The 144,179-nt window shown below is 46.3% G+C and overlaps 1 protein-coding gene across 1 annotated transcript; it reads right to left on the bottom strand.

Annotated features, from left to right (window-relative positions):
• Positions 1–41,616: 41,616 nt before the first annotated feature.
• LOC123083768 (uncharacterized) lies at positions 41,617–112,626 on the bottom strand. The gene is made up of 11 exons (XM_044505702.1): positions 112,464–112,626; positions 44,529–44,830; positions 43,955–44,101; positions 43,756–43,867; positions 43,259–43,356; positions 43,119–43,187; positions 42,896–43,011; positions 42,742–42,796; positions 42,533–42,653; positions 42,074–42,216; positions 41,617–41,981 (listed from the first exon to the last, which is right to left on the bottom strand). The coding sequence occupies exons 1-11, from the start codon at positions 112,624–112,626 to the stop codon at positions 41,880–41,882; spliced, it is 1,428 nt and encodes a 475-aa protein (XP_044361637.1). The 3' UTR covers positions 41,617–41,879.
• Positions 112,627–144,179: the final 31,553 nt, after the last annotated feature.

The raw sequence follows: 144,179 nt of genomic DNA, 5'->3' as shown, positions 1-144,179 counted from the left end.
GGGGCCCCTGTGGCTCCTCTAACCCTGATTCTTCTTCTATAAATACCCAAATATTCCCCGAATACCAGAGGGCATGCCAAAAATACTTTTCCGCCGCTGCAAATTTCTGTCTTTGTGAGATCCCATCTAGGGACCTTTTCCGGTACTCTGCTGGAGGGGGATTCGATCATGGAGGGCTTCTACATCAACCCCGCTGCCCTTCCAATGATTTGTGAGTAGTTTACCACAGACCTACGGCTCCATAGCTAGTAGCTAGATGTCTTCATCTCTCTCTTTGATCTTCAATACAATGTTCTGCTCGATGTTCTTAGAGATCTATTCGATGTAATCTTCTTTTGCGGTGTGTTTCTTGAGATCCGATCAATTGTGGGTTTATGATCAGATTATCTGTGAATATTATTTGAGTCTTCTCTGAACTCTTTTATGTAGGATTTATATAGCTTTGTATTTCTCTCCGATCTATTGATTTGATTTGGCCAACTAGATTGACTTTTCTTACAACGGGAGAGGTGCTTTGTAATGGGTTCAATCTTGAGGTGCTTAATTCCAGTGACGGAAAGGGACATGACACGTATTTGTATTGTTGCCATTAACAATAAAAAGATGGGATTTGTTCATATTGATTGGATCTATCCCTCTACATCATGTCATCTTGCTTAAGGCGTTACTCCGTTTTTGTTAACTTAATACACTAGATGCATGCTGGATAGCGATGGATGTGTGGAGTAATAGTAGTAGATGCATGCAGAAGTCGGTCTACTTATGTCGGATGTGATGCCTGTATACATGATCATTGCCTTGGATATCGTCATAACTATGCGCTTTTCTATCAATTTCTCAACAGTAAATTGTTTACCCACATATGCTTTCTTTCAAGAGAGAAGCCTCTAGTGAAAACTATGCCCCCCAGGTCTATCTTTTATCTTCCCATTTTCAGATCTACAAAATCGAAAACACAAAAATACCTTGTGATATGTCTCCAACGTATCTATAATATTTGATTGTTCCATGCTATTATATATTCTGTTTTGGATGTTTAATGGGCTTATTTATACACTTTTATATTATTTTTGGGACTAACCTATTAACCGGAGGCCCAACCCAAATTGCTGTTTTTTGCCTATTTCAGTGTTTCGCAGAAAAAGAATATCAAACGGAGTCCAAACGGAATGAAACCTTCGGGAGCGTGATTTTTGGAACAAACGTGATCCAGAGGACTTGAAGTGTACGTCAAGAAATAAACGAGGAGGCCATGAGGCAGGGGGCGTGCCCTCCACCCTCGTGGGCCCCTCGTGGGTCCACCGACCTACTACTTCCTCCTATATATACCTACGTACCCCCAAACCATTGAGGAGCACCACGAAATCCTATTTCCACCGCCGCAACCTTCTGTACCCAAGAGATCCCATCTTGGGGCCTTTTTCGGAGCTCCGCCGGAGGGGGCATTGATCACAGAGGGCCTCTACATCAACTCCATGGCCGCTCCGATGATGTGTGAGTAGTTTACTTCAGACCTTTGGGTCCATAGTCATTAGCTAGATGGCTTCTTCTCTCTCTTTGGATCTCAATACAAAGTTCTCCTCGATTCTCTTCGAGATCTATTCAATGTAATCTTATATTGCAGTGTGTTTGTCGAGATCCGATGAATTGTGGGTTTATGATCAAGATTATCTATGAACAATATTTGAATCTTCTCTGAATTCTTTTATGTATGATTGGTTATCTTTGCAAGTCTCTTCGAATTATCAGTTTGGTTTGGCCTACTAGATTGATCTTTCTTGCAATGGGAGAAGTTCTTAGCTTTGGGTTCAATCTTGTGGTGCTCGATCCCAGTGATAGTAGGGGAAACGACATATATTGTATTGTTGCCATCGAGGATAAAAAGATGGGGTTTATATCATATTGCATGAGTTTACCCCTCTACATCATGTCATCTTGCTTAAAGCGTTACTTCGTTCTTATGAACTTAATGCTCTAGATGCATGCTGGATAGCGGTCGATGTGTGGAGTAATAGTAGTAGATGCAGGCAGGAGTCAGTCTACTTGTCACAGACATGATGCCTATATACATGATCATACCTAGATATTCTCATAACTATGCTCAATTCTATCAATTGCTCGACAGTAATTTGTTCACCCACTGTAATACTTATGCTATCTTGAGAGAAGCCACTAGTGAAACCTATGGCCCCGGGTCTATTTTCCATCATACAAGTTTCCAATCTATTTTATTTTGCAATCTTTACTTTCAATTTATATCATAAAAATACCAAAAATATTTATCTTATTATTATTATCTCTATCAGATCTCACTCTTGCAAGTGGCCGTGAAGGGATTGACAACCCCTTTATCGCGTTGGTTGCGAGTTTCTTATTTGTTTGTGTAGGTACGAGGTGACTCGCGCGTGGTCTCCTACTAGATTGATAACTTGGTTCTCAAAAACTGAGGGAAATACTTACGCTGCTTTGCTGCATCACACTTTCCTCTTCAAGAAAAAACCAACGCATGCTCAAGAGGTAGCACCTTGCTGTAATTTATTTACTTTTATTTTATTTCGCACTTTTACTTATTTTTATATCTAGGACTATCATATCCCATCCTTGCAAGTAACCGTGAAGGGATTGACAACCCCTTTATCGCGTCCGGTGCAAGTATTTGTTTGTTTGTGCAGGTGCAATTATTGGAGACTTGTGTGTTCCTCCTACTGGATTGATACATTGGTTCTTAACTGAGGGAAATACCTATCTCTACTTTGCCGCATCACCCTTTCCTCTTCAAGGGAAAAACCAACGCACGCTTAAGAAGTAGCAACTCCCACATAATCAACGAAGATCTTTATCAGTTTGAACCACGATGTCAAGGATTCAGATAATCTTGTATACAATTCCCTTTGTCTCGTCATAGTTTACTTGCCTGATATTCGATGGTCGGTATTGCCATACCTAGTTCAGTCTTGTTACCGGCAAGTCTCTTTACTCATTCCATAATACAATATCCATGTGACTAAAAACATTAGTCAAATGCTTGCAAGCTACTTAGGATGTCGTATTACCGAGATGGCCCAGAGATATCTCTCCATCACACGGAGTGACAAATCCTAGTCTCGATCCATGCAACCCAACAAATACTTTTTGAGATACCTGAAAAGTACCTTTATTATCACCAAGTTACGAAGTGACGTTTGATACCCACAAAGCATTCTTTGAGTATTAGGGAGTGGCACGATCTCATGGTCCAAGGAACTGAAGGCTGTAGTAATTAAACTAAGTGACACGATCAGATGCTAAGCTTATGATTGGGTATGTCCATCACATCATTCTTCTAATGATGTGATGTCGTTATTAAATGACAACTCATGTCTATGGTTAGGAAGCCTTGACGATCTTTAATCAACGAGCTAGTCTTTTAGAGGCTCGTTAGGGACATTGTGTTTGTTTATGTATTCACACATGTACTTGAGTTTCCGGCTAATACAAATATAGCATGGAGTATAAAAACTTATCACGAACAAGGAAATATGATAATAACATCCTTATTATTGCCTCTAGGGCATATTTTCAACACCTCTACCCCCGCCCACTTTGTCGGTGGCCGCGACCGCACTGCGCGCGATGTAGGAGAGGAAGCGGAGAGGAACATCCATTTCTACGGATGGTGCATCCATTGTCCTACGTACCCAATCAGAAGTTTAGGCTGCAGATTATATGGAATCAGCCGTGGACCTGCTGTGGTGGCAGAGCTAGCTCCTGTGGTGGGGAATTTGTTGTAGTGAAGGTTAGAGCATGTCTAACACCAACTCTTAAACGGGATACTACATCTATCTGTGGACCGAAGAAAACCACTCCGCGAACACTAATATGGGAGCCGTCCATTCAACTATAGCCGCATAAATTTTAAGATCTCAATAAACCGAACAAAATTCATGCAAACCAGATGATTTTCATATAAACCAGACGAAAACAATTATGTTTCATATATATTTCAACTAAACTATAACAAACTGGGCTACACTATTCTAACCTAGTCTATCTTGGCCGCGGCAGATCCCGTTTCCCATGACATGTCTTCCCTATGTCCGGTAGCAAGCTTGTCGGACCGCCCGTAGTCTTGGAAGGATGTGCTTTAGCGAGAGGGAAAGTGTAGTCTCAGCTTTCGTGAAGCACGGATCAACATTGGTTTTGGGTCGAGGAAGACGGTACTGTGGCCTACGCCCCCTGTAAGCGAGCAAGCCACCGGTTGCGTAGGCCGACAAGGCGTAGGCGGTGGCCTTCGTGATATAGAATCAACGATGACCTCCCATGGTCTACTTTTCCTCGGTGTTGACAGCGGCCGCAGACGTAGTCGACACAAAGTTGGCGACATCGTCATCGGTGCCATAGTCAAATTCCTCCGCTGCCACATTGACCTCCACGAACATGGCTTCTATTCCGCCTGTCAGACTCATTGTCGCCATTACTCGTGGCAGATTTGCCAGGAAATGACGCTGGCCAGCCTGGAGGGACGAGGACGGCCTGGCAATGGCTATAGCGCTCTTGGTCAGCGTGTCAAATGCCGGCTCCAGTGAGTGGTCGCGCCCGCTCTGAGCCGGCATGAATGTGGTGCTGACCGTCTGGCGAAAAAGGGTGCGAGCGAGGGAGAGGGTTTTCGGTGGGCTAGAGTTATCGGGCACTTGCATGACAGCCGTTCGGACTGCCGCAAGCCCCTCCCTCCCGGTTCGCTTTCGATTTGCGGGAAAAATGATGTCCGGACCGTCCCGCGGTCGGATACATACCCGCATTTGATGGCAAAGCACGTCCAGACCGCGCGGTTCACACAGATGCGGGTGGTTTGAGGGTCCGCGTTCGAGATGCTCTTAGCCGTTTGGCAACATAGCTGTGCAAACGACTGTGATATGATGAAAAGGCTAAAATGCCCCTAGAGTACTAAGATCAATATAGGTTGTTGATTCTTTGTTAATAATCTGTTTAAATGGTATTTTGACTAACAGAGAAAGGTTTTTTCTATAGTAATGTATACAATATTTCAAAATAATATTTGTCTCGCCCTTTTGCTAATATATACATAAAATAATAGAGTGTAAAAGAATTGTGTTGTCACGTCACTTGTTCATACAATAATTATTTGTACAATAAAAAGATGGGAAAACTTTGTTTTTTCCACTCTAGCTTTTGTTCACTTTGCTTATGCCACTCTAGAATTTGAAATTTCATTTTTGCCACTCTTAGCTTTTGACAATATATCACTTTTACCATTCCGTGGCAAAAGCAAAATTTTCAGAGTGGCAATTGTGATACATTGTCAAAAGTTAAGAGTGGCAAAAGCGAAATGAAAAATTATCATTTTTTCCGCGGAATGACATTTGTGATGTATTGTCAAAAGGTAAGAGCGACGAAAATGAGATGCCAAATTCTAGAGTGGCATAATCAAAATGGGCAAAAACAAAGTTTTCCCTAAAAAGATAGTTCATATAATAATTATATAATTAGTAATCCACACATTGCTCACCCGCAAAAAAAGAGCAATCCATACATTGCTAGAGGCGGAGACGGGCTCTCAACGGCTGCGGGGTTGTGAGCTGTCAGATACCCTAAACGCCCTGAATCGTAAAATAACCACCATTTTATTGTTTTGGATGAAAAAAGTCCATATCAGATCCTACAAAACGGCACATTCCGTAAAAAAATGGCTTGCCCTAAAAAGAAGCCTTTCTATCTTAAATTTCAAGTTTTTCCCTATTTATATACGGTTTCCCCTGTCACACAAAAGCTGTTAGTGGGAGTGAAACTTCAGCAGTAACTACTCCGGCCGTGCACACCCACAACAGCTCGTTCACCGGGGCTCCCCGTTAGAGAGCTCGAATCGAAGCAGCAACCCATAGTAGGAGGCGACCACGCAGCGGAGATGGCCGACACCTGGGCGGACGGCGCCCACAAGCTCTGTGGCGAGTGGGCGGGCAGCGTCTGTGTGTAGGTAGTAGGCGGCCAGACAGCGAAGATAGCCAGCGCGTGGGCGACGGCGTCTGTGGGCCGGTGACGTGTGGCGAAGCTGCGAGCTCCTTATCCATGGCAGATCTGGCGGGAGGAGGAGCTCGACCAGGACAAAAGATCCCATTGCAATCTTTATTTTAAGGGTGTGTTTATGGCACATCTAGATGTGCTTTAATTATTGCACATTCAAGTGAGTGAATTAAGCATAAAGATGAAAAAAGAAAATATCCACACGAATCTCGATGTAAAATCAACAATATAGGACTTAGATGTGCAATATTTATGGCACATCTAGATGTACTTTAGCAAAACTGTTATTTTAATTGCAAGGGGCTTTATGCTATTTTGCCGACAATTTATACCGAATTTATTCTGCTGTCACACATGTCATATTGTAAAAACTTTTAAAAAAACATTTTGGGGTATACCCTAAAATGATTTTACAGAAAGAGGAACGATAGAGAACGTGTGGACTCTGCCTGGATGGGATCGACTTGCCGATTGCATTTGTCCTGTAAAGGCAAGGTTGGCCTTTGGAAACTGAGGAATCACAAAGTACCCATCTGGTCGCTGTGCGCTGTAACACGTAAAACAACCCAAATCAGCTTCGGCCTATATCTCCAGGAAGCTGTCCAGAATTAGTTGTTTGTTACAGCTTTCGCTTTTTTCTACTACCAGAATCTGACTTCCAAAGCTGAAACAAACACAGCCTGTATCTAATACTCCGTTATACTCCTTCCGTTCCGAATTACTCGCCATAAAAATGAATGTATCTAAAACTAAAATACATCTAGATACATCTATACACGCAATAAGTAATTTGGAATGGAGGGAATAGACCCCTAGTATATCATGCACTAGAAATTCTTTGTAATACAAATATTCATTCATCTGAGAGCAATCAGTGTCGGGACAGGAGGACGTAGTATCCTGATAAATATAATTAATAGGTTCCCGCATATCGGACGAACCGACCTCCCGTGATCTAAGGGCATCTCCAGCCACGCCCCCAACAGGCCTCCCCAGGCCACTTTTTCGGCGCCGGCGCCGAGAAAACGGCCCAGTCGCGCTCTCAGGACGCCGAAAATCGCCGGTTCGAACCTTTTTTTCGCCCGGCGGTCACAGGTCGAACCCGGCGCGCTGGGGAGCAGTTGGGGGCTCCGGCGCTAGGAAAAAGCACGCCTGGCCCACACCGACAGGGGAAAAGTTAAGGTTTTCTTCCCCGACTCGCCTCGCACCCCCCGTGCCCTCGGCCACCACTAGCTATATCCCGGCGACGGCCGCCACCCTACTCCGCTAGATAGCCATTCCCCGCCGGAAAATAGCAGCGCTTCGCCGCGGCAGCCCCTCCCACAACAGTTGGGCATTTCCGGCCACCGTTTCCGGCCGCGGAGACGCGGTTTAACGGCGGGTACACGCCCACCGAGCGCAAGGTATTCGGCGTTTTGCCTGTCTCGGCGATGGACTTGGATGAGGAGGAAGAGCTCGCCGCGCTGCTGGAGGAGGAAGTCGCGGCGGACGTCCAGGAAGAAGAGCATCTCATGGTGCTCGCCGACCTCGCCCAGCTGCTGGCGAGCAATGAAAAGCCGCGGCGAGGTGGCTCGGCGCCGGGGCGGGTGAAAGCAAAGAACCGGCATCGTCTCCAAGGCTACTGCATGCTCTACTCCGACTACTTCGCCGATGCTCCACTTCATGGCGAGAGAACATTTCGGCGCCGTTATCGGATGAGCCGAAAACTCTTCCTCAGGATTGTGAATTCCATCCGGGAGTTCGACAACTACTTCAAGTGCAAGATGGATTGCACTGGCGCTCTTGGATTCACCTCCATCCAGAAGTGCACGACAGCGATGAGGATGCTTGCATATGGAGCTCCTAGTGATTCACTCGACGACTATGGGCGCATGGCCGAGTCCACCAGCATAGAGTGTTTCTACAAGTTCTGTCGGGCAGTGGTGGCAGTGTTTGGGCCACAATACTTGAGAACACCCAATGCGGAAGACACAGCTCGGATCCTAGCCCAGAATGCAGCAAGAGGATTTCCTGGGATGCTTGGAAGCATCGACTGCATGCATTGGAAATGGAAAAATTGCCCATTTGGTTGGCAGGGGATGTACAAAGGCGGTTGCAGTGTGGTGCTTGAGGCGGTAGCCACACAAGACCTTTGGATTTGGCACTCCTTTGGTATGCCAGGAACTCACAATGACATCAACGTGCTGCAGTGCTCTCCTGTTTTTGCCAAGCTCGTTGAGGGCCATTCTCCTCCGGTGAACTTCGAGATCAATGGGCACCAATACAAAAAGGGGTACTATCTAGCTGACGGCATCTATCCGAGATGGTCGACATTTGTGAAGACGATCTCAAACCCTATGGCAGGAGGCAAGAACGCCTGGTTTGTGAAGCTTCAGGAGGCTTGCAGGAAGGATGTCGAGCGGGCATTTGGTGTGCTCTAATCTCGATTTGCTGTTGTTCGATACCCCGCTCAGACCTGGTCCAAAGATCAAATGTGGGAGATTATGACTTGCTGTGTCATCTTGCACAATATGATCATCGAGAGCGAGCAAGAAGACCCAGTGTTTGACACTGAACCATACTACAGGCAGGATCCTCTAGCCGAAGTTGATCACCAGCTACCGGCAACTTGGACTGCCTATCTCAGTATGTGTCAGGAGATCCGAGACCCACAGGTGCATCATCAACTGCAGAAAGATCTGTTTGAGCACCTATGGAGACTCAAGGAGGACGCCGTGTGATGAAATACGAGTTTTTATTTGTTGAACTATATAATTTGTATTGAACTATTTGTTGTTGTACTATTTTGTTAAAGTATTTGATTTTTCTATGATAAAATATGTGATAAGAAATAATTGTGTTGATAATTAAACACCGAGACACGACGAAACCACGCCGAATATGGGCCTATTCTCGCCCATATGGGCCGTTTATTCGCCGAAATTGGGCTGCAAAGTGGGCCAATTTCGACGCCTGGGGGCGAGTTGGAGGCGACGACTGAGCGCAAAACCACCCCAGCGCCGATTGTATTGCCGGCTCGTCCCTAAGAAACGATTTTTATATGTCCTGAAGAGCCAACGGCTAGAGATGCCCTAAGCTGCTGCACTGCATGCATGCAACGACGGACATGCACACGTCGCCCTCATGGAAAGGAATCGCCGTATCAACGTACCTTTAGTCGCCGCATGCAAGTAGCCTGGATGGCGCTACCCTCCTCGTCGGCATGTGAGTCAACTCGCTATGACCTACTCCGTACTACCTATTGTGCTTACTAAAATAATTATAGTACTCCCTTCATTTCATAATGTAGTGCATTCTCTATTCCTGTGTTTTAATTTTGACCGTAAATTTAACTATCAAGACCGATTGCGGCGGGAGCAAAAGTTATATCAGTGAATTCGTATTCGAAAGAAGTTTTTAATTATGTAACTTTTTCTCCCGCCGCGGTCGGTCTCGTTCGTTAAATTTATGGTCAAAGTTCAACCTCAAAAAGCGCGGACGCATTATATTTTGAAATGAAGGGAGTATAAGGTTTCTGTTACTCTATACGAGTACTTCTTTTTTTATGGATATACTCGTATCACTCTGTCCGAAAATACTTATCATCAAAATGAATAAAAAGGACTCTTTTTATTCATTTTGATAACAAGTATTTCCGGACGTAGGTACTATTTTTAGTAATCAATAGTAGCCAACGTTGCATCCATGAAGTACTTTTCTTTTTACATCGAGTTTTAATTAATTCAATCACGAGCAGGTAGCTGTGCGTTCAGTCTGATATTATGATTATAGCTGTGCTGCACTGATTCTAAAAAAATATGGTTGTGGCATGGTACTAATAATTTCAGGCATAATTATAAGTTGGGTTAGTTTAGGCTGTGATGAGGAATCGATGTGATCTTCAGATTGTACTACTTGTCACTCGGCGGGGACTGGATCGGCAACCATATCCGGCTGAACCAGGTCTTGCAGCTGCGGTCCCACCTCCGTCACCGGCGGAGCACGGGGCCACGGCAGGCTGTAGCTGCGCCGTGGTGATATTGATAATCAGTGGGAGGGGGCGCATGAACGAAGAACACAGACATGACACTGACAACTCATCTCTTTCATTAAATTTTAGCAGTACTTGAGATACTCTAATACAGACATGAATGAAGAACACAGACATTATTACACTGAAAAAGTCTTGGCAGGCGTGGCAGCAGGTAGTACCATTCCCTCTCTCTAAAAAATATAAAAGCGTTTAGATTATTTATATTTTTAGCGATCTAAACATTTTTATATTTCTTTACGGACGAAGTACATGAGTGATTATTGATCTACACGCCTTAGCATGCATGGAATTCCAACAGGTACAAAACCTTCAAGGGAAGCCGAAGAGACGAACGATGCAGCGAATAGACTGGAGAGCAATGTTCTCCACGTTGGGATCTTCTTCGACTTGAGACCATTCCACGCGCGTCGGGCTTCTGCAGCGCACTACAATGAGAATGAACAGCGCGCAAGCAAGCCAGCCTGCAAGGAGGGAGACGACCACGTGCACAATCTCGCTTTTCCTGACATGAATATGATCTGAATGAGGGGGTGGACTCTGAATTTGTCCGGGGTGGCTGACAGGTGCTTGAGGTAAACGGGGATGGCCATAGATTGCTTGTGGCGGTGACAGACGCGTCGCAGCAGGTAAGACAGGCGGCGGTGATGCTGTTGCAGGGGCTGGTAGTAGCGGCGGGAGATGCGTAGTATCAGGTTGGGCGGGTGGTGGTGGTGGTGGTGGCGGTGCTGTAGCAGCAGCGGCGGGTGATAGCGGCGGGAGAAGCATGGCAGCAGGTAGGGCGGATGGCGGCGGCGGAGGTGCCGCAGCAACAGCGGCGGGTGGTAGCGGCGGGAGAAGCGTGGCAGCAGTTAGGGCAGGCGGCGGCGGCGGAGGTGCCGCCGCAGCAGCGGTGGGTGGTAGCGGCGGGAGAAGCGTGGCAGCAGGTAGGGTAGGTGGCGGCGGCGGAGGTGCCGCCGCAGCAACGGTGGGTGGTAGCGGCGGGAGAAGCGTAGCAGCTGGTTGCGCGGGTGGTGGTGGCAGCGGGAGGTGCATGGCAGCTGGTTGGGCGGGTGTTGGCGGCGGCGGTGCTGCTGCAGCAGCGCCGGGCGGTAGCGGCGGAAGAAGCGCGGCAGCAGGTTTGGCAGGTGGCGTCGGCGGAGGGTGCAGCCGTGCCCCATGGACACCAGGCGGTGGCTGGAGAGATGTCACAGGTGGTGACGCAGAAAATAGCTCACGGCCGGCTGCCACGATGATGAGAAGAGAGAGGAGGAGAAAAATGGGGAAGTGATTTGCCATATTGGTTGAACGCGCCGGCGGTACGGTGGCATGAAAGAGATGAAAGAGATGAAAGGTTCGGAAAGGTTGAGTTTTTCATGGAAGCGGCCGGACCGTTTATATAACGACTGGAGTGGACAGAGAGGTCGGAGATCTCGAGAGGAGAAAACCGTGGACCCATGGTAGAGAGGCAAGGTTGTCTCTAAACTGGGACCCATGGTCCTGCCTATAATCCTGGATGAAAACCACGCAGTGGCAACCCATAGTTTCCAGTACAACTTAGTGACTGGCAAGTGGGGACACTGGAATATTTTATTCGGCAAGAAGAGTTGGAGATGGCCCGGGTCGTAGCCCAGCCTTTCATAGGTACAATTAGAACGACCCACGACACATTTCTTCGCGTACCGGACGCGAAATTGCGCCGCATTTCTGCTGCCGAAACACTGTCCGGATGACAGTCACCAACCGTACTCCAAAAGATGGAGGATTCACGGTATCTTCAATGCAAGACGCTTATATGGGGAAAAAATTATATGAGACCAGGTCTCACGATTAGCAGATGAGACCCGTCCTGATAAATGACATGTGGCATTCACAAATCACAAAGCATCTAATCTCTCTCCCCCCTGATTTTAAGTGGGGGGTGGAGAATGCTTTGTGATTTGTGAATGCCACGTGTCATCCATCAGGATGAATCTCACGTGAGACCTGGTCTCATAGAATTATTTTCCCCTATATGGGTGCTAAGGGAAATAAAATAAATCTTGGAAAATTAAAGCCCATCTAAACGCTGTTTGTTACAACACTGAGTGCTAATTATGGGGACGCTAAGGGAACCGGCCGCTACACGCAGCCTTCCATCTCATACGAAAAAATAGCTCAAGCGCTCGGCTCCTTTTATGGCATCGATGCCGTACCTAGCGCCAGGATTGGAAGGCCCAACTGCCCCATCGACCGGGAATTCGATCCTGGCGCCTACGCTAGCGCCCAGCGTTGTAGATGCCCTCATGCGCTGCATTGTGTGAAAGTCGTCTAGAATTGTTGTTGTGCGCCGCAGGGCGGTCTTCTGCTGATTGCATCCAACGGCGTCCACGCCCGCTCCAACCCTCATTAGGTCAGCTTGTGCAGCCGTTCCATCGTTTCCGGCGCTCCATGGACGTCTTTATGTGCGTGCACGGCGTCGGCGCTGGAGTGCTGCCGTGGCCATGAGCTCGCCGGATTTGTTTTGTGCGCGCTCGCTCATCTTGTAAAACCAAGTAACCAACAACTTCCCGAGATTAAAGGAGCAGCTTTCCACTGATGAATAGACACCTTGCATTGTAATATATCTTGTATTCTTCACCGCACACACAATTGAGGCTAGCATTGCACAGAGCTAGCTGGTCGGTTTTGCCGGCACGTGCAAACGCAACACGAGAACACCAATAGTTTTTATTGCTTTTTTCAAGGAGTTTTTATTGCTTCAATCAACTTCTTTTATTTCGGGTGAAAACTTGTATTACTCAATCACAAGATCCTTACAATCATCAAAAACTAAAGACAAAACAACTTCAGGGCCAAACCCTAAACAAGTCATGGTTCTGCCCTCATCTCTAGCAAACTTAGCTAAACTATCACTAACATTATTCTAAGTACAATTAACATGAGTAATACAAGAATCACGAAAAGACAAGAGATGCCTAATTTCCTTAATGAGAGAAGTGTAGATTGATCTATCCTCTTCCCAGCCTTGGATTAACTTGACAGCAACTATAGAATCCATCTCAATTATGATAGGTAAGTCACTTCTTTGTAGGGCGAAAGAGAGACCTTCCATGCACACACACAATTTAGCTTCTAGAGCCTCATGACATGAAAATAGCACCCTACAGGATGAGAATATGATCTTGCCCTTGACATCTCTTAGAACTATACCCGCACCAGCAGTACCATCTGACGATGTCCTGGACTAGGCGGTACTCACCAGGTCATCTCCCGACCAGGTGGATCGGGCTGAGCACCCCCATGGCGGTTTACTCATGGGCCACTTCGGCCAGACCATGCCGCATTCAGGGAATATTCCACAAGACTTGATGATCAAGACAAGGACTCCCCTCCACCAACGTATTCGACTAGGACTCTTGTTATCCTAGGCCTCCGGTACATTATATAAGACGAGGTTATGCTAGTCGATAGATCATTATGGCATTATTCATCATACCTCTATGGCTTAGACCGTAACATATGATCTTGAGGTAGATCAACTCTGTACCTGATACTTCATCAATATAAACAATAGCAGGACATAGGGTTTTTACCTACATCAAGAGGGTCCGAACCTAGGTAAAACATAGTCTCCTTCGTTCCTGTTATCATTGATCCGAGAATCTACAGCTCGGGACCCCCTACCCCGAGATCTGCCGGTTTTGACACCAACAATGGTGTTTTCATTAAGAGTTCCACTGTGTGATCGGCAAAAGATCAACGGCTCGTCTGCAGATCAACTGCGACGTCGGCGTCTTCGTTGCCGGCTCGACTGGTCACCTTGGCTTTACCAAGGACTGTGTCCTGCCTCCAATCGTCATGTTCGGACGAGGGCCTTCATCAACATCAACTCTGATCTCTATCATGGTATCATACATGGAGCTATTTCTACTATGAGAGTGAGATCTGATAGAGATAATAATAACAAGATAAATATTTTTGGTATTTTTATGATATAGATTGGAAAATAAAGATTGCAAAATAAATGGTAATAGAAATAGCTTGTTGACAGGAGAATTAATATAAAGGAGAATAGACCCGGGGGCCATAGGTTTCACTAGTGGCTTCTCTCAAGATAGCATAAGTATTACGGTGGGTGAACAAATTACTATCGAGAAATTGATAGAAAAGTGCATAATTATGAGAATGTCTAGGCACGATCATGTATATAGGCATCACGTCCGCGCCAAGTAGACTGAAACGATTCTGCATCTACCACTATTACTCCACACATCGACCGCTATCCAGCATGCACCTAGAGTATTAAGTTCATAAGAACAGAGTAACGCATTAGGTAAGATGACATGATGTAGAGGGATAAACTCAAGCAATATGATATAAACCCCATCTTTTATCCTTGATGGCAACAATACAATATCTGCCTTGCTACCCCTACTGTCACTGGGAAAGGGCACCGCAAGATTGAACCCAAAGCTAAGCACTTCTCCCATTGCAAGAAAGATCAATCTAGTAGGCCAAACCAAACTGATAATTCAAAGAGACTTGCAAAGACAACCAATCATACATAAAATATTTCAGAGAAGAATCAAATATTGTTCATAGATAAACTTGATCATAAAGCCATAATTCATCGGATCTCGACAAACATGCCGCAAAAAGAGTTACATCAAATAGATCTCCAAGAAGATCGAGGAGAACATTGTATTGAGATCCAAAGAGAGAATAAGCCATGTAGCTAATAATTATAGACCCGAAGGTCTGAAGTAAACTACTCACACATCATCGGAGAGGCAATGGAGTTGATGTAGGGCCCTCCGTGATCGATTCCCCCTCAGCCGGAGCTCCAAAAAAGGTCCCAAGATGGGATCTCTTGGGTAAAGAAGGTTGCGGCGGTGGAAATAGGGTTTTTGTGGTGCTCCTGGATGTTTTCGGGGTATATGAACATGTATAGGAGGAAGAAATAGGTCGGTGGAGCCACGAGGGGGGAGGGCGCGTCCAGGGGGTAGGCGCACCCCCCTGCCTCGTGGTCTCCTCGTTGGTTGCTTGACGTCCACTACAAGTCCCCTGGATCACGTTTGTTCCAAAAATAACTCTCCCAAAGGTTTTATCCCGTTTGATATTCCTTTTTTGCGAAACACTGAAATAGGCAAAAAAACAACAATTTGCACCGGGCCTTAGGTTAGTAGGTTAGTCCCAAAAATAATATAAAAGTGTATAAATAATCCCATTAACATCCAAAACAGATAATATAATAGCATGGAACAATAAAAAATTATAGATACGTTGGAGACGTATCAAGCATCCCCAAGCTTAATTCCTACTCATCCTCGAGTAGGTAAATGATAAAAACAGAATTTTTGATGTGGAATGCTACCTAGCATAATTCTCAATGTAGTTTTCTTTATTATGGCATGAATGTTCAGATCCGAGAGATTCAAGACAAAAATTTAATATTGACATAGAAATAATAATACTTCAAGCATACTAACTAAGCAATCATGTCTTCTCAAAATAACATGGCAAAAGAAAGTTCATCCCTACAAAATCATATAGTTTGGTCATACTCCATTTTCGTCACACAAGAATGCTCTCATCTTGCACAACCCCTATGACAAGCCAAGCAATTGTTTCATACTTTAGTAATCTCAAATTTTTTTCAACTTTCACGCAATACATGAGCGTGAGCCATGGATATAGGACTATGGGTGAAATAGAATAATGATAGGGGGTTATGTGGAGAAGAAAAAAAAGGAGAAAGTCTCACATCGACGAGGCTAGCCAATGGGCTAGGGAGATGCCCATCAATTGATGTCAATGCAAGGAGTAGGTATTGCCATGCAACGGATGCACTAGAGCTATAAATGTATGAAAGCTCAACAAAAGAAACTAAGTGGGTGTGCATCCAACTTGCTTGCTCAAGAAGACCTAGGGAATTTGAGGAAGCCCATTGTTGGAATATACAAGCCAAGTTCTATAACGAAAAATTCCCACTAGTATATGAAAGTGACAAAATAAGAGACTCTCTATCATAAAGATCATGGTGCTACTTTGAAGCACAAGTGTGGAAAAAAGGATGGTAGCATTGCCCCTTTTTATTTCTTTTTTGGGCCTTTCCTTTTTTTGGCCTTTTTAGGGACAATGCTCTATTAATGATGATCATCACACTTCTATTTATTTACAACTCAATGATTACAACTCTATACTAGAACAAAATATGACTCTATATGAATGCCTCCGGTGGTGTACCGGGAAGGGCAATGAATCAAGAGTGACATGTATGATAAATTATGCATGGTGGCTTTGCCACAAATACGATGTCAACTACATGATCATGCAAAGCAATATGACAATGATGAAGCGTGTCATAAATGAAAAGGTGGAAAGTTGCATGGCAATATATCTCAGAATGGCTATGGAATGTCATAATAGGTAGGTATGGTGGTTGTTTTGAGAAAGATATAAGGAGGTTCATGTATGATAGAGCGTATCATATCACAGGGTTTGGATGCACCGGCGAAGTTTGCACCAACTCTGAAAGTGAGAAAGAGCAATGCATGGTACCGAAGAGGCTATCAATGATGGAAGAGTGAGAGTGCGTATAATCTATGGACTTAACATTAGTCATAAAGAACTCACATACTTATTGCAAAAATCTACAAGTCATTAAGAACCAAGCACTACGCGCATGCTCCTAGGGGGGTAGATTGGTAGGAAAATACCATCGCTCGTCCCTGACCGCCACTCATAAGGAAGACAATCAAAGAACACCTCATGTTTCAAATTTGTTACACAACGGTTACCATACGTGCATGCTACGGGACTTGCAAACTTCAACACAAGTATTTCTCAAATTCACAACTACTCAATTAGCACACTCTAATATCACCACCTTTATATCTCAAAACAATTATCAAGTATCAAATTTCTCATAGTATTCAATGCACTTTCTATGATAGCTTTTATTATACCCATCTTGGATGCCTATCCTATTAGGACTAATTTCATAACCAAAGCAAATTACCATGCTGTTCTAAAGGACTCTCAAAATAATATAAATGAAGCATGAGATATCAATAATTTCTATAAAATAAAACCATCACCGTGCTCTAAAAGATATAAGTGAAGCACTAGAGCAAATTATCTAGCTCAAAAGATATAAGTGAAGCACATAGAGTATTCTAACATATTCCAATTCATGTGTGTCTCTCCCAAAAGGTGTGCACATCAAGGATGATTGTGGTAAACTAAAAATCAAAGACTCAAATCATACAAGACACTCCAAGCAAAATACATATCATGTGGTGAATAAAAATATAGCCTCAAGTAAAGTTACCGATAGAAGAAGACGAAAGAGGGGATTTCTTCCGGGGCATCCCCAAGCTTAGGCTTTTGGTTGTCCTTGAATTTTACCTTGGGATGCCTTGGGCATTCCCAGCTTAGTCTCTTGCCACTCTTTGTTTCATAATCCATCAAATCTTTACCCAAAACTTGAAAACTTCACAACACAAAATTTAAACAGAAAATTTCATGAGATCCGTTAGTAAAAGAAAACAAACCACCACTTAAGGTACTGTAATAAAATCATTCTTTATTTATTTTGGTGTTAAACCTACTGTATTCCAACTTCTCTATGGTTCATAACCTCCGATACTAGCCATAGATTCATCAAAATAAGCAAACAACACACGAAAAACAGAATCTGTCAAAAACAGAACAGTCTGTAGTAATCTGTAGGTTTTGAATACTTATGTAACCCCAAAATTCTAAAATAAATTTCTGGACGTGAGGAATCTATCTATTAATAATCTGCAAAACGAATCAACTTAATCACACTCTCTAGTAAAAAATGGCAGCAAATCTCGTGAGCGCTAAAGTTTCTGTTTTTTACAACAAGATCGCAAAGACTTTCCCCAAGTCTTCCCAAAGGTTCTACTTGGCACAAACACTAATTAAAAGCATAAAACCACATCTAAACAGAGTCTAGATGAATTATTTATTACTAAACAGAACCAAAAAGCAAGAAACAAAAATAAAATTGGGTTGCCTCCCAACAAGCGCTATCATTTAATGCCCGTAGCTAGGCATAAAAGCAAGAATAGATCTAGGTGTTATCATCTTTGGTATGCAATTCTTCAATGGAACACTTATAACCCTTGGGAATTTCCTTCTTTTTATTAATGATCAAACTCCTAGGCAAGAAATCAATAAATTCATTTGTAGCAAAAGGTTTCTTAATGATATTGAAGAAGTTGGGGTGAACACTTATTGATTTGAGATCCGCATTTTCCTTACTAGAAGATTCACCCTTATTTTTAGGAACATACATTAATTTAGCAATATTGGTAGTAGGAGGGTTTGGAGTATTTTTAATTGATGAAAAGGTAGACCCTAAATTAGTAATGATATCCTCAAATTTACCAATTCTTGTGGACTTTTGATCTATTCTTTCGTTAACTATAGGTTCTTTTTCTTTAAAAAAAATCAGAGTAACCCCTACTTTAGATCCAAATTGAGTGATTTGATTGTGGATCTTTTTATCCAAATTTTCAATCAACTCCACAGAAGCAACTTTATTTTCAATAATTTCAAGCCTTTGCATCACATGTTCCAAAGTTAAAACAGTTCCATTAACCAAAAGAGGTGGTGGACCAAACAAATCTATCATAACATTATAAGAATCAAAAGTATGGTTACCCAAGAAATTCCCTCCGGTAATGGTATCAAGAATATATCTATTCCAAGGAGTGATGCCTACATAAAAATTGCGAAGAAGAATGGAAGTGGATTGCTTCCTAGTAGATCTATTCTCAGCATTGCAAATTCTATGCCAAGCATCTTTTAGATTTTCTCCCTTCCTTTGTTCAAAATTAAGAACTTCATGATCGGGAGTACTAATAATGATAGAAGGACTAGCCATGACGACACACGGCGACACAAGAAGCAAGAGAAAAAAGGATGAACGGAAAGAGAGGGCGAATAAAACGGCAAGGGTGAAGTGGGGGAGAGGAAAACGAGAGGCAAATGGCAAATAATGTAATGTGAGGGATAAGAGTTTGTGATGGGTACTTGGTATGTCTTGACTTGTGCGTAGATCTTACTGGCAACATCGCCAGAAATCCTTCTTGCTACCTCTTGAGCACTGCGTTGGTTTTCCCCTGAAGAGGAAAGGGTGATGCAGCAAAGTAGCGTAAATATTTCCCTCAGTTATTGAGAACCAAGGTATCAATCCAGTAGGGGACTACACGCAAGTCCCTCATACCTACACAAACAAATAAGAACCTTGCAACCAACGCGATAAAGGGGTTGTCAATCCCTTCACGGTCACTTATGAGAGTGAGATCCGATAGAGATAATAATAATAAGATACATATTTTTGGTATTTTTATGATATAGATTGGAAAATAAAGATTGCAAAATAAATGGTAATAGAAATAGCTTGTTGACGGGAGATTAATATAAAGGAGAATAGACCCAGGGGCCATAGGTTTCACTAGTGGCTTCTCTCAAGATAGCATAAGTATTACGGTGGGTGAACAAATTACTGTCGAGCAATTGATAGAAAAGTGCATAATTATGAGAATATCTAGGCATGATCGTGTATATAGGCATCACGTCCGCGACAAGTAGACCAAAACGATTCTGCATCTACCACTATTACTCCACACATCGACCGCTATCCAGCATGCATCTAGAGTATTAAGTTCATAAGAACAGAGTAACGCATTAGGCAAGATGACATGATGTAGAGGGATAAACTCAAGCAATATGATATAAACCCCATATTTTTATCCTCGATGGCAATAATACAATACGTGCCTTGCTGCCCCTACTGTCACTGGAAAAGGACACCGCAAGATTGAACCCAAAGCTAAGCACTTCTCCCATTGTAAGAAAGATCAATCTAGTAGGCCAAACCAAACTGATAATTCGAAGAGACTTGCAAAGACAACCACTCATACATAAAAGATTTCAGAGAAGAATCAAATATTGTTCATAGATAAACTTGATCATAAACCCACAATTCATCGGATCTCGACAAACACGCCGCAAAAAGAGTTACATCAAATAAATCTCCAAGAAGATCGAGGAGAACATTGTATTAAGATCCAAAGAGAGAGAAGAAGCCATCTAGCTAATAATTATAGACCCGAAGGTCTGAATTAAACTACTCACACATCATCCGAGAGTCCATGGAGTTGATGTAGAGGCCCTCCGTGATCGATTCCCCCTCCGGCGGAGCTCCGAAAAAGGTCCCAAGATGGGATCTCTTGGGTACAAAAGGTTGCGGCGGTGGAAATAGGATTTTTGTGGTGCTCCTGGATGTTTTCGGCTTATATGAACATATATAGGAGGAAGAAATAGGTCGGTGGAGCCACGAGGGGGGAGGGCGCGCCCAGGGGGGTAGGCGCACCCCCCTGCCTCGTGGCCTCCTCGTTGGTTGCTTGAGTCCACTACAAGTCCCCTGGATCACGTTTGTTCCAAAAATAACTCTCCCGAAGGTTTTATTCCGTTTGATATTCCTTTTCTGCGAAACACTGAAATAGGCAAAAAACAACAATTTGCACTGGGCCTTGGGTTAGTAGGTTAGTCCCAAAAATAATATAAAAGTGTATAAATAAGCCCATTAACATCCAAAACAGATAATATAATAGTATGGAACAATCAAAAATTATAGATACATTGGAGACGTATCAGGCGTCACCAACCGACCAGCTTCGTCACGTTAGCTGGACTGGGGGCTTTGCCTCGACGAGCCAACCTTTGCTAGCATCGCCATGCCGTCGCTTCATCGCCCATTAGGCAATGAGTGTGCGGATCGAGTTCCAATTTTGCAAGTAGTCTTTCTTAGGGTCTGTCAAATGGTGGCCGCATTAACAATGATCGTGTGGTGGTTCGGTCAGTTTTGTATACAGTTCTACGAATGCCGAATCCGGAACTCGGACCGGCCTATGAATTCAGGCTTTGCCACGCCTTCACCGTGTCACGCCGACGCCCTGCATCAACATTGACTTCGACGCTACGCCACATCTCTTTAAATAAATTATTTTTGCAAAAAGCAATTATGCAATGATTATATATATATATATATTATTCTTTTTGGACCACACTATTTTATGTGTGTAGGTGATCGACTTCGACTGCGTCACGCAATCATTTCGGCAAGCCAACATCGTCGCCCCAATTGGCATAAATCGGCTCGCATGATCACCTTGTTGATTGAATTGCCATAACAACATGTTTGGTTGCCTCTGGGACTTCGACATCATCAAGAGGATCCTACCTCGTCGAGTCTTCAGCGACGAGCCATATTTCTTTTATTACTCACTTTGCATAAATTATTAATCATGCAATTTTTTTTATTATTATTACTATTATCTCCGGCTTGCACTATCTTCTGTGCACAGGTAAATGATCCGGACTGGGCAGCGCTGTCACCTCGGCGTATCGACATACCACGTTACCTCGGCTGGACCGGGGGCTTCGTCATCACTTCATTAACCCACGCCGGGTACTTCGGCATCACACTGTCGGCCTGCATCGGCCATGCTATGTCTCCACTTCGGAGCGTCGAGCTCTTCGTTCTGCCACCTCGGGACCGGCTTGGGGGCTGGGACCACGTCCCGCCGTAAGCTCGGACCGCGTCATCAATGCCGAACACATTAACCAGCTAAGTCACTTTTATGCTCAAAGTTTTAAAATTTTAATTTATTTTCGGTTCGAGCATGCTCACATACGGTATTTGTTAAAAACACTTCTCTTACCCAAGTTAACTAAGAGCTCTTAGATTTATATGAGCCGTTTTATAGTAAATGTCTTTTCTTTCTAGTCATTGCAAAATCTTTTTCCATCACTCCTTTTTTGATGCAAGTGTGTGGTCAATAGCCGGATAGCCTATTTTCTCTCTAATGACCGCTCGAGTTTAGTTCGCTAAACTGGCCTTACGAGAAGTACTCTGTCTTTGGGGTAGGAGGTTGAAGCCGAAGGCTGACTCACTCGACGTCTTTGAGATCAGATGTGTCATGTTAAAGCACGACAGAAGCACAAACTGATTTTAAGACCAATTTTCAGATTGGCACAAAAAAATTGATTTAGTTTGGACGTAAAGTTTCCACACAAGTTTTTTTGTTTTTTAAGCTTATGTTGTTTTTGATCTATTTGTGTGTCTTTCTTTTATGAAGCGGGACATCCTCTTGACCGAGGTACCCTGCGTAATAATCCAGCTTGCGAATCTTTTTCGACCCATAGTTCGACATTTTTCCTGCCGACCTGCACCTCGGTGTTGGGTTCAAGCATAAATCCCGCAGTACATTGTCGGACACTTTTTAAGCATCGACAATATCAACAGGATGCTGCGACTTGAGCCGAAACCACCAAAACCCAAGGTACTCCGAGGAGTTCTCGGCAAAATGTTCTCGATATTGCTTTATATGCATTAGTTTCGAATTGTGTCTTCGGTCAATAGTTGGGTTACCCGGCTTCTGTGCTTACCTCCTATGTTTTGCCTTGTTCGGCTAGGTGCGCAAAGGGAGAACCACTGAGATTGTGCTTCCAGCTAGCATGGTTAAGCGCCTCAGTGGAGAAAGCCGAAAACTAACTGTCACAATAAGCATAAACTGGTCAATGATCCGACGACCGTATTAAACTATAAGATCAATAGAGGTCACCCCGTGTTAAATGACGGCGTTCATAACATTGGCCGTAGTGTTTACGGCTTGACCTCGACTGTCGCTGAACAGTAAACGGGGACTAGTTACTGGCCTCCAATTTTAAGCTCCTATGACTAAGTGAAAGTTATAAAGCCCGCATATCTGATTGCCTCGTTTCCGCTAACACAACTGCCTTCGGGCACCGAGACGTCGGCTAAGGGTTGTTTTATTTTCGTGAAAACACCCTGCGTAGCATCTACAAGGGGGTGGAAGCCGACGATGGGCCACTTTCAACTGATAAACGGTCGCAATGGAGTCAAAATAAACATATCATCGGCGTTTGTATTTAATATATGAGGGCTGCCTTCCGCAATCATTGTTATAAAGCCATAAATATGCATCAATTTGACTTAAGATTTTGGCCAAGCTGGGTTGCCTGGCTCCTATGCTTACTGCTACGTTCCCGATTGTTCGGCTAGCCGGTAAAGGGAGCACCTCTGTGATTGTTACTACCGGGTCATCCGAGTTAGTACCTCAGACTGGGTGAAGCCGAAAGCTAGCGATCTTAGGCCTCCTTTGGTTTAGAGGAATTTCATAGGAATTCTAGAGGATAGGATTCTTATAGGATTTTTTCCTTTAGAGCCCTTTGGTTCATAGGAATGGGTTCCTATTCCTACATAGGATTAGTTCCTATCCTCCACATTTCATAGGAAAATAAAAAAGAGCCTAGACTCAATGGAAAAATTCCTTTGATGTCAACCAAATGACATATTGTTTCCTATTCCTACTCATAGGATTTGAGATACATGTTATCTCATTTCCTACAAAATTCCTATTCCTATGATAATCCTATCCTATGAACCAAAAGAGGCCTTAAAGGATATAATTGGTCAGTAATGACGAAAGTGAAAATTTGGTTCATTAATACCATAGAGTTCGGAAACTTTCCCCGAACTAAATCCTCAATATTTTCCTCCCACATTGATTGGAGGTGTGATCATGATCAGCATGACAATCCAAAGAAAGGAACCGATAGCGGGATTATTTTCTTTGGAAGATGTTTTCGTATCTCCATGCATACCTTTGTTTATAAAACCGTATGGCCGCCTTGTTTTCCATAAATCTTTGCCCTTATAACGGCTTTATAAAGTAGGACAAACACTCCCCGGCTTCTGGCCGAGGAGGTTGAAGCCGATGGTCGGTCAACAAAGTTTTGTACAGTGCGGATCCGAACATTAATGATGTAAAGTACTTGGATACATAGAATCATTACACATTATTTGTGATTTACTCTGGATATCGATCCTTAATTCAGCCACCCGTGCCCGCATTAAGGCTCGGGGGCTACTGGTCTTCGGGCTTATCATTCACTAATATTAAAGGGGCACATCGATCCCTTGATCTGGTGTTGCCACTCGACCAACGTCATGGGGGCTACTGCATTGCCTATTCAATGCAGAAAATTCAAAGTGCTCAATGTTCGGCTGGACCAGACTATGCGCAAACGCGTCTTCGAACAACAATAGGTACCATCTGGGACTTATCCATCATCAAGCTAATTTATTACAATGACTTCTCAAAACCCTCTCTCAAGGGCCCATTCGCCGATCACTATTTTCTCTAATATATTACACCGCGTTCCTAAGTATGCTGTCGAGCTGGGAATTGATCCTCGGGCTGATTTTACGAATCACCCTAAGTCTTAGGGGCTACTAAGGTCAGCAGTTTGATTTTATCCTTCGGGTGCATCCCGGATATTAGGCCAACACGCACCTTGAGGGCTACTGGCTATACATCTTGACAAACAATACATTGCACAATTAGGAATCGAATTCATAACAATCATCCCATGGCCGGGGTGGTGCACCACCTCGGATACAGTCTGACGTTGGTGCTCGACCGCAAAAGATACCTTGGAAACAGTCCGGCATAAAGCTCGGTTGCAAGTGGTTGGCTCCATAGAGGGCATCTCTGGCATTAAACTCGTTTGAACCCTTTTAACTTTTTCAAGACCAAGGTAATCTATGACACCTCGTATACATTCCGGCGTTGGAGCTTGGAAGCAGTCCGGCGTTGGTGCTCGGCTGCAAAAAATACCTCGAGTGCAGTCCGGCGTTGGAGCTCGGACGCGAGAGGACACTGCCGCACGGGAAACACCTCAAACCCGAGCTGGGCGTAAAAATAACAAGGCATTGATAAAGGCCGATAACTTAAAGGGGCTCCTCGGATACCCGACATGTAAACTCTTCGGACTCACTTCGGCGATTCTCAAGATCGAAGATGCGAAGATTTGTTGAACCAATTTTTCAAGACCGATGACCAAAGATGAAGAGCAGTTCGGAAGAATTGAGGAGCGTCCCCAACTTGAAGACCGGTTCAGGGGGCTACTAACGGTGTCCTGGACTAGGGGGTACTCACCACGTCGTCTCCCGACCAGGTGGATCGGGCCGAGCAGCCCCATGGTGGTTTACTCATGGGCCACTTCGGCCAGCCCATGCCGCATTCAGGGAATATTCCACAAGACTTGATGATCAAGACAAGGACTCCTCTCCACCAACGTATTCGACTAGGACTCTTGTTATTCTAGGCCTCTGGTACATTATATAAGCCGAGGCTAGGCTAGTCAATAGATCATTATGCCATTATTCATCATACCTCTAGGGCTTAGACCGTAACATATGATCTCGAGGTAGATCAACTCTGTACCCGATACTTCATTAATATAAACAAGAGAAGGACGTAGGGTTTTACCTCCATCAAGAGGGCCTGAACCTGGGTAAAACATAGTCTCCTGCGTTCCTGTTACCATTGATCCGAGAATCCACAGCTGGGACCCCCTACCCCGAGATCTGCCGGTTTTGACACCGACACCATCACAACAAATGAACCATCAGTATTTAATTTAACCCAACCACTAACAGGAGGACACCACTTAGGTTGTACCTCTTGCATCATTATCGCATGTGATTGATGTACCGGTTTGCCATATGAAATAACCACTTTCCCTTTGGACGGATCAGAAGATAGCTCAGTTTTGAGACCAACCAAAGAGTCCAAATAACTCACAAGGAATGTTCTAGATGCTTCCATAGGGGGAGGGGGTTTAAGGTGTACCACTTCATTGCGAATATGCCAAGCGCGCCAGAGAGTAACATAGAGCGCTCAATATCAGATAGCGGATATAGCACATGAAATAACCACTCTTTACCATTATTTTGGACGGGAGAGAGAGCCTGAAGCATCCACACCTTCGCCATGACCCTCCATAACTCGCATCCATGAGTGCAGCGACAAAACGGGTGAAAACTATCCTCAGTCTCAACCGAACACACAGGACATAAATCATCTATTTCCAGCCCTCTAGTGTGTTTGTTCTGCCACGTGGGCAATGAGTTCGTCGCAAATCTCCATGCAAAATTGCAAACTGTAGGAGGAACCTCACAAGCCCAAATCAACTTCCAGCAATCACGGCGTCCATCCGGTCTAGAACTAGACCCTGTAGCAGTATCTCTGTACACCTCTTCAAAGGCTAATTGATAAGCACTTTTTACTGTAAAAACTCCATACTTGCATGGTCCCCAAGCCATTGTATCGGCCTCCTGCCTAGATGAAGCTCGAATCTTAATAATCTCAACTACATCTGCCGGCATGAAATAATTTTGCAACAGACCATAATTCCAAGAGCCGTTTGCATTCAACAATTCAGAGACAAATCTAATGCGACATCTTCCTTGGACAGTAATAGGTTTGTATGAGTAGGGCCTGGGAATCCAATTGTCACGCCACACACGGATACTCCTCCCGTTGCCCACTCTTCATATCAATCCTTTTTTCAAGAGCTCAAGTCCATAACTCACTGCTTGCCAAGAGGAAGATGCATTCCCCGTGAAGATCGTGTCCTCAATTTTACCATTCAGATAGTATCGGGCCTTCAGTATCTGTGCGCATAGACTTTTTGGCTTAACAATTAACCTCCAGGCTTACCTAGCCAGAAGGGCTTGATTAAAGAGCCCAAAATCTCGGAAACCAGCACCACCTTTATCTTTTGGTTGTAGAAGATCATCCCAAGCTCGCCAGTGTACTTTTCTTTTTTTTCTTAGTGGGTCTGTTTAGGACACATCTATATGTGACATAGACCTGATGTTCACTATGTTTGTGGTTTATTTATTTTGTCCTAGTTTTTTTTGGTTTCCTATTGATGCGTTATTTGTGGGAGTTTAGATATGACATCTTAGAAAACATTTAGATACGAATTAGACAAACTGCTAAAAAAAGTCTACGCAATTTCCGTCAGTTGTTAATTCCATATTTTTCTCCTTCCGGTTGCTAATTACTAGTAGCTGATTCACAGTCTCTCTCTCTCTCTGTGTTGATTGTTAATTGCAAATTATTTTTCATTAATTAACACAGGATTTTTTTTATTCATCAGCCAACATATTACAATCGTTGATACATCCCGCAAGGAAAGGTGGCGTAGTCGAGACCACCAGCTACACAAGTTCTCACAAGTAGCCTGTTGTGCACATGGGCAGCGAAGCTAGCCTCACATGAAAAAAAAAAGTATTTACATCTTCAATACCATCCCGGCATACGAGCGCTTCTGCCAACAGGGCACCGGCCAGAAACTGTGCCAACGACTTGTAGCACGAGGAGACGACCCATGCTATGGGTGCCACACATCCAGTACCAGGCGACGGAGACAGCGGGCCCGCAGGGTAGACCACGCCCCCACCGCATGAGCTATCCTGTCAAGTTGCATGAGTTCTCCTGTCACGTAATAACAAACTACTTTCTCTGTTTCTAAATATTTATCTTTCTAAAAAATTCAACAAATAATTATATATGAAGCAAAACGAATGAATGTACACCCTAAAAGACGTCTATATATCCGTACGTAGTAATCTATTTGAAATTTTTAAAAATATAAATATTTAAAAACGGAGGGAGTATATGCCACACGTCTCAACTGGCCGTTTGGCAGAGCTGCATGTCCTTCCGGAGTCCTCAGCTAGGACGTGTGCATTATCCTACTGCTCCTCCCGATTCTCCTGCCTTCAACGAGTGCATCGCGCTTCGCTCAGCAAGACGTTCCATTAAAACGTTGCTTGTTGGACTGCTTCCTAAATAATCTTTATAAAGAGCAGAGAGCATCGAAAGATAAACAGAACACATCTCTATCTCCTTCCTCACATACTACAAGTGCTGAGCTGCCGTCTGAACAAAGCCAGCCGTGCTGTCCGTCGTGCAACGGCAGCCCGTCGAGTGGTGTCTCCGTGACTCCGGCCGCCTCCTTCGACCCTGCACGGGGGCGGTCTAGAGTTTTCTGGGCAGCGTCCGCGCAACCGCTCCTTCAACATCCTCGACAACATCGTCTTCGGCGATTGCTGTTTCCTCGACGTCCTTGTCGACATTGTCTCCGCGGCCGCTGCTTCCTCTACGAGATCGTCTCCAGCAAACTCCATGCACGAACACCAGTGCACCGACGTCTAGACTGTAAGTTGCATCACTAGTACTAGATAAATCTGTGCATGCTCTAGCCGATTCTATATCAGGTTGATCTACTGTTTATAGACTGTTCTCTGTTCCCGCTGCTAGTGGATTCAGCTATGCCCTGTGAGTACTGTAGATTATGTATCTTCATGTTAATCTGCTTGTACTACTACTTTATGGCAACTAGTATGGTAGACAGTCCTAGCACTTCACGTGATTTTTATTTGCATGCTTAGAACACATGGCTGGGTGCTATCACTCTGCTTATTTATGAATCTGGGTTGCATGCTTCTGAAGAAAACCATTTGCATGTTTAACCTGCTCCAGTGCGTACTAATTAAAGAAATTAAATTGATGACAAATTATACATTGTCTGTAACAATATCTAAACATATTTTAGTTCTATGTATATTTACTTTTATTCATTTCTACGACAAGCAATTCCGGAGCGTGGGAGTACTACATACTGCTACTCTTTTTTTTCAGAAATATACTATTGTTCTTGTGCTAATTACCGGGAGTAATTAACTTAATTAGCCCATGATTGCATGTGACGTCGCGGCTTTGCCCATCTGCGGTTCTTCTGCCATGCAATCGATCACATCGACCGGTGTTGCGTGCATCCCGTGGCCGCCTGCACCCGATTTGTCGCGCCGCCGTCCGCAGCAACATACAGGAGCACACGGCTGGACGCTGGAAGATTGGGAACCTGCTGTGAGAGCATCTAGATGCTGTATGTATCGATTGATACTAGGGGCGGATCTGGAGCTAATCTTATTCTGATGCACTACTTAACCATGGCATAAATTTTGCAAGCAACCGATGCATTAAATAAAGGCGTGTTTCATAGCTTGTAACACGGATTACCAAACATAAAAGGAGTCATATTGTAAAAAATTAAAAACAAAATGCTACACTCAAACTGTTTAATATAATGCCAAATCAAACAAAAAAATTACTTGAAAACATGTCTTGCATTCTGAAATTTGAAAACACATCATCAGACACAAAGGTTTATTAACCTACAATAACAAAACTAGAATTAAAATTTTGAGTAGAATATAATAAAATGCCTAAATCAAAGTACTTAAATTTGCTATGAAAGTACTTAAAATATTATAAATTACCTTTAGTACATTCTCTTCCTTCGAGCCATGAAATACTCAACCACTTGATCATTGGTGACCTTTTTCATTTGTTCCTTCTCCACATAACAAATAACATCATCACTCAAGTTGTCATCGTTGAGGAGATTGCGCAAGCAAGTTTTGACCAATTTCATTGCTGAGAAGCACCTCTCAACTGTAGCAGTAGCAATAGGCTATACAATTACTAGTTTCAATAACCGATAAAACAAAAGGTACATAATATGCCTCCTCGTCTGCACTGTTGGAATTTTGCTAGTAGGCCTTTGGCCCAAAACCTAACTAAAATTCTGAAATTCTCTTGGCCCATTCATGCACACATGTGAGTGGAGTGAGTGAGGCTAAAGTTTAATCCCACCCCGGAAGTTGAGAGAGAGTTGCACCTTTTTATAAGGTGAGCTCTTCTACCACTTGTATGAGCATGAGAAGAGGAGACCTACACGCGCGCTCCTCCTCCTCGCTCGCCTCGCCACGCCACGCCACGCCTCGCCGCGCCGCGCCGCGCCTCGTCACGACGCGCCGCGCCGCGCCGCGCCGCGCCGCGGGTTGCGGGATTGAGCCGAGCCAAGGACGCGTTAATTACTGAACCGCTTCCGATTCTTTTGGATCGTGATGACTCGGACGTGGGGTTTACTCTCACGACCTACCCGGCCCGCACTATATAGTCAGGAAGACGTCTACCCTAGCCGCCGCCACTTCGTATGGTTTCTCACCACCGTTCCAGATCATTGCGCCGCCAAGCAAGTCTTCTCCATCCCTCCTTCCGGCGTGCACCGCAAGAAGGGACAGCAGGCCTCCGGAACCCCGCCTCGTGATCCTGTACGGGAGAGGGGCGATCAGGTTTTTGGGGAGCGCACTCGCGCGACTACTGGCAGCGACGACTTCGCGAACGACGACTTCTTTCCCGACCTCGGCAACCTCGTCCTCGACGACATGGGCGACAACGTCAACGCCGGCGGTGCTACACCCGCTGCACCGTATGTGATTCTATCCTTCCTGTTCGAGATCGTGGTAGAATTCATGCTTCTAGTATGTGCCCTAGATGTGATATGTTCATCTGCTATGCTAGTTCGCATGATTAGTTTAATCTCTGCTGCTGTGGTCATGATTTATCTTCTGTTTATTCGGATTAAATCTCGTAGTAATTTGCTCATATTTCCAACAATCCAAAAACCTGATTATAGGCAATTTACTCCGAGTGGTTTTGCTGCGCATCTGAAGCCGCCTGCCTTTAAGGGGGCGCAATATAAGAGGTGGCGCACGAGAGCAGTCTACTGGTTTCAGACCATGGGCTGCTATGATGCCACCAAGGGCAAGCCTGAGGGCGATCTTAATCCAGCACAGCTGGAAGCTTTTGAGAAGATCGATACCCTCTTTAAAGGCGCTCTTCTGAGTGTTCTTGATGACTCCATTGTGGATTCGTATATGTCGTTTGACAACGGCAAGGACATGTGGGCTGCGCTCGAGGCCAAGTTTGGTGCCTCGGACGCCGGCAGCGAGTTGTACGTCATGGAGCAATTCTATGACTACAAGATGACTGATGAGCGCCCTGTTGTACAGCAGGCTCATGAGATACAGTCGCTCGCAAAAGAACTTGAGTACTTCAAGTGTGTGTTGCCGACAAATTTGTTGCCGGAGGCATCATTGCCAAGCTTCCACCTTCGTGGAACAATTTTGCTACTTCCATGAAACACAAGAGACAGGAGTTTTCCGTTGTGGATCTCACTGATACTCTTGATGTTGAAGAGAAGGCGAGAGCAAAGGACACACGTACTCGAGTTGCTGAGGGAGGTTCTAGTGCCCACATGGTACAGAAGAAGAACTCCCAGCCCAACAAGTTCAAAAACAATAAGAACAAAACTCAGGGCAAAGGCAAGTTTGATACAAAGAACAAGCCATCACATTCTACCAACTTCAAGAAGAATTATCGTAAGAAGGGAAAGGGACTTTGCCATGTCTGCGGTGATCCTAATCACTGGGCTCCGAAGTGTCCTAACCGCTTTGAGGAGCGCGAACATGAGAAGAGCGGCAAGTCCGATAATGTTGTCATCGGTGATACTGATATGAAAGAATCAGGGTACGGTATTTTTCCTACCATCCTTTCAGTATTTCAATCCCCTGATTGGTTAATTGACACCGGTGCCAATGTACATGTTTGTGCTGACGCCTCCATGTTTTCTTCTTACCAGGCAACAGGGACTTCACCCGTGCTGATGGGGAACGGGTCACATGCCATCGTTCGAGGTGTTGGTACGGTCGATCTGAAGTTTACTTCGGGGAAGACTGTGCGTCTGAAGAACGTTCATCATGTGCCGTCCATCAATAAAAATCTCGTTAGCGGTTCCCGTTTATGTCAAGATGGTTTTAAGTTGGTTTTCGAATCCAATAAAGTTGTAATTTCTAAGTGTGGACAATTTGTTGGAAAAGGCTATGAGTGCGGAGGCTTGTTCCGCCTATCTTTGTCAGATATTTGCACTAAAGTTATTAATAATGTTTGCCACAATAATGAGTCTGATATTTGGCATTCACGACTCTGTCATATTAACTTTGGTTGCATGACGCGGTTAGCCAATATGAATTTAATTCCGAAAATCTCTACTGTCAAAGGCTCCAAGTGCCAAGTATGTGTGCAAGCTAAGCAACCTCGCAAGTCCCATAAGACTGCAGAGGCAAGAGACTTGGCGCCACTAGAGCTTATACATTCTGATCTTTGTGAGATGAATGGCGTGTTGACAAAAGGTGGAAAGAGATACTTCATGACGTTGATTGATGACTCCACTAGATATTGTTATGTGTATCTTCTGAAATCAAAAGATGAGGCTTTGACTTTCTTTAAAAACTATAAAGCTGAGGCAGAGAACCAACTTGATCGAAAAATTAAACGGCTTAGGTCCGATCATGGTGGAGAGTATTTTTCCAATGAATTTGATCTGTTTTGTGCGGAACATGGTATAATCCATGAGAGGACGCCTCCCTACTCACCCCAGTCAAATGGGGTAGCCGAAAGAAAGAACCGAACTCTAACTGATATGGTTAACACCATGTTAGACACTTCGGGTCTATCCAAGGAATGGTGGGGGAGGCGCTAATGACTGCGTGTCATGTCCTAAACCGAGTTCCCACAAAGCATAAGACCATGACTCCATTTGAGGAATGGGAAAGGAAAAGGTTGAAACTCTCTTACCTACGTACTTGGGGTTGTTTGGCGAAAGTCAATATACCAATTCCCAAGAAGCGCAAGCTTGGACCAAAAACCGTGGATTGTGTTCTTCTGGGCTATGCTTTTCATAGCATCGGCTATAGATTTTTGATAATAAAATCTGAGGTATCCGACATGCATGTTGGTACGATTATGGAATCAAATGATGCAACTTTCTTTGAGGACATATTTCCTATGAAGGATATGTCGAGTTCATCAAATCAGGAGATACCTACTCCATCTAGTGAGGAATTCACTGTAATTCCTGAACCCACCATTGCGATGGAACACGTTGAGAATCCTGTTGAGGGTAACAATGGAACTCCTATGAGGAGTAAGAGACAGAGGACTGCAAAGTCTTTTGGTGATGATTTCATTGTGTACCTCGTGGATGACACACCCAGGACTATTTCAGAAGCCTATGCATCTCCTGATGCTGACTACTGGAAGGAAGCTGTACGTAGCGAGATGGATTCCATCTTAGCTAACGGTACCTGGGAGATCACTGACCGTCCTTATGGGTGCAAACCTGTAGGATGTAAGTGGGTGTTCAAGAAGAAGCTTAGACCTGATGGTACGATTGAAAAGTACAAGGCACGGCTTGTGGCCAAGGGTTATACCCAGAAAGAAGGTGAAGACTTCTTTGATACTTACTCACCCGTGGCTAGACTGACCACAATTCGGGTGCTACTATCACTGGCTGCCTCACATGGTCTTCTCGTTCATCAAATGGACGTTAAGACGGCTTTCCTCAATGGAGAGTTGAAGGAGGAAATTTACATGGATCAGCCAGATGGTTTTGTAGTACCTGGTCAAGAAGGAAAGGTGTGCAAGTTATTAAAGTCTTTATATGGCCTTAAACAAGCTCCTAAGGAGTGGCATGAGAAGTTCGAAAGAACATTAACTGCTGCCGGCTTTGTAGTAAACGATGGTGACAAGTGCGTGTACTATCGCTATGGTGGGGGCGAAGGAGTTATTCTTTGTCTGTATGTCGACGACATATTGATCTTTGGAACCAAACTTGATTTAATCAAGGAGGTTAAGGATTTCTTATCTCGCTGTTTTGAGATGAAGGATCTAGGAGTAGCTGATGTTATCTTAAACATCAAGCTGTTGAGAGATGAGAATGGTGGGATCACACTGCTTCAGTCTCATTATGTGGAAAAGGTCTTGAGTCGTTTTGGGTATAGCGACTGCACGCCTTCTCCAACTCCATATGATGCTAGTGTGTTGCTTCGAAAGAATCGACGGATTGCTAGAGATCAACTGAGGTATTCTCAGATTATTGGCTCGCTTATGTATTTGGCGAGTGCCACGAGGCCTGACATCTCTTTTGCTGTGAGCAAGCTGAGTCGGTTTGTGTCAAAACCGGGAGATGATCATTGGCATGCGCTTGAGAGAGTTATGCGCTATTTGAAAGGCACCGCGAGCTATGGGATTCACTACACCGGGTATCCAAGGGTACTGGAGGGTTATAGTGACTCAAACTGGATATCTGATGCTGATGAGATTAAGGCCACAAGTGGTTATGTTTTTACACTTGGTGGTGGCGCTGTTTCCTGGAAGTCTTGCAAGCAGACCATCTTAACGAGGTCAACTATGGAAGCAGAACTCACAGCATTAGACACTGCCACTGTTGAAGCAGAGTGGCTTCGTGAACTCTTGATGGACTTACCTATGGTTGAAAAACCAATACCCCCTATCCTGATGAACTGTGATAATCAAACTGTGATCGTCAAGATAAACAGTTCTAAGGACAATATGAAGTCCTCAAGGCATGTGAAGAGGAGACTAAAATCTGTCAGAAAATTGAGGAACTCCGGAGTTATTACGTTGGATTATATCCAAACGTCGAAAAACTTGGCAGATCCCTTCACAAAGGGTCTATCACGTAATGTGATAGATAATGCATCGATGGAGATGGGTTTGAGACCCACCGCATGAGTTGTCCATAGTGGTAACCCACTCTATGTGATCGGAGATCCCGTGAAGTAGAAGTGGGAGACAAGCTGTTGGTCAGCTGGGAGGAGAGTATCCCTATATTAATTATCCCACTCCGTGAAGATGCAATACTCTCCTGATCTGCATGGCAGGTTGATACTTATCTTAATGTGTTCCAAGTGGCTTATTCGGGTAAGCAGAGATGTTGTCCTGCAGAACATCTTCTGAGGAACACACCTATATGAATTTGATTGTTAACGTCGCAGTCTGTGAGAATTGGGTGTTCTCTAATAAATTCATGAAAGGCCCTGGAGTATGACGTATACGCTCCACCCGCGGGGAAGCCTTGCGGCAGCCCAGTATCGGTCAAGAATTTGTGTGAAACTAGTTTCACAGAAAACTTGTAGTTCAAGGCATAGTCCACTATTCAAGTTGTGATCTAGTGTAGCATAAATTTCTAAGTGGAAGTTCAACTTCACAGTCTCCACTAAGCACCGATATATAAAACAATGTTTTGGAACTAAATGATGAGATGTGCCAATGAGACTTTGTGGGGGATTGTTGGAATTTTGCTAGTAGGCCTTTGGCCCAAAGCCCAACTAAAATTCTAAAATTCTCTTGGCCCATTCATGCACACATGTGAGTGGAGTGAGTGAGGCTAAAGTTTAGTCCCACCCCGGAAGTTGAGAGAGAGTTGCACCTCTTTATAAGGTGAGCTCTTCTACCACTTGTATGAGCATGAGAAGAGGAGACCTACACGCGCGCTCCTCCTCCTCGCTCGCCTCGCCACGCCACGCCACGCCTGTCACGACGCGCCGCGGGTTGCGGGATTGAGCCGAGCCGAGGACAGAGCTATGCACGTTGTCTATATTTTTGCTGCATGGGAAAATTAATGAGTCATTAATTAATAATTAACGGAACGCGTTAATTACTGAACCGTTTCCGATTCTTTTGGATCGTGACGACTCGGACGTGGGGTTTACTCCCACGACCTACCCGGCCCGCACTATATAGTCAGGCAGACGTCTACCCTAGCCGCCGCCGCTTCGTATGGTTTCTCACCATCGTTCCAGATCATTGCACCGCCAAGTAAGTCTTCTCCATCCCTCCTTCCGGCGTGCACCGCGAGAAGGGACAGCAGGCCTCCGGAACCCCGCCTTTCGTGATCTGTACAGGAAATGGGCGATCAGGTTTTTGGGGAGCGCACTCGCGCGACTGCTGGCAGCGACGACTTCGCGAACGACGACTTCTTCCCCGACCTCGGCAACCTCGTCCTCGATGACATGGGTGACAATGTCAACGCCGGCGGTGCTGCACCCGCTGCACCGTATGTGATTCTATCCTTCCTGTTCGAGATCGTGGTAGAATTCATACTTCTAGTATGTGCCCTAGATGTGATATGTTCATCTGCTATGCTAGTTCGCATGATTAGTTTAGTCTCTGCTGCTGTGGTCATGATTTATCTTCTGTTTATTCGGATTAATTCTCGTAGTAATTTGCTCATATTTCCAACATGCACCATATTTTTTGAAAGCTCGGTGATTGTTGCTACGTTGGAAAAGCTATCATCTGTGCGCACATCAGTAATATAGAGCCGTAGATCCTTATCAAGATCCCTCAAATCCCTGGAATCAAAATCCTGAGGGTTAGCCATACTCATATTGTAACAGAAGAAGAGAAAATTACGCCGCCGCCGGTGCCGCCTGCCGCTGCCGTAGCTGTGCGGACATTCGGATGATCGGATCAACCCAGAAGACAGGAACGGATCCATGCTGCCGGCTGCCACAAATCGTCAATTCGTCAGGACTAGGGAACATATCAATTCCAATCTTTAAATCTGTAGAAAGATTAGCTACAGCCTACCGACTAGACTACTACAGTAGAAGATTAGAAGTACTAGCTAGCTAGATCTTGCCTCTTGGCTCGATGGTTGCCGCCGCTGCACAAGTTCTCAATCTGTGAATCGATCGATCGCCACCGGCCGCTGCACAAGTCGATGAATCGGGGGTCGGGATAGATTAGGAGATGAGGAGACGTGGTTGTTTTAGTCAGATCGATTGTTCTGTTCACTACAGAGCACCAGATGGATAGTTCATTGTGTTCAATGGGCTGCTGGAAGCGGACCAAAGGAAGCCTGGTGCGCCTGGAATAATGGGCCCTGTAGCACAATATTCGGCCCACCCTGATGCCCCGAGCTAAATACTTGATATTTAGTACGTAAAATGAAATCAGACCCTATAGCCTGTGCTACAGGGTTGGCCCATTGGGCTCCGCCCCTGATTGATACAGAGGTTGGGGGTTAAAGAAAGTCGACCCAGCCGACAGAGACGGAGCAATGATTTGAATATAGGAGGAGGGAAAAAGATAACTATCACGCACTTAATATATATATCGTCTCGTATAAAATTAGATTGTACTCCCTCCGTAAACTAATATAAAAGCGTTTAGATTACTATTTTAGTTATCTAAACACTCTTATATTAGTTTACAGAGGGAGTATGTTTTTATAATAGCACAAGTGATAACTAATGTATGAGAAAATAAGGATGAATTATAAGTAGTTTGATGGCTCTCAACTGCTCTTCGCTCTCCGCTCCACTCTCCTCTCCTCTCGCTCGCATCGCTCCCCGTTAAGCCCCCTCCGGCAGCGGGCTCGTGGCAACTGGTTGGTAGACGACGCGGCGCTCGCACATCCTTGGCCTCCTTGCCCTCCTTGCCTAGAGATGCATCTGACGGGGTCCTGTACCGGGAGTGGCTAACACCAAAGAGCCCGTCCTCGTCAACTGCAAGGGGGCTTACTAGGCCTGATGCAAGGAGCAAACCCTAGGAGGCGAAGACGACCTTCGTGGTCCCCAAGGCTAGAGGGCCGCGGTGCCCCAGATCGCATCTGCCATGTAAACCCTAGACCTCTCGTGCCTCTATAAAGGGAGGTCTAGGGTTCTCATTGATCATCTATCCACAGATAGAAAACTGTCGGTAGTAATCTCATGCACTGTTGTAATCCCTCGGTACGCTCCATTATGAATCTGTGTTTTGATTTTCAGCCGCAAAAAGTGGATTTCGACCATCTCGGCCTGAGGTGAAAAGTATATTTAGGCCGAAATTGCTCAAATTTGGCAAATATTGGTCAAATTTAAGTCAAATTGCAGTCAAAATTTGGTCAAATTTCAGTCGAATTTTTTGAAAATGGCCGAAATTCGGCCATCTCGGCCTAGGGCGAAAAAAAGCTCAAACCAAAAATCAAAACACAGTTATGAATCATTAAAACCAGCAGGACAGGTATTACTCTCCAGAGGCCCGAACCTGGATAAACCCTCCGTGTGACCTCCGATCCATTACTTCCAGCCGCGCTTGGACCCCTATCGAGGGATCTGACGGTATTTCGCTCCGTCACTTGGTGGGCCAGGCATGGGCAGCATGCTCTGCAGAGGAGCGTGGAGCGGCGAGGTGTCTTCAGATTCACAGTGACAACTAGCGGTGCTGTCGCGCCTGGGGGTGACAGAGGCGTGCGTGGGCTCGGCGCTAGAGCTGGCGAGCTGGGTGGTGCACGAATCTGGCGCTGATGTGCGCGTTCACCGCCGCCACGCAGGCCTGCTGCTCGGGCCTCGACGCAGACTAGGGGCGGCTCGATTGCTCATGGGCGTGATCGGTGACGTCCCTGTGGAAGCTGGTGGTGCGCTCTATGGCCTTGGTGTGCAGGTGCGCCGTGGGTCTGGAGGGGGAGTGTGCGATGTGGAGGTGGTCGGTGGCTAGGTGTGCAACGAGAGGGCAAGCATTGGTGCGAAGGTGAAGTCGCCAAGAGGGATGACGCGCGGACTGGCCTAGTTGTGTTGGCGCTCATCGGCGAACGTGCAATGTTCTGGCTTCGACGTCTACCGGCGGCAGCGGGAGGCAACGGTCGTGGGCAAGCTTCTGTGGCTTGTGGGCTCTGCTAAGGACTGGTGGAGGTGGCCAATGCAGTGACCTAGTGAGAAGGTGCTCAGATCCATCCGGATTTGGCCGTGGTGGCTCGACGGAGGACTTGCTGATGCATGCTACGCGGGGCTTGTGAGATTGACCCGGGCGAAAGCTTGTCTCGGCTTGTCTGGAGCTAGCAATGTCGACGCTTTCGAGCACCGTTTTCATCTTGGTGGCATCACCGAGGTACTCCTCGCCCCAACCTTTGCAGCTTCGCGTGAAACCCTAGATCCATGTGACCGGATGGTGACAATGCTTTGGCATCGTATCCCCTCTCGAGGGCTTCATCTTTGGACCTAGGCATCGGCAAGCGGGACCGATGGAAGATGGCGGTGTTGGTGTCATGGACTTTTGTGGCAACGATGATGGGAGTGCGCGATGTCGGAGACGCGGCAATGGTTGTGGTAGTCGGCTCTTCTCCGGCCTGTTCGTGGGATTACCTCGAGTTGTTTTGTTGCGGTGAAGTCGAGTCTGCGATGGCGGAGCCTCATTGGCAAAGATGACATGCAGCAGCTGGTCTGTTCGGTGGACTTTCACGATGCCAACCTTGCATAGTTCTCCTTCGGAGCTAGTGTCCAGAGTCGGAGCTGCGCTACCCTCAGCGTGGGTGGCTGGGTTTGGCATGAGCCTTCTTTTATTTCCGCATAAACTCTGTGGTGAGGGTTGATGTTCGTCTTCAATGAAGTCGGAGTCGCTTGCTCGGAGATTACGGAAGGTGATGATGCATGTTGGGGAGAAGCAATGACGATGATGTCGGTGTGCGATCTTAACGAGACCCTCTATGTGAGGTGTGTGTGAGGTATTATGTGTGTGTCGCTTAGCAGTTTGTGATGGTTTTCGTCTGGTTTTTCGTTAATTAACTGGGCAACTCTTTTCTGCTTAATTAATGGACGAGTCAAATCTTTTGCTTCCATTTAAAAAATAATAATGAGTCCTGCTTTCAAAATTTTCCTCCCCTAACAAAATGTCTCCCCACGTCGCCGGAGCACCCGCGGGGCAGCGAGCCTGTAAAATGTTCCCATCCGAAAAGTATTGTCCTCGAAGACCTCTAGCACATAAACTCTTTGGCTTGTCCAATCTCCAAGCCCGCTTTGCTAACATAGCGTCATTGAACAACTGTAAATATTCGAAACCCATCCGACCTCTAACCAGGGTTGCCAACCGTAAATCTTTGAATCCCATCCTAGCTCTAACCAAGCTGCTAGTGCATACCTCACTTATCAGGGCCCACACCTCATAGAGGTTTATTTCTCTATTGTGCTGACAAGCAGGGCTTACATGTCCTCCCAAATAGCCCATCTGACCTCTAACCAAGGCTGCCAACCATAAATCTTTGAAGCCCATCCCACCTCTAACTAAGGCTGCCAGTGCATACCTCACTTATCAGGACCCACACCTCATAGAGAGGTTTATTTCTCTAATATGCTGATAAGCAGGGCCTACATGTCCTCCCAAACAGCCCATCCGACCTCTAACCAAGACCAGCAACCATAAATCTTTGAAGCCCATCCCACCTCTAACCAAGGCTGTCAGTGCATAGCTCACTTATCAGAACCCACACCTCGTAGAGAGGCTTATTTCTCTATTATGCTGACAAGTAGGGCCTGCATGTCCCCCGAAACAGTGTAGGCAGCGCATACCGGAGAAGGCATCATATTTGCACGTTGAGGCAAGTTCAAGCAACAGAAACTAGCATTTTGTAACTTAAGCTACCAAAGTGACCATCGAGTACAAGTTTAGGCACTCCCAGTTTGTTTACCTCCTTTATTTTGTCATCGTGGTGAGTCCGAAAGCTGCAGAGACTCATGCATAACATGCTTATATATATATTAGCAAATATGTCCATGCGTTGTACCGGGAGAAAAAAAACATCCCTCATACACACATCCAACGACATGAGCAAATCCCTTAAAATCTTTCATGATTCTGCACGACAAGCGACAAGCAACATGATAAGTAGTGTTGCGCAAAACCATAAAGGTGTGATGATTTTTGAAGTGACTCAAGATGTTTCTAATTTATATTAAACAAAAATATCTACCTACTTATCGGTATCTGTTTACACTTTTGTTGCCGTTCCTCTTTAGTGATGCTCAACAAATATTGCATTACGATGAAAATAGCGGAGTACGTTTAAGTACACAACAATAACTTGTGCATAAGAGCATTATTTTTGTCAGTAACTATCATATGTATTCAATTTAAATGGTGTCGGAACATATATAATAGGCATTTTCAAAATTAAAGAAGCTATGAATTAAGGTTGCATTGTAAACCTAATTTTATAAATGATTAACATGCATGATAATAGTATATTTAAAATCTAAACATAATTTAAATGGTGTAGGACATATATAATAGGCATTTTTAAAATACCCCATATAAAGAAGGTATTAATTAAGGTTGCATTGTAAACCTAATTTTAGAAATGATTAACATGCACGATAATAGCATATTTGAAACCTACACATTTCTCTAAGGAATTTTCATATATAATATGTTAGATTTTAAGTTAGGACTTGAAAGATATGAATATTCTAAAAAGTATTTGAATATACCCGTTAAAAAATTAAATAAAAATAGGCTGAGCTGGGATCAAACCTGGGTCTCTCAAGTGAAGGCGTGCGGCTCAAGCCAATGGGCTATTTGCAGGATGAGGCTACACGTCAGTTAACTGACTTTTTCAAATCGGGTCAGTCGATTTTTCGAACGTACGATCGAAATCCAACGGCGCCCGGCCTTTCTTCTACCTCCATATCTTCTTCTTCTCTAGCCGTCGCCCGGGCCACCGGCCGAACCGCCTGCGACCACCACCTGCGGCCGGCAGCGCCGCCCCGCCCTCCCCGAAACCGCCCCTACTACCGGTCTAGCCGCCGCCCCCAGACATCCCTCTAGGCCCGCCCCCATTTAAGTTTTTTCTCCGGGGAAATGCACCACCACCCCCACCCTAAACCCTAAGATAGATACTGGGGTAGTCCTCCGGCGAGCCCCTTCCTTCTCCTTCTTTACCTCCGGCTCACTACGGGCATCTCTCGAAAACCGACTGACCCTATTTCAAAATCGGTCGATTGACATTTAGCTAAAGTGCTATTTGCATGCTTGTGCTAAATAAGCGGGTCGCCTGGTAATAAACTAAAGTACAGTGCATGAATTTACGAATCATTTTTTACTCACTTATAAGTGGCATAATGGTAATTTGTGGACCTTTAAAAGGTAATTTCCATGATGTACCGCCAGAAGCAATAGTCCCTTTATTATTAGGTACAAACATGTACAACGCCTCAAATTTTTGGATGTCTGTGTGATGTACTGTCTTCCTAACCATGATCAAGTTCAATAATGTACTACATGCAACAATATATAGCCACAAGGGGCCATACACAATTTATCACCAGACACTGACACATCATAAGTAACCCTTCAATCTGAGCCCCCATTCCCCCATAGCAGAGTCAGTTATATCTCACGGCAAATCAAATGCAGAAGCTCTATTATTTGTCCAGCATTGTGTAAGACGGTAGGTCCTTGACCGCCAATACATCCTCTAAAACCAGTTCACGCTCCAACTGAGTTCTCGTGGATTTCATCACCTCCTGGCACAACCAAACAGTAATGCAGCTGATTACAGATTTAATGGTACAATTAAAATCAGGATTAGCCTACACGGAATGCAAAAAAAGCTTACATTGAACTCCATATATGAAGCACGTTTCACGAGCCACTGGGCATCAAGCATCCGAAAGGCTACACAATAGAGGTGATCAAACGCATTTTCATCTCGTCCGAGTAGTTCCAGGAAACGGATTCCTGACTTTGAAGATGGAACAGCTGCGAAAAAGTGAGAAGCGCAAAAACCAGGGATTAGGAACAATACCATTACAGAGCATTGCCAATGTTGGCAATTTCACTGGTTCTAGGAAATCTTAGCATCGACTCTAGTACAGAATCAGGTTCTAAGTGAGTTGACTATGTGGGGCCCAAGTTGGCTCAATATTGAGAGGATGGTAGATGATAAAAGAATATAATATATCTGACATGTGGGCCCAAAAGTAGGTGCTACGAAAAAACCCGGAGAAATTTTAGTTTTCTTCGGACCGAGTTCTAGCAATTTTCTTAGAACCAATGAAATTGCACATGCTCTTACTTGATTGCAGATCCAACATCTGGATCAGCATGAATGAAATGTTGATACCAGCAACTGCAAAAGGGTACTCCCAATCTGCTCTTTGACCTTGCACTTTGTTCAGAAGCATTTGAAAGGATGCCTGATACAGAACAGATGTAATGATCAGACAAAACTAGGAGTATGTAATAACAGAGATATGACCAGCAGTTTTAATTCTAGGTCTTAACTGGGTAGTTCCTAGCGAAAAAGATGAGGTTCTCCAATGATATGTATCCACCACCCCTGCATGGAGACTATTTGTATTAGATGGCTTTATTAATTGAGTAAACAACACCAGAAGCGCAGCCTGGTACTTAAGAGTCAAGACTATTCAAAGGAGACCTGAAATCTGTTGATGGATCAGTGCCTTGCCAACCCATCTCCTTCCACGATTCTGATTTTAGAGGAGGAATCTCGCGACTTGGGTAAGCTAACTTCCACAGTTGTTTCAAGGCGTCCTAAAAAGAATAATGCCGATCAGTTGCTTTGCTTCCATGAGAGCATGCCCGGTGGAAAAACAATAATAATAATAGAGGGGCATGTCCGAGCTTTCCATTGTACGTACTTGGTGCTCAATACGGGAACCATCAAAAGGGATTTTCAATCTGCGTCTTAAATTGTCCAATCTTTCTTCCTGTAAAACAGAAGTTCAGAACTTAAATAATTCTAAGGGCCTGTTTTATCCAACTTTCGTCCACATGTTACCTGCAAAGGACTAAGATATACTGGATTGCTTGTTTCGTTATCCGAAGAAAAGGGAAACAACCTACCAAAAATTGACCCGGAGCTTACAATAATATTTGCTGCAACAAATAGCAAAAATGACAGAAGAATATCAATTATCACAGAATTAAGATCATGGCTAGGAAGACAGTACATCAATAGCCACAAGAAATTCATCTAGAACAAAAGCTCAACGACTTCCAAGATAGAGCATTGCTACATCAGTATATTGTTTACATGACTTGATACAATCAAAGATATATCATGGATTTGAAAATCAGAAATATTACTTCTAATTTTCATGATAGCTACCGGCCTGCCCATTTACACAAAGTAATCAGTGAATCTATATTTGGCAAAGATGAATAATAGTTTAATTCGCATACCAAGTGCTAGAAAATCATCAAACTAGAAGACGATATAACAGTCCGTTAATGTCAAGCATTACAAAGTGTATAGACAAATGCGTGGAGCAGTACCTAACCACTGTGCCCACTGCGCAATCAAATTTGAGAAAAGAAACGACCAGTGTAATTGTTCCTTTTTCCTATCATCATCATCCCACAAGTCTTGCCTTCTGGGGTCATATACCTTCAGGAGGTAAGGAAATTTGTCAATAGTCTGCATTCACCTCAAGGTTGGAAGAACTTATGAAATTATGTCTAGAAAATTACTAACTTCCGATCCGCCACCGTCATAACTAGACTTCCCTAGTAGAGGTTCATCCAGGGAATCTACATGGGATATGTCAACATGTTCATTCTTCCTTCCATCAACATCTGCGTGATGGAGCCGCCGCCTCAGATTGCTCGCTGACATGAAGTACTATGCCAGAAAAAGAGTCAGAACAACAAGAAAGACAGAAACAAAATCAACAACTTAGTTGTGTACTGAAGCACGAATATATTCATACAGCACACAAAGTATTATCTGGAACAATTCACTTGTAAAATGCAGGTTCTCTAAAGTAAAAAAGGAAAAAGAAAGAGACGAACTTAAAGTGCCCCTTAAATGCAGACTCAAAAGAAAATCGCAATCCTTCTACAACACCATCGAAATATTCAGAGTGCCTTCAGAAGCCTAATCCCACCAAATTATACTCCCCCATCGACCCCCACAGGTTCATCCGCCAAACTTCAAAACCTAACGCCTTTTTCACGATTTCGAAAAACTCCGGGAAGCATGCGCATACCTTCCGCTGGATTATAGCAGATTACGAGTTGACAAGGGGAGAACAACCGAGCTCACGTACCGAGGGGTCCTGGTCCTCGTTGATTCCGGGATCCGGCGATTGGGATGAGGACGAATGAGGGAAGAAGAAGTCTGCCTTGCGTTGGGGGAGGGGATTGATTCTGACTCGAAGCTTTAAGAAGAAGCGGGGAGGGGGAGAAGGGGGGTTGGACTTGGAACTTGGAAGAGACAGCTGCGGAAGGAACTCAGCTGCGGGAAGGATCCTTCGATCCAAAGCACTGACTCGACAAAATAGTAAATCTTGCCGTGCTGCACCTAACGGCGAAGCATCCACCGTTGCTTTACCTAACGGCGAAACATTCACTTATAAAATGCAAATTTCACTCATTATATAAAACATATTTCAGTCAATTCAAAAAAGTATTTCACTCATTCCAAAATAATATTCACTCATTAAAAAAACTTATTTCACTCTTTTTAGAAAATGGATTTCACTAATTTCAAGAAAATATGTGGTTTCAAGAAGTGGTATATGTGAAATATAACTACCCCGCAAAAAAATATAACTGAAAATGAAATGAGTAAACGAAGCAACTTCACAATAAACACACTAAAATAAGGGGTTTCACAAAAACCATATTTCAATTTAAATCTGATTTCACTCATTTAAAATATATCATTTAAATAAAAATTATTTCACTCATTTTCAAAAAGTTGATTCCACTTATTTCAAAAGACTAATTTCACTTGAAAGACATGCTTAAATTTTGAAATAACAAATTTCAGATATTTCACACCAAAATATGCGTCATGTGTACGAACAAAAGATTACAGTCAAAAATTGGTTTCACTCAATTAATAAATGGTTTTACTTATTTTAGAAAACTGATTTCACTTATTTCAAAAAATAATCATTTGAAAAAACAATTCACTTGTCTCAAAACTAGATTCCACTCATTTTTAAATAATTTGAAATAATCAGCATGAAAACCAAATTTCACTTATTTAAAAAAATTGGTTTCAATTAGTTCAAAAAACTTATTTAACTTATTTCAGAAAATGGGTTTCACTCATTACTAACACTAAAATTTAAACATGTTTGAATGTATTCAAGATTGATCTTGTTCTAAAGGCCTAGGTCCCAAGAGTTCAAATATATTAAATGTTTCAGTAACGAAATTATGGTTAAAAGATATGATGGATTAAATTAGCATTGATTGAATGAAAGGATGGATTTGCTGTATGTGAGAGGAGAGAGAATGGGTTTATTTTATTTGCGCAATACATGCATGTGAAGGAGAGAGATAGAGAGAGGGCATATGTGTGGGACCTACCCAGATTTGACATAATCTCATATGCAAAAAGTGGGCTGAAAAATACAAAGCTATACAATGAAATGGGCCTACGGCCAACACGAAACCACATAGCACGGCGGATGGCACATATGTTCACTATATATATATAGTGAGAGCAACTAGTTAATGAGCGCTCCTTCGGGAGTCTCGCAATGATCAGCGTCACTTGGCGCGTTCTCAGTCATTCGTCACGTGTCGCATTTTGAGCGCTCTCTCAGAATTTTTTTATTTTTTCGCACGTGTTTTCAACTTTTTTAATGGTTTTTTTCTGAGTTTTCCTGACGTTTTGGTTTTCCACCGGTCTTTCTTAACTTTTCAATAAAAAACATTGAAAAAAAAATTCTTGCATAAAAAAAACGCATTTTCTTTTTTCCCTTTCGTGAGAGTCATGGTTTTGTTTGTGCGAGAGGTGCGGTTTTGCTTCGCGAGAGTCACGGCCGTGCCTCTCGGAAACGGAAAAAAAACGCGTTTTCTGTTTTTTCCCTTCGCAGAGTCACGGTTTTGCTTCCGAGAGAGGCACAGATTTTCATTCACGAGAGTCACGGTCGTGCCTCTCGGAAACGAAAAAAAAATATGTTTTCTGTTTTTTTTTCTTTCGTGAGAGTCATAGTTTTGCTTCCGCGAGAGGCACGGTTATGCTTTAGCGACAGTCACGGCCGTGCCTCTCGGCAACGAAAAAAAGTGCTTTCTGTTTTTTTTTTTTTCGCGAGAGTCGCGGTTTTGCTTCCGCGAGCGGCACGGTTGTGCTTTCGCGAGAGTCACGACCGTGCCTCTCGGAAACGGAAAAAAAATCTCGTTTTCTGCTTTTTTTCCTTTCGCGAGAGTCACGGCTTTGCTTCCGCAAGAGGCACGGATGTGTTTTCGCGGGAGTCACGGCCGTGCCTCCTCGGAAATGGAAAAAAATGTGTTTTCTCTTCTTTTTTTTCCTTTCGCGAGAGTAACGGTTTTGCTTCCGCGAGAGGCACGGTTGTGATTTCGTGAGAGGCACGGACGTGCCTCTTTCGGAAAGGGAAAAAACCCATGCTTCTGATTCGGTTTTTTTGTTGGATTTTTTTGTGAAAAAAATTTCATCAAAACCTATCAACATGGGATCTAGTTTTGAAGATCTCGAAATGAGAATCCAACGATGAAAGCGGTTCAAGATTTGGATGCACAATTTAAGAGATAAAACGTTTTGAATAAACGAATCTACGAAAAAAGGGAAAACTTCCAGGTTGCGACAAATGGTGCGTTGCATGTGCGTTACTTGTCGTAACCAGAGGAGTTGGAGTGATCTTTGCAACGAGTACTCCTCAACTAGTGATTTCAAAATATAATAGAACTAGTAACAGGGTCTTTGCAAATGACTCGATCATCCAGTTTTTTTCCGAGGCACAAACGGATGCTTTGTGCTTTTTTAGGGACGACTGCTTTTTCTATTTTCTTTTTAGAGTTCATATAGAGTGGGATAGATACAAATTAGACTAGGGGTTGGAGCCTAAGGATCAACTACAAAAAAATCATGTGTTGTGCTTATCAGGGGAAATGGTGTGGATTGACAAAGGTGTTGCAATGCAATTTGGGGAATTTTCCTTGTAGATACTTGGGGATTCAGCTATCTATTAACCAACTATCCAGAGTTGATTGGCAGTCGATGTTGGGCTAGGTGCGCAACTTCATCCCTGCGTGGTTTCATCCAACGTCCAGGTCGGCTGGTCCTTGTCAACTCACTGATCGCGGCGAGACCAATCCACCAACTCATGGTGCTGGATGCCCAGGCTTGGGTATTTGAGGAGATCAACATATGGATGAGATCCCTTTTCTAGGTAGGTAAGGATAAGGCAAACAACGGTCAATGTCTAGTTGCTTGGGACATGAACTGTCTACTACTTGCTTCGGTGGCCTTGGTGTCAAATACCTACGGCTGCAGGTGATTGCGCTATGGGTTCAATGGGAGTGGTTGCGCAGGGCAGACCCCAAGAGACCTTGGCAAGGGCTTAAGATGATGGTGGATCCGTGGGCGAGGCTTGTTTTTAACAGCTTGGTTAAAATCGCAGTTGGAGACGGAAATAAGGTGCTCTTCTGGAAGGACTGTTGGATCCATGGCTTCTTGATCGCGGATATTGCACCTTTGATTTTGGACATGGTCAACACTCGCTATTTGTCGGAGCTAACTCCGGCAGATCTCATGCATGGGGTCCTGAGCTGGTAGTGTTGGCATGGTGGTAACAGAGACACATGTTTTACCAGGTTCACGCTCTCTCGAAGAGATAATACCCTACGTTTTGCTTTGATTGTATTGATATGATGGGTGTTGATCTAGCACGAGATCGTTGTGTAAGATTCTAATCGACTATTGACTAGTCTATCCTCGGTTTTTATAATGCACCGGATGTTGGGAAACGTTGCATGGAAAACAAAAAAAAATTCTACGCACACGCAAGATCTATCCATGGAGATGCATAGCTACGAGAGGGGAGAGTGTGTCTACGTACCCTCGTAGACCGTAAGCGGAAGCGTTTATCAACGTGGTTGATGTAGTTGAACTTCTTCGCGATCCAACTGATCAAGTACCAAACGTATGACACCTCCGCATTCAGCACACATCCATCTCGGTGATGTCCTCGCCTTCTTGATCCAGCAAGACGGTCGAAGTAGTAGATGAGTTCCAGCAACACGACGGCATGATGACGGTGGTGGTGATGCTATCTCCACAGAGCTTCTCCTAAGCACTCCGAAAATATGACTGAGGGACGAAACTGTGGAGAGGGGCGCCGCACGCGGCTAAGAGATTATCGTGGCCTTTGTGTGGCGCCCCTTGTTGGGAAATGTTGCATGGAAAACAAAAAGTTTCTATCCATAGAGGTGCATAGCAATGAGAGGGGAGAGTGTGTCTACGTAGCCTCATAGACCGTAAGTGGAAGCGTTCAACAACGCGGTTGATGTAGTCGAACTTCTTCACGCTCCAGCCGATCAAGTACCAAACGTACGGCACCTCCACGTTCTGCACACATTCAGCTCGGTGACGTCATCTGCCTCCTTGATCCAGCATGACGGCGAGGTAGTGGATGAGTTCCGGCAGCACGATGACGTGGTGACGGTGATGGTGAAGTGATCTCCGCAGGGCTTCGCCTAAGCACTACTAATATATGACGAGGTGTGTAAACGGTGGAAGGGTGCCGCACACGGCTAAACAATTTTTTTGACCAATCACACGGCTAAAAAATTGTTCTAGGTATGCTACGCGCTCCCCTCCCACATATATATAGGTGGGAGGGAGAGGGAAGAGGCCAAGGGGCGCCCCAAGTAGGTCTGAATCCTACTTGGGCTCCTGCCCTTGGCCGCGCCCCCTGCCATATTTGTCGGAGGGGGGAAGGAAAGGGGGAAGAGGAAGGAAGGGGGAGGCCGAATCCTTCGGCCTCCCCCCTTTCCTTTCCCCACTTGGGCGGCTACCATGGGGGGTGCGCCAGCTCCTTGTGGGCTGGTGTGCTCCCCTCTAATGGCCCAATAGGCCTACTAACCTCCCGGGGTGTCCGGTACCCCCCCGGTACTCCGATGATCACCATGTACACTCTGAAACACTTTCGGTGTCCGAATATCATCGTCCTATATATCAATATTTACCTCTCGACCATTTCGGGACTCCTCATCATGTCCGTGATCTCATATGGTACTCTGAAAAACATCCAGTCACCAAAAAATATAACTCATATAACACTATATCATGAACGAACGTTAAGTGCGCGGACCCTACGGGTTTGAGAACTATGTAGACATAACCGAGACACCTCTCCGGTCAATAACCAATAGCGGAACCTGGATGCCCATATTGGCTCCTACATATTCTCCGAAGATCTTTATCGGTCGAACCGTTATGACAACAAACGTAATTCCCTTTGTCCATCGGTATGTTACTTGCCCGAGATTCGATCATCGGTATCCTCATACCTAGTTCAATATCGTTACTGGCAAGTCTCTTTACTCATTCTGTAATACATCATCCTGCAACTAACTCATTAGTCACTTTGCTTGCAAGGCTTCTTATGATGTGTATTACTGAGTGGGCCCATAGATACCTCTCCGATACTCGGGGTGACAAATCCTAATCTCGATCTATGCCAACTCAACAAACACCTTCGGAGATACCTGTAGAGCATATTTATGATCACACAGTTACGTTGTAACGTTTGATAGCACACAAGGTATTCCCCCGGTATCCGGGAGTTGCATACTCATAGTCGGAGGAATATGTATTTGACATGAAGAAAGCAATATCAATAAACTAAACGATCAATATGCTAAGCTAAGGATGGGTCTTGTCCATCACATCATTTTCCTAATGATGTGATCCCATTATCAAATGACAACACATGTCTATGGTTAGGAAGCCTTAACCATCTTTGATCAATGAGGTAATCTAGTAGAGGCTTACTAGGGACATGGTATTTGTTTATGTATTCACACATGTATTTAAGTTTCCGATCAATACAATTCTAGCATGAATAATAAACCTTTATCATGAATAAGGAAATATAAAATGGCAACTTTATTATTGCCTCTAGGGCATATTTCCTTCAGTCTTGCACTTGCACTAGAGTCAATATTCTAGATTACATTGTAATGAATCTAACACCCATGGAGTCTTGGTGATGATCATGTTTTGCTCGCGGAAGAGGCTTAGTCAACGGGTCTGCTACATTTAGATTTGTATGTATTTTGCAAACTTCTATGTCTCCATCCTTGACCTTTTCACGAATGGAGTTGAAGCGTCTCTGATACGTCCATTTTGCACCATGCTTTTATATTGATATTTATTGCATTATGGGCTGTTATTACCTATTTTGGTACAATATTATGCCTTTTCTCTTTTATTTTACAAAGTTTACATGAAGAGGGAGAATGCCCGCAGCTGGAATTCTAGACTGGAAAAGGAGCAATTCTAAGAGACCTATTCTGCACAACTCCAAAAGTCCTGAAAATTAACTGAGAATTATTTTGGAATATATAAAAAATATTGGGCGAAGAAAATACCAGAGGGGACCCACCAGGATGCCACAAGCCTGGAGGCGTGCCCTACCCCCTGGGCGCGCCCCTGTGGCTTGTAGGGCCCCGGCAGGCCTATAGTGCCCATCTTGTGCTATATGATGTATTTTGACCTAGAAAAAATCATAAGGAAGCTTTTGGGACGAAGTGCCGCCGTCTCGAGGCGGAACCTGGGTAGAAGCAATCTAGGGCTCCGGCGGAGCTATTTTGTCGGGGAAACTTCCCTCCTAAAGGGGAAATCATCATCATTGTCATCACCAACGATACTCTCATCGAGAGGGGGTCAATCTCCATCAACATCTTCACCAGCACCATCTCCTATCAATCCCTAGTTCATCTATTGTATCCGATCTTTGTCTCAAAACCTCAAATTGGTACCCGTGGGTTGCTAGTAGTGTTGATTACTCCTCGTAGTTGATGCTAGTTGGTTTATTCGATGGAAGATCATATTTTCAGATCCTTAATGATATACAGTACTCCTCTAATTATGAACATGAATATGCTTTGTGAGTAGTTATGTTTGTTCCTGATGACATGGGAGAAGTCTTGTTATCAGTAATCATGTGAATTTGGTATATATGAGTTTGATATTTTGATGAGATGTATGTTGTCTTTCCTCTAGTGGTGTTATTGAACGTCGACTACATGACACTTCACCATGATTTGGGCCTAGGGGGAGGCATTGGGAAGTAATAAGTAGATGATGGGTTGCTAGAGTGACATAAGCTTAAACCCTAGTTTATGTGTTGCTTCGTAAGGGGCTCATTTGGATCCACATGTTTCAGGCTATGGTCAGATTTATCTTAATTCTTCTTTCATTGTTGTGGATGTTTGCGAGAGTGGTTAATCATAAGTGGGAGGCTTGTCCAAGTAAGGACAACACCCAAGCACTGGTCCACCCACATATCAAATTATCAAAGTAACGAACGCGAATCATACGAGCATGATGAAAACTAGCTTGACAATATTTCCCATGTGTCATCGGGAGCACTTTGCTTTATATAAGAGTTTGTCCAGGTGTCGGTGTAAAAATCGGCGGATCTCGGGTAGGGGGTCCCGAACTGTGCATCTAAGGCGGATGGGTAACAGGAGGCAGGGGACACGATGTTTACCCAGGCTCGGGCCCTCTCGATGGAGGCAATACCCTACGTCATGCTTGATTGATCTTGATGATATGAGTATTACAAGAGTTGATCTACTAGGAGATCGTAGAGGCTAAACCCTAGAAGCTAGCCTATGGTGTGATTGTTGTTGTCCTACGGACTAAACCCTCCAGTTTATATAGACACCGGAGGGGGCTAGAGTTACATAGAGTCGGTTACAAGGGAGGAGATCTACATATCCGTATTGCCAAGCTTGCCTTCCACGCCAAGGAAAGTCCCATCCAGACACGGGACGAAGTATTCAATCTTGTATCTTCATAGTCCAACGGTCTGGCCAAAGGATATAGTCCGGCTGTCCAGAGACCCCCTAATCCAGGACTCCCTCAGTAGCCCCTGAACCAGGCTTCAATGACGATGAGTCCGACGCGCAGTTTTGTCTTCGGCATTGCAAGGCGGGTTCTTCTTTCGAATACTCCATAGAAGATTTTGAACACAAGGATAGTGTCCGGCTCTGCAAAACAAGTTCCACATACCACCGTAGAGAGAATAATATTTCCAAAAATCTAATCTGCTGACACGTTTTGATAGCATGACATCATGTCATGGCCTGGTCATTATTCGAACCGTTTTTCTCAACCAGCACCGCACATATCGCGAGGCGGTTTTCTTGACACGTCTTGTCAAAGCAGAGATCGTGTCCCCCTTATTACGGAATTCTCATCAATACGGACGTGGGTAACCCAACCGCGCCATCAATTACGGCGCTTGGGGAATAAGCGATTTTACCAGGCAAGTGGGGAGGCGCATCGCCTATTCCGCCCTTATAAAGGGACAAGGATTCACCCTTTTTACCCACACCTTCTTCCTCCTTGCTTATCCATTATCGCACACTCGAGCTCCAGCGCCCAAGTTCGCGTCTTTCTTCTCAAACCACTCCAAGCATGTCCGGAGCGGGAGGCAAGTGGATGGTCTCCTTCGTCACAGAGGAGAACATCACAAAGTTACGGGAAGCCGAATATCTGGCTGCGGATATCGCGCACCGGCTGCCAGATGCGGGGTAGATCATCCCTACGCTCGAACCCCATGATAGGGTAGTTTTTCTTACCCACTTCGTCCGCGGACTGGGATTTCCCCTCCACCCATTTGTCCGCGGGCTCATGTTCTACTACGAGCTGGATTTTCATGATCTGGCCCCAAATTTCATCCTCAACATCTCGACGTTTATTGTCGTGTGCGAGGCCTTCCTCCGCATCAGGCCCCACTTCGGCCTTCCTCCGCATCAGGCCCCACTTCGGCCTGTGGCTGAAGACCTTCAATGTTAAACCAAAGGTGGTGGTCGGCCAGCAAGCAGAGTGCGGAGGCGCCATGGTGGGCAAAATGCCTAACGTCACCTAGCTCGAAGGCTCCTATGTGGAGACCATAAAGGGGTGGCAATCGGGGTGGTTCTACATCACCGAGCCGCGCAACACCAATTGGGTGGCGGCCCCCAAATTTCGATCCGGAATCCCCACGCGGCTCACTTCCTGGAAAGAGAAGGGCATGTCTTGGGGTTCCCCGGTAGAGCTGACCGGACTCCAGACCTGCATCAGGAACATGATGAGCAAGAAAATCAAGCTCGTCAACGTGGTCCAGGTCATGCTCTTCCGTTGGATTCTCCCGTGTCAACGACGGGCATTCAATTTGTGGGAGTTCGACCCGGCCAAGCACCAGACGCTGCGAGAGCTCTTCGACATGATGCACAAGGACGTCTGGAGGGTGCTGTTCAAGGGCGCCGAGGTACCTCCTCCCCTTACCGAGGACCGCGGACTCAGTGCAAAGCGCCATGCCAATCCGGTAAGTTTTTATATCTCATAGGGTATTTATTTGCCCTAGTTTAATGATGTGCAGAATCTAAGCTTCCATGCCATTAACAGGACTGGGTAGAGACAACGGAGCAGCTCGATTGCCCAGCCCCCCTGCCTAAAGATCCTGCAGATGCTCTCCTAACGGAGATGTTGGTTCTGGCTCCTTACGAGGTGTTGTTGAAGAAGGCCCAGAAGAAGGCCACGTGGACCTGAAAGGGTCTCCGGCGCAAGGTTATGTCGGACTCATTGTCCGATAACTCCGAAGCGCACTCCTCCCATGAATACGAGGAGGGGGAAGAGAAAAGTTCTCCCCTCCCCCAGCCAGGGGAGATAAGAAAAGGAAAGCCGCCCCAACCGGGGAGGCCGAAGGGTCCAAGAAGGGAAGGACCCTCCTTCCGGACTGCTCCACGACGGCCACCCACAGCGACGACGAGTGGTTACCCAGGTACAAGCCCCTGGCGAAGTCGTAAGTATCCAGATACCATAGTAATTCACGGTATGTTTTATTGCATTGCTTCTCCTTACGCCGAATATGATTATGCAGTCCGTCCCGAGCCCATCTCGACGTATCTTCGTCGGACGGTTCTTTGGACTCGTCGGATATGAACAGCGATTCACCTCCGACCGCCTTCACCCCTTGCCCTATAGACAACGTCGAGGTGTTGTCTCAAAAGGCACCGAGCTGAGGGGAGGTAGTCCTGGGGGCGCCTCGAGGCGACCTTCCAGACCCTGGGCGTAGAGGGAGCAAGATCCCCACAGGCTCCAAGTTCGGCCCCCAGCCGAACACTGCGCCAGAACCTTCGGTGGTTCCAGACTCCGGCAGGCGATCCTCCGTTAAGGGGGGAAAGCCTCTCATGCCGGTGGCCTCTGTCCATCCAGAGGCGCCAGACAACTTGCTGGAAGCGCTCTGTGACGCTTCCATCGACGAAGAGCACCGCACTATCATGAGTGCGGTGATCGAGAAAGTTCAGTCTGCCAAGAACATACTGACCGAAGCTTGTGCCAGCCTCCTAACCGACTTTCAGGTAAGCAATCAAAATATAGGAAAATATTACCACATAGACAGTAGCCCCTGATGCTCTGTTTGGCGTTCGCGAAGAAAGGCCGAATAGAGGATCAAATAATGACTCAGGAGTCTAATCAGAATATGTCTGTGTGCATGTGTAGGCTTCGCTGCTGGCCGCTGCCGCATGTACTGCGGAGGTTGCTGCACTGAAGCAGGACCTGGAGCGATCCGAGGACGAGCTCGGCCTTACCAAGAGGCAGCTCGAGGAGAGCAAAGGTAAGCAATACCTTGTGTATGAAGGAAATATGCCCTAGAGGCAATAATAAAGTTATTATTTATTTCCTTATAATCATGATAAATGTTTATTATTCATGCTAGAATTGTATTTTCCGGAAACATAATACATGTGTGAATACATAGACAAACAGAGAGTCACTAGTATGCCTCTACTTGACTAGCTCGTTAATCAAAGATGGTTATGTTTCCTAACCATGAACAATAAGTTGTTATTTGATTAACGAGGTCACATCATTAGTAGAATGATCTGATTGACATGACCCATTCCATTAGCTTAGCACCTGATCGTTTAGTATGTTGCTATTGCTTTCTTCATGACTTATACATGTTCCTATGACTATGAGATTATGCAACTCCCGTTTACCGGAGGAACACTTTGGGTACTACCAAACGTCACAACGTAAATGGGTGATTATAAAGGAGTACTACAGGTGTCTCCAATGGTCGATGTTGGGTTGGCGTATTTCGAGATTAGGATTTGTCACTCCGATTGTCGGAGAGGTATCTCTGGGCCCTCTCGGTAATACACATCACATAAGCCTTGCAAGCATTACAACTAATATGTTAGTTGTGAGATGATGTATTACGGAACGAGTAAAGAGACTTGCCGGTAACGAGATTGAACTAGGTATTGGATACCGACGATCGAATCTCGGGCAAGTAACATACCGATGACAAAGGGAACAACGTATGTTGTTATGCGGTCTGACCGATAAAGATCTTCGTAGAATATGTAGGAGCCAATATGGGCATCCAGGTCCCGCTATTGGTTATTGACCAGAGACATGTCTCGGTCATGTCTACATTGTTCTCGAACCCGTAGGGTCCGCACGCTTAAGGTTACGATGACAGTTATATTATGAGTTTATGCATTTTGATGTACCGAAGGTTGTTCGGAGTCCCGGATGTGATCACGGACATGACGAGGAGTCTCGAAATGGTCGAGACGTAAAGATTGATATATTGGAAGCCTATGTTTGGACATCGGAAGTGTTCCGGGTGAAATCGGGATTTTACCGGGTTACCGGGAGGTTACCGGAACCCCCCGGGAGCCATATGGGCCTTCATGGGCCTTAGTGGAAAGGAGAAAGGGGCAGCCCAAGGTGGCTGCGCCTCTTCCCCCTCCCCTAGTCCTATTAGGACTAGGAGAAGGTGGCCGGCCCCCCTCTCTCCCTTCCCCTCCGAGGAATCCTAGTTGGACTAGGATTGGAGGAGGAATCCTACTCCCAGAGGGAGTAGGACTCTCCTGCGCCTCCCTCCTTGGCCGGCCAGCCTCCCCTCCTCTCCTCCTTTATATACGGAGGCAGGGACACCTCTAAACACACAAGTTGACACAAGTTGATCCACGTGATCGATTCCTTAGCCGTGTGCGGTGCCCCCTGCCACCATATTCCTCGATAATACTGTAGCGGAGTTTAGGCGAAGCCCTGCTGCTGTAATTCATCAAGATCGTCACCACGCCGTCGTGCTGACGAAACTCTTCCCCGACACTTTGCTGGATCGGAGTCCGGGGATCGTCATCGAGCTGAACGTGTGCTCGAACTCGGAGGTGCCGTAGTTTCGGTGCTTGATCGGTTGGATCGTGAAGACGTACGACTACTTCCTCTACGTCGTGTCATCGCTTCCGCAGTCGGTCTGCGTTGGGTACGTAGACAACACTCTCCTCTCGTTGCTATGCATCACATGATCCTGTGTGCGCGTAGGAAAATTTTTGAAATTACTACGAAACCCAACAGTGGCATCCGAGCCTAGGTTAATGATGTTGATGTTATATGCACGAGTAGAACACAAGTGAGTTGTGGACGATACAAGTCATACTGCCTACCAGCATGTCATATTTTGGTTCAGCGGTATTGTTGGACGAGACGACCCGGACCAACCTTACGCGTACGCTTACGCGAGACCGGTTCCCTCGACGTGCTTTGCACAGAGATGGCTTGCGGGCGACTGCCTCTCCAACTTTAGTTGAACCAAGTATGGCTACGCCCGGTCCTTGCGAAGGTTAAAACGGAGTCTATTTGACAAACTATCGTTGTGGTTTTGATGCGTAGGTGAGATTGGTTCTTACTTAAGCCCGTAGCAGCCACGTAAAACATGCAACAACAAAGTAGAGGACGTCTAACTTGTTTTTGCAGGGCATGTTGTGATGTGATATGGTCAAGGCATGATGCTGAATTTTATTGTATGAGATGATCATGTTTTGTAACCAAGTTATCGGCAACTGGCAGGAGCCATATGGTTGTCGCTTTATTGTATGCAATGCAATCGCGATGTAATGCTTTACTTTATTACTAAACGGTAGTGATAGTCGTGGAAGCATAAGATTGGCGAGACGACAACGATGCTACGATGGAGATCAAGGTGTCGCGCCGGTGACGATGGTGATCATGACGGTGCTTCGGAGATGGAGATCACAAGCACAAGATGATGATGGCCATATCATATCACTTATATTGATTGCATGTGATGTTTATCTTTTTATGCATCTTATCTTGCTTTGATTGACGGTAGCATTATAAGATGATCTCTCACTAAATTATCAAGAAGTGTTCTCCCTGAGTATGCACCGTTGCAAAAGTTCTTCGTGCTGAGACACCACGTGATGATCGGGTGTGATAGGCTCTACGTTCAAATACAACGGGTGCAAAACAGTTGCGCACGCAGAATACTCAGGTTAAACTTGACGAGCCTAGCATATGCAGATATGGCCTCGGAACACGGAGACCGAAAGGTCGAGCGTGAATCATATAGTAGATATGATCAACATAATGATGTTCACCGATGAAACTACTCCATCTCACGTGATGATCGGATATGGTTTAGTTGATTTGGATCACGTGATCACTTAGAGGATTAGAGGGATGTCTATCTAAGTGGGAGTTCTTTAATAATATGATTAATTGAACTTAAAATTTATCATGAACTTAGTCCCTGATAGTATCTTGCTTGTTTATGTTGATTGTAGATAGATGGCTCGTGCTGTTGTTCCGTTAAATTTTAATGCGTTCCTTGAGAAAGCAAAGTTGAAAGATGATGGTAGCAATTACACGGACTGGGTCCGTAACTTGAGGATTATCCTCATTGCTGCACAGAAGAATTACGTCCTGGAAGCACCGCTGGGTGCCAGGCCTGCTGCTGGAGCAACGCCAGATGTTATGAACGTCTGGCAGAGCAAAGCTGATGACTACTCGATAGTTCAGTGTGCCATGCTTTACGGCTTAGAATCGGGACTTCAACGACGTTTTGAACGTCATGGAGCATATGAGATGTTCCAGGAGTTGAAGTTAATATTTCAAGCAAATGCCCGGATTGAGAGATATGAAGTCTCCAATAAGTTCTATAGCTGCAAGATGGAAGAGAACAGTTCTGTCAGTGAGCATATACTCAAAATGTCTGGGTATAATAATCACTTGATTCAATTGGGAGTTAATCTTCCGGATGATTGCGTCATTGACAGAATTCTCCAATCACTGCCACCAAGCTACAAGAGCTTCGTGATGAACTATAATATGCAAGGGATGAACAAGACTATTCCCGAGCTCTTCGCAATGCTGAAAGCTGCGGAGGTAGAAATCAAGAAGGAGCATCAAGTGTTGATGGTTAACAAGACCACTAGTTTCAAGAAAAAGGGCAAAGGGAAGAAAAAGGGGAACTTCAAAAAGAACGGCAAGCAAGTTGCTGCTCAAGAGAAGAAACCCAAGTCTAGACCTAAGCCTGAAACTGAGTGCTTCTACTGCAAGCAGACTGGTCACTGGAAGCGGAACTGCCCCAAGTATTTGGCGGATAAGAAGGATGGCAAGGTGAACAAAGGTATATGTGATATACATGTTATTGATGTGTACCTTACCAATGCTCGCAGTAGCACCTGGGTATTTGATACTGGTTCTGTTGCTAATATTTGCAACTCGAAACAGGGACTACAGAATAAGCGGGCACTGGCAAAGGACGAGGTGACGATGCGCGTGGGAAACGGTTCCAAAGTCGATGTGATCGCGGTCGGCACGCTACCTCTACATCTACCTTCGGGATTAATATTAGACCTAAATAATTGTTATTTGGTGCCAGCGTTGAGCATGAACATTATATCTGGATCTTGTTTAATGCGAGACGGTTATTCATTTAAATCAGAGAATAATGGTTGTTCTATTTATATGAGTAATATCTTTTATGGTCATGCACCCTTGAAGAGTGGTCTATTCTTACTAAATCTCGATAGTAGTAATACACATATTCATAATGTTGAAACCAAAAGATACAGAGTTGATAATGAAAGTGCAACTTATTTGTGGCACTGTCGTTTAGGTCATATCGGTGTAAAACGCATGAAGAAACTCCATACTAATGGACTTTTGGAACCACTTGATTATGAATCACTTGGTACTTGCGAACCGTGCCTCATGGGCAAGATGACTAAAACACCGTTCTCCGGTACTATGGAGAGAGCAACAGATTTGTTGGAAATCATACATACCGATGTATGTGGCCCGATGAATATTGAGGCTCGTGGCGGATATCGTTATTTTCTCACCTTCACAGATGATTTGAGCAGATATGGATATATCTACTTAATGAAGCATAAGTCTGAAACATTTGAAAAGTTCAAAGAATTTCAGAGTGAAGTTGAAAATCATCGTAACAAGAAAATAAAGTTTCTACGATCTGATCGTGGAGGAGAATATTTGAGTTACGAGTTTGGTGTACATTTGAAAAATTGTGGAATAGTTTCGCAACTCACGCCACCCGGAACACCACAACGTAATGGTGTGTCCGAACGTCGTAATCGTACTTTACTAGATATGGTGCGATCTATGATGTCTCTTACTGATTTACCGCTATCATTTTGGGGATATGCTTTAGAGACGGCCGCATTCACGTTAAATAGGGCACCATCAAAATCCGTTGAGACGACGCCTTATGAACTGTGGTTTGGCAAGAAACCAAAGTTGTCGTTTCTTAAAGTTTGGGGCTGCGATGCTTATGTGAAAAAGCTTCAACCTGATAAGCTCGAACCCAAATCGGAGAAATGTGTATTCATAGGATACCCAAAGGAAACTGTTGGGTACACCTTCTATCACAGATCCGAAGGCAAAACATTCGTTGCTAAGAATGGATCATTTCTAGAGAAGGAGTTTCTCTCGAAAGAAGTGAGTGGGAGGAAAGTAGAACTTGACGAGGTAACTGTACCTGCTCCCTTACTGGAAAGTAGTTCATCACAGAAAACTGTTTCAGTGACACCTACACCAGTTAGTGAGGAAGCCAATGATAATGATCATGAAACTTCAGATCAAGATACTACTGAACTTCGTAGATCAACCAGAGTAAGATCCGCACCAGAGTGGTACGGTAATCCTGTTCTGGAGGTCATGCTACTAGATCATGATGAACCTACGAACTATGAAGAAGCGATGGTGAGCCCAGATTCCGCAAAGTGGCTAGAAGCCATGAAATCTGAGATGGGATCCATGTATGAGAACAAAGTATGGACTTTGGTTGACTTGCCCGATGATCGGCAAGCGATTGAGAATAAATGGATCTTTAAGAAGAAGACTGACGCTGATGGTAATGTTACTGTCTACAAAGCTCGACTTGTCGCAAAAGGTTTTCGGCAAGTTCAAGGAATTGACTACGATGAGACCTTCTCACCCGTAGCGATGCTTAAGTCCGTCCGAATCATGTTAGCAATTGCCGCATTTTATGATTATGAAATTTGGCAAATGGATGTCAAAACTGCATTCCTGAATGGATTCCTGGAAGAAGAGTTGTATATGATGCAACCAGAAGGTTTTGTCGATCCAAAGGGAGCTAACAAAGTGTGCAAGCTCCAGCGATCCATTTATGGACTGGTGCAAGCCTCTCGGAGTTGGAATAAACGTTTTGATAGTGTGATCAAAGCATTTGGTTTTATACAGACTTTTGGAGAAGCCTGTATTTACAAGAAAGTGAGTGGGAGCTCTGTAGCATTTCTGATATTATATGTGGATGACATATTACTGATTGGAAATGATATAGAATTTCTGGATAGCATAAAGGGATACTTGAATAAAAGTTTTTCAATGAAAGACCTCGGTGAAGCTGCTTACATATTAGGCATTAAGATCTATAGAGACAGATCAAGACGCTTAATTGGACTTTCACAAAGCACATACCTTGACAAAATTTTGAAGAAATTCAAAATGGATCAAGCAAAGAAAGGGTTCTTGCCTGTGTTACAAGGTGTGAAATTGAGTAAGACTCAATGCCCGACCACTGCAGAAGATAGAGAGAATATGAAAGATGTTCCCTATGCATCAGCCATAGGCTCTATCATGTATGCAATGCTGTGTACCAGACCTGATGTGTGCCTTGCTATAAGTTTAGCAGGGAGGTACCAAAGTAATCCAGGAATGGATCACTGGACAGCGGTCAAGAACATCCTGAAATACCTGAAAAGGACTAAGGATATGTTTCTCGTATATGGAAGTGACAAAGAGCTCATCGTAAAAGGTTACGTTGATGCAAGCTTTGACACTGATCCGGACGATTCTAAATCGCAAACCGGATACGTGTTTACATTAAACGGTGGAGCTGTCAGTTGGTGCAGTTCTAAACAAAGCGTCGTAGCGGGATCTACATGTGAAGCGGAATACATAGCTGCTTCGGAAGCAGCAAATGAAGGAGTCTGGATGAAGGAGTTCATATCCGATCTAGGTGTCATACCTAGTGCATCGGGTCCAATGAAAATCTTTTGTGACAATACTGGTGCAATTGCCTTGGCAAAGGAATCCAGATTTCACAAAAGGACCAAACACATCAAGAGACGCTTCAACTCCATCCGGGATCTAGTCCAGGTGGGAGACATAGAGATTTGCAAGATACATACGGATCTGAATGTTGCAGACCCGTTGACTAAGCCTCTTCCACGAGCAAAACATGATCAGCACCAAAGCTCCATGGGTGTTAGATTCATTACAGTGTAATCTAGATTATTGACTCTAGTGCAAGTGGGAGACTGAAGGAAATATGCCCTAGAGGCAATAATAAAGTTATTATTTATTTCCTTATAATCATGATAAATGTTTATTATTCATGCTAGAATTGTATTTTCCGGAAACATAATACATGTGTGAATACATAGACAAACAGAGTGTCACTAGTATGCCTCTACTTGACTAGCTCGTTAATCAAAGATGGTTATGTTTCCTAACCATGAACAATGAGTTGTTATTTGATTAACGAGGTCACATCATTAGTAGAATGATCTGATTGACATGACCCATTCCATTAGCTTAGCACCTGATCGTTTAGTATGTTGCTATTGCTTTCTTCATGACTTATACATGTTCCTATGACTATGAGATTATGCAACTCCCGTTTACCGGAGGAACACTTTGGGTACTACCAAACGTCACAACGTAAATGGGTGATTATAAAGGAGTACTACAGGTGTCTCCAATGGTCGATGTTGGGTTGGCGTATTTCGAGATTAGGATTTGTCACTCCGATTGTCGGAGAGGTATCTCTGGGCCCTCTCGGTAATACACATCACATAAGCCTTGCAAGCATTACAACTAATATGTTAGTTGTGAGATGATGTATTACGGAACGAGTAAAGAGACTTGCCGGTAACGAGATTGAACTAGGTATTGGATACCGACGATCGAATCTCGGGCAAGTAACATACCGATGACAAAGGGAACAACGTATGTTGTTATGCGGTCTGACCGATAAAGATCTTCGTAGAATATGTAGGAGCCAATATGGGCATCCAGGTCCCGCTATTGGTTATTGACCAGAGACATGTCTCGGTCATGTCTACATTGTTCTCGAACCCGTAGGGTCCGCACGCTTAAGGTTACGATGACAGTTATATTATGAGTTTATGCATTTTGATGTACCGAAGGTTGTTCGGAGTCCCGGATGTGATCACGGACATGACGAGGAGTCTCGAAATGGTCGAGACGTAAAGATTGATATATTGGAAGCCTATGTTTGGACATCGGAAGTGTTCCGGGTGAAATCGGGATTTTACCGGGTTACCGGGAGGTTACCGGAACCCCCCGGGAGCCATATGGGCCTTCATGGGCCTTAGTGGAAAGGAGAAAGGGGCAGCCCAAGGTGGCTGCGCCTCTTCCCCCTCCCCTAGTCCTATTAGGACTAGGAGAAGGTGGCCGGCCCCCCTCTCTCCCTTCCCCTCCGAGGAATCCTAGTTGGACTAGGATTGGGGGAGGAATCCTACTCCCAGAGGGAGTAGGACTCTCCTGCGCCTCCCTCCTTGGCCGGCCAGCCTCCCCTCCTCTCCTCCTTTATATACGGAGGCAGGGGCACCTCTAAACACACAAGTTGACACAAGTTGATCCACGTGATCGATTCCTTAGCCGTGTGCGGTGCCCCCTGCCACCATATTCCTCGATAATACTGTAGCGGAGTTTAGGCGAAGCCCTGCTGCTGTAGTTCATCAAGATCGTCACCACGCCGTCGTGCTGACGAAACTCTTCCCCGACACTTTGCTGGATCGGAGTCCGGGGATCGTCATCGAGCTGAACGTGTGCTCGAACTCGGAGGTGCCGTAGTTTCGGTGCTTGATCGGTTGGATCGTGAAGACGTACGACTACTTCCTCTACGTCGTGTCATCGCTTCCGCAGTCGGTCTGCGTTGGGTACGTAGACAACACTCTCCTCTCGTTGCTATGCATCACATGATCCTGTGTGCGCGTAGGAAAATTTTTGAAATTACTACGAAACCCAACAGTGGCATCCGAGCCTAGGTTAATGATGTTGATGTTATATGCACGAGTAGAACACAAGTGAGTTGTGGACGATACAAGTCATACTGCCTACCAGCATGTCATATTTTGGTTCAGCGGTATTGTTGGACGAGACGACCCGGACCAACCTTACGCGTACGCTTACGCGAGACCGGTTCCCTCGACGTGCTTTGCACAGAGATGGCTTGCGGGCGACTGCCTCTCCAACTTTAGTTGAACCAAGTATGGCTACGCCCGGTCCTTGCGAAGGTTAAAACGGAGTCTATTTGACAAACTATCGTTGTGGTTTTGATGCGTAGGTGAGATTGGTTCTTACTTAAGCCCGTAGCAGCCACGTAAAACATGCAACAACAAAGTAGAGGACGTCTAACTTGTTTTTGCAGGGCATGTTGTGATGTGATATGGTCAAGGCATGATGCTGAATTTTATTGTATGAGATGATCATGTTTTGTAACCAAGTTATCGGCAACTGGCAGGAGCCATATGGTTGTCGCTTTATTGTATGCAATGCAATCGCGATGTAATGCTTTACTTTATTACTAAACGGTAGTGATAGTCGTGGAAGCATAAGATTGGCGAGACGACAACGATGCTACGATGGAGATCAAGGTGTCGCGCCGGTGACGATGGTGATCATGACGGTGCTTCGGAGATGGAGATCACAAGCACAAGATGATGATGGCCATATCATATCACTTATATTGATTGCATGTGATGTTTATCTTTTTATGCATCTTATCTTGCTTTGATTGACGGTAGCATTATAAGATGATCTCTCACTAAATTATCAAGAAGTGTTCTCCCTGAGTATGCACCGTTGCAAAAGTTCTTCGTGCTGAGACACCACGTGATGATCGGGTGTGATAGGCTCTACGTTCAAATACAACGGGTGCAAAACAGTTGCGCACGCAGAATACTCAGGTTAAACTTGACGAGCCTAGCATATGCAGATATGGCCTCGGAACACGGAGACCGAAAGGTCGAGCGTGAATCATATAGTAGATATGATCAACATAATGATGTTCACCGATGAAACTACTCCATCTCACGTGATGATCGGACATGGTTTAGTTGATTTGGATCACGTGATCACTTAGAGGATTAGAGGGATGTCTATCTAAGTGGGAGTTCTTTAATAATATGATTAATTGAACTTAAAATTTATCATGAACTTAGTCCCTGATAGTATCTTGCTTGTTTATGTTGATTGTAGATAGATGGCTCGTGCTGTTGTTCCGTTAAATTTTAATGCGTTCCTTGAGAAAGCAAAGTTGAAAGATGATGGTAGCAATTACACGGACTGGGTCCGTAACTTGAGGATTATCCTCATTGCTGCACAGAAGAATTACGTCCTGGAAGCACCGCTGGGTGCCAGGCCTGCTGCTGGAGCAACGCCAGATGTTATGAACGTCTGGCAGAGCAAAGCTGATGACTACTCGATAGTTCAGTGTGCCATGCTTTACGGCTTAGAATCGGGACTTCAACGACGTTTTGAACGTCATGGAGCATATGAGATGTTCCAGGAGTTGAAGTTAATATTTCAAGCAAATGCCCGGATTGAGAGATATGAAGTCTCCAATAAGTTCTATAGCTGCAAGATGGAAGAGAACAGTTCTGTCAGTGAGCATATACTCAAAATGTCTGGGTATAATAATCACTTGATTCAATTGGGAGTTAATCTTCCGGATGATTGCGTCATTGACAGAATTCTCCAATCACTGCCACCAAGCTACAAGAGCTTCGTGATGAACTATAATATGCAAGGGATGAACAAGACTATTCCCGAGCTCTTCGCAATGCTGAAAGCTGCGGAGGTAGAAATCAAGAAGGAGCATCAAGTGTTGATGGTTAACAAGACCACTAGTTTCAAGAAAAAGGGCAAAGGGAAGAAAAAGGGGAACTTCAAAAAGAACGGCAAGCAAGTTGCTGCTCAAGAGAAGAAACCCAAGTCTAGACCTAAGCCTGAAACTGAGTGCTTCTACTGCAAGCAGACTGGTCACTGGAAGCGGAACTGCCCCAAGTATTTGGCGGATAAGAAGGATGGCAAGGTGAACAAAGGTATATGTGATATACATGTTATTGATGTGTACCTTACCAATGCTCGCAGTAGCACCTGGGTATTTGATACTGGTTCTGTTGCTAATATTTGCAACTCGAAACAGGGACTACAGAATAAGCGGGCACTGGCAAAGGACGAGGTGACGATGCGCGTGGGAAACGGTTCCAAAGTCGATGTGATCGCGGTCGGCACGCTACCTCTACATCTACCTTCGGGATTAATATTAGACCTAAATAATTGTTATTTGGTGCCAGCGTTGAGCATGAACATTATATCTGGATCTTGTTTAATGCGAGACGGTTATTCATTTAAATCAGAGAATAATGGTTGTTCTATTTATATGAGTAATATCTTTTATGGTCATGCACCCTTGAAGAGTGGTCTATTCTTACTAAATCTCGATAGTAGTAATACACATATTCATAATGTTGAAACCAAAAGATACAGAGTTGATAATGAAAGTGCAACTTATTTGTGGCACTGTCGTTTAGGTCATATCGGTGTAAAACGCATGAAGAAACTCCATACTAATGGACTTTTGGAACCACTTGATTATGAATCACTTGGTACTTGCGAACCGTGCCTCATGGGCAAGATGACTAAAACACCGTTCTCCGGTACTATGGAGAGAGCAACAGATTTGTTGGAAATCATACATACCGATGTATGTGGCCCGATGAATATTGAGGCTCGTGGCGGATATCGTTATTTTCTCACCTTCACAGATGATTTGAGCAGATATGGATATATCTACTTAATGAAGCATAAGTCTGAAACATTTGAAAAGTTCAAAGAATTTCAGAGTGAAGTTGAAAATCATCGTAACAAGAAAATAAAGTTTCTACGATCTGATCGTGGAGGAGAATATTTGAGTTACGAGTTTGGTGTACATTTGAAAAATTGTGGAATAGTTTCGCAACTCACGCCACCCGGAACACCACAGCGTAATGGTGTGTCCGAACGTCGTAATCGTACTTTACTAGATATGGTGCGATCTATGATGTCTCTTACTGATTTACCGCTATCATTTTGGGGATATGCTTTAGAGACGGCCGCATTCACGTTAAATAGGGCACCATCAAAATCCGTTGAGACGACGCCTTATGAACTGTGGTTTGGCAAGAAACCAAAGTTGTCGTTTCTTAAAGTTTGGGGCTGCGATGCTTATGTGAAAAAGCTTCAACCTGATAAGCTCGAACCCAAATCGGAGAAATGTGTATTCATAGGATACCCAAAGGAAACTGTTGGGTACACCTTCTATCACAGATCCGAAGGCAAAACATTCGTTGCTAAGAATGGATCATTTCTAGAGAAGGAGTTTCTCTCGAAAGAAGTGAGTGGGAGGAAAGTAGAACTTGACGAGGTAACTGTACCTGCTCCCTTACTGGAAAGTAGTTCATCACAGAAAACTGTTTCAGTGACACCTACACCAGTTAGTGAGGAAGCCAATGATAATGATCATGAAACTTCAGATCAAGATACTACTGAACTTCGTAGATCAACCAGAGTAAGATCCGCACCAGAGTGGTACGGTAATCCTGTTCTGGAGGTCATGCTACTAGATCATGATGAACCTACGAACTATGAAGAAGCGATGGTGAGCCCAGATTCCGCAAAGTGGCTAGAAGCCATGAAATCTGAGATGGGATCCATGTATGAGAACAAAGTATGGACTTTGGTTGACTTGCCCGATGATCGGCAAGCGATTGAGAATAAATGGATCTTTAAGAAGAAGACTGACGCTGATGGTAATGTTACTGTCTACAAAGCTCGACTTGTCGCAAAAGGTTTTCGGCAAGTTCAAGGAATTGACTACGATGAGACCTTCTCACCCGTAGCGATGCTTAAGTCCGTCCGAATCATGTTAGCAATTGCCGCATTTTATGATTATGAAATTTGGCAAATGGATGTCAAAACTGCATTCCTGAATGGATTCCTGGAAGAAGAGTTGTATATGATGCAACCAGAAGGTTTTGTCGATCCAAAGGGAGCTAACAAAGTGTGCAAGCTCCAGCGATCCATTTATGGACTGGTGCAAGCCTCTCGGAGTTGGAATAAACGTTTTGATAGTGTGATCAAAGCATTTGGTTTTATACAGACTTTTGGAGAAGCCTGTATTTACAAGAAAGTGAGTGGGAGCTCTGTAGCATTTCTGATATTATATGTGGATGACATATTACTGATTGGAAATGATATAGAATTTCTGGATAGCATAAAGGGATACTTGAATAAAAGTTTTTCAATGAAAGACCTCGGTGAAGCTGCTTACATATTAGGCATTAAGATCTATAGAGACAGATCAAGACGCTTAATTGGACTTTCACAAAGCACATACCTTGACAAAATTTTGAAGAAATTCAAAATGGATCAAGCAAAGAAAGGGTTCTTGCCTGTGTTACAAGGTGTGAAATTGAGTAAGACTCAATGCCCGACCACTGCAGAAGATAGAGAGAATATGAAAGATGTTCCCTATGCATCAGCCATAGGCTCTATCATGTATGCAATGCTGTGTACCAGACCTGATGTGTGCCTTGCTATAAGTTTAGCAGGGAGGTACCAAAGTAATCCAGGAATGGATCACTGGACAGCGGTCAAGAACATCCTGAAATACCTGAAAAGGACTAAGGATATGTTTCTCGTATATGGAAGTGACAAAGAGCTCATCGTAAAAGGTTACGTTGATGCAAGCTTTGACACTGATCCGGACGATTCTAAATCGCAAACCGGATACGTGTTTACATTAAACGGTGGAGCTGTCAGTTGGTGCAGTTCTAAACAAAGCGTCGTAGCGGGATCTACATGTGAAGCGGAATACATAGCTGCTTCGGAAGCAGCAAATGAAGGAGTCTGGATGAAGGAGTTCATATCCGATCTAGGTGTCATACCTAGTGCATCGGGTCCAATGAAAATCTTTTGTGACAATACTGGTGCAATTGCCTTGGCAAAGGAATCCAGATTTCACAAAAGGACCAAACACATCAAGAGACGCTTCAACTCCATCCGGGATCTAGTCCAGGTGGGAGACATAGAGATTTGCAAGATACATACGGATCTGAATGTTGCAGACCCGTTGACTAAGCCTCTTCCACGAGCAAAACATGATCAGCACCAAAGCTCCATGGGTGTTAGATTCATTACAGTGTAATCTAGATTATTGACTCTAGTGCAAGTGGGAGACTGAAGGAAATATGCCCTAGAGGCAATAATAAAGTTATTATTTATTTCCTTATAATCATGATAAATGTTTATTATTCATGCTAGAATTGTATTTTCCGGAAACATAATACATGTGTGAATACATAGACAAACAGAGTGTCACTAGTATGCCTCTACTTGACTAGCTCGTTAATCAAAGATGGTTATGTTTCCTAACCATGAACAATGAGTTGTTATTTGATTAACGAGGTCACATCATTAGTAGAATGATCTGATTGACATGACCCATTCCATTAGCTTAGCACCTGATCGTTTAGTATGTTGCTATTGCTTTCTTCATGACTTATACATGTTCCTATGACTATGAGATTATGCAACTCCCGTTTACCGGAGGAACACTTTGGGTACTACCAAACGTCACAACGTAAATGGGTGATTATAAAGGAGTACTACAGGTGTCTCCAATGGTCGATGTTGGGTTGGCGTATTTCGAGATTAGGATTTGTCACTCCGATTGTCGGAGAGGTATCTCTGGGCCCTCTCGGTAATACACATCACATAAGCCTTGCAAGCATTACAACTAATATGTTAGTTGTGAGATGATGTATTACGGAACGAGTAAAGAGACTTGCCGGTAACGAGATTGAACTAGGTATTGGATACCGACGATCGAATCTCGGGCAAGTAACATACCGATGACAAAGGGAACAACGTATGTTGTTATGCGGTCTGACCGATAAAGATCTTCGTAGAATATGTAGGAGCCAATATGGGCATCCAGGTCCCGCTATTGGTTATTGACCAGAGACATGTCTCGGTCATGTCTACATTGTTCTCGAACCCGTAGGGTCCGCACGCTTAAGGTTACGATGACAGTTATATTATGAGTTTATGCATTTTGATGTACCGAAGGTTGTTCGGAGTCCCGGATGTGATCACGGACATGACGAGGAGTCTCGAAATGGTCGAGACGTAAAGATTGATATATTGGAAGCCTATGTTTGGACATCGGAAGTGTTCCGGGTGAAATCGGGATTTTACCGGGTTACCGGGAGGTTACCGGAACCCCCCGGGAGCCATATGGGCCTTCATGGGCCTTAGTGGAAAGGAGAAAGGGGCAGCCCAAGGTGGCTGCGCCTCTTCCCCCTCCCCTAGTCCTATTAGGACTAGGAGAAGGTGGCCGGCCCCCCTCTCTCCCTTCCCCTCCGAGGAATCCTAGTTGGACTAGGATTGGGGGAGGAATCCTACTCCCAGAGGGAGTAGGACTCTCCTGCGCCTCCCTCCTTGGCCGGCCAGCCTCCCCTCCTCTCCTCCTTTATATACGGAGGCAGGGGCACCTCTAAACACACAAGTTGACACAAGTTGATCCACGTGATCGATTCCTTAGCCGTGTGCGGTGCCCCCTGCCACCATATTCCTCGATAATACTGTAGCGGAGTTTAGGCGAAGCCCTGCTGCTGTAATTCATCAAGATCGTCACCACGCCGTCGTGCTGACGAAACTCTTCCCCGACACTTTGCTGGATCGGAGTCCGGGGATCGTCATCGAGCTGAACGTGTGCTCGAACTCGGAGGTGCCGTAGTTTCGGTGCTTGATCGGTTGGATCGTGAAGACGTACGACTACTTCCTCTACGTCGTGTCATTGCTTCCGCAGTCGGTCTGCGTTGGGTACGTAGACAACACTCTCCTCTCGTTGCTATGCATCACATGATCCTGTGTGCGCGTAGGAAAATTTTTGAAATTACTACGAAACCCAACAGTGTACACATTAAAAAGAAGTTCGGTTGTAAAGTAATAGGATCATCATGAATTTGCCAGGGGCCACGACCGAGGTGGCGACCCTGAAGAAGGCGCTGTCCGAGGCCGAACACAAAGCGGCCAAGGAGCGCCTTGAGGGGGAAAGCAAGAAGCCCGGGTAGGCGAGGTGCAGCAAGAGCTCGAGGCTCTCGCCAAAAAACACGAGTCCTTGGAGCTTGACTCTAAGACACGAGAGTCCGAGCTTGCGAAGGCGCTCGAAAGCGCACGGAGCGCCAAGGCTGAAGCCCACAAGGCCCTCCAGGAGATGGATGCAGTGAAGAAGATAGCAGCGAGTAAGGCATTCATTGTGCAAAGCAAGCATGTGAAGGAAACTTTCCTTTTACTTACCCGAGTTCGGAGCTCTCCAGGAGCATTCGCAGATCTTCCCCGCAGTGTACTGGATGCCAGGGAGTTTTACCGAGCTGAGGAGGGGAGCTCGACGGAAAAGTTGTTCTGGTCACAGTATACTGGAACCGAACACCCAATGCCCTTGAGCGACCAGCTGAAGCAATTGGTTGAGCTTCACAAGGCGGCCGAATAGGCCATGAAGGGTCTTATAGTCCGGATGTGGCCTGGCGAGCCCCTGCTCGGCAACTACTTCGGTCTGGTGAGGTAGCTTGTGGATGCCTGCCCACGGCTTGAAGTCATAAATCGGCCCGTCTGCATCGAGGGTGCGTGCAGGGATTTTGCCCGGGCGAAGGTGCACTGGGCGAAGCTGGACACCGTGAAGCTGGTGAAGGAGGGGCCGCCGGAGGGCAAGGAGCATCGCTGCCCAAAAATGTATTATGACAGTGTCCTGAAGGGTTCCCGCCTTATGGCGGAGGAATGTGCCAGAGATGTAATTTTTGAATGAACATGCTCATGTGATCCTGTAATATGAAACGAGGTCATTTGTGCTATGCAATGCTTTCTGAATTTAAAATATTACCTTCTGTGCGGCCGTTATAAAATCTGAGAGTTGGCCAGTCGCCGGCTTCTGCCCCCATGTAACTAGTACTGGGGTGTTCAGGATAAACCTGAGCACTCGTTATCCCAATTTTGGGTCCTTCGAGGGAGGTGTTCAGCACAATGAACTAGGCAATCGGACTATAAGGCTTTATCACTCTCACTTAGCCATAGAAGTCTACAATTTTAAATTTTGGCAAAGCCCCTAGTATTTGTAAGGCCGAATTTGGGGCGCTATATACGCCTAAGTCGGGCAAGGCCGACTTCTCGCCCGAAGCGGAAAAAGTCTTTAAGGACTTGAGACCTCTCGAACAGCGACCAGCTCTCGCCTTATCATGACAGTCAGTTTTCGGCTTTCTCTACTGAGGTGCTCGTCTGGAAGAACCGGGACACAATCGCAGTAGTTCTCCTAGCGCTACCTTAGCCGATATAGCGGAACGTAAGGTACCAAAGCATGGGAGCCGGGCAAACCCAACTATTGACCCAAGACATGATTCAGAGCTGATGCATATAATGCTATAAGTTCGAGGTGCCGCACTGTCGAAAGTATTCGGACTTCTCACGCCGTATTATGGGGTAAACGAAAGCCCCTGGCGTACTGACCGTACCAGAATGTACGGGTGCAAGTTGTTGTAAATGAACATATAAGAAAAAAGGGATGGGTAATGCAATAATAGACTAATCTATGTATTTAAATAATACGTCGAAGCGTACTGATACAAGTAGTGCAATAAGCAAAAAATAGGACTATTTAACATGTCCTATCCAAGGGCAAGCTGCGTAAGGATAGTGAAAAGCGGGTATATCGATTATTATTAGAGACCACCTGGGGGTTCCCTTGTACGTCTTAGTTTCTTGCCTCCTTGGTTGTTCCTTCCCATAATGTGTCCGGCAATCCTACTGCCGGAAAGGGCTTCCAGAGAGTAAGGTCCTGAAAGAGAAAAAATGATAGAGGTATGCAGCCCCTAGGGCAGTTAAGCCGCATTGCGGGACGTGCCCTAATCGTACCCTCGCCTATGCCCATGGTATTTTCAATGCGTAATTATGTACGCGCGGCACGGATTTTGTCGCTTGAATGGGACTAGGACGGGGGCCGAATTGCTAGGCGAGCTCTGAACGTGCTAGGCGATCCTGTTGCAGGTTAGTCCGGACTCGCTTGACGGTGTCCGGGGGCTGTATCGCCGAATTGGCGGTTTGCCTTAGAAGGCTGCTTTGTGCTTCTGCTGCGAGGGCCACAGTGTGCTCTTCCGTGCGGAGCGAGCGTTCTATATTTCCATTGACTGTTATTGTAGGGTTTCATAGTAATTTCAAAAAAATTCCTACGCACACGCAAGATCATGGTGATGCATAGCAACGAGAGGGGAGAGTGTTGTCTACGTACCCACGCAGACCGACTGCGGAAGTGTTGACGCAACGTAGAGGAAGTAGTCGTACGTCTTCACGATCCAACCGATCAAGCACCGAAACTACGGCACCTCCGAGTTCGAGCACACGTTCAGCTCGATGACGATCCCCGGACTTCGATCCAGCAAAGTGTCGGGGAAGAGTTCCGTCTGCACGACGGCGTGGTGACGAACTTGATGCACTATAGCAGCAGGGCTTCGCCTAAACTCCGCTACAGTATTATCGAGGAATATGGTGGCAGGGGGCACCGCACACGGCTAAGGAATAGATCACGTGGATCAACTTGTGTGTTTCTAGGGTGCCTCTGCCTCAGTATATAAAGGACTAGAGGGGGGAGGCTGGCCGGCCAAGGTGTGGAGCGCCAGGAGAGTCCTACTCCCTCTGGGAGTAGGATTCCCCCCCAAATCCTAGTTGGAATAGGATTCGCGGAGGGGGAAAAGAGAGAGAGGGGGCCGGCCACCTCTCCTAGTCCTAATAGGACTAGGGGGAGGGGGGAGACGCGCAGCCCATGTAGGGCTGCCTCTTCTCTTTTCCACTAAGGCCCATCATGGCCCATTTAACTCCCGGGGGGTTCCGGTAACCTTCCCGGTACTCCGGTAAAATCCCGATTTCACCCGGAACACTTCCGATATCCAAACATAGGCTTCCAATATATCAATCTTTACGTCTCGACCATTTCGAGACTCCTCGTCATGTCCGTGATCACATCCGGGACTCTGAACAACCTTTGGTACATCAAAATGTATAAACTCATAATATAACTGTCATCGTAACCTTAAGCGTGCGGACCCTACGGGTTCGAGAACAATGTAGACATGACCGAGACACGTCTCCGGTCAATAACCAATAGCGGGACCTGGATGCCCATATTGGCTCCTACATATTATACGAAGATCTTTATCGGTTAGATCGCATAACAACATACGTTGTTCCCTTTGTCATCGGTATGTTACTTGCCCGAGATTCGATCGTCGGTATTCCTATACCTAGTTCAATCTCGTTACCGGCAAGTCTCTTTACTCGTTCCGTAATACATCATCCCGCAACTAACTCATTTAGTTGCAATGCTTACAAGGCTTAAGTGATGTGCATTACCGAGAGGGCCCAGAGATACCTCTCCGACAATCAGAGTGACAAATCCTAATCTCGAAATACGCCAACCCAACATCTACCTTTGGAGACACCTGTAGAGCTCCTTTATAATCACCCATTTACGTTGTGACTTTTGGTAGCACACAAAGTGTTCCTCCGGTAAACGGGAGTTGCATAATCTCATAGTCATAGGAACATGTATAAGTCATGAAGAAAAGCAATAGCAACATACTAAACGATCGGGTGCTAAGCTAATGGAATGGGTCATGTCAATCAGATCATTCAACTAATGATGTGACCTCGTTAATCAAATAACAACACTTTGTTCATGGTTAGGAAACATAACCATCTTTGATTAACGAGCTAGTCAAGTAGAGGCATACTAGTGACACTCTGTTTGTCTATATATTCACACATGTATTATGTTTCCGGTTAATACAATTCTAGCATGAATAATAAACATTTATCATGATTATAAGGAAATAAATAATAACTTTATTATTGCCTCTAGGGCATATTTCCTTCAGTTATGACCCCCTAGGTCCTGGCATCTTGAGCTTGAGGTATGCGTAATGCGGTACCGCATTGAATTTTGCAAATGTGGTTCGCCCGAGCAGTGCGTGATAGCCACTGCGAAACGGGACGATATCGAAGATTAACTCCTCACTTCGGAAGTTGTTCGGAGATCCGAAGACCACTTCCAGTATGATTGAGCCCGTGCAACGGGCCTCTACACCTGAGATGATGCCCTTAAAGGTGGTTTTGGTGGGTTTGATCCTCGAGGGATATATACCCATTTTACATGTTGTATCTTGATAAAGCAGGTTCAGGCTGCTACCGCCGTCCATAAGGACTCGAGTGAGGTGAAATCCGTCGATGATGGGGTCTAGGACCAATGCGGCGGATCCGCCATGACGGATACTAGTGGGGTGATCCCTGCGATCGAAAGTGATCGGACAAGAGGACAATGGGTTGAACTTTGGGGCGACGGGCTCTATCGCATAGACGTCCCTTAGTGCACGCTTCCGTTCCCTCTTGGGAATGTGGGTTGCGTATATCATGTTCACCGTCTTCACTTGTGGGGGGAACCTCTTCTGTCCTCTGGCGTTCGGCGGCCGGGGCTCCTCCTCGTCATCACTATGCAGCCCCTTGTCCTTGTTTTCGGCATTCAACTTATCGGCTTGCTTGAACACCCAACATTCTCTGTTGGTGTGATTGGCTGGCTTATCGGGGGTACCGTGGATTTGACACAAGCGATCGAGTATGCGGTCCAAACTGGACGAGCTCGGAGTACTTCTTTTGAATGGATTTTTCCGCTGACCGGATCTAGAGCCTCTGAATCCGGCATTGACTGCCGTATCATCGGTGTTATCGCCGTTGTTGCGGCGCTTTTGTCTGTTACGATGTGGTCTGCTATTGGCATCTTTGGTATCCGAAGTGCCCGGATTCCTTGATGTGTTGTTGCTGCAAGCCAGCCAGCTATCCTCGCCCGCGCAAAAGCGGGTCATGAGTGTCATGAGGGCTGCCATAGACTTCATCTTCTCCTAGCCGAGGTGCCGGGTGAGCCACTCATCACGGATGTTATGCTTGAATGCCGCTAAGGCCTTTGCATCCGGACAGTCGACAATTTGGTTTTTCTTAGTTAGGAACCGTGTCCCGAATTGCCTGGCCGATTCCCCTGGCTGCTGAGTTATATGGCTCAAGTCATCAACATCCGGTGGTCGCACATAAGTGCCCTAGAAGTTGTCAAGGAATGCATCTTCCAAATCCTCCCAACTGCCGACGGAGTCTGCTGGCAAGCTATTCAGCCAATGCCGAGCTGGTCCTTTGAGTTTTAGTGGGAGGTACTTGATGGCATGCAGATCATCACCGCGAGCCATGTGGATGTGAAGGAAATCCTCAATCCATACAGCGGGATCTGTTGTACCATCATACGATTCGATATTTACGGGTTTGAAAGCCTCTGGGAATTCATGATCCATAACTTCATCAGTGAAGCATAGGGGGTGTGCGGCGCCTCTGTGCCGGGCTATATCACGACGCAGTTCATATGAGTCTTGTCTGTTGTATTCGGCCCGGCCGGATTTACTTTTAGTGTATCCGGCGCAACGACCATCGTCCCGCGTTGGCGCGCGCCCCCGTGACCCGTATATCGACCTTGCATGTTTTGCCCTGCTGTCTAATACGTCTTGTAGGTCCCGTGTGTTGCCCCGGGCCTTGGTATTTTTGTTTGAGTGGCGGCGGGGTGCAGGCTGAACTTCAGGCTGAAACTCCTATCTGGCTCGGCCACGAGGTGGCTGGTCAGCCGCATCGTACACTGGTGATGTAGGTGTCAATGCTTCCTCCTCGAGGTGAGGTAGCAACCTGCGCTTTGGGTAACTCTTGGAGGGGCGCTCGAGTTCGTATTCCTCGGCCGCAAGGACTTCGGTCCATCTGTCTGCTAGCAACTCTTGATCAGCTTGAAGCTGTTGTTGCTTTTTCTTCAAGCTATTTGTTGTGGCCATAAGCCGGCGCTTGAAGCGCTCCTGCTCGACGGGATCCTCAGGCATGATAAATTCTTCGTCGCCGAGGCTTACCTCGTCTTCGGAGAGAGGCATGCAATTGTCCTCCTCCGATTCTCCATCTGCTGCCTGCTCTGGAGGGCTGGCTTGTTCACCCTCCTGCTCTAAATCATGCTGGAGGGGATTGTTGTTGTCTTCGGCACTATCCGGAGTGTTATTGTCTCTTATGTCGGTATCACTACTTTTGCTATGGCGGGAATTAGAGTGGCGCCGCTGACGTTGGCGCTTGGGTTGCTTCTTGGAGGGGTCATCCTCCGTTGTCTCGTCGCCATTGCCTTCTTTAGGGGTGTCCACCATGTATATATCATATGATGAGGTGGCGGTCCAGCGCCCTGTGGGCGGTGGTTCCTGTTCGTCTCCTGCATCCTCGTCCATACCGTCGATGTCTTCGGAGTCGAAGTCGAGCATGTCGGTTAAATCGTCGACAGTGGCTACTAAGTGGGTGGTGGGTGGGGAGCGAATTTCTTCGTCGTCCTCATCCCATTCTAGTCGGACATAATTCGGCCAAGGTTCCCCTGACAAGGAGAGAGACCTTAATGAATTTAGCACATCGCCGAAAGGCGAGTGCTGAAGGATATCCGCGGAAGTAAACTCCATGATCGGTGCCCAATCGGATTCGATAGGCACGGACGCAGGTGGTTCAGAGCCTATGGCCGGGGACGAATCCAATTGTTTGGCGACACGGCTCTCGCAAGGGGTGAAGTCAGTATCCGGCTCCATCGCCACTGAGAGTGCGGCCTCCATGGCAGGGTCTATCCCTCCGTCCTCAGATGGCGCAATTTTCTCCGGATTGAAGGCCAGAGTAGTTGCAGATGCGATCTCCCGAACACTGTCCGACGGCAGAGTTACGTCATGCTCGTCATGATTGTGTGGCGCACCTGACATGGGCTCGAATCCGTCGAAGATCAAGTCTCCGCGGATGTCGGCAATGTAGTTTAAGTTTCCGAACCTGACCTGATGACCAGGGGCATAGCTCTCGATCTGCTCTAGATGGCCAAGCGAGTTGGCCCATAGTGCGAAGCCGCCGAATACGAGGATCTGTCCGGGGAGGAAAACCTCGCCCTGGACTGCATCATTACCGATGATCGAAGGAGCCATCAAGCCTTATGGTGACGGCACAGTGGAACTCTCAATGAAAGCACCAATGTTGGTGTCAAAACCGGCGGATCTAGGGTAGGGGGTCCCGAACTGTGCGTCTAAGGCGGATGGTAACAGGAGGCAGGGGACACGATGTTTACCCAGGTTCGGGCCCTCTTGATGGAGGTAATACCCTACGTCCTGCTTGATTGATCTTGATGATATCAGTATTACAAGAGTTGATCTACCATGAGATCGTAGAGGCTAAACCCTAGAAGCTAGCCTATGGTTCCTACAGACTAAACCCTCCGGTTTATATAGACACCGGAGGGGGCTAGGGTTACACAGAGTCGGTTACAAGGGAGGAGATCTACATATCCGTATTGCCAAGCTTTCCTTCCACGCCAAGGAAAGTCCCATCCGGACACGGGATGAAGTCTTCAATCTTGTATCTTCATAGTCCAACAGTCCAGCCAAAGGATATAGTCCGGCTGTCCGGAGACCCCCTAATCTAGGACTCCCTCACCAGGCTTGTCCTTTGCTACAAAAAGGATTGGGCCACCTTGTTGCACCTTAGTTACACTTGTTACTTGTTACTGCTACCTCTTGAGCACTGCGTTGGATTTCCCCGAAGAGGAGAGGATGATGCAGCAAAGTAGTGTAAGTATTTCCCTCAGTTTTTGAGAACCAAGGTATCAATCGAGTAGGAGGCTATGCGCGAGTCCCTCGTACCTACACAAAAACAATAGCTCAATGCAACCAACGCGCTTAGGGGTTGTCAATCCCTTCACGGTCACTTACGAAAGTGAGATCTGATAGAGATGATAAATAATATTTTTGGTATTTTTGGTATAGAGATGCAAAGTAAAAAAGTAAAAGCAAAGTAAAAGCAAAGCAATAATAAAGTGATGGAGATTGATATGATGAGAAAGAGACCCGGGGGCCATAGGTTTCACTAGTGGCTTCTCTCAAGAGCATAAGTATTCTACGGTGGGTGAACAAATTACTGTTGAGCAATTGACAGAATTGAGCATAGTTATGAGAATATCTAGGTATGATCATGTATATAGGCATCACGTCCGAGACAAGTAGACCGACTCCTACCTGCATCTACTACTATTACTCCACTCATCGACCGCTATCCAGCATGCATCTAGAGTATTAAGTTAAAACAGAGTAATGCCTTAAGCAAGATGACATGATGTAGAGGGACAGTTTCATGCAATATGATAAAAAAAACCATCTTGTTATCCTCGATGGCAACAATACAATATGTGCCTTGCTGCCCCTTCTGTCACTGGGAAAGGACACCACAAGATCGAACCCAAAGCTAAGCACTTCTCCCATGGCAAGAACAACCAATCTAGTAGGCCAAACCAAACTGATAATTCGAAGAGACTTGCAAAGATAACCAATCATACATAAAAGAATTCAGAGAAGATTCAAATATTATTCATAGATAGACTTGATCATAAACCCACAATTCATCGGTCTCAACAAACACACCGCAAAAAGAAGATTACATCGAATAGATCTCCACAAGAGAGGGGGAGAACATTGTATTGAGATCCAAAAAGAGAGAAGAAGCCATCTAGCTACTAACTATGGACCCGTAGGTTTGAAGTAAACTACTCACACTTCATCGGAGGGGCTTGGATGATGATGTAGAAGCCCTCCATGATCGATGCCCCTTCCGGCGGAGCTCCGGAACAGGCCCCAAGATGGGATCTCGTGGATACAGAAAGTTGCGGTGGTGGAATTAGGTTTTTGGCTCCGTCCCCGATCGTTTGGGGGTACGTAGGTATATATAGGAGGAAGGAGTGCGTCGGTGGAGCTTCGAGGGGCCCACGAGGCAGGGGGCGCGCCCTGCACCCTCGTGACCGCCTCGTAGCTTTCTTGACGGAGGGTCCAAGTCTCCTGGATCTTATCTGATGAGAAAACCACGTTTCTGAAGGTTTCATTCCGTTTGGACTCCGTTTGATATTCTGTTTCTCCGAAACACTGAAATAGGCAAAAAAAAACAGCAATTCTGGGCTGGGCCTCCGGTTAATAGGTTAGTCCTAAAAATAATATAGAAGTGGAAAATAAAGCCCAATATAGTCCAAAACAGTAGATAATATAGCATGGAGCAATCAAAAATTATAGATACGTTGGAGACGTATCCGTTACCCGTTACGAATTATCTTATCATCAAACTATCTGTTACTGATAATTTTAGTGCTTGTAGAGAATACCTTACTGAAAACCGCTTGTCATTTCCTTCTGCTCCTCATTGGGTTCGACACTCTTACTTATCGAAAGGACTACGATAGATCCCCTATACTTGTGGGTCATCAAGACTCTTTTCTGGCGTCATTGTCGGGGAATGAAGTGCCTTTGGTGAGTGGGATTTGGTAAGGAGACATTTATATAGCATGCTGAAATTTACTGTCACTTGTCACTATGGAAAATAATCATTTGAGGGGCTTGTTCGGGGTATCTTCACCTCGACCGGAAGAGTAGAGAGTTGCTCCTCAACCTACTGAACCTACTGAAAATATTTTTTATGGAATTCCTTTGGGTATGATAGAGAAATTGTTAGCTAATCCTTATGCAGGAGATGGAACATTACATCCTGATATGCCCGAGGATGAAGTCAAGAAGAAGGTCTTCCCTTTATCTTTGAAGGAGAAGGCATTGACATGGTATAGGCTATGCGATGATATTGGGACTTGGAACTACAACCGATTTAAATTGGAATTTCATCAGAAGTTTTATCCTATGCATCTGGTTCACCGTGATCGGAATTATATTTATAATTTTTGGCCTCGTGAAGGAGAAAGTATCGCTCAAGGTTGGGGGAGGCTTAAGTCAATGTTATATTCATGCCCCAATCATGAGCTCTCAAGAGAAATCATTATTCGAATTTTTATGCTCAGCTTTCTCGTAATGATCAATCCATGCTCGATACTTCTTGTATTGGTTCTTTTATGAAGAAGACTATTGAATTCAAATGAGATTTATTGGAAAGAATTAAACGCAACTATGAAGATTGGGGGCTCGATGAAGGTAAGGATTCAGGTATAAATCTTAAGTTTTATTGTCACTACTGCAGGATGCTACCAACGCGACACTACGACCAGAGACCCTTCGACTAAAGTGTGTGCGACGCAATAATCGCAAACCACAGTGTAAAAAAACCATCAAAAAAGGTGCAAAATGTTTGTGATGGAGGATGCATCAAACACGGTTCAGATTTTAGTTGCGTGTGCGATGCAGGGCATACGGTTCAGTTCAATTAATTGTTTGCGATGAGTAGGAACAAAAGAAACGGGAAGCCAAATGAAGGCGTGTGCGATATACAACATATGGTTCACTCGGATGAATTGTTTGTGATTAGGAAACACAAAAGAAACGGTCAGCCAGATCAAGGTGTGTGCGATATATGGCATACGGTTCACTCGGATGAACTGTTTTCGATTAGGCAACGCGACAGAAATGGTTCAACCAGATCAAGGTGCGTGCAATGGAGGGCATACATTTCATTCCGATAAACTGTTTGTGTTGAGCCAAGAGAACAGAAACGTTTCACATAAACAAGATGTGTGTAACACGCGGCAAACATCCAATTACATAGGTGGATAATACACACATGACATTTCCACACACCAAAGTAAACTATTACATGCATAATTAACTAGGATAAACGATCATATGATTATCATCTACTTCTTGTGCTAGCTCGATGTTCCTTCTAGGCTAAGTTTCCTTTAATTGATGGCATTTTATGAACACGCCACCATTTCCCGCCATTTCCTTACCAGTTTCCCGCCACCCAGCGATATTGCGCATAAACCTAGGCGGCGCACGATGCACGGAGGCAACAAGCGCAGTGTGTAGCACATCCACCTTTTCCAAGCATGCCAAACCACCAAAGCGCCGCCTCTGCCATCAACCTCGTTGATAAGGAAAACGAGCAGGCGCCATGGCCCGTCGAGGCCGAGGCGCTCCCCGGCAATGCGATGGACGACGCCATGATCGGCGCATCGCCAGGGTTGAGCAGAACCATGGCGCATGGCGCTTCAGCGCCGCAGATCAAGATAGGCATGTCAGCACTGACATGTTGTAGCTCGCCGAACAACATGATTGATGGCGCACCGCAGAGCAAGCTAGGCGCGTCCACGCCGATAGGCTATGGCTCGCCCCATGACGAGGCTGTTGGAGCGCCTCAAAGCGAGAGGCGGGAGCGCCGCACAACAAGAGCGGATCCATCGGCGCTTGCCTGCTGTCGACAGGGCGGCGCGGCTGGGTACACGTCCCATCAGTACCCCCATTCCTCGCCAGGAGTGGGCAGAGGCCCTCTGCGCCGTACTTGCACCAGAGTCCGGCCACGCCGTACTTGCACTGGATGCCCGCTGCACCGTTCACATGGGTCGCACCGTTCGCCTTGTTCGTGGCCGGCTTGATGCCAACGCGCTGGTCGGTAGGCTCGACCGCCTCCTTGGCACATGTGTCCACCTGGGCGCAGTAGAGGAACATGGCTGTCGCATCCTCGAGCTGGTGATCTCCGATGAAATAGCCAACTTGGAGCCCGAGATCACGCTCCAGATGTACCGCGAGCGTGTTGACCGCTTGGACGAACGCCTGCACGAGTTCAGGCAGAGCCAAGAGCTACCGTAGGCAAGGGCTACTGGTCATGGTCGCATGGACGCGTTTTATTTTGTTGAGTCGTTTCGACGTGGATAGCTATGTATTCACAACAATCATAGTATTGCTCTGTTTGAATGTGTGTACTTGATGACCCACAAGTATAGGGGATCTATCGTAGTCCTTTCGATAAGTAAGAGTGTCGAACCCAACAAGGAGCGGAAGGAAATGATAAATGGTTTTCAGCAAGGTATTCTCTGCAAGTACTGAAATAAGTGATAACAGATAGTTTTGTGATGAGATAATTTGTAACGAGCAACAAGTAACAAAAGTAAATAAAGTGCAGCAAGGTGGCCCAATCCTTTTTGTAGCAAAGGACAAGCCTGGACAAACTCTTATATAAGGAAAAGCGCTCCCGAGGACACATGGGAATATCGTCAAGCTAATTTTCATCACGTTCATATGATTCACGTTGGGTACTTTGATAAGTTGACATGTGGGTGGACCGGTGCTTGGGTGCTGTTCTTACTTGAACAAGCATCCCACTTATGATTAACCTCTATTGCAAGCATCCGCAGCTACAACAAAAGTATTAAGGTAAACCTAACCATAGCATGAAACATATGGATCCAAATCAGCCCCTTACGAAGCAACGCATAAACTAGGGTTTAAGCTTCTGTCACTCTAGCAACCCATCATCAACTTATTACTTCCCAATGCCTTCCTCTAGGTCCAAATAATGGTGAAGTGTTATGTAGTCGACATTCACATAACACCACTAGAGGCTAGACAACATACATCTCATCAAAATATCGAACGAATACCAAATTCACATGACTACTAATAGCAAGACTTCTCCCTTGTCCTCAGGAACAAACGTAACTACTCACAAAGCATATTCATGTTCATAATCATAGGGGTAATAATATGCATAAAGGATCTGAACATATGATCTTCCACCAATTAAACCAACTAGCATCAACTACAAGGAGTAATTAACACTACTAGCAACCTACTAGCACCAATCCCGGACTTGGAGACAAGAATTGGATACAAGAGATGAACTAGGGTTTTGAGATGAGATGGTGCTGATGAAGATGTTGATGGAGATTGCCCTCTCCCGATGAGAGAAGCGTTGGTGATGACGATGGCGATGATTTCCCCCTTCGGGAGGGAAGTTTCCTCAGCAGAACAGCTCTGCCGAAGCTCTAGATTGGATCCGCCAAGGTTCTGCCTCGTGGCGGCGGAGTTTCGTCCCGAAAGGTTGCCTCTTATTTTTTTCTCGACGAAAGACTTCATATAGGAGAAGATGGTCATCGGAGAGCCACCAGGGGGCCCACGTGATAGGGGGCGCGCCCTAGGGGGGGCGCGCCCCCCACCTTCATGGAAAGGGTGTGGGCCCCCTAGTCTTCATCTTTGGCGAGGATTTTTCATTATTTATGATAAGATATTCCGTGGAGTTTCAGGACTTTTGGAGTTGTGCAGAATAGGTCTCTAATATTTGCTCCTTTTCCAGCCCAGAATTCCAGCTGCCGCCATTCTCCTTCCTTATGTAAACCTTGTAAAATAAGAGAGAATAGCCATAAGTATTGTGACATAATGTGAAATAACATCCCATAATGAAATAAATATCGATATAAGAGCATGATGCAAAATGGACGTATCAACTCCCCCAAGCTTAGACCTTGCTTGTCCTCAAGCGAAAGCCGATAACAATAAATATGTCCTCATGTTTAGAGGTAGAGGCGTCGATAAAAATAAAATACAGACATGAGGGCATCATGTTTATTCTCATAACAGCAACATACATAGATATTGTCATATGATTACTTATGTTCAAGTGATGATCTATTCACAATGCAAAAGTATGGATCAGAAACCTTATTGAGGACCAACAAACTATAACCTCAGTCATTGAAGCAATTGCAATTTATCATAACATCAGAAAGAGTCTATGTCAGAGCTGAAAAAGCAAGTCCACATACTCAACTATCATCTAGTCCTTCATAATTGCTAACACTCACGCAATACTTGTGGTTACGGAGTTTTAATCGGACACAGAGAAAGATAGGGGCTTATAGTTTCGCCCCACAACCTTTTACCTCGAGGGTAATGTCAACAATAATAACTCATGCCCCCTACATCCAATTAGATATATATATATATATATATATATATATATATATATATATATATATATATCAGGTTCTTTCCAACATGCTGGACTTGCCAAAGGATAAAATGAAAAAGGGAGAGGTGAAGATCACCATGACACTTGCATAAGGTAGAAGATAATAATAAAAGATAGGCCCTTCGCAGAGGGAAGCAGAGGTTGCCATGCGCTTTTATGGTTGGATGCACAAAATCTTAATGTGAAAGAACGTCACTTTATATTGCCCCTTGCGATATGAACCTTTATTATGCAGTCCGTCGCTTTTATTACTTCCACATCACAAGATCGTATAAAGCTTATTTCTCCCACACTAATCATACATATTTAGAGCAATTTTTATTGCTTTGCACCGATGACAACTTAGTTGAAGGATCTTACTCAATCCATAGGTACATATGGTGGACTCTCATGGCAAAACTGGTTTAAGGGTATTTGGAAGCACAAGTAGTATCTCTACTTGGTGCTGAGAATTTGGCTAGCATGAGGGGGAAAGGCAAGCTCAACATGTTGGATGATCCATGACAACATACTTTATCTCAGATATAAGAAAACATAACCCATTATGTTGTCTTCCTTGTCCAACATCAACTCTTTAGCATGTCATATTCTGATGAGTGCTCCCAGTCATAAAAGATGTCAATAATAGTATATTTATATGTGAAACCTCTCTTTCCTTATTACTTCCTATTAATCGCAATGATGACCAAAGCTATGTCTGCCAACTCCCAACAACTTTTAATCATCACACTCTTTCTATGTGAAGTCATTACTATCAATAAGATCAATATGAACTTTTGTTTCTTCTTATTCTTTTTCTCTTTTCTTTTATTCACCCAAGATCATAGCAAGAAAATCAAGCCCTTGACTCAACACTAATATTTATTATATAGCTCATGGACTCGATTACATAGAGAGATCATAAAGCAAAACTTAAAACTAGATAATGACATAAACTTTATTCTACTAGATCAAAATACTACTAATAGGATCGAACTAAGGAAAACGGTAAAGATAGGAGTTGTGATTGTGATACGATACCGGGGCACCTCCCCCAAGCTTGGCAGTTGCCAAGGGGAGTGCCCATACCCATGTGATTATATCTCCTTGGTTGGTGAAGAAGGTGGAGGTGTTGTTGATGATGCGGGCTTGTCATCCATCTTCCAAGGCATAGGTTCACCATCATAGAAGGACGATCGAGTCTCCGGAATCCTCGAATCTGCAGCCAAACTCATTCTTTTGAATCTATATTCATACTCACAGTTTTGATTTTGCAGGTCATATATTTGGGCTTGGAGGTGCTCGATCTTCTCATGTAGCTTGAAGATGGCCTCCTCGGTGTTCTTGGCATCCGGCATGTAGTTGTTAGTGAACTCCGCGAGCATCGTGTGGCTAGCGTTGATTCCACGCTCCACCATCCCCTGGCACTTGAAAACTTGTTGCTCCATTGCTTCGAGCCTCGTCTCCACGCTTTCGGTTCCCTTTGGTCCCTCAGCATCGCGAATGTGCAGCAACCCATCACGCATCTCAATGGTTTGAGGGTGTCGCAGCACCTCCGCGAGGTAAGGGTTGATGACCTTCTCAAAGAACTTGTCCTTGGAAGCACTTGGGGACGTCATGATAATCTAGATCTGTCAGAAAAACAGCTCAAAACAAAAACAGGAGATTTTTGCGTGATACGGGAGTCAAAACCCCCGGGAGATTATATAATGAATTTTTACCGACCAAAATACGTATCGTGCAAGAAAACAGAGTCCGGAAGGCACACGAGGAGCTCACGAGGTAGGGGCGCCCGCCCAGGGGGTAGGGCACGCCCTCCACCCTCATGGGGCCCTCGTGTCCTTCCCGGACTGCTACTTAATTTTCTATTTTTCTAAATATTCCAAAACGGAGAAATATTGCCTTAAAAATTGTTTTGGAGTCGGTTTACTTACCGTACCACATACCTATTCCTTTTCGGAGTCTGAAACGTTCTGGAAAGTGTCCCTTATGTATTCCTCCGGTGTTACGGTTTCAATAATATTGGTTTCAATATTTATGGGATTACCTGAGATATAATGTTTAATTCTTTGACCGTTTACCACCTTCGGATTTGTGCCTTCGAAGTTGTTGATTTTTATGGCACCGGAACGATAGACCTCCTCGATAACATAGGGGCCTTCCATTTAGAGAGAAGTTTCCCTGCAAAAATTCTTAAACGAGAGTTGTATAGCAATACATAATCACCTACATTAAACTCACGCTTTTGTATCCTTTTGTCATGCCATCTTTTAACCTTTTCTTTAAACAACTTGGCATTTTCATAAGCTTGGGTTCTCCATTCATCAAGTGAGCTAATATCAAATAACCTCTTTTCACCGGCAAGTTTGAAATCATAGTTGAGCTCTTTAATAGCCCAATATGCCTTATGTTCTAGTTCGAGAGGTAAGTGACATGCTTTTCCATATACCATTTTATACGGAGACATACCCATAGGATTTTTATATGCAGTTCTATAGGCCCATAATGCATCATCAAGTTTCTTGGACCAATTCTTTCTAGACCTATTGACAGTCTTTTGCAAAATTAATTTGAGTTCTCTATTACTCAATTCTACTTGACCACTAGACTGTGGGTGATACGGAGATGCAATTCTATGATTGACGTCATATTTAGCAAGCATTTTACGGAAAGCACCATGAATAAAATGTGAACCACCATCAGTCATTAAATATCTAGGGACTCCAAACCTCGGAAAAATAACTTCTTTAAGCATTTTAATAGAAGTGTTATGATCAGCACTACTAGTTGGAATAGCTTCTACCCACTTAGTAACGTAATCAACAGCAACTAAAATATGTGTATATCCATTAGAGGCAGGAAAAGGTCCCATATAATCAAAGCCCCAAACATCAAACGGTTCAATAACAAGTGAATAATTCATAGGCATTTCTTGACGTCTACTAATATTACCAATTCTTTGACATTCATCACAAGATAGGACAAACTTACGGGCATCCTTGAAGAGAGTAGGCCAATAAAAACCGGATTGCAATACCTTATGTGCAGTTCTATCTCCCGCGTGGTGTCCTCCATAAGTTTCGGAGTGGCACTTGCGTAGGATCTGTTCCTGTTCATGCTCAGGTACACAACGTCTAATAACACCATCTACTCCTTCTTTATAAAGATGTGGGTCATCCCAAAAGTAATGTCTCAAATCATAGAAGAACTTTTTCTTTTGTTGGTATGTGAAGCTAGGTGGTATAAATTTAGCAACTATGTAATTAGCATAATCAGCATACCAAGGGGTACTACGAGAAGTACTTATGACATTTAATTGTTCATCAGGAAAGCTATCATCAATAGGTAGTGGGTCATCAAGAACATTCTCTAACCTAGATAAGTTGTCTGCAACGGGGTTCTCAGCTCCTTTTCTATCAACAATATGCAAATCAAATTCTTGTAGCAAGAGAACCCATCTAATAAGTCTAGGTTTAGCATCTTTCTTCTCCATAAGATATTTAATAGCAGCATGATCAGTGTGGATAGTTACTTTAGAATCAACAATATAAGGTCTGAACTTATCACAAGCAAATACAACTGCTAAAAGTTCTTTTTCAGTAGTAGCATAATTTCTTTGAGCATTGTCTAGAGTCTTACTAGCATAATGGATAACATTTAATTTCTTATCAACTCTTTGCCCTAGAACAACACCTACAGCATAATCGCTAGCATCACACATAATTTCAAAGGGTAAATTCCAATCAGGTGGCTGAACAATAGGTGCAGAGACTAATGCTTTCTTAAGTATTTCAAATGCTTCTACACAATCATCATCAAAGACAAATGGTATATCTTTTTGTAATAAATTAGTCAGAGGCCGAGAAATTTTTGAGAAGTCCTTAATGAACCTCCTATAAAATCCGGCGTGACCAAGGAAACTTCTTATACCTTTGATGTCCTTGGGACATGGCATCTTTTCAATAGCATCAACCTTGGCTTTATCAACTTCAATACCTCTTTCAGAAACTTTATGCCCCAAGACAATACCCTCATTAACCATAAAGTGGCACTTTTCCCAATTCAAGACAAGATTAGTTTCTTCACATCTCTGCAAAACTCGATCAAGATTGCTCAAGCAATCATCAAAAGAAGATCCATAGACGGAAAAGTCGTCCATGAAAACCTCACAAATCTTTTCACAAAAGTCAGAGAATATAGCCATCATGCATCTTTGAAAGGTAGCAGGTGCATTACATAAACCAAAAGGCATACGTCTATAAGCAAAAGTACCAAAAGGGCATGTAAAAGTAGTCTTTGATTGATCTTTAGCCGACACAGGTATTTGAGAGAAACCAGAATAACCATCTAGAAAGCAGTAATGTGTATGTTTGCATAATCTTTCTAGCATTTGATCGATAAAAGGTAAGGGGTAATGATCTTTCTTAGTAGCCTTATTTAATTTGCGGAAATCAATTACCATCCTATAACCTGTAATAATTCTTTGTGGAATCAATTCATCTTTATCATTAGGAACAACAGTAATACCTCCCTTCTTAGGGACACAATGAACAGGACTTACCCACTGACTATCAGCAACGGGATAAATTATACCTGCCTCCAGAAGCTTTAGTATTTCTTTTCTTACCACTTCTTTCATTTTAGGATTCAGACGTCGTTGAGGATCACGAACTGGTTTGGCATCTGCTTCCAAATTTATTTTATGTTGACATAGAGTGGGACTAATGCCCTTAAGATCATCAAGAGTATATCCAATAGCAGCACGGTGCTTCTTCAGAGTTTTCAATAATCTTTCTTCTTCATGCTCTGAAAGGTTAGCACTAATAATAACAGGATATATCTTCTTTTCATCAAGATAAGCATATTTAAGATTATCAGGCAACGGTTTAAGCTCAAACACGGGATCACCCTTAGGTGGAGGGGGATCCCCTAGGATTTCAACAGGCAAATTGTGTTTCAGCATAGGTTCCTGTTTAAAGAATACTTCATCTATTTCCCTTCTTTCATTCATAAACATATCATTCTCATGGTCTAGCAAATATTGTTCTAAAGGATCACTAGGAGGTACGGCAATAGAAGCAAGACCAATAATTTCATCCTTACTAGGCAATTCTTCTTCACGGTGTTGTTTACTAAATTTAGAGAAATTAAATTCATGAGTCATATCATCTAAGCCGACAGTAACAACATCCCTTGTGCAATCTATGGTAGCATTAACAGTATTTAAGAAGGGTCTACCAAATATAATGGGACAAAAGCTATCTTGTGGGGAACCAAGAACAAGAAAATCAGCAGGATATTTAGTTTTCCCACACAAGACTTCAACATCTCTAACAATTCCCATTGGTGAAATAGTATCTCTATTAGCAAGTTTAATAGTAACATCAATTTCTTCTAACTCAACAGGTGCAATGTCATGCATAATTTCTTTGTATAAGTCAATAGGTATTGCACTAGCACTAGCACCCATATCACATAAGCCATGATAACAATGATCTCCTATTTTAACAGAAATAACAGGCACGCCTACCACAGGTCTATGTTTATCTTTAGCACAAGGTTTAGCAATTCTAGCAGTTTCACCGCAGAACTGAATAACATGCCCATCAATATTATCAGACAAGAGATCTTTAACAATAGCAATATTAGGTTCTACTTTAACTTGCTCAGGAGGTGTATATGTTTTAATATTGCTTTTACGAACCACAGTTGAAGCTTTAGCATGATCCTTTATCCTAACAGGGAAAGGTGGTTTCTCAACATAACAAGTAGGAACAATAGGATCATTATAAGTGACAGTCTTTTCTTCAACTTTAATTGGTGCAGCTACTTTTACTTCTATGGGAGGATGATATTTAAACCACTTCTCCTTAGGGAGATCAACATAAGTAGCAAAAGATTCACAAAAAGAAGCTACTATCTCAGAATCAAGTACATATTTAGTGCTAAACTTATGGAAAATATCGGTATCCATAAAAGATTTAACACAATCAAACTTAGGTGTCATACTTGACTCCTTACCATTGTCGAGATCCCAATCTTCAGAGTTGCGTTTAATTCTATCCAATAAATCCCATCTAAATCCAATAGTCTTCATCATAAAAGAGCCAGCACAAGAAGTATCGAGCATGGTGCGATTATTTTCAGAAAGCCGAGCATAAAAATTTTGAAAAATTGTTTCTCTTGGAAGCTCATGATTGGGGCATGAATATAACATTGATTTAAGCCTCCCCAAGCTTGAGCGATGCTTTCTCCTTCGCGAGGCCAAAAATTATGTATATAATTTCGATCACGATGAACAAGATGCATAGGGTAATACTTTTGATGAAATTCCAATTTCAATCTTCTATAGTTCCATGATCTCGTATCATCACATAGCCTATACCATAGCAATGCGTCTCCCTTCAAAGATAAAGGGAAGACCTTCTTCTTAGCAACATCATCGGGTATACCTGCAAGCTTAAATAATCCACAAACTTCATCCACATATATTAGGTGTTCATCAGGATGCTTTGTTCCATCTCCTGTAAAAGGATTAGCTAGCAGTTTTTCTATCATACCCGAAGGATACTCATAAGGAATTTCATTTCATATCATTTCAATAGGTTCAGTAGGTTGAGGAGCAACTCTTTGCTCTACTGGTCGGGGTGAAGATACCCCGAACAAGCCCCTCAGAGGATTACTTTCCATAGTAACAAGTGACAGTAAATTTCAGCACACTATATAAATTTTTCCTTACCAAATTCCACCTACCAAAGGCGCTTCACTCCCCGGCAACGGCGCCAGAAAAGAGTCTTGATGACCCACAAGTATAGGGGATCTATCGTAGTCCTTTCGATAAGTAAGAGTGTCGAACCCAACGAGGAGCAGAAGGAAATGATAAACGGTTTTCAGCAAGGTATTCTCTGCAAGTACTGAAATAAGTGGTAACAGATAGTTTTGTGATGAGATAATTTGTAACGAGCAACAAGTAACAAAAGTAAATAAAGTGCAGCAAGGTGGCCCAATCCTTTTTGTAGCAAAGGACAAGCCTGGACAAACTCTTATATAAGGAAAAGCGCTCCCGAGGACACATGGGAATATCGTCAAGCTAGTTTTCATCACGTTCATATGATTCGCGTTCGGTACTTTGATAATTTGACATGTGGGTGGACCGGTGCTTGGGTGCTGTTCTTACTTGAACAAGCATCCCACTTATGATTAACCTCTATTGCAAGCATCCGCAACTACAACAAAAGTATTAAGGTAAACCTAACCATAGCATGAAACATATGGATCCAAATCAGCCCCTTACGAAGCAACGCATAAACTAGGGTTTAAGCTTCTGTCACTCTAGCAACCCATCATCTACTTATTACTTCCCAATGCCTTCCTCTAGGCCCAAATAATGGTGAAGTGTTATGTAGTCGACGTTCACATAACACCACTAGAGGCTAGACAACATACATCTCATCAAAATATCGAACGAATACCAAATTCACATGACTACTAATAGCAAGACTTCTCCCTTGTCCTCAGGAACAAACGTAACTACTCACAAAGCATATTCATGTTCATAATCAGAGGGGTAATAATATGCATAAAGGATCTGAACATATGATCTTCCACCAATTAAACCAACTAGCATCAACTACAAGGAGTAATTAACACTACTAGCAACCTACTAGCACCAATCCCGGACTTGGAGACAAGAATTGGATACAAGAGATGAACTAGGGTTTTGAGATGAGATGGTGCTGATGAAGATGTTGATGGAGATTGCCCTCTCCCGATGAAAGGAGCGTTGGTGATGACGATGGCGATGATTTCCCCCTCCGGGAGGGAAGTTTCCCCGGCAGAACAGCTCTGCCGGAGCTCTAGATTGGATCCGCCAAGGTTCCGCCTCGTGGCGGCGGAGTTTCGTCCCGAAAGGTTGCCTCTTATTTTTTTCTCGACGAAAGACTTCATATAGGAGAAGATGGTCATCGGAGAGCCACCAGGGGGCCCACGGGGTAGGCGGTGCGCCCTAGGGGGGGCGCCCCCCACCCTCGTGGAAAGGGTGTGGGCCCCCTGGTCTTCATCTTTGGCGAGGATTTTTCATTATTTATTATAAGATATTCCGTGGAGTTTCAGGACTTTTGGAGTTGTGCAGAATATGTCTCTAATATTTTCTCCTTTTCCAGCCCAGAATTCCAGCTGCCGACATTCTCCTTCCTTACGTAAACCTTGTAAAATAAGAGAGAATAGCCATAATTATTGTGACATAATGTGAAATAACATCCCACAATGCAATAAATATCGATATAAAAGCATGACGCAAAATGGACGTATTAGTACTTCGTTTTCCGTTCTTATATGTTCTGTTTCAATGTGTGTATATATGCTTTCCATTCTGTATATGTGGATGATAATAGCTAGATTTAAATTAGTATACAAAAACAGATAGAAAATGGAATTCATAATATATATATATATATATATATATATATATTATTCATTAGTTCATCACAGAATATATATATATATATATATATATATAATATCATCACATATACGTGATGATACTTAACTACTAGGTATAATGCATAAAATTGAAAACGAACAATACTAAAACTAATAATTCCTCCTGGGGCTAGTATTCTGGCAGCCCCTCGCCAGCAGCTCCCTGATGCGTGGCTATAGGATCTAAAGTATGTCTAGAGGGGGTGATTAGACTACTTGACCAAATAAAAATCTATCTTTTTCCCAATTTTAAGTTTTGGCAGATTTTAGCAACTTAGCACAAGTCAAGCAATCAACCTACACATGCAAGTCTAAGAGTATAGCGGCGGAATGTAAAAACATTGCACATGAAGGTAAAGGGAGGAGTTTGGAGGGAGCAAACGCAATGTAGACACGAAGATTTTTGGCGTGGTTCTGATAGGTGGTGCTATCGTACATCCACGTTGATGGAGACTTCAACCCACGAAGGGTAACGGCTGCGCGAGTCCACGGAGGGCTCAACCCACGAAGGGTCCATGAAGAAGCAACCTTGTCTATCCCACCATGGCCATCGCCCACGAAGGACTTGCCTCACTAGGGTAGATCTTCACAAAGTAGGAGATCTCCTTGCCCTTACAAACTCCTCGATTCAACTCCACAATCTTGTCGGAGGCTCCCAAGTGACACCTAACCAATCTAGGAGACACCACTCTCCAAAAGGTAATAAATAGTGTGTTGATGATGAACTCCTTGCTCTTGTGCTTCAAATGATAGTCTCCCCAACACTCAACTCTCTCTCACAGATTTGGATTTGGTGGAAAGATGATTTGAGTGGAAAGCAACTTGGGGAAGGCTAGAGATCAAGATTCTTGTGGTTGGAATGGTATATCTACGTCTCAACACATGAGTAGGTGGTTCTCTCTTATAAAGTGTATGCTAGACATGTAGGCACGTTCTGATGGCTCTCTCCATTAATGAAGAGTGGGTGGAGGGGTATATATAGCCTCCACACAAAATCTAACCGTTACACACAATTTACCAAACTCGGTGAGACCGAATCATGAAACTCGGTCAGACCAATTTAGTTCAAAATGTGAACGTTAGGATTTTCGGTGGGATCGACATGTCAACTCGGTGGGACCGATTTCATTAGGGTTAGGGCATAACATAATCTCGATGAGATCGATCACATAAACTCGATAAGACCGATTTCTGTAATAGGCAAACAGAGAGTTGGTCAGGCAAACTCGGTGGGACCAAATCACTCATTTTGGTGAGACTGAAACGTTACGAAAGGGAAACGGAGAGTTTGCATTGCGAACTCGGTGGGACCGATCGCTCATCTCGGTTAGACTGAAACATTACGAAGGGAAACAGAGAGTTTGCAATCCCATCTCAGTGAGACCGAGATCCCTATCGGGGAGACTGAACTGAACTCGATGGTGCCGGATAGATCAAATCGGTGGGGCCGAGTTTGACTTTTGGTTTGGGATATATATGGATATGAGAAAGTTGTTGTGGGCTTTTGGAGCATATCACTAAGCATTTTGAGCAAGCAAGCCATTAAGCAACACCTCATCCCCTTTTAATAGTATTGGCTTTTCCTATGGACTCAATGTGATCTTGGATTACTAAAAATGAAAATGTAGAGTCTTGAGCTTGAGCCAATATGTGTCCTTCGCATTTTGAGGGGTCCACATTCCTAGTCCATGCCATGCCAATCACTGAACTTTCTGAAATGATCACCTTGAAAGAGCATTAGTTCAATGAGCTATATGTTGTTAGGAATTACCAAAACAACCTAGGGATAGTTGCACTTTCGATCTCCCCCTTTTTGGTAATTGATGACAACATATAGATCAAAGCTTTGACAAATGATAATAAGATTGAAATGCATTGTCCTTTGAAAAGTATGTGATAATTAAGAGCTCCCCTAAATTTGTGCATTATTTAAAATTTGCTTTTGAATGCAAATGCGCAATCAATTAGGATCATGGGTTACTCTTCCATGTCACATACATATTGGTGGAGCGCTCAAAATGATAGAGAGTAAAAACATGCACTCATCACCAAGGCAAAGTGAATGATCATATATGAGATATAAATAATTGCATCATTCAAGCACAAGTATTAATGTAGGATATGATCAAACACATGATCATACAAGTATCTCACGCACATAGACATAAAGTATCATCCAAGCAAGCACACAAATAAGTATCAACCAAATAGAAAAGAAGGAAAAAGAAGCAAAGCTCTCTTTCTCTCTCGAAGCCTATGATCTATACACTTTCTCCCCCTTTGGCAATAAGTTACCAAAATGCTCGAAAATGCATAGTGCTATGCGTCTCTCTAGGCTTGATCTTCGGGAGGAGGCGTTGAGAGGACTCCTAGGATGAATGCATCTGTTGAAGTTGTTTGAGCTGGTGGAGTGGCAACTGGAGGTGGCACTGATGCTGTGGCTGCAGGTGCTGAGGCAGTTGCTCTTGTGTCAGCTATGGGCACTGCAGCAGATCAATGCCCTCTTGGCACTCTCTGAAAGGCATCTGTGGTAGTCTGCCTTTTCCTCTCCTCAACTTCTTCCTGGAGCTGCTCAACTGCTGTTGCATCTTTGTCACCTTCAAATCAAGATCATAGAACTTAGTCTCAAAGATCCTTTCCAGGCTCTCTTGGTTTTGAGTCAGGGTGACCAATCCTTTCTCAATCCTCAAGGTTGCTTGAATCGGATATGCAAGTTGATATTGTTTGGTCTTGAGAAACACTTGAGATGCCTCTTCAGCACTTGGCATCTTTGCTACTTTCTCAGCTTTAGCTTTCTCTCTTTTCTCTTGTGCATGTGCAGATGTAGGATCTTCTTCAGTCATGACAACAATGTTGTCCTCAAAATCTGGTCTCAAGGGTAGATGTTCCTTGTCCAAAAGATAAGTTCATGTGCCCATCTTGCAGTTGATGAGCATTTGAATGTGTGGAGCATACCCACATGACCTCTTTTGATCTGCAGTTGTCCTCTTGATTGTTTCCACAATCAGGCTCATGACTTTGAATTTTTGGGGCACATCAAACAACTGCAGCATGTTGATGGAATGGCCTCTTATCATCTTGTGATCTCCAAATTTGGGCAACAAGGTATGCCTCAAGATGGTGTTAATTGTGGCCAAACCAGATAACAGATAATGAACAGATCCTAGCTTATGAGTTTCCAGGGCTTTGTCAGGAATTTCTTTGTACATGTTGGCCATTGAGTTGTGGTCTTTCTTCTTCTTGACATATACATCCAAGTTATCCTCATGCTCTTTAGGGGCATTGATCAATTTTTTCCCACTCAGGGGCATTGAAAGTGCAACTATCCCTCGGTGGTTTTGGTAATTCCTAAGAACATATAGCTCATTGAACTAATGCTCTTTCAAGGTGATCATTTCAGAAAGTTCAATGGTTGGCATGGCATGGACTAGGAATGTGGACCCCTCAAAATGCTAAGGACACATATTGGCTCAAGCTCAAGACTCTACATTTTCATTTTTAGTGATCCAAGATCACATTGAGTCCATAGGAAAAGCCAATACTATTAAAAGGGGATGAGGTGTTGCTTAATGGCTTGATTGCTTAAAATGCTTAGTGATATGCTCCAAAAGCCCTCAACCACTTTCTCATATCCACATATGTCCCAAAACAAAAGTCAAACTCGGCCCCACCGATTTGATCTATCCGGCGCCACCGAGTTCATTTGACATAGCCATAGCCAAAATCCCTAGTAAGTTCGGTCTCACCGATAGGGATCTTAGTCTCACCGAGATGGGATTGCAAACTCTCTGTTTCCCTTCGTAACATTTTGGTCTAACCAAGATGAGCGATCGGTCCCACCGAGTTCGCAATGCAAACTCTCTGTTTCCCTTCCGTAACGTTTCGGTTTCACCGAAATGAGCGATTCGGTCCCATAAAGTTTTCCTGACCAATTCTCTGTTTTCCTATTACAGAAATCGGTCTTACCGAGTTTATGTGATCGGTCTCACCGAGATTACGTTATGCCCTAACCCTAATGAAATTGGTCCCACCGAGTTGACATGTCGATCCCACCGAAAATCCTAACGTTCACATTTTGAACTAAATTGGTCTGACCGAGTTTCATGATTTGGTCTCACCGAGCTTGGTAAATTGTGTGTAACGGTTAGGATTTGTGTGGAGGCTATATATACCCCTCCACCCACTCTTCATTCGTGGAGAGAGCCATCAGAACGTGCCTACATGTCCAGCATACACTTTATAAGAGAGAACCACCTACTCATGTGTTGAGACGTAGATATACCATTCCAACCACAAGAATCTTGATCTCTAGCCTTCCCCAAGTTGCTTTCCACTCAAATCATCTTTCCACCAAATCCAAATCTGTGAGAGAGAGTTGAGTGTTGGGGAGACTATCATTTGAAGCACAAGAGGAAGGAGTTCATCATCAACACACCATCTATTACCTTTTGGAGAGTGGTGTGTCCTAGATTGGTTAGGTGTCACTTGTGAGCCTCCGACAAGATTGTGGAGTTGAACCAAGGAGTTTGTAAGGGCAAGGAGATCGCCTACTTCATGAAAGATCTACCCTAGTGAGGAAAGTCCTTCGTGGCCGATGGCCATGGTGGGATAGACAAGGTTGCTTCTTCATGGACCCTTAGTGGGTGGAGCCCTTCGTGGACTCGCGCAGTCGTTACCCTTCATGGGTTGAAGTCTCCATCAGCGTGGATGTACGATAGCACCACCTATCGGAACCACGCCAAAAAATCTCTGTGTCTACATTGTGTTTGCTCCCTCCAAACTCCCCGTTTACCTTCATGTGCAATGTTTTTACATTCCGCTGCTATACTCTTAGACTTGCATGTGTAGGTTGATTGCTTGACTTGTGCTAAGTTGCTAAAATCTGCCAAGACTTAAAATTGGGAAAAGGATAGATTTTTATTTGGTCAAGTAGTCTAATCACCCCCTCTAGACATACTTTCGATCCTACAAGTGGTATCAGAGCTTTGGTCTCCATTTGCCTTGATTTTCATAGCTTTGGTGATCATAGCCTTGGTTTCAGAACCTAGGAGAGTATGGCATCTAGCGAGGGAAATTAAAACCATAGAGGTCCTTACTTTGATGGTACTAATTTTGCTAGTTGGAAGCATAAGATGAAAATGCATATTCTTAGACATAACCCCGCCGTTTAGGCTATTGTGTGTATTGGCTTGCAAGGTGAATTCTTTGATGGGAGAGAACCAAACTGTGAAGCTACCACGGAAGAGTTGAAGATACTGCAATACAATGCTGAAGCTTGCAATATCCTCTTCAACAGATTGTGCCCCGAAGAATTCAACAAAATCAGCCGTCTTGAGAATGCAAAGGAAATTTGGGATACTTTTATTGATATGCATGAAGGTACCGACTACGTCAAGGAATCCAAATTGGATGTGCTTCAAAGTCAGCTTGACAAGTTCAAAATGAAGGATGGTGAAGGTGTCGCTGAAATGTACTCTAGGCTTGCTCTCATCACAAATGAGATTGTCGGCTTAGGAAGTGAAGAGATGACCAATAGATTCATCATCAAGAAGATCCTAAGAGCCTTGGATGGAAAATATGATACCGTGTGCACATTGATCCAAATGATGCCCAATTACAAAGATCTCAAGCCAACATAAGTCATTGGAAGAATTGTTGCTCATGATATGTCACTCAAGGATAAAGAAGAGCTTCACAACAAGTCTAGTGGTGCTTACAAGGCCTCATGTGATGCTCCTACATCATTAAGTGAGAAACAAGCCTTTAATGAGAAATTGAGCTTAATGGTGAAGAATTTCAACAAGTTCTACAAGAGTAGAAGCAAAGAAAGATGTACCAAGTCAAGGCCCTACAATGAAAAAAGATCTTCTAGTCGTGAGCATGCTTGCTACAATTGTTGAAGACCCGGACACAACTCCAATGAGTGTACGGCTCCCTACAAAAGAAGAGAAGATTCACCCAAAAGGAGAAGTAGAGGAGAAGAATCACCTCCAAGAGAGAGAAGGAGTAGAGATGATCGTTATGAACGAAGAACCTCTCGGAGAAGCAAGGATTCGGAAAGGAAGGAGAGGTCATCAAGGAGCTACACAAACGAAGACATCAAGCTCACGTTGGTGAATGGGTATCCGACTCCGACTCCGACCATCACTCCGAGATTAGTTATCACTCCGACTCCGAATATACTCAAGATGAAGGTGTTGCCGGTCTAGCACTTGTGTCAACCAACTCCTAAGACATATTTGACTCACCAAATGAAGGAATTGTAATATGCTTCATGGCTAAAGGCCCAAAGGTATCACACCCCGAGTATGTTAATTTCAATAGTGATGAAGATGATTTGCTAGGTGATGATGATTTACTTGTTGATAACTCTAGTAATGAAAACTATGATGAACTTGCTATTAATCATGCTAATCAAGATAAAACGAATGGTGATGATAAGAAGGAGATTGAGCGTCTAACTAAAGAACTAAACACTCTTAAGTTAGCTCATGAAACTACCTTGGAAGATCATCGAGAACTTTTAAAGACTCATGAGAAGCTACGCTTTAAAAAGCTCAACCTTGAGCAAGAGCATGGATTCTTAAAAGCAATCAATGATGATCTTCGCAAGAGAAGTTCTTCTTACATTGCCAAGCATTTAATCTTGTCTACTTACATGCCACAAGTAAAATCTAGCAACAAGGGTAAGAAAGATTCTTCTTCTAGTAGTAACAATGATCATGTTAAATCCAATATTGTTGCTTCTAGTACTTCTCTTGATTCCACTAATGATTCTCTTAGCCAAGTTACACTTGAGCAAGAAAATAACTTATTGAAGGGAATTATAGAGAAAGGTGTTTACAAGAGCCTTGCCAGTAGTAAGCAATTTGAGGAAATTATATGAAAGCAAGGAAGACACCGGAAAAATCAAGGTGTTGGTTTTGAACGAAAGTTCAATGCCAATGGAGTTGAGTAGGAAGAAGATCAATACCCCAAGACGAAGTTTGTTCCTCAATAAGAGAAGTATGATCCTACTTCTTTTAAGGGGACACAAGCTCAAGATGATCTTCCACCATAATACCACAGGCAAAAAGGCAAGGACAAGCTTCAAGAGGAGATTGATGCATTTGAAGAAGCTCCTAAGGCCTTGGTCAAGTGGGTTCCTGTGGGGTGGTAGGTGCGACATATGCCAACGGGTGGCTTATCATTGTGGGAGCCAATAAGACGTCGGCGGTGCCTGGAAACGGGATGGGGCGAAGACATGCACGCCGACGAATCTTACCCAGCTTCGGGGCTCTCCGTGGAGATAACACCCCTACTGCTGCTCTGCGGGGTCTCCGCATGATCACTAGATGAATAAGTAGCTACACGATGCTCCTTGAGCCGTTTGGCGAGAGGAGGAAGAAGGGCAAGGCTTGCTCTCTTCTCCTCCCTACGTGGTGTCTAAAACTAGCAGGGATCGATCTCTCTTTGCATGGATGCCCCGGGGGGTTTATATAGGCCTACCCCCCGGGGGTACAATGGTAATCCGGCTGGGCGCGGGACCCAGCCATCTGTGTCTACGCTCTCCGGCTTCTGCGCCGGCTGCTGGGGCCCGCCGGCTCGTGGGTCCCGCCGGCTGCCGGCTCCTTGGTCGACAGGCAGGCCCCACTGTCCAGGGCCTTTTCGGCGGCTGGTTACTGTTGCTTAATCTTGGTGATGAGGGCTTCGCCGAGGTGGGCATGGCTACAGTGCCGCCGCCCGGCGGGCGATCGCTGTAGCCTCACCGCGTCTTGTCTCCTTAATGGGGCGTCTTCTTCGAGGGAGGTGGCAAGCCGGCTGTAGGGAGCCGACTCTATCTTGGGCCGACTGGGGGAGGCCTGGCCGCCTTCGGGTGTCTCTCTGCCCGAAGGGGCCCACCGCCTGTGGGCCGTGCCGGCGGTCCATCGTGGTTGACATCAGGGTCATCGTGGCAACAGTGCCGCGCCGGACGGGTCATGGCCACCCGTACGGCGCACTGTGCCAGGCATGCTCTGGGATTCGGGGGTGGCAGGCTTCACTGTAGCCATGCCCCATCACATCGCCGTTATGTGGATGCAGACTTCGAGGGCACGATCTTGACCGCTTTATGGGAGCCGGCTTCTCGGAGCCGGCCCTCCCACGACGTTTCTTCATGAGGGCTGAAGTCGGGCCGCCTTCCGATAACCGGCCTGGAGACAGCCGGCAAGGGGAAGGCGGCCCTGTGTCTTGGATTCCTGAGGGCCGAATCGGCTCGTAATTTTTTCAGAAGGGCCAGGGGGAGCCGGCTAGGCTACCCATGGTTATTTACTCCGACAGTAGTCCCCGAAGCTGATTGAGCATCGAGGCGGACAAAGGGACGAGAAGCTAGGTCAGCTTCCTATCCCGAGGGGCCGGCTTTTGCGTGTGCGCGCCGTCTTCGGAAAGCTCCATTTCTTATAGGCGGGAACGTGGGTCGCCCTGCGAGCGACCCCGCGCCATTCCACGGGCCACGTGGCGAGGAAGTCCTGCCAACGCACGCGCGCGACGGGACGCCGCCGCAGGCCCGGGCCCGCCACTCGCGGGCCTCGGTCCGAGCGCGGATCTTCTGCGGCCCACATGGACCGCTCGCCTCCCCGCGGTAGTTTTATTCTGCCATCAAGGCACAATAATCGCGGGACGTGGGGGAGTGGGCGCAGTTGATCCCCACATTCCCCCACGCTGCGCCTCCTCGGCTTGGCCGCGTGGTCTATAAGTAGGAGGAGGATGGGGAGCGGCAGAGGCTCGCGCGCTCTCCCTCACTCCTCCCCTTCTCGCCCTCCTTCTTCTTCTCTTTGCCGCAGCAACTCTTCGCAGCGCCGTTCCGCCGTCGCTTCGTCTTGCTCCCCGCCACGGCAACCCTTTGCCGCGCCGTTTCGCTGTCGCTTCGTCTTGCTCCCTGCCGCATTGCTCCCATGGCGTTGTCGAGCTCGTGGGATGGCTCCAACGTCCACGAGGACCACGTCGAGTTCCTCCGCCGGACGCGGCGTCTGCTTGGCGAGAACCTAGTGCGGGTTCGTCAAGCGCCGACGAGGGAGATTTCGCCGGCACCAGAGGAGGGCGAGCAGGTAATCTTCCGCTCGCACTGCCTGCACGGCTTCGGCCTCCCGGCGAGCGGATTCCTTCGAGCCTTCCTCAAATTCTACCACCTCCAGCCGCATCACCTCACGCCCAACACGGTGATGCTGCTGTCGGCCTTCGTCACCCTGTGCGAGGGTTTTCTTGGAGTTCTCCCCACGCTCGAGCTCTGGGGGGAGTTCTTCCAAAGCAAGCTCGGCACCGTCGTCGCGGGCGAGCGAGAACAATCTGTTCCCGTCCATTCCGCTGATCCAGTCGGTGAAGCTTTGGCAGAAGTCTTATTTTTATGTGAAGAACGTCGCCCAGCAAGGCGACTACGTCAACCTGCCAGCTTACGTAGCCGGCCCGCCGGCTGGGAGGCAACCTTCGTGGAGCTACCAGGCCAGGTCGCTGTCTCAGGCCGAGAACGCAGCCGTCTCCCGGCTTCGGGTGATGATCTAGTCGGAGGGCCTGACCGGGGCCGACTTGGTGGCCGCCTTCGTGGAGCGCCGGGTTCTTCCGCTCCAAGGCCGGCCTCACATGATTTGCCAGATGAGCGGCCGCTTCGACCCGTGCCGGCTGAGCACCAGGGAGATGCCTCACGTAGAGGTGTCTTACATGGTGAATTACACCTCCAACTGCAAGCTCGCCGAGGATTTGCGATACAGCAAGGAGCCGTATTCCCGCGCCAACCCTCCGCCTTCCGTAAGTTCTTTCTTCTTTTCTTCCTTTTTGTAGTCGGCCTCATGATAGCCGACTCTTGATCAATTGGTTTACTTTTAGCAGAACCCTCTTCTTCCGCCGACAGCCATGGCCGCGGGGGTAGAGCACCAGCTCCTCCCCGATCGCACGGTGGACGACACCGACGATCCGGACCTGGGAGCGGCCGCCATGGAAGACGCCATCGTGGGGGAAGGTGACGAGGCCGGGGACGCGGGACTCGGGTCCAGCTTCGAAGACTGGCCGGACGACGACGAGGTCGAAGTCGCCCCGCACCGCCAGCCGGCGCCTGATCATCAAGGCGCGGGCTCGTCCGCCGTGCCGGCTGCCCGTGGCGGCGCGCAGAAGCGCCAGGCCGCATCGACCTTCTTCGGCAGCCGGCCGAAGAAATCCAAGGCTTCCACAGCGGCGACCAAGCAGGATGAGGCGGCCGCGAAGGTGGCCCGCTTCCGCAAGGTGGTGAAGCAGCCGCAGGTGGTCTCTACGTAAGTCGTTGAATGTCTTGCGTATATTATTTTTTGTCTTTTTCGTCCGAAGCTCTTCTAAACCTTTCTTTTCTTGCCGGACAGGGCGCCGCTTTCTCTCAAGCGAGGTCTTGGCGGCTCCATAGTCGGGCCGACTGGAGGGTCCTCAAGCTCCCGCCGCGTGGACCCCCGCGCGACCTTAGGGAGGCCATGGAGCGGAACGCGCGGGAGGCGCGGGAGGAGTGGGAGGCGGCAGAGCGAAGGACCGCCCAGGCGACGAAGGAGCAGGCCGAAGCGGCGGCCAAGGCCCGGGCGAAAGCGGCAGCCGCGGAGACGGAGGCGGAGGCCTCGCACAACCGGCCTCCGCTGCTCATTGTTCCCCTCCGCGTCGTGGCCCCCAACATTCCCGTGCCCCCGTCGAAGGAGGTCGACCAAGGCCCGCCGGTGATGGAGGGGCGGGAGGACCACGTGATCTTCGTGGAGGGGGCGTTGCAGACGGCCCTGACTGGAGCGGGCCAAAGCGCCAATCAGCTGCGGCGCCAGAGCAGCCGTCCAGGGGCGAGCCAGAAGCAGGGGCCGGCCTCAAGGTGCAGCCGGCATTGCACCGGCGCGCAGGAGGTGGCGCCTCCGTGCCGGAACCACACCGAGCAGCGGGCGCCAGCCAGACGGCGGAGGCCCTGGAGGCGGCCCGCGCCAGCACGTCCGAGTGGACTCCCAGCGGGGGGACGGGCGAGCTGAACGCGGCAGCCCAGGAGGTCCAGAACCGGCTTCAAGCTCAGGCTGCCTCGCTGCAGAGATACACTCAAGAGTTTCTCTCGATGCGGGCCGTCATCCGGGTGAGTCTTCTGGCCTTGGTTATTTTATTCTTTTGGTTTCTTCCGTGGGGGCGCGTCAGCGCACCCACTGGGTGTAGTCCCCGAGTTCCGAGCCGGTTGCTGCGCAGGCGGCTTGGAACTTACTAGGTTCTGACAACTTAACTTATCCTTGCTTCCTGTATAATCTTTCAGGAGTATCACAACCTCCGTGCAGCCGCCTTCAACTCCCAGGCTCAGGAGCTGGGCAGGAGAACCGAGGACCTGACCAGCAGCCGGAGTGCGTATTTGTTTCATTCATCTCCTGTGGGGGCGCGTCAGCACACCCACTGGGTGTAGTCGCCGAGATTCGGGCCGACTGCTGAGCAGCCGGGTCGGATCTTCCTTGACGACTTCATCTTATTAATTTCCTTTGTCTTCATGCTTGCAGGAGCCAATGCCGACTTGAGGGAGCAGCTCAGCGGGGCCCAAGCCGCCCTTCGCGCCAAGGAAGCCGAGTACAGCGCCTTGGTCCTGGAGCGTGACCGCCTGGTCAAGAAGTTGGCCGACCAGGAGGAGAGCCATAAGGCGGCCCTGAAGAAGGCGCAGGACAACGAGGACGCCCTGAAGGCCAAGTTCGAGACCGAAGCGGAGGGCTGGGCTGAAGCGAAGCAGGCGCTGAGCGAGGGCTTCAGCCGTATCGAGGATCTGATCGACGGTAAGCCGCCTTCTTCACTCCCTGCTTGCCCTTTGATCCCTGATTTGTGTTCTAACTTGTGCTGCTTTTTGTTCTCTGTGCAGACTACTTTCCCGGCTACTCCGTCTTCGCCACCCAATCCATCGAGGCCCACCGCAAGGCACGCCGGCAGGCGGGGGCTGAAATCGCGCCGGACGCAAGCCGGACGCTCGAGGAGCAGCTCTTGGCAGTCCAAGCCCGGCTGCAGCCGGCTCACCATATGCTCCGCCGCCTCCAGCGCGCCGGGGCGCAGGTGTTGGCCGCCCTCTGGCCAAGCGAGACGATTCCCCGCACCCCGAATCGGACTGCCGACTGGCTGGAGGTGGCGGTTGGCCGCTTCGAGGCCTGGAAAGCGTCGGCAGCCCGGCTTGGAGCTGGGCGGGCGCTGGAGTTCGTCCGAGCCTGGTATCCGGGGCTGAACCTGGACCAGCTGCGCACCTGGCGGCTGGAGGCCGACGAAGAGTTCGAGGAGGTGCGGCCGGCTATCGCTCAGCGCGCTTCGACGATCGCCGAGTGTACTGACATCAGCGTCTTCGCTCCTGAGATCAATGACGACGGCGTTGCCCAGCCGGAGGAGTGGTTCGGGCTGGACCCGGCAGCGGGTGAAGACTCGGCAGAGGAGATCGCCTCCAGCGATGAAGGCGAAGACGGCGAAGGAGAGGAAGGCGAAGACGTTGAGCCGACTGGTGAAGTGGGCAGCCAGCCTCAGCCTGATCGTGCCTCCGGCAACAAGGCGCGTGCTAGCGCGCCCTCTGCGGGAGGCGGTGATCATGCCGAGGTTGGCCAGCCGGCCACTCCTCCAGCCGGCACTGCCGTCTCCACCAACCTACCTGACTTGCCAGTCGCTCCCTTGGCCTAGTCTGCCGTCCTTGTTTTTTCCTGCTTGTTGCCTTTTGAACAACTTTATTAAACTTGCGCAGTTCCACCCACTGGGGGTGTATTCGAACTATGTTGAATGCTGGCCTTTTGAAGGTCTTTTATGTAAATATTATTGTGTGTTTGGTTTCCATTCATGTACGCCTTTTATCCTTAGGCTGTTTCCTTTGCCGCCTTCCCCTTCTGGGAAGGCAAGTACTTGAGCTTTCTTAGATTGGAGCAAGGTGAATGGAAGCCGGCCGGCCGGCTACTCTGGTAGCCGGTCGGCGGTGGAAGAAAAACTGGCTTTTGTTATATTAGTCCGTTAGTCCCTAGCCGTTTTTCGTGTGGTCACCCGTTCCTGCCTTTAACTCTTGCCAGCCGGATAGCCGGTCCTTTGAACTGCGACTTTTGGCAAGAGAAGGCTTGGGAGCCGGCACACTACTTGTCTGACTGCGGGTAGGACTTCTAATATAACTCCAGGCGGCCAGTCCCCGGGCCGACTAGTCGAACCCGGTGCCGGACGGAAAAAGTGAATGCAATGACAAGGCCATAAGCATGATACTTTTCATTCATAGATAAAAGATGGCAGTCCCTGAGCTCTCCTCCGGGGGCCTATTGTCTCGTACTTAGTACAAAAGTTAGCGTGATATGTACTGCATTTCAACTGTAAAACCTTCGGAGGAGGTTGGCGTTCCATGGTTGTTCCGACTCCTTGCCGGAGTCGTCTCTCTTTCGTGCCTTCGGCTTCTGCGCGTCGATCAGGTAGTAGGAGTCGTTGCCTAAGGCTCTGCTGATGACAAAGGGGCCCTCCCAAGGGGCCGAGAGCTTGTGCTGGCCGGTTGTTCGCTGGATCAGCCGGAGCACAAGATCGCCCTCTTGGAAGGATCTTGGCTTGACCTTTCGGCTGTGGTAGCGGTGCAGGCCCTGCTGATAGATAGCGGACCGGCTGAGGGCTAACAGCTGGCCTTCTTCCAGCAGGTCGACGCCGTCTTCTCATGCTTCCTTGGCCTCGGCTTCCGTGTAGATGGTCACCCGAGGCGAGTCGAACTCGATGTCAGTTGGGATGACCGCCTCGGCACCATATACGAGGAAGAAAGGAGTGAAGTCGGTTGACTTGTTTGGTGTAGTGCACAGACTCCAGAGGACAGCCGGCAGCTCATCGAGCCAATAGCCGGCTGAACGCTCCAGTGGTACGATCAGTCGGGGCTTGATGCCGGAAAGGATGAGGCCATTGGCTCGCTCGACCTGGCCGTTTGACTGTGGGTGGGCAACGGAAGCTAGGTCCAACCGGATGCCTTGCATCGCGCAGAAACGTGCCAAGGCTCCCTTGGCGAAATTCGTGCCATTGTCCGTGATGATGTTGTGTGGTACACCGTACCGAGTTGTTATATCTGCGATAAATGTCACGGCAGTCGGCCCATTCAGCTTCTTGATCGGCTTTGCCTCAATCCATTTGGTGAATTTGTCCACGGCGACAAGCAGATGTGTCATGCCGCCGCGCGCCGTTTTGAACGGGCCCACCATGTCCAGTCCCCAAACGGTGAAGGGCCAAGTGAGGGGAATGGTCTTGAGTGCTGAAGCCGGCATGTGTTGCTTGGAGCTGAAGAGTTGGCACCCTTTGCAATGTTTAACTAACTCCTTGGCGTCATCCAAAGCAGTCAGCCAAAAGAAACCATGGCGGAAGGCTTTGGCGACGAGTGATCTTGAGGCCGCATGGTGGCCGCATTCTCCTTGGTGGATGTCTCCGAGGATTGCAGTGCCCTTCTCTTGCTCGACGCATCGCTGGAGGACCCCAGTGACACTGCGCTTGACGAGTTCTCTGTTGACGATTGTGTATGCTCCGGCTCGGCGTTGGACTTGTCTTGCCTCTACTTCGTCAGCCGGCAGATCTTGGTTTATTAGGAAGTTGAGGATGGATTGAGCCCATGATGGAGCTGTGACTTCTTCTATTGCCAATGCGACTACTGCGACCAGGGCGGGCAGGCTGGGTGGTGAAATGTTGGAGTCGGTCGCCGCCTGTCGTGTTGGTGCAGTCTCCGGGCCGACTACCGCAGTCCCCGAGACGGGTGTGGCAGTCCCTGGGTCGGGCGTAACTACGGAAGTCCCCGAGACGCCTGCTGATGTCCCCTGGCCGACTATCGAAGTCCCTGGGTCACCTTCTTGGTTCTTCGAGCCGGGCCCGGCTGTATCGGGGTCAGGCGGTACGAAGATGGAATCGGACTCTGGAGATGGCTTGATAGACGGCTTGAGGAGGCGTTGTAGAGAGACACCGGTTGGTATTGCTTGCCGAGTGGCGCCTATTCGAGCCAGGGCATCAGCTGGCTTGTTGTCGGCTCGTGGTACATGGAGAAACTCGCATCCTTCAAAATACCCGCTGATCTGCTGAACGAGGAAGCGGTAGCTTGCCATATTTGCGTCCTTGGCATCCCAGTCGCCAGATGATTGCTGGACCACCAAGTCCGAGTCGCCATAACATAGGATCCGGCGAATGCCGAGTTCTTTGGCAAGCCGGAGCCCGTGTATGAGCGCCTCGTACTCGGCCACGTTGTTGGAGGCGGCAAAGTGAATTTGCAGCGTGTATCTGAGCTTGTCCCCTTTGGGAGAGGTGAGGATGACGCCGACTCCCAAGCCGGTGCGCATCTTGGACCCATCGAAATGCATGCGCCAATGAGTGGAGTCGGGAGCCAGCGGTAGGTACTGGGTCTCGGCCTAGTCGACGAGGAAGTCGTCCAATGCTTGGGACTTGATGGCGGTGCGAGGCTGGTAGAAGATCGTGTAGGGGGCCAGCTTGATGGCCCATTTCGCCACCCGGCCGGATGCATCCCGGCTACCTATGATCTCGGCCAGCGGGGCGGTGCATACAACCGTGATGGGATACTCTTGGAAGTAGGGCTTCAACTTCTTGGCGGCGAAGTAAATGCCGTAGCACATCTTCTGGTAGTGCGGGTAGTTCTGCTTCGAGGTAGACAGCACCTCGCTCAAATAGTACACCGGCCTCTGGACCGGCTGGGCTCGGCCTTCTTCTGGGCGCTGGACTACGATGACGGTGCTGACCACCCGGCTGGTTGCGGCGATGTAGAGGAGCATGGGCTCTTTCTCAGTCGGCGCCGCCAGGACATGCGGCATGGCCAGCATCTTCTTCAGCTCGTGAAAAGCTTGGTCGGCTTGGTCATTCCACTCGAAGTGGTTGGTCTTCTTCATGAGGCGGTAGAGGGGAAGAGCTTTCTCTCCGAGCCGGCTGATGAAGCGGTTCAGGGAGGCCAAGCATCCGGTAAACTTCTGGACGTCTCGAAGTTTGGTGGGAATCGCCATTCTCTCAATGGCCTTGATCTTTACTGGGTTGCATTTGATGCCGCGTTCGGAGACCAGGAAGCCTAGGAGCTGGCCAGCTGGCGCTCCGAACATGCATTTCTCGGGGTTAAGCTTGATTTGGAACCGGCGTAGGTTCTCAAATGTTTCCTTGAGGTCTTCCAGCAAGGTGCCGCGCTTCTCCGTCTTCACCACAATGTCGTCTATGTAGACGTGGGCATTTCTGCCGAGTTGCTTGAGGAGGCACTTCTGCATGCAACGCTGAAAAGTGGCACCGGCATTTCTCAAGCCGAATGTCATAGTCAGGTAGCAGAAGGCTCCGAATGGCGTGATGAAGGCGGTCTTCAGGCGGTCTGCCGGATCTAACTTTATCTGGTGATACCCTGAGTAAGCATCCAAGAAACTCAACAGCTCGCATCCGGCCGTGGAGTCTATCACTTGGTCAATCCTTGGTAGGGCAAAGGGATCTTTGGGGCAGGCCTTGTTGAGGCTCGTGTAGTCTATACACATGCGCCACATGTTGTTCTTCTTTAGCACGAGGACCGGGTTAGCGAGCCACTCTGGAAAGAAAACTTCCATAATAAAGCCGGCTACCAGAAGCCGGGCTATCTCCTCTCCCACAATCCTGCGTTTCTCCTCCGACAATCGGCAGACAGGTTGTTTGACCGGCTTTGCATCTTCTCGGACGTGTAGTTTGTGCTCGGCAAATTCCTTCGGAACACCCGGCATGTCCTTGGGAGACCATGCAAAGATGTCCCAATTCTCACGGAGGAAATCGGCGAGCTCGCCTTCCTATTTGCTGCTTAGGTTTGCCCCGATGACGGCAAACCTCTCTGGGTGCTCGGGGTCAAGAGGTATCTTCTTCGTCTCCTTGGCCGGCTGGAAAGATCCTTGAGCATCATGCTCCTTGGGATCGGGGGACAAGGCCGACTGCTTGCCGGCTATGGCCACGACTCGGTCCATCATCTTCTTTTCTTCGGCAATCACAAGGGACTCGGCCAGCCGGCTACTGGCTGTTGCGCACTCAGAGGACTTCTTGTAATCGCCGGCTACGGTGATGACGCCTTTGGTGCTCGGTATCTTCATCTTGAGGTATGCATAGTGGGGAACTGCCATGAACCTGGCCAAGGCAGGTGGGCCAAGCAATGCATGGTAGGGGCTCTCCAGGTCCACCACTTCAAACCAGATCGCATCCCGGCGGAAATGCTCCTTGTCCCCAAAAAGTACATCAATCTTGATCTTACCAATGGGGGCGCAGGACAAGCCGGGTACGATGCCATGGAACACAGTCCGAGTAGGCACGAGTTGCTTTGTCTTGACATTCAGCTTCTCCATGGTGTCACGGTACAGGATGTTGATGCTGCTCCCGTCGTCTATCAGCACGCGGGAGAAACGGGCAGCGCGTCTATCCGTTGCAAGGGTGGCATCCAAAACCAACGCATAAGAGCCGAGAGACAGCATCACCTCTGGGTAGCCGGTCCGGCTCCACCTGATAGGTTTTTCTGACCAGTGCGTGTGCTCGGCGGGGTTGGCAGCAACCATGCTGACTTCTTGGTGCGCTCGGCGTTTGTTGCGCCGGTCTTCGGGCTGGCTCGTAAAGATGACATAGGCGGCATGCTCGTCGGGGAACTCATCGTGCACGGCTCCGACTGTGGGCCGAGCGGCCGGCGGCTGCGGAGCCGGAGGCGGTGCGAGCCCTTCGCCTTTGGAGATTCGGGTGAGCCAGTGGCACTTCCAGGTCGTGTGATTGGACGGCTTCGCGCCGCTGTGGAACTTGCACGGGGCGTCGAGAGTCTGTTCGTAGGAGAAGGCCGGCTGCCAAGCCGGCTTGCCGCCCCTCTGCTTCTTGGGTGTGGGCCGCGCTTCAGGCTGCTCATCTTCGACTGTTGCCACCTGCCGACTGGTGGAGGGCGGCACGGGGCCCTTGCGCTTGTGGTCGTTCTGGTGTGGGCATCGGCTGGAGTCCCCAGCCGGCGTCTTGGGTGCCGGGTTGAGTACCTTTCTGGACGCGTCTACCCGGAGTTCGGTCTTCATCGAGGAGTCGGCGGTGGCGTACTTGTCCGCTATGACCAGAAGCTCGTCCAGGGTAGTTGGCTCGTCGCAGAGGAGCTTGTGCTTGAGGAGGGTGCCTTCTCGGCACCCGACAGTGAAGTATTCTATGGCTTGCACCTTGTGCACCCCTTCGCAAGAGTTGTGGAGCTCGGCCCAACGCATGAGGTAGTCGCGAGTGGACTCAGCGGGGCCTTGTACGCACAAGGAGAGCTGTCTGGGCTTGGGAGCCCGCTTGTAGGTGTTGGTGAAGTTGCGGACGAAGGCTTCTGTGAAGTCTAGCCAGCTGTTGATGTTGTATGGCTTGAGGCTGTTGAGCCAGGTCCGCGCCGTGCCCTACAGCATGAGGGGCACGTACTTCACGGCAACGCGCCTGTTGCTGTTGGCTATGCTAACCGCCGTGGAGTAGTCGATCAACCAATCTTCCGGCTTCATGGAGCCGTTGTACTTGGGCGTGTCTCTTGTGAGCGAGAACCCTTTGGGGAAGGGCTCGTCACGGATGCGGGGGCCGAAGCAAGGCGGGCCGACATCGTCTTCTTCTTCTAGCGCCAGGGATCGCGCCAGGCGGTCGATCCGATGGCGGGCGTCGTTCTCGCCGACTCCTTCGCGGCGACCTAGCCGGCCGCTGAGAGTCAGATGCGCAACAGGCGGCGGGGTGGGATATCTGTCTCCACGGGGCCGGGGCGGAGGCGGGTTGCCCCGCCACTCCACGGCCCGGGGGTGGCCTTCTGCGTCTCGCTCGATGGAGATTTGGGTTCGGCTTCGGCTGGTAGCCGGCTCTATGTCGCGCCGCGCGCGGGTTTTGCCCGTAGTCGGCGTCCGGGACGTCACGCCATGATCTCGGCACGGGGGAGGGCTTTCCGCGTGGGCGTCGGCTTCGTGCCGCCGCGCGGCTGCATCGATCAGCTGCTGGATGCGTCGGGTCATGTGGGGGAGTTCTTCGGCTCCCAGCCCATCCAGCTCGTCTACGGCCGCCTGGGCGGCGTGCAGGTTCTCGAGTGGAGTGGTGTAGACTGGGCGGTCGAATCCTAGCGTATCGGCGACGACAACGCCAGCCCGGCTGGGCCCGCCTGGGGGCGGCGTGCCAAAGGCGGCGCGGTTGGCCTCGCGTCGGTGGGCCTCAGCGAGGCATCTCATGGAAACCAACTTCCGTCCCTCCGCGAGGAGGGCAAGGCGGCGAGCTTCCAGTGCTTCAGCGTCGGCATCGGCCGGGAAGGGGATGAACAAGTCGTGGACCGCCGCGTGCGGGGCGTCGTGGGTGCTTTCGTCGGAAGCACCGCCGTGGCCGATGACCATCACCTCGGTGGTGACAGCGTCGTAGCCATCAACCCGGGGAAGCGGGTCGTTGTAGATTGCGACGTCGGTGAGGAAAGTGTCGAGTGAGGCCATGTCGGAGTCGACAGGCATCGGATCGGTGGAACCAACTGACTCCAAGTCCATGGCAGGCTCGTCGGAGACGTGGAGCTGGCCGAGGAGGTTGACGAGGTGGTCGGTGCCCGCGTCGGAGGCGAGCTCGTCGGAGATGAGGGTCTTGTCAAGGAGATCGGCGAGGTTGCTTGCCACACAGATGTTGGTGATGCCTTGTAGCGTGTCGTGGCAAGCGCCATCGGGCGTGCCGGGCTGGCAACGCTCGCGGGGGAGGAAGAGGGTTCCCGTCCAGAATAGGTCTCCGGACGACGGTGCACCTGGCCCCACGGTGGGCGCCAAATGTCGGGTGGTAGGTGCGACATATGCCAACGGGTGGCTTATCATTGTGGGAGCCAATAAGACGTCGGCGGTGCCTGGAAACGGGATGAGGCGAAGACATGCACGCCGACGAATCTTACCCAGCTTCGGGGCTCTCCGTGGAGATAACACCCCTACTGCTGCTCTGCGGGGTCTCCGCATGATCACTAGATGAATAAGTAGCTACACGATGCTCCTTGAGCTGTTTGGCGAGAGGAGGAAGAAGGGCAAGGCTTGCTCTCTTCTCCTCCCTACGTGGTGTCTAAAACTAGCAGGGATTGATCTCTCTTTCCATGGATGCCTCGGGGGGTTTATATAGGCCTACCCCCCGGGGGTACAATGGTAATCCGGCTGGGCGCGGGGCCCAGCCGTCTGTGTCTACGCTCTCCGGCTTCTGCGCCGGCTACTGGGGCCCGCCGGCTACCGGCTCCTTGGTCGACAGGCAGGCCCCACTGTCCAGGGCCTTGTCGGCGGCTGGTTACTGTTGCTTAATCTTGGTGACGAGGGCTTCGCCGAGGTGGGCATGGCTATAGTGCCGCCGCCCGGCGGGCGATCGCTGTAGCCTCACCGCGTCTTGTCTCCTTAATGGGGCGTCTTCTTCGAGGGAGGTGGCAAGCCGGCTGTGGGTAGCCGGCTCTATCTTGGGCCGACTGGGGGAGGCCTGGCCGCCTTCGGGTGTCTCTCTGCCCGAAGGGGCCCACCGCCCGTGGGCCGTGCCGGCGGTCCGTCGTGGTTGACATCAGGGTCATCGTGGCAACAGTGCCGCGCCGGACGGGTCATGGCCACCCATACGGCGCACTGTGCCAGGCGTGCTCCGGGATTCGGGGGTGGCAGGCTTCACTGTAGCAACGCCCCGTCACATCGCCGTTATGTGGATGCAGACTTCGAGGGTACGATCTTGACCGCTTTATGGGAGCCAGCTTCTCGGAGCTGGCCCTCCCGCGGCATTTCTTCATGAGGGCTGAAGTCGGGCCGCCTTCCGATAGCCGGCCTGGAGACAGCCGGCAAGGGGAAGGCGGCCCTGTGGCTTGGATTCTTGAGGGCCGAATCGGCATAATTTTTTCAGAAGGGCCAGGGGGAGCCGGCTAGGCTACCCATGGTTATTTACTCCGACAGTTCCCAAGACTACATCAAGTCCTTCACGGGCGATGGCCATGGTGGGACAGACAAGATTGCTTCTTCATGGACCCTTCATGCGTGGAGCCCTCCCTAGACTCGCGCAACCATTACCCTTCATGGGTTGAAGTATCCATCAACGTGGATGTACGATAGCACCACCTATCAGAACCATGCCAAAAATCTCCGTGTCTACATTGTGTTTGCTCCCTCCAAACTCCTCCCTTTACCTTCATGTGCAATATTTTTACATTCCGCTGCTATACTCTTAGACTTGCATGTGTAGGTTGATTGCTTGACTTGTGCTAAGTTGCTAAAATCTGCCAAGACTTATAATTGGGAAAAGGATAGATTTTTATTTGGTCAAGTAGTTTAATCACCCCCCTCTACACATACTTTAGATCCTACAGTGGCGTCTTCCCAGTGCGGAGGCAGTACTCTGCCTCCTATGCCTCACAACACTTGATGTACTGATCTGCCTCTTGCTGGCAGACAAGCGCGAACGATCTTGCCATTTTGTTGGGCGCCCACCAGAGCTCCTCATCAGTGGCACGCTGGAGCTTATCGGCCCACCTCCATGCAGCGATGAGGCGCCCAACGCCTTTGACCTTCCTCACGAAGTACCCGTCTTCGTACACCTCCTCCACACGATGACGCGCCCGGCCCCAAAAGCTCCGCCGCCTTGTTTTTTCAGGCGACATCATAGGCTTCACAGGCCGCCTGGTACCTGGTTTCCTTTGATACGTCTCCAACGTATCTATAATTTTTGATTGTTCCATGCTATTATATTATTTGTTTTGGATATTTTATATGCATTAATATGCTATTTTATATGATTTTTGGGACTAACCTATTAACCTAGAGCCCAGTGTCAGTTTCTATTTTTCCTTGTTTTAGAGTTTCGCAGAAAAGGAATACCAAACGGAGTCCAAACGGAATAAAACTTTCGTGGTGATTTTTCTTGGACCAGAAGACACCCAGGAGACTTGGAGTGCAAGTCAGAAGAGCCACGAGGCAGCCACAAGGGTTGAGGGCGCGCCCCCCAACCTTGTGGGCCCCTCGGTGGCCTCCTGGCCTACATCTTCCTCCTATATATACTCTTATACCCTGAAAACTTCCGAGGGAGCCACGAAACCACTTTTCCACCGCCACAACCTTCTATACCCGTGAGATCCCATCTTGGGGCCTTTTCCGGCATCCTGCCAGAGGGGGATTGGATCATGGAGGGCTTCTACATCAGCATCATTACCTCTCCAATGGAGTGTGAGTAGTTTAGCATAGACCTACGGGTCCATAGCTAGTAGCCATATGGCTTTTTCTCTCTCTCTCTCTTTGATTCTCAATACCATGTTCTCCTCGATGTTCTTGGAGATCTATTCGATGTAATACTCTTTTGCGGTGTGTTTGCCGAGATTTGATGAATTATGGATTGATGATCAGCTTATCTATGAATATTATTTGAATCTGATCTGAATGCTTTTATGCATGATTTGATATCTTTGCAAGTCTCTTCGAACTATTGATTTGGTTTGGCCAACTAGATTGGTTTTTCTCGTATTGGAGAAGTGTTTAGCTTTGGGTTCAATCTTGCGGTGTCCTTTCCTAGTGATAGTAGGGGCAGTAAGGCACGTATTGTATTGTTGTCATCGAGGATAACAAGATGGGGTTTTCATCATATTGCTTGGGCTAATCCTGCTACATCATGTGATCTTACTTAATGCATTACTCTGTTCTTATGAACTTAATGCTCTAGATGCAGGCATGAGTCATTCGATGTGTGGAGTAATAGTAGTAGATGCGTAATTGTTTCGGTCTACTTGATATGGATGTGATGCTTATATTCATGATCATTACCTTAGATATCGTCATAACTTTGCGCTTTTCTACCAATTGCTCAGCAGTAATTTGTTCCCCCATCGTAATAAGTCCTTTCTTGAGAGAAGCTGTTGGGAAACACAGTAATTTCAAAAAAAAATCCTACGCACACGCAAGATCCATCTAGGTGACGCATAGCAACAAGAGGGGAGAGTGTTGTCTACGTACCCTCGTAGACCGTAAGCAGAAGCGTTATGACAACACGGTTGATGTAGTCGTACGTCTTCACGATCTGACCGATCCTAGCACCGAAGGTACGGCACCTCCGCGATCTGCACATGTTCAGCTCGGTGATGTCCCACAAACTCTAGATCCAGCTGAGTGTTGGGGGAGAGCTTCATCAGCATGACAGCGTGATGACGGTGATGATGAAGTTACCGACGCAGGGCTTCTCCTAAGCACTTCAACGATATGAACAAGGTGGAAATCTGTGGAGGGGGGCACCACACACGGCTAGGAGATCAACTTGTGTGTCTATGGGGTTCCCCCTCCCCCGTATATAAAGGAGTGGAGGAGGGGACGGTCGGCCCTCTCTATGGCGCGCCCTAGGGGGAGTCCTACTCCCACTGGGAGTAGGATCCCCCCTTTCCCTAGTAGGAGTAGGAGAGAACGAAGGGGGAGAGAGAAGGAAGGAAGGGGGGCCGACCCCACACCCAATTCAGATTGGGCTAGGGGGTGCGCCCTCCACCTTTCCCTTCATCTCCTCTTTTCCACTAAGGCCCAATAAGGCCCATATACTCCCCGGAACCATTTCGATGTCCCAACATAGGCTTCCAATATATCTATCTTTATGTCTCGACGGTTTCGAGACTCCTCGTCATGCCTGTGATCACATCCGGGACTCCGAACAACCTTGGGTACATCAAAACACATAAACTCATAATATCGATCATCACTGAACGTTAAGCGTGCGGACCCTAGATGCTCATATTGGTTCCTACATATTCTACGAAGATCTTTATCGGTCAAACCGCATAACAACATACATTGTTCCCTTTGTCATCGGTATGTTACTTGTCCGAGATTCAATCGTTGGTATCTCAATACCTAGTTCAATCTCGTTACCGGCAAGTCTCTTTACTTGTTCCATAATGCAACATCCCGTAACTAAATCATTAGTCACATTGCTTGCAAGGTTTATAGTGATGTGCATTACCGAGAGGGCCCAGAGATACCTCTCCGATACACGGAGTGACAAATCCTAATCTTGATCTATGCCAACTCAACAAACACCATCGGAGATACCTGTAGAGCATATTAGTCACCCAGTTACATTGTTACGTTTGATAGCACACTAAGTGTTCCTCCGGTATTCGGGAGTTGCATAATCTCATAGTCATAGGAACATGTATAAGTTATGGAGAAAGCAATAGCAGTAAACTAAACGATCATCATGTGAAGCTAACGGATGGGTCAAGTCAATCACATCATTCTCTAATGATGTGATCCCGTTCATCAAATGACAACTCTTTTTCCATGGCTAGGAAACTTAACCATCTTTGATCAACGAGCTAGTCAAGTAGAGGCATACTAGTGACACTCTGTTTGTCTATGTATTCACACATGTACTAAGTTTCCGGTTAATACAATTCTAGAATGAATAATAAACATTTATCATGATATAAGGAAATATAAACAACAACTTTATTATTGCCTCTAGGGCATATTTCCTTCAGAAGCCTCTAGTGAAACCTATGGCCCCCGGGTCTATTTTCCATCATATAAGTTTCTGATCTGTAATTCTAGTTTCCTATTTACTTATTTTGCAATCTTTTACTTTCCGTTCCATAAACCAAAAATACAATAAATATTACTTTAACGTTTATCCATCTCTATCAGATCTCACTTTGCAAATAACCATGAAGGGATTGACAACCCCTTTGTCGCGTTGGTTGCAAATTGGTGTTTGTTTGTGCAGGTATTTGGTGGCTTGTCGTGTTGTCTCCTGCTGGATTGATACCTTGGTTCTCAAAACTGAGGGAAATACTTGCGCTACTTTGCTGCATCACCCTTTCCTCTTCAAGGGAAAAACCAATGCAAGCTCAAGATGTAGCAAGAAGGATTTCTGGCGCCGTTGCCGGGGAGATCTACGCCAAGCCACGACATACCAAGTACCCATCATAAAACTCTCATCCCTCGCATTACATTATTTGCCCTTCTCCTCTCATTTTCCTCTCCCCCACTTCTAAAATGATTTTTGAAAAGATTTGCCTTTTCTTTGCCCTTCTTCCGTTCATCTTTTTGTTTGCCTTGATGTCTTATTTGGCTTGTTTGCTCGTTTGGTTGGAATAATTGTGTATTTATTGCAAACTAGAGAGCCTAAGATTTATGGATCCTCATCCACTTGCCAATCTTTAAGAGATCCAATTATGATGAACCAATTGCTAATGAGTTTTGTGCACTAGATTATCTTTATGAAGTTCTGCTTGAAATTCGTGAATCTGAAAATTGTGATGAAATACTTTATGAAGTGATTCACGATAGATCTTTGAATAAAAAGCATGATTGCAATGATGCTATTATAAATTCTATTAATGTCAATTGTGCTAATAATATGCAAAACCCTAAGCTTGGGGATGCTAGTTTTGCTATGTCCACTACTTGTTGCAATGATCATGATTGGGGTGAATCTTCTTATGATCTTCAAAATTTATTTAAGCCACATGATGAATATGAGATTGATAATAATTTTTGCAATAATATTGAAAGTGGGTTTGGAAGAGTGTCAACTTTAGATCCCACATATTTGGATAATGTTCAATCTTGTGAAGTTTTTGATAAAAGTGGGTTCAAAGAGGTCATGACTTTATTTTATGATAATCCCACTATTTTGGAAGAGTGTCAACTTTGCATGCATGTGGTTCATAAAGATAATATTTTATGTGATAGATATATTGTTGAATTTGCTTATGATACTACATGTAATTATTATGAGAGAGGAAAATATGGTTGTAGAAATTTTCATGTTAGTAAATTACCTCTCTTCATGTTGAGATTGCTATTGTCTCTTTCTTCTTCCTTGCATATGCTAATTTTTGCTTGCCTTCATAATTTGTTTGCTTATAAAATTACTATGCATAGGAAGTATGTTAGACTTAGATGTGTTTTCACGTGCTATATGATGCTCTCTTTGTTCTTCAATTCTTGTCTTTCATGTGAACATCATTGAAATTATCAATGCCTAGCTTAATGGCTTAAAAGAAAAGCGCTTCTTGGGAGACAACCCAATATTTTTACTTGTTGTTTTCCAATAAATATTTCATATAGCCTCTGGTTAGATGTGGTTTTGTGTTTTATTTAGTGTTTGTGCCAAGTAAGACCTTTGGGATAGGTTACGGTGATAGTTGATTTGATCCTGCAGAAAAACAGAAACTTTTGCGCCAGGAGATTAGGTTTCGTTTTTAACAAAAGTGCGATAAAATACTGATTCTTTTTGAAAATGATTAATAAACAACTTGGCTAGGACTTCCTAATTTCTAAGGATTTTTGGTGTTATATAAGTACCCAAAATCTCCATATTTCTACAGACTGTTCTGTTTTTTGACGGACTCTGTTTTTCGTGTGTTGTTTGCTTATTTTGATGCATCTATGGATAGTATCGGGGGGTATGAACCATGGAGAAGTTGGAATACAGTAGATATTACACCAATATAAATAAATAATGAGTTCACAATAGTACCAAAAGTGGTGATTTATTTTCTTATACTAACGGAGCTTACAAGATTTTCTGTTAGAGTTTTGTGTTGTGAAGTTTTCAAGTTTTGGGTAAGGATTTTATGGACTATGGGATAAGGAGTGGAAAGATCCTAAGCTTGGGGATGCCCAAGGCACCCCAAAGTAAAATTCAAGGATTTCAAAAAGCCTAAGCTTGGGGATGCCCCGGGAAGGCATCCCCTCTTTCATCTTCGTCTATCGGTAACTTTACTTGCGGCTATATTTTTATTCACCACATGATATGTGTTTTGCTTGGAGCGTCTTGTATGATTTGAGTCTTTGCTTTTTAGTTTGCCACAATCATCCTTGTTGTACACACCTTTTGGGAGATACACGCATGAATTGTGATTTATTAGAATACTCTATGTGCTTCACTTATATCTTTTAAGCTAGGCAATTTTGCTCTAGTGCTTCACTTATATCTTTTTAGAGCACGGTGGTGGTTTTATTTTATAGAAATTGATGAACTTTCGTACTTCACTTATATTATTTCGAGAGTCTTTAGAACAACATGGTAATTTGCGTTGGTTTTAAAAATTAATCCTAATATGATAGGCATCCAAGAGGAAAATAATAAAAACTTTCATATAAAATGCATTGAATACTATGCGAAGTTTGATTCCTTATGATTGTTTTGAGATATGAAGATGGTGATATTAGATTCATGCTAGTAAGTAGTTGTGAATTTTATAAATACTTGTGTTAAAGTTTGTGAGTCCCGTAGCATGCACGCATGGTGAACCGTTATGTGATGAAGTCAGAGCATGATTTATTTATTGATTGTCTTCCTTATGAGTGGCGGTCGGGGACGAGCGATGGTCTTTTCCTACCAATCTATCCCCCTAGGAGCATGCACATAGTACTTTGTTTCGATGACTAATAGATTTTTGCAATAAGTATGTGAGTTCTTTATGACTAATGTTGAGTCCATGGATTATACGCACTCTCACGTTTCCGCCATTGCTAGCCTCTCTAGTACCGCGCAACTTTCACCGGTACCATAAACCCACCATATACCTTACTCAAAACAGCCACCATACCTACCTATTATGGAATTTCCATAGCCATTCCGAGATATATTGCCATGCAACTTCCCACCGTTTCGTTTATTATAACGTGCTCCATCATTGTCATATTGCTTTGCATGATCATGTAGTTGACATCGTATTTGTGGCAAAGCCACCGTTCATCATTTTTTATACATGTCGCTCTTGATTCATTACACATCCCGGGACACGCCTGAGGCATTCACATAGTCATATTTTGTTCTGAGTATCGAGTTGTAATCTTTGAGTAGTAAGTAAATAAAAGTGTGATGATCTTCATTATTAGAGCATTGTCCCATGTGAGGAAAGGATGAGGGAGACTATGATTCCCCCACAAGTCGTGATGAGACTCCAGACGGAAAAAAAGAGGCCAAAAAATGAGAGAGGGCCCAAATAAAAAAAGAGAAAAGAGAGAAGGGGCAATGTTACTATCATTGTACCACACTTGTGCTTCAAAGTACCACCATGATCTTCATGATAGAGAGTCTCCTATGATATCACTTTCAAATACTAGTGGGAATTTTCATTATAGAACTTGGCTTGTATATTCCAATTATGGGCTTCCTCAAAATGCCCTAGGTCTTCGTGAGCAAGAGAGTTGGATGCACAGCCACTTAGTTTTCTTTTTTTGAGATTTCATAAACTTATAGCTCTAGTGCATCCGTTGCATGGCAATCCCTACTCACTCACATTGATATCTATTAATGGGCATCTCCATAGCCCGTTTATACGCCTAGTTGATGTGAGACTATTTCCTTCTTTTTGTCTTCTCCACAACCACCATCTATTCCACCTATAGTGCTATGTCCATGGCTCAGGCTCATGTATTGCGTGAAAGTTGAAAAAGTTTGAGAACGTCAAAAGTATGAAACAATTGCTTGGCTTGTCATCGGGGTTATGCATGATTTAAATATTTTGTGTGATGAAGATGGAGCATAGCCAGACTATATGATTTTGTAGGGATAAGCTTTGTTTGGCCATGTTATTTCAAGAAGACACAATTATTTTTTAGTATGCTTGAAGTATTATTGTTTCTATGTCAATATTAAACTTTTGTTTTGAATCTTACGGATCTGAACATTCATGCCACAATAAAGAGAATTACATGGATAAATATGTTAGGTAGCATTCCACATAAAAAATTCTATTTTTATCATTCACCTACTCGAGGATGAGCAGGAATTAAGCTTGGGGATGCTTGATACGTCTCCAATGTATCTATAATTTTTTATTGTTCCATGCTATTATATTATCTGTTTTGGATGTTTTATATGCATTAATATGCTATTTCATATGATTTTTGGGACTAGCCTATTAACCTAGAGCCCAGTGTCAGTTTATGTTTTTTCCTTGTTTTAGAGTTTTGTAGAAAAAGAATACCAAACGGAGTCCAAACGGAATAGAACCTTCGCGATGATTTTTCTTGGACCAAAACACACCCATGAGACTTGGAGTGCAAGTCAGAAGAGCCACGAGGCGGCCACAAGGGTGGAGGGTGCGCCGAGGGGGTGGGGTGCGCCCCCAACCTTGTGGGCCCCTCGGTGGCCTCATGACCTAGATCTTCCTCTTATATATACTCTTATACCCTGAAAACTTCCAAGGGAGCCACGAAACCACTTTTCCACCACTGCAACCTTCTGTACCCATGAGATCCCATCTTGGGGCCTTTTCCGGCATCCTGCTGGAGGGGGATTCGATCACGGAGGGCTTCTACATCAACTCCATTGCCTCTCTGATGAAGCGTGAGTAGTTTACCACAGACCTACGGGTCCATAGCTAGTAGCTTGATGTCTTTCTCTCTCTCTCTCTCTCTCTCTCTCTCTCTCTCTCTCTCTTTGATTCTCTATACCATGTTCTCCTTGATGTTCTCGGGAGGTCTATTCGATGTAATACTCTTTTGCAGTGTGTTTGCCGAGATCCGATGAATTGTGAATTTACGATCAACTTGTCTATGAATATTATTTCAATCTCCTCTGAATTCTTTTATGCATGATTTGATATCTTTGCAAGTCTCTTCAAACTATCTATTTGGTTTGCCAACTAGATTGGTTTTTCTTGCAATGGGAGAAGTGCTTAGCTTTGGGTTCAATCTTGCGGTGTCCTTTCCTAGTGACAGTAGGGGCAGCAAGGCACGTATTGTATTATTGTCATCGAGGATAACAAGATGGGCTTTTCATCATATTGCTTGAGTTAATCCCGCTACATCATGTCATATTACTTAACGCGTTACTCCGTTATTATGAACTTAATACTCTAGATGCAGGCTGGAGTCAGTCGATGTGTGGAGTAATAGTAGTAGATGCAGAATCGTTTCAGTCTACTTGACATGTACATGATGCCTATATTCATGATCATTGCCTTAGATATCGTCATAACTTTGCGCTTTCACCCACCTTAATAATTCCTTTCTTGAGAGAAGCCTCTAGTGAAACCTATTTACCCCGGGTCTATTTTCCATCCTATAAGTTTCCAATATACAATTCTAGTTTCCTATTTACTTTCTTTTGCAATCTTTTACTTTCCGTTCCATAAACAAAAAATACCAAAAACATTACTTTACCATTTATCCATCTCTATCAAATCTCACTTTGCGAATAACCATGTAGGGATTGACAACCCCTTTGTCACGTTGGTTGCAAGTTGGCGTTTGTTTGTGCAGGTTTTTGGTGGCTTGTCGCGTTGTCTCCTACTAGATTGATATCTTGGTTCTCAAAACTGAGGGAAATACTTACGCTACTTTGCTGCATCACCCTTTCCTCTTGAAGGGAAAAACCAACGCAAACTCAAGAGGTAGCATCCTCCTCCGCCATCTCCTTGTTGAACGCCACTTGCCTGGCTTTCTGAGCTGGCGGCAGCGACTTCCACAGGCAAAGATTGTACTGGCCTCAAAACCAATCCAAAATTGGGGAGTCCGGCACAACCTTGTCTGGTGGCGTGTAGGGGTCCTCGTCGCTGCTATTCGAGTGAGCGCCCTCCGGGGGCGGTGACTCCTCGTCGGTGCGTGGGCACACCGGTGATACGTCTCCACCGCATCTACTTTTCCAAACACTTTTGACCTTGTTTTGGACTCTAACTTGCATGTGTCGACGTTCTGGGAACGGGGGTCCTCAGACTTGCCTGCCTGTGGCCTGCTGCGTGGCTCAAAGGGGGGCCCAGCATGGCCCATCTTCACCAACACAAACCCAAGACCCTTGCGAGGGGCCAAGCCTCACGGGGCGGACGACGCGGAGCTTCCTCAGGCACGGCCTCGTCAGGCTGGCTCACGAGGAGGCAGAGAGATCCAGGCGGGCGGGGTACCTCACGAGGTGCCCGTGACGCAAGCCATGACGACCGAGGGTGCCAGGCGGGTGCCAGCCCGCGCAGTGTCCTCCTTTCCTCTTTGGTGCAAAGGGGGCAAGCGCAGCCGTGGAGTATCGAGGCATCAGGCAAAGGTTGCCATTTCGGTGCAACGAGACCAAGACCAGGAGGACTACGAGATGGAGGTCACCATGGAGCCCAAGATGGCGTCATCACCAGAGCTTTGCGCAGGCGAAGACTACTTTTGTCAGGACAGCTGATACTAGCTGTCCCCCTTCAAATTAGCCCGCCATTGCTGGCTCCCTTCTCGCTCGATATTTGGGAAGAGGACCAGGGCCTCTATAAATAGGACCAGCCACCCATAGAGCAAAGGGGGGTTTTTGGAAGGAAATAGGGGGTGTTTTGGAAGGATAAAAGAAAGGATCAGAGAGAGAGAGAGAAGGGTGACTGAACTCCTCCCAGCAGTTCATCGCCCTAGCCAAGAACAGACCCTCGCGAGGCTGTTCTTCCTTGTATTGTTCATCACCATCAGCCCAAGAGGCAATCCAGCACACCACACACTGGAGTAGGGTATTACACCACAACGGTGGCCCGAACCAGTATAAACCCTGTGTCTCTTGTGTTGTTCTTTCCTTAGTTTAGATCCTAGCAAGGCGGAGGAGTGCAGGTAGGTAGGAGGCGAAATCTCCGCGCGCACCCCAGTGTTCGAACCTCAAGGGTCTGCCGGAACCCGAAATCCGACATTTGGCGCGCCAGGTAGGGGTGCACCGGGATTCGTCTTCCACCACCCCGTTCTCCTCCGACCATCATGCCCATGTCTGACGCTCATCGGGCCCGCGCCGAGTGCCGGGCCGCACTCGCTTCCCGCGTCGCCCAGACGGCCCCTGTCGGCGGGCGTCCTCGCCGTTCCCCGTCACCTGCCATCAACGCCGCCACCGGCCCGGTGGGGGACGAGCAGCAAGCATCGTCCCAGCATCCGTCCGTGCGGCAAGACGGCCGCACCGCAACTCCCTCACTCACCCCAGCTGGTTCTTCGTCCCGCGCGCTCCGCGCGCCCATGGAGGCTCGGGTTGCACTCATCGCGGCAAACGAGCTCCTGCGCTACCGTCGCATCGACGACGTCTACGATGAATGGCTTGACCGCGTCGCCGAGCTCGTCCGCGCCGCAGGGGGCTCTCCTGCGCCGTCCGTTCCGCTGCACCGCACCCCGCCCCGTGCAGGCGATGAAGCTCCGACGGCGCCCCGGCCGCCTCCTCCTCAGGACGGCGCCATGGCTCCAAGGCGCGTGGCCCCTGGGCGGAACCTGCTCTGTCAGGTGCCAGCGCAGCAAGAGCAGAGTTGTCAAGAAGTCCCTTGCCCGCAAGAAGCTGCCCGGGCGCTCCCTGCTCCAGCACGTCGCGACCATGCTCCTGCTCCCGCGCGTCAAGACCCCGCGCTGCTCCCAGCTGCAGCATGTGGGGACATGCAAGACCAAGCTCCCCGTCATCCAAGGCCTCCCGTGGCCATAGGAGGCTGCCGCGCCTTCACCGCCGAGCTACGCAGCGTCGCGTGGCCCGACAAGTTCAAGCCAGACTTGCCTCCTCGCTACGACGGCATGGCAGACCCTGCGGAGTTCCTCCAGCTCTATGAGCTGGGCATCAAAGCTGCCAACGGAGACGAGAAGGTCATGGCGAACTGGTTCCCCATGGCGCTCAAGGACGGGGCCCGCACCTGGCTCATGAACCTGACTCCAGGCACAATCTCCTCCTGGGACGAGATGCGCACCCGCTTCATTGCCAACTTCCAGGGCACTCGCGACCGGCCACCCGCCGTGAGCGACATGCACCGCATCAAGCAACAGCCCGGGGAGACCCTGCAGAAGTACATCCAGCGCTTCAACAACGCGCACCTCAAGATTCCCAAGGTGACTGAGGAGGCCATCATCTCGGCCTTCTCCGACGGTGTGCGCGACGTCAAGATGAAGGAGGAGCTGGCGATGCATGAAGACATGTGCACTTCCTTGGAGCTGTTCAACCTGGCAACCAAGTGCGCCAGGGCCGAGGAAGGGCGTCTCTCCCTCCTCGAGCTGCCTGCCGTAGACCCAGAAGAGAAGAAGCCCAAGGCCAAGGATGTGAAGCGCAAGGGGGCTGCCGTGCTCGCGGCAGAACCAGACACCAAGCGAGGCAGAGATCAGCCCGAACCTTCCAAGGGCAGCCGATACTGTGTGTACCACGACCTCCACACCCACAACACCAACGAATGTCAAGAGCTCCGAGCCGTGCGAGAAGGAAGTATCGGCCATCACCCTGACCGCAGTGACCGGGGCTACGGTCGAGGAGGAGGAAGGAACGCAGGACGCTGGGAAGACCGTGGCCCGCGTCAAGGGTGGCGCGATCAACCTCGCGAGGATCGCTGGCAAGACCCGCCTCGCGAGGGAGGCTGGAGGGATCAGCCTCGCAAGGATCGCCCGCAAGGCAACGTAGGCCTCCCACCGTTGCCGCCGTAGCCAAGGAGAAACGAGGACCGCCACCAGGACGAGGGGGCTGGGGGCTTCTAGGAGCCACGCGCGATCACCTGCATCCTGGGCGGGGCACAAGCCCCAGCCTCTCAGCGCATCTTCAAGCAGTTCGCCTGCGAAGTGAACGCAATCCTCCCTAGGCTCGAAGCCACGCGCCCTCTCAGGTGGTCGGCGTGCGCCATCACGTTTAGCTCAGCAGATCAGCTCAAGTGTGCGGCTACAGCCGGAGTTCTCCCGATGATGTGCTCCCCGATCGTCAGCAACGTGGTGGTCACCAAGACCCTCATCGATGGCGGGGCAGGGCTCAACGTCCTGTCCGTGGAGACATTCAACAACCTCCAAGTGCCCTACAGCCAGTTTCAGCCAACCAAGCCTTTCTCCAGTATCACCGACGGCTCCACGGTCCCGATTGGGTAGGTCCGCCTCCCTGTCACCTTCGGGGCATGCGACAACTACCGCACCGAGCTCATCGACTTCGGCGTCACTCACATTCGCCTGCCGTACAACGCCATCCTTGGGTACCCAGCGCTGGCCAAGTTCATGGTCGTAACTCACCACGGCTACAACGTCCTCAAGATGCCAGGAAGCGGCGGAGTCATCACGGTGCCCTGTGAAGAGAAGGACGCGGTGTGTTCCCTGGAACGAGCCTTTCAGGCCGCGTCACTGGAAGACCCGGATCGTGGAAGTAGGAGGCCTCCCGAGACCTCCCCTAAGAAGAAGAAGACATCGTCCGGCCCGACCACTTAGGAGGCAGGCCCCTCTGGGCCCGCGCCTGCCCAGGGGGAACCTCCTTCCATCGCATAGGAAAGCGCGCCCGGCGCCCTCCTCAGGCAGGGCTCGGGGGCTCTCCCCTGGAGGGCCACCGACCTAGCTAGGGTCATGAGGGAGGCGCTTGGGCACCACATGGAGGCGTGTTTGGAAGCACGTTTCCCTCAAGAAGGAGCAAGGCAAGGAGATCCAGACCCTCAGGAGTTCGTCAGCAAGGCCATTCAGGAGCTACATGAGTCAAGAGTCATGAAAGGCGGCCGCCACCTACCAGCAGTGGCTGCCCATCCAGGCGAGGATGTTGGGCTGCGCGTCTACATCGACATACCAGGGCTCAACCGAGTGGCCTCTCTGGAGCGCCTCTGGCCCTCGCGAGTGGGGCACTGCGGAGGCCCACCCCACAGCTACGTTCGCATGCCTTACGGCTTGCCGAACACGGCTGTCACGTACCAGCGCCTCATGAGGGGCATCACGGAGGCACAAGAGGCCAGGCGTTCTGCAACCCTAGCAGGGATGGAGATGGCCCGCGAGGAGCCGCCAGCGCCTCCGGAGCCTCCCGAGGCCCCTGGGCCTGGGGGCTCGTGAGGATCGGCTCCCGCAGCCCATTGAGCCTGCTACACCAACGCTCCTTCGTCCTCAACATCATTAGGTGACATCTTTCAAGTTTTATTTCCAGCTGGGAGCGCCCCCCCAGGGTTGCATTATTCCAAGGCCGCGTGGGTCCGTCCATGTGGCGTGTATCCCTTTTTTATTCCATGTTGTTAGCTTACCTTGTTGGGGGCGCCCCTCAGGCTGCATGACCCCCCTAAGTCGCTCGGGCTTGACCCAGTGATGTCCGCCTTCCCAGCATCTATTTGAACGAATCCACTCCTTCGCGGCTAATGTGTATTACCTAGTTGCCTGCTCAGTTGACGCCAACTAACGGAGCTGCTCCCAAACGGCACGACGCTTATGCATGGGTCCGTCCCTGCAACGCCGACAAACCTGGATGGCTGAGCTCTGGCTGTGGCAGCCCCGCATAGCGTCACCTCATCAAGCCTTCAGTGCCTCACTACCCCTCGGAAGCAACCAACGACTGACTGTCAATTGTCATGGCAACTCCTTGTTTTTTCTATGATGGACCTGCAGGACCTTCTGAAGGAGCTGCGTCAGGCGAGGCCCTTGCGGTGTCTCCTTCGCTCTCGTCCGTGCGAACCGCTTGCACGTTAAAGGGGGGGGGGGTGCCTGAGCATCGCGACTCAGGGCTCCTACTGGCTCTCCAGCCCTCACCCTCTGGCCTTGACCTCGGCATCGCGACCTAGCATACCAGCGACGACTGAGACTCGCTCGAGGGCCGGGACCCGAGGACGTAGAGCAGAAAGGGGAGCAAAGGTGAGGGGGGAGAGACACACGAGGACCTCGCCGAGCAACCTCGCGCCTGCCGATGCACGGCCCCGGCAACACACCAGAGAGCGGCCCCTGATCCTCGAGATAAGTCATCACCCGGAAGCGCCAGCTACCGTGGCACCATCCCCGCACCTAATGCTATCCCGTGTTAGCGACGCCGCTCTCCTTTCTCACCAAACGACGGCTGCTTGGGCGCCAAAGGGGACCTCCTGAGCATCGCGACTCAGGGGCTCTTACCGGACTCCGGGTCGCTCACCTTCTGGCCTTGACCACGGCATCGTGACCTGACATACCAGCGACGGCTGAAGCCGCCTTGGGACTGGGACCTGTCGGCGCAGAGCACCAAGCCCTCGTGAGGTCCGAAAGGGAGGACTGAGCTAAGACGGAATGAGCAACTCGCGCAATTCTACGACAAGGGTTATATTAACAAAACAGGATCACAGGCACCTTACAAGCCCCCACGGGGCGCGTTTTTGATTCCTCGCAGGGAACAGATCCTAAAGGGACACAAACTACGCGCGTCCCTGCAAAAGACGCCATCATCAACAGTGGGCTGTCAAGCACCGACGCCAACCCCATCCAGATCAGAGTCGGCGGCGGCCTGACGAGACCGCCCTGCTCCAGGAGCGGCGCCGGCTCAGGGGCTCGTAGCTGTCGTCGCTCGTCTCCGGAGTCACGAAGAGCTCGCCGGAGTCGCTGGAACCTCCGACGCCTCCACCGCCTGAGGAGCCGCCAAGGGAGCGGTTGGCGGGCCCAGTCGTTGTCGCGGCAGGGTCCTGGCCACCTTCCCTGGGACAGCACTCCAGCCGGCGCCCGCTCGCATCGAAGACCTTGAAGAGCATCACCGAAGCATCGTCGTAATCCAAGTGGACCACGAAGACGCCCCTTACCATGCAAACCCGGGCGATCTCTCTCCAGCCCCGAGTCATGAAGACCTCGCCCAGGGCAACGACCGCGACCTCTGCCTCGGTCGCGAGGGTGCTGCAGCCGGCATGCTGCAGCCAGAGCTCCAGGGGCTCCCCTGCGGGATGATGGAGGCGAAGAAGGGAGGAAGGCAGATCCAAGACTGAAGAGGAATGGCGACGTGGAGCACGAACTCTTGGGAGGAGCCCTCGGTGTGGACCCCAGGGGGGACGGCCCACACCTTCGTGACCCGTCGGCGCCGACGGCGGCGCCGCCCGTGGCGGTCAGCATCAGCTCCTTCGGGGCCCTCGACGTGGGCGTACAATGGAAGCGGGAACCCCGGCGGCGCCCGCTCGCACCAAGGCCTCGACACCACCTGAAGGGCCCCCTCGTCCGGGCCAGGGGGGCGAGCTGTTTCTTCGGCGGGAGTGGGTTGGGTTCCTCTCGGGGAGCCTTTCCCTTCTCTGCCGTCGAGAACCGGTGGATCGGATCCATCGCAGCAAGACGGAGCAAGGATCAGGAAGAAGGAGAAGCAAGGAGGGATGGACTGGAAGGGTGCGCGTTGTTCCGTACTTATGGCCGGCGAAGGCCAACCGCCGACCTCCACGATTGCAGGTAATCATGACCCACTTTGCATGCAGGGACTTGTCCAGTCCATGCAGTTACCGAGGCGCCATGGGGAAGTGGAGGCTCCCACGTCCAATCAACCGCCACGCGGCGCCCAAGGCCGCAGGCTGTTAGGGCCCGCGGCGCTTTGCTCTTGCCCTTCCGCCTCCCTGCACGGCCAAGTCCGAGTGCGCCTTGGGCCCGGGGGCTACTGTCGGCGTTCTGGGAACGGGGGTCCCCAGACTTGCCTGCCTGCGGCCTGCGGCGTGGCTCAAAGGGGGGCCCAGCGCGGCCCATCTTCACCAACACAAACCCAAGACCCTCGCGAGGGGCCAAGCCTCGCGGGGCGGACGATGCGGAGCTTCCTCAGGCACGGCCTCGTCAGGCTGGCTCACGAGGAGGCGGAGAGATCAAGGCGGGGTACCTCACGAGGTGCCCGTGACGCAAGCCATGACGACCGAGGGTGCCAGGCCGGTGCCAGTCCGCGCAGTGTCCTCCTTTCCTCTTTGGTGCAAAGGGGGCAAGCGCAGCCGCGGAGTACCGAGGCATCAGGCAAAGGTTGCCATTTTGGTGCAATGAGACCAAGACCAGGATGACTACGAGATGGAGGTCACCGTGGAGCCCAAGATGGCGTCATCACCAGAGCTTTGCGCAGGCGAAGACTACTTTTGTCAGGACAGCTGATACTAGCTGCCCCCCTTCAAATTAGCCCGCCATTGTTGGCTCCCTTCCCACTCGATATTTGGGAAGAGGACCAAGGCCTCTATAAATAGGACCAGCCACCCACAGAGCAAAGGGGGGTTTTTGGAAGGAAATAGGGGGTGTTTTGGAAGGATAAAAGAAAGGATCAGAGAGAGAGAGAAGGGTGACTGAACTCCTCCCAACAGTTCATCGCCCCAGCCAAGAACAGACCCTCGTGAGGCTGTTCTTCCTTGTATTGTTCATCACCATCAGCCCAAGAGGCAATCCACCACACCACACACTGGAGTAGGGTATTACACCACAACGGTGGCCCGAACCAGTATAAACCCTGTGTCTCTTGTGTTGTTCTTTCCTTAGTTTAGATCCTAGCAAGGCGGAGGAGTGCAGGTAGGTAGGAGGCGAAATCTCCGCGCGCACCCCAGTGTTCGAACCTCAAGGGTCTGCCGGAACCCGAAATCCGACAGCATGATTTGAATGGAACTAACCCAGATTGATGTTGTTTTCAGCAGAATTGCCATGGTGTTATTTTTGTGCAGAAACAAAAGTTCTCGGAATGACCTGAAACGTCACGGAGAATATTTTTGGAATATATAAAAACTACTGGTGAAAGAATCAATGCCCACTCCCTGTCCATGAGGGTGGGGGGCGCGCCCACCCCCCTGGGCACGCCCCCTATCTCATGCCCCCCTAAGGCTCCACCGACCACAACTCCAACTCTATATATTCACGTTCGGGGAGAAAAATATAAGAGAGAAGGATTCATCGTGTTTTACGATATGGAGCCGCCGCCAAGCCCTAATCTCTCTCGAGAGGGCTGACCTGGAGTCCGTTCGGGGCTCAGGATAGGGGAATCCGTCGCCATCATCATCATCAACCTTCCTCCATCACCAATTTCATGATGCTCACCTCCGTGCGTGAGTAATTCCATCGTAGGCTTGCTGGACGGTGATGGGTTGGACGAGATTTATCATGTAATCTAGTTAGTTTTGTTAGGGTTTGATCCCTAGTATCCATTATGTTCTGAGATTGATGTTGCTATGACTTTGCTATGCTTAATGCTTGTCACTAGGGCCCGAGTGCCATGATATCAGATCTGAACCTATTATGTTTTCATGAATATATGTGAGTTCTTGATCCTATCTTGCAAGTCAATAGTCACCTACTATGTGTTATGATTCGGTAACCCCGAAGTGACAATAATCGGGACCACTCCCGGTGATGGCCGTAGTTTGAGGAGTTCATGTATTCACTAAGTGTTAATGCTTTGTTACGGTACTCTATTAAAGGGAGTCCTTAATATCCCTTAGTTTCCGACAGGACCCCGCTGCCACGGGAGGGTAGGACAAAAGATGTCATGCAAGTTCTTTTCCATAAGCACGTATGACTATATTTGGAATACATGCCTACATTACATTGATGAACTGGAGCTAGTTCTGTGTCACCCTATGTTTTAACTGTTGCATGAGGAATCGCATCCAACATAATTATCCATCACTGATCCAATGCCTACGAGCTTTTCACATATTGATCTTTTCTTAGTTACTTTTCCGTTGCCACTGTTACAATCACTACAAAACTATTATTGTTACTTTTGCCACCGTTATCTTTACTTCCATATTACTTTGCTACTAAATACTTTGCTGCAGATATTAAGTCTTTCAGGTGCGGTTGAATTGACAACTCAACTGTTAATACTTGATAATATTCTTTGGCTCCCCTTGTGTCGAATCAATAAATTTCGGTTGAATACTCTACCCTCGGAAACTGTTGCGATCCCCTATACTTGTGGGTTATCAAGACTATTTTCTGGCGCCGTTGCTGGGGAGCATAGCTCTATTCTTTGAGTCACTTGGGATTTATATCTGTTGATCACTATGAAGAACTTGAAAGATGAAAGAACCAAGATTTATCCCTCAACTACGAGGGGAGGTAAGGAACTGCCATCTAGCTCCGCACTTGATTCACCTTCTGTTATGAGTAAACTTGCGACACCTACCCCTGCTATACATTCTGATATGTCGCATGTTATTGATGATGACACTTCTTCTTTGCATGATACTTATGATGAAACTACTTCTATGCTTGATAATACTGTGCCACTAGGTGAATTTCTTGATGAACAACTTGCTAGGGTTAGAGAGAATTAAATTATTGAAACTAATAATATTGATGAAAGTGATGATGAAGATTCTCCCCCTAGATATGAATTTCCTGTTGTGCCTGAGGGTTATGTTATGGATGAAGAAACTGCTAGAGACTTTTTAGCTTGCAATGATAGATATGATCTTAAGAAATTGTTAGCTAAACTGAAAGAAAAATCCTTGAATGCTAGAATGAAACATGACCCTGCTTTTGCTACTTCACCTATCTGTATTTCTGATAAGGACTATGATTTCTGTGTGATCCTGAGTAAATTACTTTGGTTGAATCCGATCCTTTTTATGGCTATGAATCTGAAACTGCTGTGGCACATCTTACTAAATTAAATGATATAGCCACCCTGTTCACTAATGATGAGAAAACTCACTATTACTTTATCATTAAGTTATTTCCATTCTCATTAAAGGGTGATGCTAAAATATGGTTTAATTCTCTTGATCCTGGTTGTGTGCGTAGTCCCCGGGATATGATTTATTACTTCTCTGCTAAATATTTCCCTGCTCATAAGAAACAAGTTGCCTTAAGGGAAATATATAACTTTGTGCAAATTGAAGAAGAGAGTCTACCACAAGCTTGGGGGAGGCTTCTACGATTACTTACTTCATTGCCTGATCATCCTCTCAAGAAAAATGAAATACTTGATATCTTTTATAATGGACTAACTGATGCTTCCAGAGACCACCTGGATAGTTATGCTGGTTGTGTTTTCAGGGGAAGAACTGTTGATCAAGCTGAATTGCTATTGAATAATATGTTTAGTAATGAAAATGATTGGACACTTCCTGAACCAACTCCTAATCCAACTCCGAAGAAAAGGGGTATTCTATTTCTCAGTCCTGAAGATATGCAAGAGGCAAAGAAATCTATGAAAGAAAAAGGTATTAAACCTGAAGATGTTAAGAATTTACCACCTATTGAAGAAATACATGGTCTTGATAACCCGACACAAGTAGTAAAGGTAAATTCTCTCTATAGATTTGATAAGGATGAAATCCCATCTACTAAGTTTGCTAGCCAATGCTTGGATGAGTTTGATAATTTTATGGTTAAACAAGAAGACTTCAATGCTTATGTTGGTAGACAATTGAAATGCAATGCTTATATGATTGAAAACTTGAGTGATTATATGCCTAGAGTTAAAGGTGAACTTAAACTTATTAGCAAACATGCTTCTATGGTTACCACTCAAGTAGAACAAGTACTTAAAGCTCAGAATGATTTGCTTAATGAATTTGATAATAAGAAAAATGAAAATGTTGTTAGAGTTGTAACTAGAGGGGGTAAAATGACTCAGGAACCTTTGTATCCCGAGGGCCACCCTAAGAGAATTGAGCAAGATTCTCAGAGAACTAATGTTGATGCACCGAGTTCTTCTAAGAAGAAGAAAAAGAAAAATGATAGGACTTGGCATGCTTCTAGTGAACCTGTTGTTGACACACCTGAGAATCCCAATGATATTTCTATTTCTGATGCTGAAACACAATCTGGTAATGAACATGAACCTAGTGATAATGTTAATGATGATGTTCATGTTGATGCTCAACCTAGCAATACAATGATGTAGAGATTGAACCTGCTGTTGATCTTGATAACCCACAATCAAAGAATCAACGTTATGATAAGAGAGACTTTGTTGCTAGGAAGAACAGTAAAGAAAGAGAACCATGGGTTCAGAAACCCATGCCTTTTCCTCCTAAACCATCCAAGAAAAAGGATGATGTGGATTTTGAGCGCTTTGCTGAAATGATTAGACCTATCTTTCTGCGTATGCGTTTGACTGATATACTTAAAATGAATCCTTATGCTAAGTATATGAAAGATATTGTTACAAATAAAAGAAAGATACCGGAAGCTGAAATTTCCACCATGCTTGCTAATTATACTTTTAAGGGTGTAATACCAAAGAAATTAGGAGACCCAGGAGTACCAAGTATACCATGCTCCATTAAAAGAAACTATGTTAAAACTGCTTTATGTGATCTTGGAGCCGGTGTTAGTGTTATGCCTCTCTCTTTATATCGTAGACTTGATTTGAATAAGTAGACACCTAATGAAATATCTTTGCAAATGGTCGATAAATCAACTGCTATACCAGTCGGTATTTGTGAGGATGTGCGTGTTGTGGTTGCAAATGTTACTATTTTAACGGACTTTGTTATTCTTGATATTCCCGAGGACGATAGTATGTCTATTATTCTTGGTAGACCCTTTTTTAATACTCCAGGGGCTGTTATTGATTGCAACAAAGGCAGTGTCACTTTTCATGTTAATGGTAATGAGCATATGGTACACTTTCTGAGGAAACAACCCCAAGTCCACAGTATTAACTCTATTGGAAAAACTTCAACGATTACTATTGGAGGTTTTGAATTTCCTCTTCCTACTATGAAGAAGAAATATGATATTCTTGTCGTTGGGGATGTACATATCCCCGTTGAGGTAACTTAGTGTTATTCGAAAAATTTCCGGTTTCATGCGATTCGGAATGAGTTTGTTAACAAGACTTGATCAACCTTGTTAGTGGATTCCTTTTGATGAGCATGAGATGGATGAAGTTAGAAAGCACAACTCTTTGTACCCTCTTTTTACTTTCTGTTGTTTAGATTAAATAAAGCAAAAATAGTATTTTCTGTCTGTTTTCTGAATTATCCTTGCAGTAAAAAATACCCCGAAAATAAAAGTTCTCCAAATGTCCTGAAATTGAAATATGATTTTTTCTAGAATATTTAAGAATTATTGGCACTGAGAACACACCTGAGGACCTCACCACCTGGCCACGAGGGTCCAGGCCGCGCCCCCTACCTCATGGACCCCACGTGGGCCCCCTCCACTTATTCTTGCACCCACACACTTTGTCTTCCTCCAGAAAAAAATCCTCCACCAGCTCAAATCCGAGTTGTAGCTCATCTTGCTGCCATTTTCGATCTCCTTGCTCAAAGCTCCATTCACAAAACTTATGTGGGGGATTGTTCTTTGATATGTGACTCCTCCAATGGCCAATTAGTTTTTGTTCTAGTTATTCATTTATTGCAAATTTTTGCTGCTTATGTGAACCTGTTCTTGAGCTCATGTCAAATTTATGTGGTCAAAAGTAGTTTTAAGGCATGATATGGACTCTAGGCACTTGTAGGAGTAGTTGCTACCAATCTTGTTGAGTTTGGTTCACTTTTATTTTTGAGTAACTAAAAATTTCAGAAATTTTTCAGAGAAAATGATGAAGAGATTGTTAAGGGGCTCTTCGAGCCGAAGCTCGAAGGATAAGCAAAGTGAAGAGAATAAGAGGACCAAATATAATCTTCCTCGCACTGCGGAGGTTCGGTCGTGTGAATGGCCTTGTGATGAGTTCTTGAGTGCAGCCGGGATTTATGAAGATTTTTATTGTTTGGCTGAGAATGCAGGCCTCATCGACTTCCTCCGCGACCAATGCGAACAGTATCTCCTCCTCACTAATATTTTCATGTATTTTTTTTACTTTCATGCTAATAAATCACCACCTTCAGTGGAATTTCATTTATATGATGAGGTTAAGGAGATGTCACTATATGAGTTTTGTCGGGTCTGTAGGATACCCTTTGCGGGCAGCATAGAGGAACCACATCGTAATGATGTGGAGGGGTTTATTGATACGATTGCTGTAGGGGAAACGAGGAAAGTTTCCGGCGCAAGAATTACTAGTATACATTTTCCTGTTCTATGTTATTTTGCAATATTTGCTAGTAGATGCTTAATTGGTCGTGGGAACAGTGGAAATCTCAATGCTCCTGATATTGTTATTTTCGCCACGCTTTGTTTCGTTACACCACTTTCAGTTTAGCGCTATTGTTGCTAAATGATTAAATCTGAACCGTACAAAGTGCCCCATCTTCGGAGGCATCTTTGCTTCGTGCCTTGTTGCACACTTTAGGATACCTATTAGGCATTATGAGAAAGAGGAAAAGTTGTTGCCTCCTATTTTTCTAGATTATAAGAGTATGGTAGCACATGATTTCATTGTTAAAGATAAGAAGAAGATGCTTAAGTATAAATTGATATTTGATAAAAATTATTGTGAGATTATTACCTTGCCTACGCCCTCTTTGTTTAACATATTTTCAGGCATGTACCTCGTTTTGCCGGAGGCCGTTCATGCATACTGGAGCCTGACACCAGTTCCAGAGCCCGAGTTGGAGTCACCCCTTGACCCTTATCGCTAGTCTGTTTATCAGTGGGATCCGGAGGAGATCGCCAACCAGTGGCACCCAGAGGACACTCCTTCGTACACCGGAGAGGGCATCTTTGAGCCATGTACCTAGACCAACATAGGCCAAAAGCCTAAGCTTGGGGGAGTACGTATTTCTCATCGACAATACATTCATGTTCACACACTCATTCTAGTTGTTGGTGCTCATACTTTTTCATTGTACTATCCATGCTAGTTTAATTTCTTTTTAAGCCTTCTTCTTGTGTGTTTGAAAAACCTTAAGAAAAACAAAAAAAATAGTTGTAGTTTTTAGCTAGTTTACTTTCCATGCTTGTAGTAGTAGTAATTAAAAAGAAAACCCAAAAATATTTCTCGTTCTTCTTTTGCTTGTTGGGAGCTTTCCCGTGTAAATAGTTTTGTTTCTATTCTTTTGTTTCGGGGTCGAGAGGAGAAGACCATGATGAAAATGTTGAGTGGCTCTCATATGCATTATTGTTGATCCAACAGAGAGCCCATATTACCTTGTCTTCTCCTGTGCATTAAATGCTTGCAGATTCCAGCTTAGTCAAAGCCACGTGCACTATTATTTTTATCCACACCGTTCGGTCGTGCAAGTGAAAGGCAATAATGACGATATATGATGGACTAACTGAGATGAGAGAAGCTGGTATGAACTCGATCTATCTTGTTTTTGTAAATATGATTAGTTCATTGTTCCTAATTCAGCCTATTATGAATGAAATATGTTTGCGATGGCAATTAGAGATTATAGTTGCTCATGCCATGCTTAATTAGCTAGGTGTTTATAATGGTTTACCTCGCGTGCCAACATGCTATTAAAATGGTTGTGATGTGGTATGATAGGGTGGTATCCTCCTTTGAATGATTCGAGTGGCTTGACTTGGCACATGTTCACGCATGTAGTCGAAACAAAATCAACATAGCCTCTAAGATATTTATGTTCATGGTGAATAATATCCTACTCATGCTTGCACTCAGTGTTGATTAATTTTAATGCTTGTTCTTGACTGTTGTCTCTCTCTAGCTGGTCGCTTCCCAGTCTCTTTCTAGCCTTCACTTGTACTAAGCGGGAATACTGCTTGTGCATCCACTTCCATAAACCCCAAAAGTTATTCCATATGAGTCCACCATACCTTCCTATATGCGGTATCTACCTGCCGTTCCAAGTAAATTTGTATGTGCCAAACTCTAAACCTTCAAATGAAATTCTGTTTTGTATGCTCGAATAGCTCATGTATCAACTAGGGCTGTCTATATCTACCATGCTAGGAGGGTTATTCTCAAGAGGAGTGGACTCCGCTCCTCATTCACGAGAAAATGGATGGTAACCGGGATGCCTAGTCCCATGCTTAAATTAAAATAATTGCAAACAAAACTCCCTCGGGATTGTTGTTAGTTGGAGGCACCCATTCTTTCGGACAAGCCATGGATTGATGTTTGTTGGTGGTAGGGGAGTATAAACTTTACCATTCTGTTTGGGAACCGCCTATAATCTGTGTAGCATGGAAGATATCGAGATCTCTCGGTTGTTATGTTTACAATGAAAGTATACCACTCAAAATTGTTCATCTCTATTTCAAAATCGAGCTCTGGCACCTCTACAAATCCCTGCTTCCCTCAGAGAAGGTCCTGTCTATTTACTTTTATGTTGAGTCATCATCCTCTTATTAAAAAGCACCAGTTGGAGAGCACCGCTGTCATTTGTATGCATTACTATTAGTTTACATTGAGTATGACTGGATCTCTTTTACCATGAATTACAATGTTTAGTCAGTCTGAACTTCAGAGGTGCTCTGCATTTATGTTTTGCGGTCTCAGAAAGGCCTAGCGAGATACTATCTTGTTATATCATATTATGGTTGTTTTGAGAAAGTGTTGTCATCCGAGATTTATTATTATTGCTCGCTAGTTGATTATGCCATTGATATGAGTAAACATGAGACCTAAAAGTTATTGTGAATATGGTTAGTTCATAATCCTTGCTGAAAACTTGAATGCTGGCTTTACATATTTACAACAACAAGATCAAACAGAGTTTGTAAAAGTTTTTCTTTATCACTTTCAGTTTGTCAACTGAATTGCTTGAGGACAAGCAAAGGTTTAAGTTTGGGGGAGTTGATACATCTCCATCGTATCTACTTTTCCAAACACTCTTGACCTTGTTTTGGACTCTAACTTGCATGATTTGAATGGAACTAACCCGGAATGATGATTTTTTTAGCAGAATTGCCATGGTGTTATTTTTGTGCAGAAACAAAAGTTCTCGGAATGACCTAAAACTTCACGAAGAATATTTTTGGAATATATAAAAGTACTGGCAAAAGAATCAATGTCAGGGAGCCCACACCCTGTCCATGAGGGTGGGGGCGCGCCCCCTATCTCGTGGGCCCCCTGAGGCTCCACCGCCTCAACTCCAACTCTATATATTCACGTCCGGGGAGAAAAAATAAGAGAGAAGGATTCATCGCGTTTTACGATACGGAGCCGCCGCCAAGCCCCAATCTCTCTCGGGAGGGCTGATCTGGAGTCCGTTCGGGGCTCCGGAGAGGGGAATCCGTCGCCATCCTCATCAGCAACCTTCCTCCATCACCAATTTCGTGATGCTCACCTCCGTGCGTGAGTAATTCCATCGTAGGCTTGCTGGATGGTGATGGGTTGGATGAGATTTATCATGTAATCTAGTTAGTTTTGTTAGGGTTTGATCCCTAGTATCCATTATGTTCTGAGATTGATGTTGCTATGACTTTGCTATGCTTAATGCTTGTCACTAGGGCCCGAGTGCCATGATATTAGATCTGAACCTATTATGTTTTCATGAATATATGTGAGTTCTTCATCCTATCTTGCAAGTCAATAGTCACCTACTATGTGTTATGATCCGGTAACCCTGAAGTGACAATAATCGGGACCACTCCCGGTGATGGCTGTAGTTTGAGGAGTTCATGTATTCACTAAGTGTTAATGCTTTATTCCGGTACTCTATTAAAAGGAGGCCTTAATATCCCTTAGTTTCTGATAGGATCCCGCTGCCACGGGAGGGTAGGACAAAAGATGTCATGCAAGTTCTTTTCCATAAGCACGTATGACTATATTCGGAATACATGCCTACATTACATTGATGAACTGGAGCTAGTTCTGTGTCACCCTATGTTATAACTGTTGCATGAGGAATCGCATCCACATAATTATCCATCACCGATCCAATGCCTACGAGCTTTTTACATATTGATCTTTGCTTAGTTACTTTTCCGTTGCCACTGTTACAATCACTACAAAACTATTACTGTTACTTTTGCCACCGTTATCGTTACTTCCATATTACTTTGCTACTAAATACTTTGCTGCAGATATTAAGTTTTCGAGGTGCGGTTGAATTGACAACTCAATTGTTAATACTTGCGAATATTCTTTGGTTCCCTTGTGTCGAATCAATAAATTTGGGTTGAATACTCTACCCTCGAAAACTGTTGCGATCGGGTTATCAACCGGTGATGCCATGGCAGATATTTGAGAGAGAGAGGCCGAGCGAGGGGAGGATGTAGATGAGAATGCAGGCGGGGCTACGTGAGCAAGGTAGTATTTATTGGTGGCCGGAATCTAGATCGACGGGAAGAGTTCACACGGCGGTCACCGGAATTTACGAGTACTGTAGTTTGAATTACACTCGATTCCCGTAGCAAAATCTATGTGTGAACATAATAGCTGACGGTTTACAATACAGAACCGTGTCTGATTAATGACCCCCGCCACTCACCTACCAAACCTCGAGCCACGAGATAGAGTGCCAATCATGTGGGGACCGGTTGTCTTGCCAGATCTTTACATCTTCTTTTTTGAACACCAGATATTTAATCGTCTGATGATTTTTTAACTCCCACACAAGTACACAAAAATATGATTTTTCAAACCGTTATGGTTAGCCGTTGCATGTAGATGTAGTTCAAATTTGAATAATGGTCATTAAATGGCTAGAAAAATCACTTAAATGTCTTTAAAAGGTCAAATGACCACTAGAATTTTCCAAATTTTCACATGACTGTTGTAGTAGTGCACATTAAACGTAGAAAAAAATTGAAGGCCGTAAGAGGAAGCTATCTCCTATTCGTCATTGAACATGCATTGTTCCCTCTCGGAACCATGAGCCTTCTGGTGAGTTGCTCCGGTTTGTGAGGGGTGTGTGTCCAAACTTTCGTCAAACAAGCCAATTTTTTACCACATCATCTTGGTGACATGACATTACATCAGGCAATGTTTCATGTTTTCTGATCATTTTTTTATTTTTTGGAATTAAAATGCCGTGGCACTCCATGCATGTGCCCATGTCGTGAGACCAATACGTTTGAAAATTCCTTCTAATTTACTGCACATGGAATTAACTCGCACACAAGTACAAAAATATAATATTTCAAACCGTTATGGTTAGCCATTGCATGTAGATTTAGTTCAAATTTGAATTATGGTTATTAAATGGCAAGAAAATCACTTAATGTCTTTAAAAGGTCAAATGACCCCTGGAATTTTCCAAATTTTCACATGACAGTTGTATTAGGGCATGTTAAATGTAGAAAAAAAATTGAAGGCCGTAAGAGGAAGCTATCTCCCGTTCATCATCAAACATGCATTGTTCCCTCTCGGAACCACGAGCCTTCTAGTGAGTTGCTCCGATTTGTGAGGGGGGTGTGTCCAAAATTTCGTCAAACAGGCCAATTTTTTACCACATCATCTTGGTGGCATGACATTACATCAAGCAAGGTTTCATGTTTTTCTGATCATTTTTTAATTTTTTGCAATTAAAATGCCATGGCACTCCATGCATGTGTCTATTCTGTGAGACCAATATGTTTGAAAATTCCTTCTAATTTACTACACATGGAATTAACTCACACACAAGTACAGAAATATGATTTTTCAAACCGTTATGGTTAGCTGTAGCATGTAGATGTAGTTCAAATTTGAATTACGGACATTAAATGGCAAGAAAATCACTTACATGTCTTTAAAAGGTCAAATGACCCCTGGAATTTTCCAAATTTTCACATGACAGTTGTATTAGTGCATGTTAAATGTAGAAAAAATTTGAAGGCCGTAAGAGGAAGTTATCTCCTGTTCATCATCAAACATGCATTGTTCCCACTCGGAACCACGAGCCTTCTAGTGAGTTGCTCCGGTTTGCGAGGGGGTGTGTCCAAACTTCCATCAAATAGGCCAATTTTTTAACCACGTCATCCTGGTGGCATGACATTACATCAAGCAAGGTTTCATGCTTTTCTGATCATTTTTTAATTTTTTGGAATTAAATGCCATGGCACTCTGATACGTCTCCAATGTATCTATAATTTTTGATTGTTCCATGCTATTATATTATCTATTTTGGATGTTAATGGGCTTTATTTTACACTTTTATATTATTTTTGGGACTAACCTATTAACCGGAGGCCCATCCCAAATTGTTGTTTTTTTGCCTATTTTAGGGTTTCGCCGAAAAGGAATATCAAACGGAGGCCAAACGGAATGAAACCTTTCGGAGTGTTATTTTTGGAACAAACGTGATCCAGGAGACTTGGAGTGGACGTCAAGCAATCAACGAGGCAGCCACGAGGCAGGGGGCGCCCCCACCCCCTGGGCGCGCCCTCCACCCTCATGGGCCCCTCGTTGCTCCACCAGCCTACTTCTTCCTCCTATATATATCAATATACCCCGCAAACATCCAGGAGCACCACAAAAACCTAATTCCACCACCGCAACCTTCTGTACCCAAGAGATCCCATCTTGGGGCCTTTTCCGGAGCTCCGCCGGAGGGGGCATTGATCACGGAGGGCCTCTACATCAACTCCATGGCCCCTCCGATGATGTGTGAGTAGTTTACTTCAGACCTTCGGGTCCATAGCTAGTAGCTAGATGGCTTCTTCTCTCTCTTTGGATCTCAATACAAAGTTCTCCTTGATTCTCTTGGAGATCGATCCGATGTAATCTTCTTTTGCGGTGTGTTTGTCGAGATCCGATGAATTGTGGGTTTATGATCAAGTTTATCTATGAACAATATTTGAATCTCCTCTGAATTCTTTTATGTATGATTGGTTTATCTTTGCAAGTCTCTTCGAATTATCAGTTTGGTTTGGCCTACTAGATTGATCTTTCTTGCAATGGGAGAAGTGCTTAGCTTTGGGTTCAATCTTGCGGTGCTCGATCCCAGTGACAGAAAGGGAAACGACACGTATTGTATTGTTGCAATCGATGACAACAAGATGGGGTTTACATCATATTGCATGAGTTTATCCCCCTGCATCATGTCATCTTGCTTAAGGCGTTACTCTGTTCTTATGAACTTAATGCTCTAGATGCATGCTAGATAGCGGTCGATGTGTGGAGTAATAGTAGTAGATGCAAAATCGTTTCGGTCTACTTGTCACGGACGTGATGCCTATATACATGATCATGCTTATATATTCTCATAATTATTCGCTTTTCTATCAATTGCTCGACAATAATTTGTTCACCCACCGTAATACTTATGCTATCTTGAGAGAGGCCACTAGTTAAACCTATGGCCCACGGGTCTATTCTCCATCATAGAAGTTTCAAATCTACTTTATTTTGCAATCTTTACTTTCAATCTATATCATAAAAATACCAAAAATATTTATCTTATTATTATCATCTCTATCAGATCTCACTCTTGCAAGTGGCCGTGAATGGATTGACAACCCCTTTATCGCGTTGGTTGCGAGGTTCTTATTTGTGTGTGTAGGTATGAGGTGACTCGCATGTGGTCTCCTACTGGATTGATACCTTGGTTCTCAAAAACGGAGGGAAATACTTACGCTACTCTACTGCATCACCCTTTCCTCTTCAAGGGAAAACCAACGCAGTGCTCAAGAGGTAGCAAGAAGGATTTCTGGCGCCGTTGCCGGGGATATTTACGCCAAGTCAAGACATACCAAGTACCCATCACAACTCTTATCCTTCGCATTACATTATTTTCCATTTGCCTCTCGTTTTC

Source organism: Triticum aestivum, chromosome 4A, assembly GCF_018294505.1.
Source record: "Triticum aestivum cultivar Chinese Spring chromosome 4A, IWGSC CS RefSeq v2.1, whole genome shotgun sequence".
Classification (NCBI taxonomy): domain Eukaryota; kingdom Viridiplantae; phylum Streptophyta; class Magnoliopsida; order Poales; family Poaceae; genus Triticum; species Triticum aestivum.
This window is presented reverse-complemented; position numbering and strand designations above follow the sequence as displayed.

Coding starts and splice junctions, on each gene's coding strand:
- LOC123083768 (XM_044505702.1), bottom strand. CDS start 112,626: ATGGACTTGGAGTCAGTTGGTTCCACCGATCCGATGCCTGTCGACTCC. Junction 43,357..43,755: donor GCAGTGGGCACAGTGGTTAG/GTACTGCTCCAC, acceptor TATTTGTTGCAG/CAAATATTATTGTAAGCTCC. Junction 41,982..42,073: donor CTTCATATATGGAGTTCAAT/GTAAGCTTTTTT, acceptor TGGTTGTGCCAG/GAGGTGATGAAATCCACGAG.